Here is a 144,179-nt window from a genome sequence, read left to right as displayed (position 1 = left end):
ATTATCTAGAAACCCACTCCTAAAAAGCAAATTGTATTATATGAATTAAAAGAAGCCAATAAAGAAAGTGAATTAAAATTCCCCTGTGTGTTATTTTCCAATCCTAGCTAGACCTTAATCCATGCTACTACACTATCCTTAAAGCGACTCTGTACCTACAATCTGACCCCCCCAAACCACTTGTACCTTCAGATAGCTGCTTTTAATTCAAGATGTGTCCTGGGGTCCGTTTGGCAGGTGAGGCAGTTATTGTGCTAAAAATTTACTTTTAGGCTGGGTTCACACTACGTATATTTTAGTCAGTATTGTGGTCCTCATATTGCAACCAAAACCAGGAGTGGATTAAAAACACAGAAAGGATCTGTTCACACAATGTTGAAATTGAGTGGATGGCCACCATTTAATGGCAAATATTTGCTGTTATTTTAAAACAACGGCTGTTATATTGAAATAATGGCAGTTATTTACTGTTATGTGGCGGCATCCACTCAATTTCAACATTGTGTGAACAGATCCTTTCTGTGTTTTTAATCCACTCCTGGTTTTGGTTGCAATATGAGGACCACAATTCTGACTGAAATATACGTAGTGTGAACCCAGCCTAAACTGGCAGCCCCGTGCCCTACGGGAGTGGCCTGGATTGTGTATGCATTAGGCTGCCACACCCTCTCTGTCCCTCCTTCCCGCCCTCTTCATCATTAGGAATGCTCCAGGCAGATTGCCTCCTATTCCCCACCTGTGTCAGCACGGCACATGGGCTGGATCGTTAAGGACCTGTGCAATGTTCAGCATGGAGAAAATGTTTGGGGAGGAGGAGAGACAGATGTTTGGGGAGGGTGGGGAGGAGGGACGGAGTGGTGGTGCAAAGTTAGGGCACAGATACTCCCGTAGGGCACAGGGCTGTAAGTTTAAAAGTTGTTTTTTGGACAATAACTGCATCACCTGCTGAACGGGCCCCAGGACAGATCTTGGATTAAAAGCAGCTATCCAAAGGTACAAGTGGTTTGGGGGGATCAGATTGTGGGTGCAGAGTCACTTTAAGTCTGCAGCACCCAGGGATGTATTTTAATATACTCTGTGTTATTATATGATGATGATGATGATGATGATGATGATGTTGATGATGATAATAATAATAATATATTTAATTATTTAAAGCAACACTGTCACCCCCTTTTTGCGTTATGACTTCTCTACACAGGTGTAAAGGGTAAATTTTGCAGTTTTCATACCTTATTTTATATTATACATCATGGTGCTTGTTCCAGTTAAAAGAAGTGATCTTTTGTTATCAGCGGATTGTGCCACCTGGGCGGAAATCTTGACCAAAACGCCACTTAGCCACGCCCACAATGGCACTGTAAACCCTGCCCCCTCTGTGATGGCATAGTCGTCTAGGCCCCACCCCCTCGATGGCCATTGGAACAGGCTGGCCTAAAGGTCTAGGCCCCACTCCTCTCGGTTGGCCCATACCAATGGCCGCCGAGGAGGCGGGGCCAATACGCTGATGATGCCACAGGGGGGGCGGGCTTACTGTGGCAATGTGGGCGGGACTAAGTGGTGCTCTGCCGTGAATCCGCAGATGATAAAAAATCACTGTTTACTAGAACAAGCACCATGATGTATGATATTAAATAAGGTATCAAAACTGTTAAATTTACCCTTTACAACTATGTGCAGAAGTCAAAATGCAAAAAGGGTGTCATTTTATGCACTGTGCCCCCTTAATGAGATATTATGCTCTGTACTCCCTTAACGAGATATAACACACTGTGCTCCCACTAAAGCGGAAATCTGGCATCGGACATGTTTTTCAAAATAGCTAGGGAGGAGGTGGCTAGCCCCGACTTGCCGAACAGGGCTGACACGCCACGAGTGGGAAACGGCTGGAGGACCAGGAACCAGAGCAGAGGACAGCCGACCCCTGCACTGGAGCCAGCGATATAGGTGCATGTTCAGCCACCTACCACCAACTCTTTAACCCCTTCAAGACAGAGCCCTTTGATGCACAAAAGTCCGGGTCAAATTAATGCAATGTTCCTCCAAACTAATGCAATGTTTTAAGAGCCATAGCGCTTTTATTTTTCCACCTACAGGGCTGGTTCGGGTGTCATATTTTGCGCCATTATCTCTAGTTTTTATTAATATCATATTGGTGTAACAGAAAAATTTAGATTGCTTTTTATTAATTTTTTTGTGATATATAATTTAACAAAATCAGCAATCCTGATGCAGTTTTTTTTTTCCGTTTACGCTTTTCGTGCGGGAACAATAATGTTATATTTTAATAGATTGGACAATTCCGCATGGTACAATATGTATTATGTTTATTTATTTATATTTTTATAATGGGTAAGGGGGTCTTTTAAACTTTTATTGGGAGGGGGGGTTTATAAGGGTTTTTTTAATACTTGTATAAAACTTTTTTTAGTACACTTTTTTTTTTTTTACACTTTTATCACTGTAAAAGATGCAATTATTAGATTGCATAAACTGATCTATGCTATGCCATAGCATAGCATAGCATAGATCAGTGTTATCGGCGATCTATGTAAAGAGCCTGCCTGAGAGCAGACTCTATACATGTAACGACGAACCAACAGGACTGAGGTAAGGAGCCTACCCCCACCTGTCACCACATGCGATCGGGACCCCCATAGCACGGTTGCGGGTCCCGATCACTCAGTGACAGATACTTAATCTGTCACTGAGCACTTTAAACGCTGTGATCACTGTAGATCACGGCGTTTAAGGGGTTAATGAGAGTCAGCTGCAGGATCGTACCTATCATGCCGCCTCCATCCCTCACTGGAAGTGCCGAGTGGTGGTACAGGGGAGCCGGAGGAAGGGGATCATGCTGGAGGAGCTGGAGGCTCCTCACACCACCATCTTCTAGCACATAGATGTCACAGCTTCTCCATACACACAGCACCCCTGTGAGAATAAAGCTGCTGAAAGAGGTGCTGTGTATTGGGGGAGTCTGCTGCCCCCCCCCCCCCCCCCCCTTCAGCCTGCCCCTGGAGCAGATTATTGCCCTGGCTGTCCCCCTCCCTATGCCACACCACAGACTGCACATGCACATGTTTGGGATTTCAAAAAATCTAACCATACTTCCCACACCAGAACAACATACTAAGGCTATGTTCACACAACGTGAGAGACTGGTCATTCCGTGACATCAGCCAGTGAGTAGCTAGCTCTTGGAGGTCTACTGGGGTTGAGGGAAAAAAGTCAGCTCAATATAGGTAACCTTGAATCAATATGAATTGAATCAGAATAGCATGAAATGTGTTTTGTTTTAAGGGCTCTATGTAAATGGTCACATTTAGGAGCATATATAATATGTAATGTACTTTAATGAGTACTCCACGATACAGATAAAGGTCAGCAAAGCACATGAATAATTTATACAACAAAGAGCCCATGCTATGTATCTATTCACATCTATACATCTATATAATGCTGTAACCTGTCTTTCTGAGTTCTCTCCATTTTCTGTAAATATATTTCCATGTCATGGTTTTATATTGTACACAGTAAAACAAATAAAAGGTCTACTTTCAGAATTTTTTAGAATTTTGTATATTGGCAAAGCTTTTCTACCCCATTACTCTGGTATCTTTTTTCTGTACCCTACTTCCTTCTAATTTACCAAAGTAAGTGAGACGTTTTTGACAGATAAAAGGGAGTGAGATTGCAGAGTTTAAAGGGAACCTGACAGGCTCCCGACCCCCCGCTACAGCCCCCTATACTCACCTGATCCCGCCGGGTCCCGCTTCTGGATCCGGTCGGGTCACGGAGATCTCAGCTGCTGCAGCCCGGCGCGCGCGCTGAGAGATGAGTCCAACGCTCATAGAGAATGACGGAGAGTCCAGCGCTCCGTCATTCTCTATGAGCGTTGGACTCATCTCTTAGCGCGCGCGCCGGGCTGCAGCGGCTAAGATCTCTGTGACCGGACCGGATCCAGAAGCGGGACCCGGCGGGATCAGGTGAGTATAGGGGGCTGTAGCGGGGGGTCGGGAGCCTGTCACCCCGGCACGGGGGGTGACAGGTTCCCTTTAACTATGGGGAACCCGTCCCCCATACTATGTTGCCCCCGCTGAGGGAATCATAATATAGTGACAGATATGCTGTTTCCAGCAGTCTGTTGCTTATCCCTGTGTGCAAAACAGTAAAGCTGCCCTTACTTTGTATAACTGAGAGATGAGTCCCCTGTATGCAATAGAATAATTGACAGGCTTCTAACAGTCACTGTACTTATTATTTACTTGTACTAATTTTTCATTAGTATTTATTTTAGTATCCATGTTTGTTTCTTCTTTCAGAATTTAGATGATCGCTGATGGAAACAAACCATAGTTTAGGTACACACTGTTGTTAGAAATGTAACCTTACAGGCACTGGTCACACTGCTGTAATGGTTTCCATTACAACAGAATTCATGACAGCAGTGCTGGACCCATCAAATGACAGACACCAACTGTGCCTGACAGACCCCACTGAATTATAATGGGGTCCGTTGGGTACTAGAATGGTGTCCTACATATTTTGTAACTGTGATTTGATCTCCCATAATGCACTGTTCTCTAGAGGCAAGAACCCTGAATTATAAAGTTGATCAACTTAGTGAAGTGGTTATTATATAAATAGTCTGTGTTATCTCACAGCTTAAAGGGCTATTCCCTGATCGCAATTACAGCTGTCTGTCCTCCTTTGGCCTCTTTGTGGTGCCAATTTGTACATTTCTCCTTGGTGTAATTCCAGGAGTTACACTAACAGCATAGTGCACTGGGTTAGGTCTATTCAGGGGACAGGGAGCTCTATGTCAGAAAACAAAGTGTCAGGACAGGGAGGTACAGACACGACAAGACAGTGAGTCCTAGGTCTGAACCCACCCACTGTCCCTGCCTACTTGCCTTAGTCGACCCTAGGCGGCCGTGGACAACCACGTTGACGTTCCCTGCGCTAAATCATTGCACACGGAACAAGACGGACAAACAACACAAAAGAGTAGTCAAACAGGCCGGGTCAAAATCCAAACAGGCAGCGCAGTACAAAATCAGCAAGCATACGGATATTCAGATTGTCAGGCAGGAGGTCAGGTAACAAGTAGAGCAAAACAGAGGAATTAGGAGCGGGGATCGCAGGAGTAGACAGGGGAAGCTGGGACCAGGAAGTTAACCTAATAGCCAGCGCTGGAACTCTGCCTCAGCTTAGTTTTATGCAGACCAAGAGCCCGGTCCGGATCCCCATTGGACCAGCGCTCTGATCTTCCAGGTAGCAGACAGGCAGAGGAACCCATCAACCACACAGACAACACAGGTGCATTATCAAGTTCAGCAGCTTCTCAGCTTAACTCCTGCATTGCCGGTAGCTGAGAAGCAGTCGGGTGTGGCACACAAAAACAAACACCAGGCCCAGTTCACACCAGGTACTACACATTCTTGACACAAAGACTACAAAAAAGTTTATTAAAAAGGAACCCATTAAGAGCTGTGAATCTAAAAATGACATGATAATAAAAGGCTGAGTTTTTAAAGGTTTCCTCAAAGCTACAGCTTTAAGATTTTAAGAAGGTGAAGATGTATCAATACAATGTTGCACTATATTCTACATTTATTCATGTTGTTCACTCATATAATTCACCATAAATATTGTGAGGCTGCATTTTGTTTTCCCAGTGCTGATATTATTGTAAATCTTTAAATAAAGATATCTCTCTATTTACATTCTATAAAGTCCCAAGAGAGTACTGCAGTCATCTGAATTGTGTGTTTGTCACAGTAACATCTGGAGCTGGAGATAAAATACTTAGGAGCATTATCAGGGAGAGCTGAGTTTGTGACTTAAAACACCCATGGGATACATTTTTTGGTACTTTAAGACTGACAGTTTAAAAACAAAAACAAATTGTACTGTAACAACCAAAGCATGACATTAACCACTAGAGTGTGACCTAAGTAGCTCTTATCTATTTTCCATGACATTTCCAAGTACTATTGTTATATTGTCCAAAGGCCAAAATATGCATCTGCTTAGAGCAAACTATCTGATTATTTAAAGTGACTCAGTACCCACAATCTGCCCCCCCCCCCCTAAACTGCTTGTACTTTCGGATAGCTGTTTTTAATCCGTTCGGCAGGTTATGCAGTGATTGTCCTAAAAGACTTTTAAACTTGCAGCCCTGTGTCAAATTGGTGTGGCCTAGAGTGTCCCTTCTCCATGCCCTCTCCATCATTAGGAATACCCCAGGCAGGATTTCCCCTATTCATCTGAAAACTTCACATGTGCTGGATCGTTAAAGGGGTTATCCAGCGCTACAAAACATGGCCACTTTTCCTCTACTGTTGTCTCCAGTTTGGGTGGGGTTTTGAAACTCAGTTCCATTGAGGTAAATGGAGCTTAATTGCAAACTGCACCTGAACTGGAGACAACAGTAGGGGGAAAATTGACCATGTTTTTGTAGCGCTGGATAACCCTTTTAAGGCTCATGCTTATGGCATGGGTACTCTATGAAGTTGCCCGAGACTTACCTGCTATGATGTTGCCCGAGACTTAACTGAATAAAGCTTGAAGTTATGTTGAGTGCCGTTTTCTGTCTATTTCTAAAAATGTACTATGCTCACAGTCTGCAGCATATCTGACCTATCTGAAAATACTCCAAGTGGGGGACCATATCAGTTGTGTGCTGTGTGTAGAGAATAAAGTGAAAAGCCAGCTCACTGCTTGCTCCAAGTTACGTTTGGATGAACACTCAAACTGAGTGTAAGCCATAATGGAAAAAATGACCAAATCCAGAGTTTCAGTGAAGATAATGATTCTGTTTATGTCGTACAATATACTGCCCTGTGCACGGATACAGCAAAAAGTCACAAAATATTGCACAAGCAAAGCATTTATTCAATATTTAATGGGCTTTTTGCCAGGGATGTGCAGCATGTCATAAAGAGGAGCAGAATTTTAAACAATTGAGCTTATGTGGATTTCAGTGAGAGTGCATGGGCAGCTCAGATGTGCCAGGATGGAGAAGGATAATGCAGAACAGGTCCTCCAGAGATACCATTTGTAGCCGGTCTTAACTATGACGATATTGAACTACAATAACATTGTCTAGTCACTAACAAATGTATCGAGGCACAAATGTAATCTTTTTAGTATTAATCTGGGTTTGTAAATGGCACATGTACAGCCAGCGTGTTTATAAAGCCACTGAAGATGGCTACTAAAAAATGGGACTGTGTTGCTGTTTTCTATGTATAATAATGTACTGTTACAAGATAATACTTACTGTATGTATACTGCTGCATATCCCCCTGTAGTTAGTCCTCATATAATGTATATTTCCTTTCCCTTTCTGTAGTTAGACCCCCACACTGTATACCTTCATGTAGTTAGTCTGCCATAATTCATATTTCCTCTACCCTTTGTAGTTAGACCCCCATACTGTATACCTTCATGTAGTTAGTCTGCCATAATTCATATTTCCTCTACCCTTTGTAATTAGACCCCCATACTGTATACCTTCATGTAGTTAGTCTGCCATAATTCATATTTCCTCTACCCTTTGTAGTTAGACCCCCATACTGTATACCTCCATGGATATGAGCTGTGCCTGTCACACTCCAGATAACATGGACTTGGACTGTGACACAGCAGAGAATGGCACAGATCCTTGAGGTCCTCCGAGGGGCCAGTCTGATGGTGGACATTGCAACTTTAGCAATGCTCTAACAATATTATCAATTAATGTAATTGTTACTGACATATGATTAACTTCCTAGCATTTATCCCGCTTTGAGGACACTTTTGTGGGTATCTACACGTAATAATTCATTTAACCTCTCTATGGAATTGTTTTAGGAACTTTTGCATCTAAGATTGATACAAATAAAATGGCTTATCTGCTTATACATAATAAAACAGCATGCCTTTACATAGTGTAAACCATTCTAATAGTACTAATACATCTTATTAATGTACATAATAGCTTCCTGCCAAAAGTATGCCAACACATAGGTGTCAACCATTCTGAAAGTGCTAATACGTATATCACTTAGTTCTTTACATTAGATCCATCTTATTAATGTACATAATAGCTTCCTGCCAAAAGTCCGTTCTTCAGTGTAAATACTAGCCACATAATTGATCCAAATATCCGAAACCTCTGATAAATACATATTTCACACTTGCCGCAATCCTGATGACTTTGCACTTTTGTTTGTAGAAGACAAAATATTAGATTAAGTCTTCAGGGCAGAAAAGTAATCATGCTTCCTATGGTTTAGAGCCTTGGGACCTGTGGTTTAGGATCCATTATTATTCTATTGTATTGCATTTAATTCAGAGGCTTTAGCTTGTAGTAATGTAATAGTGATCTTCACTATGGCTACAGATACATATAGTAAATGGTATATAGAGCCAGAAGCTATTTATATTTCAATAATTCAGTTTTAGGGCACAAACCCACTTGACGTATTTGCTGCGTGAATCAGTCTTAAAAATAAGCAGGCAAAATGCAGGTTTATACAATTGTTCTGTGTTAAAATACGCAATTGCGTATTTTTGAAGCATGAAGCTACATGCGTTTTTCACACAGCTTGTTAACAACTGATGCTTTGCTAACAACAAGCTTCATGCTTCAAAAATACGCAATTGCGTATTTTAACGCAGAACAATCGTATAAAGCCAACCTGCGTTTTCCCTGCTTATTTTTAAGACTGATTCACGCAGCAAACACGTCAAGTGGGTTTGTACCCTTATAGTCTAAGGGGAAGATTTATCAAGCAGTCCTGGGGCCGTATTAGGTCGGCGGTCGCTTGCTCCTCATTCTTCTCTCCCTGTCGGTGCTATTACAAACACCAACATCGAGCACGGAGGAGTGGGTGGGGGGGGGGAGCAGTGGGAGGGGCTGCCCGGAAGATCTTTAGATCATATGAGTGGCCCATAGGAGACAGCAGCAATCTGCTACTGGCCCTCCTATTACACATAGTGAGGGCCCGAAAACCGTTGCTATCTTTATCAGGCTTTTAGGTAATGCTTTGACGATTAACGATTAGCTGATATCGTGCATGTCGGCTGATCGCTGATTTAAAACACGACCTATTACACAAAACAATTATCGGCCGGCAATTGGCCAGGCACAGCCAATAATTGCTTTGTGTAATAGTATTCTTATAGTAACATTCTCTTTGTTCCCCACAGCTCAGCTTAAAGGGGTTCTCTATTTTGGAAAATCCCTACTTCTTATAACAGTCTTTTGACAGTAAGCCGAAACGATTCCCTGCTGAGACCTCCAGTAATCGGCTGTATTAAGTAGGAAAATCAGACAGTAAACGGAGCTGAAAAAAACGTGTGAACATATCAGACATTTTAAACGGAGCTGAAAAAAACGTGCGAACATATCACACGTTTTTTTCAGCTCCGTTTAAAATGACGTCCGTTATTTTGAGTCTAAAATAACGGACGTTTTTCAAAGCCTGGCATCCCCATTATCTTAGTTTGGGGTTACTAATTGGCCTTTGGTTTTGGCTTAATTGAAAAATCCATTGAATTTAATAGTAAAAACGGAGAAAGAACGGTGACAAAAGAAGAACTGTGTGTGAACAACTAATAAAAAACATCCGCTATTTGCAAAAAAAAGTCCGAAAATAATGTTCATGTTCATTATTTTGACGTCAGGTGATGGTGAGCTCTGCACTCCACACAGATGCTTGAAGCAGGCCACCTTCTCTGGGTCCTGCAGGGAGTCCATGGGGTGTGGCAGCCGGGTGTAAGCCAATGCCTTGGCACCCCACATCCCAGTCACAGATTCCCTTTAAAAAGTTTTCAACCATTTACAAAAATGTCTTGCACACAGGGATTTGCATAAATAAATAAAAAAATCTTTACTCACCCTGCATCTTTCCACCATTACAGTGCTACCACCATCGCTCCAGTGTCCCCCCAAAACAAGTGGCTTCATAATGCCCCATAAGTTAAGCATGTGAGACTGCAGCCAATCACTGGCCTCAGCGGTTACTTCCAGTACTAAAGAAGGAGACCTACTGGTACCAGGGACTGGCTGCATGTGATTCCTCTATTAAATATTAGTATATAAATAGATAGCACATATGGATAATAGAATGGTTGTAATGTAAAATAATTTTGAGACTGTTTCCAGCCAGGGAGTAAGAAAATGAGGTAAAAATGTAAAAAATTACGAATTAAATAATTACGACCCCCTCAGCTTGCCTTCCCTTTAGTGCTACCACTGTCCTGTGCCCCTCCACCAGAATTGTTGAATTGATGACCATATATTTAGCATATCATGCTGCCGCCAATCACTGGCCTCATTTATCATGTAGAAATTTGGCTTAGGGCCCATAAAGCTCTTGTTAGGCCCTTGTGAAGATGATGAAGACACACGAATAGGTCAGCCTAGGGCTACACACAAATTCCTGTTAGCTACAAGAATAACTATACATATATATATATGTATATATATGTATTTTAAGAACAAGTATTTTTTTAACCCATGCATGTTTATTTTATCGTAATTTTTTCGCATGACTTTACATGTCTGTAAGACTCGTTGCCCTTTGAGAAACAATTCGGCATACAAAAGATGAGTAGATAGATATACTGTATGTTGTATTGATAAATCAGATAAGCCACTGATAGCTGTTCCATATTAGTTCTTAGAATCGTACCTTCTTCATTGTTATATTTATTTCCCAGTTGCCTGCACTTGTGCAGCTGTTCAGGCTGGGGGAGGAGAACATCATTATGAGCAGAGCTGTTTTATTGTCAGTAGGTCTCTGATATTGTAGTGCAGACCCTTCTCACACACGATCTACCAGTGTCTGACACCAGAAAAAAAACTCCTATATAACCAAAATCATGAAATGGTTGTGCACCTACATTACCCTCTTGGCTTTAAGTAACGGTGAGTAAACACTATAATATTTTCTTATATTTTTGCATTTCTGTATATTGACACATTATCAGCTTATGGAGAAAAGGGGTAATTGTACATTGAATATTGAGTAGATTGTGATATCACTTGCTGCTTGTAATATTTCTGTATTATTATGTGCATGATGAAAAGTTTCAGTACAGTGTGTTCTTGGGTGTGTCTGCTAGATTACTGTAAACCTATGTCTGCTCATGTTCATGTCCTGGAAAGCAGAGCCCAAGTTTTCTATACCATGTGTGTCATATGTATGTAAAATAAATCCTGCAGCTGTTAACATAGCATATTTATGGAACGAGTTGATATATAGATGTTTGCCTGCCTTTAGAGTGCCAATGTTTTGGATCTGTATATAGATTATTTCATATTTTATATGGACAAAACCACCTGTAACTGATGCTGTGTTATCAATGATTGAATAACTAGCTGTCCTCTGTATGATACAATACCATTTTATATGGAAATACTTGAACCTTTCAAAATAACATTTTTTTAAAAGAAAAAAAGTTTGTAAATGAATAAAAAAATGAAAGCTGTTCCTAGATACTAACCTTTTAACAGGATCTGCTGAAGGGTCTGGGGGTTTTCTTATAGCACCTCTGCCTCTATGATTGGCCAATACAAACCTGCATATTAAAAAGGACAGCTGATGTCTATATCATATATATGTGTGGATTAAACACTTCCATTTTTTTTTTTTTAGAAACAAGTTAGCTACAAAGGTCAATCGTTTTGAAATTGTGCTCAATTTTGCACCATAAATAATTGTGAAAATTCTCAAATTATAAACTTGTACATAATGATTATGTTCACAGAATGGTCAATATTGTGGATGAAACTGCTTGAACCAATCACACAATGTGACAGCTGTTCTTTACACCACTCTCCTTTCATCTAATGTGCGTAAGAACTATGTAGAAGAATAATGTTGAACACTTAGGGGAACATTTAGAAAAAAACATAAAACTTTACAACTGGAATAAAAATCACACACACACACTTGTGCACTTTATATATATATATATATATATATATATATATATATATATATATATATATATATAGCATTTCATACCCACCAGTGGTATGTTGGCCAACAGTTCTCTGTTTGGGGTGTGGTATAGTTGGTCAGAAGTGTGTGCCATCCTTATAAAGAATGTGATACTGTTATAAAATTCTCAATGCCTAATGAATATCCAAGGAGGATCAGCACAGCAGAAGCCCCTTTCAATACCAATAATAAACCTAGAAAGCACGTTCTTTGGACAACAATAGCTTTTCAGTATTAATTCTAGCTCTAATTCCTTAAAATTATAAAATAAAAATATTTCCTTGTATTATTAAAAGAATATAAATGTATTTAAATTCTTTATAGTCTACGATTATAAATATGTGAATGAAACTTTGTTTCATGCAAGTTTTTGTGGTGGAAAAGGTCAATTAGATAATGCCCTCAGGTAAAAAACCTTCTGATGCATTGTACAATTATTCTGTACCCTTGCCAAACTCTTCTTGGCAAAGTAACAGCATTGCCTTCCTACTAATGCAAAAATGTAAATTGTAAACTGCACAACCATATTGATGTAAATATTTGACCAAGGTGCCAGGCAAATGAATAAAGTTCAAAAACTGAAAAAGAAACATTCCCAGAGATTTTCACTGGCTTCTGTGGGTGTTATTGTGTTCTCAGGCTTAGTCACATGATCCCTCTGCCTGTGTTTTCTTTACTGTCTGTGATGTCACGTTCCCTTTCTGTTTCCTGATCCTGCCAGTGAGGAAACAGTAAGTCATCAGGTGGGTGGGGTTATGCATCCACATACATTTAGCCCCACCCCTGTAGGAGGAGCTAACTACTGAGCCCAGCAGAAACTGCAGCAGTAAGGGCAGCATGGCAATGAGAAGACCAGGGGCTGATAATTATGTTGTGAGCGGCATAGAGGTTAGCCATGTTGTGGGGGGCACAGAGGTTAGCCATGTTGTGGGTGGACAGAGTTTAGCCATGTTGGGGGTGGACAGAGGTTAGCCATGTTGTGGGTGGACAGAGGTTAGCCATGTTGTGGGTGGACAGAGGTTAGCCATGTTGTGGGTGGACAGAGGTTAGCCATGTTGTGGGTGGACAGAGGTTAGCCATGTTGTGGGTGGACAGAGGTTAGCCATGTTGTGGGGGGCACAGAAGTTAGCCATTTTGTGGGGGGCACAGAGGTTAGCCTTGTTGCTTTGTAGTGTTGTAGTCCTGTGGTCAAATGCCACCAAGGTTAACAGCAGCATGTATGTCCCCCAATGTTTGCATGGATTTTATCTCACACTCCAAAGCATTGTGAGCCCCAATAGGGACAGGGACCAATATGTGCGACTACAATCTGTAAACAGCGCTGGGAACAATGTGTAAAGATGTGTTAAGGCAGTGTTTCTGTTGTGGTGTAATATAGAGAGGAGAGGGGCAACTTCACCTCATGTCAGTCACCATTCTATCTATTTATTGCTGAAGGAAACCACACCTTTACAGCCTGGAAGGAAGCACTATCATTGAGTGGTCTAAGCACAAACAAGTCTGCTTCTGCAATTACATTTTCTATTACTGCAGACTATACCAATGCATTCAGGTATTAATGATCTTTTGGTACATTTTTACAATAATTCTGAAACAAATGCCTAGTGACCCAAAGTTATCTTTATGGTTGAGTCTTTAATTTTGTATTGTAATCTATTTTACAGAAATGATCTATATAAAATACATCAAATATAATGTTTTCCTAATAATTATTTCCAATGTCTCACTTCTAGAGTGCATCTGCTTCAACGCAGAACACAAACTGTATAAAACATTATTTGACAACTATAATCCTTATATAAGGCCAGTGAAAAATGTGTCTGATCCTGTAACTGTACAATTCGAGGTATCAATGTCACAGCTTGTTAAAGTGGTAAGTCCTCTGAGGTTACTGACTGTTATCTATGCACATAGTTGTTGAATTATTATTTCAACCATTCTCTTTTTTTTTATATATCTTGCATGCATATTACTAATATTATGAAGCAATCACATGGTTAATATATGAGAACGTGTTGCTAAATTAAGTGCCCAATTTGTATAAATTTATTAAAGGGCGAGCAAAAGACGGCTAAAGCCTTCTGCTCGCCGACACCAAATTTTTTTTATCCCACTCTTGGAGATGGAGGGAGGGGGCAGGACCAAGATACAATGTCTAATAGCTCCACAGGACCTCCGCAATATCAGAGATACTGTGCAGCTATTTGATGATTTGATGATCACCACTTACTTACTTGAGACTTGGGATCAAAGAAAGTGAGCACTGGCGAGCAGAAGGCTTCAGAGATTCCTAATAAATTCCATAATAAGGGGTTAGTACAACATTAGAAAAACGTCAGATTTTTAGCAAAAACTAGTGTGTGTGGTACTGCAGCCTAACCACATTCATTTTAATGGAGCTGAGCTGCAATAACATATACAGCACAGAACATTTGCAGCTAGGTTTTCCTAATCCTTAAAGGGGTTGGCCACTTTATACTAAAATTGCTCAGTGTACAGTATTAGTAAGTGTACTCACTGCACGTACTGACAATAGGTCCCTGTGTACCTCATAGAGCTAATATCAGACTCCCCTCCTCCAGGCTGAGCTGCCCTGCTCTGTGGTGAGGCTGTCCATAAGATGGCCAATATGGAGGAGCATGTGACCATGCCCCGCCCCCCAGTGTCCACCACTGAGCCTGTATATGTCTATGGAGGACACTGGGGGGCGGGGCATGGTCACATGGACAGTCTTACCACAGAACAGGGCAGCGCAGCCTGGATGAGGGGAGTGTGATTTTAGCTCTATGAGGTTTACAGGGAGCTGCTGTCAGTAAGTAATGTGAATACACTAACTTATACTACAGAGAAAACAGTTTTACTATACAGTTGCCAACCTCTTTAACATCCCCTTTAAAAGGAATGTATTGCCTAGATCTTTGGGCTTTCTGGGCTGTTTTTAACAGCCTTTATAGCAAGCCGCATGAACAGTAGACAGAAGTTGTCCCATTGACATGAATGGAAAATATTACTGGGCATACTTTGTGACCTTTGGAAAGGTTATTTCACTGGCAGTGGAAGGCTAAGGGTATTATTACACGGAACGATAATCGGCCGAATCGGCCCGATTCGGCCGATTATCGTTCCGTGTACTAAAGACAACGATCAGCCGATGATCGTTGTCATCGGCTAATTGTTGATATAGGTTCAGACCTATAATCGTCGGGCGCCGACCGTGCACCGCTACGTGTAATAGCGGTGCGCGGCCGATGCTGACGATTAGCAAAGAAGAATACATACACTACCTAATCCATGGTCCAGGGTTCCTCTTCCTCAGAGCTTCTTACTGAGTCCCGTGCGCTCCGGCTTCTCAGCGGCCTGTGTCAGCTGACAGGCCCCTCGGCCAATCACAGGCCGGAACCGCCGCAGCCAGTGATTGGCCGAGCGGCCTGTCACCAGAGACAAGCCACTGTGAAGCTGAAGTGCACGGAACGGGGAGAAGTTAAGAAGAAGAGGAACCCTGGACCATGGATTAGGTATGTATACAGTTTAAACAAAGGCTGCAAGGACATCGGTAACGATGTCCCTGCAGCCCTTGTTTAACGATTATCGGCCCGTCTAATAGGCCAAGTAAACGAGCAACGATCTAGCAGATCGTTGCTCGTTTACAGGTATTATCGGGCCGTCATGACCATCATCTTTTGTTCTTTCCATTTACTGGTGTCACCTTTTGCTGTATTGCTGTACAGATCACTTGACAGCCTCCTATTTATCCTCACAGACAGAACAAGAAGTCTCAGGGCCCTATTACACCAACAGATTATCTGTCAGATTTTTTTTAAGCCAAAGCCAGGAGTGGATTTGAAAAGAAGAGAAATCTCAGTCTTTCCTTTATTACCTGTTATCTGTTTATAATTCCTTCCTGGCTTTGGCTTCAATAATCTTTCAGCTAATCTGCTGGTGTAATAGGGCTTAGTTTTAGGCTTGGTGAGGAGAATGAAAACTGCAAGATTCTTTTTAAAATATAGATAGTAAAATGGGAAAAAAAAACCTTGCTTTAAACAATAGGTCATTATTCTGATGATATACAAAAAGAAGAAGACAGATTCCTCTCCAGCTCAGATAATATTGAATGCTTTATTGGACATACATATAACACTGATGCGTTTCAGACCCCACTGGGTCCTTAAGGACCCAGTGGGGTCTGAAACACGTTGGTGTTATATGTATGTCCAATAAAGCATTCAATATTATCTGAGCTGGAGAGGAATCTGTCTTCTTCTTTTTGTATATGATACCCCGGAGTCCAGGGGAAGTCTCTCTGTGCTCAAAAGTTACTGGCAATCAAGCCAGGAGACATTATTACATATTCGTCTGAGTGCTGACCTCAAAACATATGTTGTCTTTTCATTATTCTGATGACCCCATTATTTTTTTTAACCCCAAAAACAAATCATAGGAACAACTTTATACAACAGACATGTTCTAAGGGAATGCTAAGTAACCAGTTAAAGTGTACTGTCACAAAGTCTGCTTACCCGAAGTCTTCTCTGCAGCCGGAAGTTTGGGTATCTAATAGAGATGAGCTAACCGGGTTCGGGTTCGAGTCGATCCGAACCCGAACGTTCGGCATTTGATTAGCTGGGGCTGCTGAACTTGGATAAAGCTGTAAGGTTGTCTGGAATACATGGATACAGCCAGTGACTATATCCATGATTTCCACATAGCCTTAGGGCTTTATCCAACTTCAGCAGCCACCGCTAATCAAATGCCGAGTGTTCGGGTTCGGATCGACTCGAGCATGCTCCAGGTTCACTGAACTTTAGTATCTAACTATCTATGGATACAAACGCACTGAGATTGTATTGAGCACAAACCTCATTTTGTATTTCTTTTACCATGGTAGAAATTTGTAATTTTGATTTTCTTTCTTTCTTTAGACAGGGAAACATGACTTGTTTTCCCTACACATAACCTATTTTTTTTGGGGGGAGAAGAAAACGTCTGATAACCCCAGGCTTAATAGTCTGGTCAAGAAAGAGTCATATCAGCAATGGACTATGGCTTCTATTTGTCACCCTTATTCAATGTCTTATAGATAAACCAAGATGTGTGCAAAATCATGTGTTGTTAAAAAATCAGACAACCACCTTACAAACAGCAGTCTTGCCATTGCCTTCTTTCTCATACCACATATATTAGTGGTGAGACTGAGGTTACTTAGAAATGTATTACAATTGTGCTATAATAGCATAGAGACCAGAGCATGGCTGTAGGGATTATTGCATTAACCCAACCAATAACATTTTATACATTGACATTTATAGAGGTTATATTTAGTTGTAAAGTGGGATTTCTAGCCAAATCAAATAGCTCTCTGTATATTCCACATGACTGTTTTATTTCTTCCTAATAGTAGCCTAATATTCTTGGCAGTTTTTTTTTATACTTTATAGGGACAAGTAACTATTTTTTAATATTAATTTTAAATATTCTAATACAATACTGCTTTCTGGTAAATATGTTAAAATTATACATTTTAAAGGGAAACCTATGATCAAATCCCTGCTCTGTTTTTAATTATGTTTATTCTAGTTTTCCATTTTTCTCTTTATATTTTAACCCTTAGTAATAGCTTATTTTAGGCCTTAACGACCAAATTACAAATTACCAAAATTTTTATTATTATGTTTTGTTTCACGTTTACACTAGTGTACATTTGCGCACACTAGAGTATATTATCTAGTGATCTTCTGATGACTGATACAATACACTTCTGATTGGTAAGTTAAACATAAGAAACAACAGGTGGCTCAACCAAATACTGTGTGAAATAACGGGGGTGCCACTCAATGTCTAGATAGCAATAATGTTAACCCACAAAGAGACAAAGAGCTAGACAAATATTAAGTGCACTCCACCATATAATAAGTACATAAAGATATATGTCCAGAAAAATATATATATAATTTTTATTAGTTGAAAGTACTCATATAAAACACTCACAAAAAACACCACTACACAATACACTTAAAAACATTTAAAAATTCCAATAAGGAACATGCAAGTCTACGGTCTACCCAAACAATCAATAAAGGGTATCAGACCTACGGGGGGTAGCAAACAAATAATATTGTCAACATGACCCAAAAATAAATCAAAAATATCGGCAAAGCAACAAACCAAAATGCCAAACCATAAAAGATATATAGATGTATGAGGCTAAGAAATTTTGTAAAATATATGTCACCCAGCGCTACACAGGCAGAAAATGTATATATTTCGGTGCCTGGATGGATACAGGGTCATGGAGCTGCTACCCCCGGCAAAGAACCCCACGCGTATCGTCACCCTCCGGTGACTTCGTCAGGAGTAAATACTGTGTGTCACAGTGTCCTTAAATACTTTAGTAAAGCTGAGTGTATATGCAATACAGCTGCTAAATTAAATAATCACGGCTACCTGGTGGTGTTGTGCTGTGTCGATGACCCGTCAGACATGGCCGCTCTTGGCGTCCTCAGGCGGCTAATGCGCATGTCCATGCGCTCAATGTCATGTGTTCATGACGTCACCCGAGTCCGTCATGTGTTCATGACATGACCCGAGTCTGTAGGATCAGGGCATCACGTGACCTCCCATGTGACAAGTCACGTGTCTCCCATGTGATACAATGTTTACAGAAATACAATGAATTAACTATCGTCATGATATGACGTGACTCAAAACGTCAAATGACCCCCATAATAGAGACAATACGGCCAATATGTAACGTAGAGTTCACGCTTACAAAAAGACTTTATGCCAGAAAGAAATAATAAAATAAAATAAAATAAAAGAAACAGCTAACTTATTTAAAATCACCAATATTAGCACCTTGGTGACCAGGTTCAAAGCACGGGTAAACATAAAAAATATATAAATGAATATATAAATCACCCAATGTGAAGTGCTATTACATGACCTAACTAGTTATTAGTATTATAGAATGTGAACACCCAACCTACCCATAATTGTACTTGTATTGATATTGTTTTCAATAATCTGTTATTATTTTATTCTATTTTATATTTATTGTTATTTAATTATTTATTTTATTTTTTATTTTTTGTATATATTATATTATTTTTTAATTTTTATTCTTAATTTTTTATTTTATATTTTTATATATATTTTTATTTATATTAAATATTGTTTATTCATTTATTTTTTATTTTTTATTTTTTGTTTTTTATTTTTTATTTTTTATTATTATTTTATGTTATTTATTATTTATCATTTATTCCCTTATTATTGATTTATTTAGTGATTTATACCTATTTGCTATCCCCATATAGTTTATTTATGATAGCAAGTAGTATCCTGTATATGAAATGTAGTAAATTATTGATTATTACTTATTTATTTATATCACTATTCACAGACATTGATTTATTATTTAGCATTTATTTATATAAATATAAAAGTGTAAACATAATTAAATAAACACATAAAGACACAGTAGGATGAAATGACACAACACATATATAAATAACCCACCAAGTTGAAAATTCACCCGTTTAGTTAGAACCTGGCCACCGGTGAAAACAAAAGTGATTAACTAAACCAGAATGGGTAGAGCATAACCAACCACAGAGAAAGAGGAAGGAAATACACATAGAGCCAAACTGGCCACAATATGTCTAGATTACGGAAACATCAGATGGAGGATCATGCCAAAATACACATCATACGGCCAACAAAGGACCATACGGTCCTACAGAGTTGGAAGTCCCATTATCTTAGACATCAAAAAGGTCCATGTCTGCATGATCAGGTAGATAAATCCAGTTCAATTGACTCAGTCCCTTCAAGAACCATTAAGGAGAAATCACAACTCAATAGGTAAGTAATTTCCTTGATTTTCGGGAATAGCGGAACAAACGATCTTAACGGGCCAGCGATGATTGGTGGATCCACGGGCAATCATTGTACAAGAATCAGGCATCCAAAGTTAGAATTCACAAGCACCTCCAAGCATCCCGGAACAATCCCCACACTAGATATAAAACAGAAGGTAAGTGCCATTTGTAAAAGGCAAGAACGAGTTTCACACCGGTGGGGGAAGGGAAAAAAGAGAAGGGAGGGGGAAAAAAAAAAAAAAAAAAAAAAAAAAAAGGGGGGGGGGGGGGGAAAAACCGTGTAATACACTCCCACACAAAACCAATCTGAACATAAAAACGAGTGAAAAAATATCTATCATGAATTAAGTAAAAATTCTAAATGCAAATTATGTGAAATAAACGTATTCCTTTCTAAAGTGAAATACTTAAACATTAATTATATAAGAAGCTGGCTGGCAAAGTGATGCCACCAGGTTAAATGTGAAACAAACTAATACGAAAATTAGATGGTATGAAAATTAGAAAATAAATAAGTGTAAACATTAAGTGTACAAACAACGTGTGTGTCGTGAAATAAGGCCAGTCAAAATGCATTGTGTTACCACATAAAATAAAAAGCCACATCACCAATCCCTACTCCTCCCCTGAATCCCATCCCCTCAAATTTACTCACCGAGGAATCCCGTAAACTGAAGTTCTTCATTTAGTCCATTTGGAGCAACAGATCTCAGATTAAATATCCACTTTGATTCCAACCTTAGTAGGGAGTCCTTGATTTCTCCGCCTCTGATATTTGTTTGTAGCTTCTCCAAGCCAAAGACTCAAAGACTCAATTTTTGATTTATTTTTGGGTCATGTTGACAATATTATTTGTTTGCTACCCCCCGTAGGTCTGATACCCTTTATTGATTGTTTGGGTAGACCGTAGACTTGCATGTTCCTTATTGGAATTTTTAAATGTTTTTAAGTGTATTGTGTAGTGGTGTTTTTTGTGAGTGTTTTATATGAGTACTTTCAACTAATAAAAATTATATATATATTTTTCTGGACATATATCTTTATGTACTTATTATATGGTGGAGTGCACTTAATATTTGTCTAGCTCTTTGTCTCTTTGTGGGTTAATCTGATTGGTAAGTGACTCCACTGGAACCCATTACATTATATGACTGGCATTTAATCGGTTAAACTACTCAGAGCAGATGATTCTTCACTCTGGGTAGTTACAGCCATGCAGTATGACAGCTGATCCCCTGTGATGACGGTGCAGGAGAGGCAGATCCTTATTCTGAACCTCTAGTAAAAGGGTGTAGGGATTGGAACAAGGCCCATTAGTGGCCATCCTGAAAAGGGTTATTGGTGGTCATTAATGGGTTTGAATCCTGACATTTTACAGTATAAGTCTACATAAGGCAACACAATTCAACTGCTGTTCTTTTCATAGTGAAATGTGGTGCACTGAAGTCCATGCAAACAATGGCTGTTGTCCACACAATGTATTGAACAACTGCCATTGTTTGCTATGGCCGTTGAAATAATTCACATGTCAATTATTTCCGGCCATTGTGCATTGATCTCAATAGAATGTAGTCAGCTCACAGGTGGTAGACAATCCTCGGTGCGAAAGGCAATATCCAGCACGTATGAAAAAGTGGTCTTTTTTATTCCATATATGACATGCTTACAGGTAAATGCCACAGTGCAGGGACCCCACAAGAAATCAGACATGTTTCAAGCAAATGCACGCTCTTGTTCACTGTTTGATCTCAATTCAGTTTCTAATACAACAAAGACAATTGTTTTTGAGTGCCAAACAACGGCCATTGTCCATACATTGTGGGAACATAGCCTAACAGTGAAAGTGACACCAGAAGATAGAGAAGACAATAGATGAGGCTCACAGCCCAGCTCCCTCCTCCCACTGGAATGTCCTCTGCAAAGGTTGCAGAGGTCACAAAGCATGCTTACAAAGATGCTTACTGGAGGAGATTGACTATCCCTGTGCCAGACATACATCGGCAAATGATTTGTGCCTTTTTCTAGTGCGCACTCTGCTTGCCTGATGGGCAGGCAGAGATATGTAGAGAGTTGCAGCGAGGGCATGTCCTCCTCCTGCGTCCCCTTAATGTAAGCATGGCTGGTGCAAAGTAGATTTTGAGATTACTGCATAGCAGCCTCAGCTTTGATGGATTTATTGAGAGGTGTGCACCTGGTGTGGGGGATGGATTTAGTTAAAGGGGTTATCCAGTGCTACAAAAACATGGCCACTTTCTTTCAGAGACAACACGACTCTTGTCTCCAGTTCAGGTGTGATTTGCAATTAAGCTCCATTGACTTTAATGGAACTGAGCAGCAAAACCCCGCCCAAGCTGGAGACAAGATTGGTGCTGTCGCTGGAAGAAAGTGGCCATGTTTTTGTAGCGCTGGATAACCCCTTTAAGACCAGTGTACAGATAGACTTGATACCCCCCCCCCCCCCCCTTGTTGTAATGCACATCTCTAAATGCTGTTAAGAGTAGCTCAGGTAAGATGGCTGGCCCCATAAAAATGAACTAAAACCTAAATTACAATCGGAGAATAAAAACAGATTAGTAAAAACATGTTTTAATATCTGCTCTTAATCAGTGAAAAATAAGCAACACATTATTTTTAAAAAGCAGATAGGCAGAAAAGTGCATTGCTTGCTGAGGACGTTGATACTGTAGGTGCTGACATATGGTAGATGTGCCACTTTCTACTTTATATACTATGCATGCCATAATGCATTTTTTACAATGCAGATAAAACAGTAGGGACTGAAAAGCCAACGTAAACACTAGTGATGAGGAAACATGTTTGTGAATGTTTGTATGTTCGTATGAACATGACGCTAATTGTTCGTGTTCGCCGTTCACAAACAATTTGTTTGATGACCGGAATGGTAATAAGGATAATTTTCAAACATATTTGAACTTACAAACGTACGTAACTGTGTAATTTACGTTTTGCACCTGATAATCTGTACACATGTTCGTAGATCAAAACGTACGCTTCTACTGTATGTTTGCTCATCACTAGTAAACATAATTTCTGAATTGTATTGATACAAATTTTGTTATTATGGTATAATATATAAATATATTGGTATATAATATCTTTTTGTGTGCATTTTCATAGGATGAAGTTAATCAGATTATGGAAACCAACCTTTGGCTGAAACATGCAAGTATATATATCTACATTCTCTCATCAGCAATAACATTAAAACCACCTGCCTGATATTGCATAGATACCCATCATGCCACCAAAAAGTGAAGTCCTGAAAAAAAAAGTCCTTGTACAACTCTGTTGGCCAAATAAAAAAGTTATGGCTGTCAGAATAAAGCCACTGAGTGAGTGATTATATTATAGAAAAGAAGAAAAACATAGAAAAGGAAGAACATAAAAAACCTATATTGACTAGATTTCATCATAATAGTGACCCACAAAATTAAATAAACATGTCAATTATACTGCATGAGAACACCACAAAAATGTATTTTTCCTCCTGCCTCCCCAAAAAATGAAATAAAAAAATTATCAAAGTCAAGCCCTCACACAATCAACTGGAAATTAAAAAAAAATCGTAGCTGTCAGAATATTGCGATACAAAAACTATTTTTTTTTTACAGGGTTTTCCCAAGACTACAATTTATGACATTTATACTGCATAGATGACATATGATTGGTAGGGGACATAACTGATCATGAAAATAGGGTTCCTAAGTGCCCTTTTGTTAATGAAGCAGCAGTATACACCCTGGACTCCTGCGTTATTCACGCACTATGGAACTGCTCAAAATGGCTTGGTGCTGTATTCCGTTTTCTTATCCACTATTCTATTCAGACCCCTAGAGCTTGAAGGGAATGGCAATGCACATACATGGCTGACACTTTACACTTATTGGTGGGGTTCCAGCAGTCAGACCCTCATTGGCACATATCACCTATCCTGTGGATGAGTAATAATGTCTAGTGAAACTAGAGTTTCACCAATTATTGAGAATACTGAGGATACACACTACTCAGACTTTGATAATATTTTTACAACAACACCTTGGGAAAGCATATTATAATGTAATAATGTCCAGTAGTAGGAAAAATGCTTCTATAAATGCAGGGATCAGGTGTATTTTCATTCTTGGATAATGCAAACTGAAGTACTGAAAATGATCTTTTAACATCTTTCATTTATGAAATGTCAAATCGATTTCTGATTAAGGCAGAAAGGCAATGAGACCAGTGATTCTCTGCAGTGCTAGGTCTCCCTCTACTGGAGAAAGTAGGGATCAGGAAAACCCTTTCCACATATTGCATACAACAAAGCTCGATTTGCACAGCAATATTCCCCAGTGATCCAATTGGTAATTATTATGATGATTCAAGAATGTGAACAATCCCATCACGGGTTGATATTGGGAGGCCTTACATCATTATGTTAATCTCTGTGTGTGTGTGTATATCTATCTATCTATCTATATATATATATATATATATATATATATATATATATATATATATATTCAGTATAGACTATGAGTTCCATGCAGAGAAAATTACACACTTATGGTACTTTTACACGGTGCGATAATTCGCCCGATCGCACGATTAACGATTTTGAATGTACGATGGTTTTTTTTTATAACGATCAGCGTTTAGACGGAACGATACATCGTACGGAAAATTCGCTATGCGATCGTTTTGAGATCGTTTAAGCCTATCTCACACATAGGTGAAATCGCTGAAAGAATGTTTACACGGAACGATCTGCGAATTTTTTGCGAACGATCAACAATGATTTGAGAACATGTTAAAAGATCAAAATGAAGATTTTTTGCTCGTCGTTTGATCGTTCGCTGCATTTACACGTACGATTATCGTTCGAATTTGACCGTTATCGTGCAAAAACGAACGATCAATCATCCCGTGTAAAAGGACTATTAGGGCCCTATTCCACCGGATGATTATCGTTTGCATAATCGTTAACGATTAACGATCTCAAACGACCGCTATTGCGAAAAACCTGAAAACGTTCACTCATTTCCATGGAACGATAATCGTTACTTATGATCGTAATTGCGTTAGTTTTTTCTTCGCTGTTTATTCGCTATTGTGTTAGTATCTATTGCGAACGACCAAACAATGTCTTATTCAATGCGAACGATTTGCGAATGTTTTGCAAACGAGCAACGATAAAAATAGGTCCAGGTCTTATAAAGCGATCAACGATTTCTCGTTCGGTCGTTAATTGTTAACTGCATTTCAACCGAACGATTATCGGTTAAATTCGAACGATTTAACGATAATCTGAACGATAATCATCTGGTGGAATAGGGCCCTTACACACCTTGGCATGTTATCAGTACAGTTAATAACCTGTTAACTCTGCAGCAATTTGTGCTGTTAAAGAGGTACTCCATCAAAAATCTTTTTCTTTCAAATCAACTGGCTTCAGAAAGTTATATAGATTGGTAATTTACTTCTATTTAAAAATCTCAAGTCTTCCAGTACTTATCAGCTGCTGTATGTCCTACAGGAAGTGGTGTTTACTTTTCAGTTTGACACAGTGCTCTCTGCTGCCACCTCTTTTCGAGTTAGGAACTGTTCAGAGCGGTAGCAAATCCCTATAGAAAACCTTTCCTGCTCTGGACAGTTCCTATCTCGGACACAGGTGGCAGTGTGTCAGACCGAAAAGAATACAGCATTATGTGTAGGGCATACAGTAGCTGATAATTATGGGAAGACTTGAGATTTTTAAATAGAAGTAAATTACAAATCTATATAACTCTCTGAAACCAGTTCATTTGAAAGAAAAGATTTTCAACGGAGAACCCCTTTAAAGGCAAAGTCCTGCAAAAATAAAAAATCACCGGCAGATGGGGGAAGGGGGTAACATAATAAAGAATGTATACTTACCTGTCCCCGTGCCCCCATAGCTCCGCTCTCACAGCTTTGAAATTCTCTGCGTGTAAGAAAGGTAGTCATGCAATACAACTTAGATTATAATTCACATTTACAGTATGTCAGCATTATCCTGTAAAGGTCCTTCTAATCTTTAGGACACACTGGAAAACATAATAAGTCATAAAACTGTATATTTACTGATATAAAAACACTAAGAGCATTTACTGCTACTGAATAATATTGCAAGCCACAGTACCCTAACACTAACAATATGTGTAGCTATGCCATAACAGTGTCTCCAGTGCTACTATAACATTAATAACGACAGTGTCCCCATAGAAGTGGCAGCCACAGCTGTAGTACTGTGTAAGTGCTAGGTTGCTGCCCTTGAGGTAACAGAACTGAGAAATAAGTACATTCTGACTGTTTATAGAAAGTGGCTTCACACATTTTCATATTTCTACAGATATGGAACGATTACAAGCTGAAATGGAATCCAAGAGAGTATGGAGGAATTGAATTTATTCGAGTTCCTTCTTCACAGATCTGGAAACCAGACATAGTTCTCTACAACAAGTAATCACTCTCTGTCATCATACATTACACTTGAGTGTTTTTTCGTTTGGTAACACACAAAAACTCTATGCGTATAAGGGAAAAGTGATTGGGAAATGTACTTTTTATATATAAAAACACAATATAATATTTATGTAATTGTATACTTCTATAAATACAATTGGAGGAGTTGATTAACCCATTAAGGACCAGGCCAATTTTCATTTTTGCATTTTTGTTTTTCCTTTTTGTCTTCTAAGAGCTATAACTCTTTTATTTCTCCATCTACAGGGCCATGTAAGGGCTTGTTTTTTTAGGAACAGGTATACTTGGTAATGATGGCCTTTAATCTACCATAAAATGTATGATGGAACCCAAAAAAATATTATCTATGGGGTGAAACTAGAAAAAATGCAATTCTGTACCTTTTGGGGGTTTCATTGTCTACATAATGCACTTTACTGTAAAATGGACATGATATCTTTATTGTATACCTCAGTCTGAACACAACAATATGCATGTTTACATAGCTTTTCTAATATTTACAATTTTTTAAACTTTCTTTTTGCAAATAATTATGTTTTAAATTGCTCTGTTGTGACAGTTTTATAAATTTTTTTAACTATGGGGCTGTACAGGGATGTATTTTTTTGCGCCATGAGCTCTAGTTCTTATTAGTATGACACTTTTGGAGGTCGGACATTTGATCGCTCTTTATAATTTTTTTCTGCTATATAATGTAACAAAAAATCAGCAATCCTGTCTCTTTTTCACTTTTTTCATTCTGCAGGAACAAAATTGTTATATTTTAATAGATCAATTTAAGTCCCCCTGGGGGTCTATTACCAGCTGGTAAAAATGATTAGGACCAGTGGCATAGCTACAATGTAGTTTTTAGCATAGATACTACGTTTTTGTGTATGTTAAAAAAGACGGATCCATTTTGATCCTTTTTTTATAATGCAATTCAATGGAAAAACGGATCAAAATGGATGCACATGTAGATCATTTGTTGCGAACCCCGTTTGCTGACCTCTATTGTGTTTTGTCTGTCCTGTCCTTGTTTTGTGTTTGTGCACCTAGCCCGTGTAGCTGCAGTCTTCAGGTTGGGGCCTGTTAAGCAGTCAGTTTTCCCAAAAGGAGCGAACAGTTGGTGGGTGCAGCATCAGGGTCTCACGCGGTCCTTGTGTCTGTGTGTTACTGACCAGTCATCACAGCAGCTATTTTAAATGGTCACATTGACTGTGTGTTGCAAGAACTTGTGATACATCCAGATTGACTTCATGATTCATAGTTGTATTTTGGCACACTGGCTTTAAATCACTGAAACACCATAATAACAGTGCTAACAGATGGGAATACATATTATTCATTCTTACCAACATTTTTTAAAACTGATATACACTATACTTAAACGTGAATAACAACATGTAACTATTTTTTTTTTTTTTTACCTTACAGTATCATGTATATGTGGTAAGACCATATGATCATAGGGGCATACCTAGAATATTTTTTGTGGGAAAATCTACTGATGCAAATCTGTACACATCTGCTAACAGGTCTGCAATGTGAGTGCGGTGAGCTTTATAGTCCATCTTCACCAGCAGATTGGATCTCTAAAGTTGTAGTTTATACAGTACACTAACCTACTGAGATAAAACACAAAGGTGGGAACCAAAGTGGTACCTTGGTTTAAGAGCGTTTTGCAAGGAGAGCTCACAGTTTTTCAAAATTGTATATGGTTTAAGAGCATTGTTTTAGTTTAAGAGCTCCCTGTACTGGGTGGGAGAGGGAGGGGAAGGGGCATGACCTGCATAGTGGGGTCTACAGCTCTGTACCCTGACCCAGGAAGTCTCCCTCACCTTCTATATACAGATACACATTCCTACTTTATGCTTCCTGCAGTCTTTGTCAGTCCGTGTGTTTCCCATCCTCTCCTTTCCTGCTATAATGTGCCTGCACTTACACTGCCATGCACACTGCTATATAGAAAAGTTTCTGTCACTGTCCTCCTGCACAGCTCTGTGATTCTCACTTCCTGATTGGTCCATGCTGAGACCCTGTCATGCTGTCCACACAGACCTCTGACAGCAGCCCTGCTTCTCAATTCTAGCCTATTGTACTATGCTACTGCATTAGGGGGATCTGTACTATATGTCCAGCAGGAAAGAACATTTCCTGCAGGACATATAGCAGCTAATAAGTATGGGAAGACTTGAGATTTTTTAATAGAAGTAAATTACAAATCTATATAACTTTCTGACTTCAGTTGATTTGAAAGAAAAAGATTTTTGCTGGACAACCCCTTTAAGGAGACTTTATGGCAGCTTAGGGCACATGATAGGGGTAACCTTACCATAATTGTATATGTATTACATATGATATCCCACAGTAGACATGTACAAATATTGTTAACTTATTTCCAATGACTGAAATATTTTATGGTTTCAGCGCAGTTGGGGTCTTTCAGGTGGATGACAAAGCAAAGGCAATATTAAAACATACAGGAGAAATAACATGGATACCACCAGCTATATTCAAGAGCTCCTGCTGGATTGATGTAACATACTTTCCCTTTGACTATCAGAACTGTACCATGAAGTTTGGCTCTTGGACATATGATAAAGCACATATTGACCTGGTTATGATTGGCACAGAGATGAACCTGAAAGAATTCTGGGAGAGCGGTGAGTGGGTCATTATCAGTGCCCCGGGCTACAAGCATGAAATTAAATACAACTGCTGTACAGAAATCTACCAGGATATTACATATTATTTATACATCAAGCGTTTGCCCTTGTTCTACACCATTTATATCATCATCCCCTGCCTTCTCATTTCCTGCCTAACAATCTTGGTTTTCTACTTGCCATCAGATTGTGGGGAAAAGGTTACATTGTGTATGTCTGTCCTTTTATCACTAACTGTATTTCTCTTGGTTATTACTGAAATTATTCCTTCAACCTCCTTGGTGATTCCTCTGATTGGTGAATATTTACTTTTTACTATGATATTCGTAACACTTTCTATTGTTATCACTGTATTTGTACTGAATGTGCACTACAGAACTCCCAAAACGCACACAATGCCTCAATGGGTCAAGAAAATATTCTTAGAGCAGCTTCCTAAAGTAATGTTAATGACCAGACCATCGAAAGAAGACCTAAATGCATCCAAATCTCATTTCATCGGAGATAGCTTTAACATAAGTAGCATCAGCAGTTCTGAGATTAGAAGCTGTAATGACCAGTTCTTCTGCCAGGACAACTCTTGTCCATGTGGACATATGAAAAGATTATATACATCTGACATTGCATGCAACCTTACTCGTGGCTCCAGCTTGGAATCATTGGACAATGTTCTCTCAAATTCAGTATTATCTGCAGAGATAAAAGAAGCCATTGAAAATGTGCATTTTATCGCAGAGAACATGAGGATACAAAATGAAGCCAAAGAGGTAAGAGTGAATTTGTACGTGTACTTGTGCATGCCTACGTTACAAATGTACATACAACTAGAGAGCAATTGGATTCATTTCGGCAAACATAGCATGGAGTATGAATGGGTTTTGTTATGTCTGTGGTAGGTGAGATTTGAGTTTTTATTGTTTATACTATAAATACAAATCTGCTTAGATAACAGACTGCACTTTGACACATATGTAGGATTGTCATGTTATCTACTTTTACAAGGACAGACCTATAGACCTTGCTACTAGACAGCAGCGTAAACAAACTGTTATACTGCAACCAGGTATATAATGGGCTTTAGATTATATAAGTGGTACAAATGATTAGCTTATATGTGAGCCATATATCTTTCAACCCCACTTGTTGTTAATGCCAAAATCCAGCAACCTTATTAGTGGAAATGTCCTGATCTATTTCAGTGTGTTATGGACTGAAATGTGTCTGAAAGGAAATTAAAATGAGTCAGTGTTTAACTTCAACCTAATATTCTGGAACATTGGTCCAGAAGAAGGCAAAACAAGCCCCATGAGCTAGTAGTCTATAATAGATCCCTTCTTGTAGGACGGTAAAAGATTTCTTAGATGCACTGAATGCTTTATTTACATTGATACAAGACTCTGTGTCCATTCATATCTTTGTTTATAATGATTAGGTTGCCAGGTTTCTTGTCAACCTCAACTTCTTATGGACCAAGACAATTTTAACTTTTGCACTTTTGTTTAAAAGGCTATAGTGCTTGCATTATTTTTTCTACAGAACCATATACATTTTATCTTTTGAGACACCAATTGTACTTTGCAATGACACACCTTTTTTTTTTTTTTTTTTACACTAACTTATAGACCCCTAGGGGGACTCTTATGAGCAATACCATGATTGCTTATAGGCATCTATGCAGTACATATGATCTATGTTATTGTAGCTCAATTGCCTCAGGCTGCTGCAGATAGCCTGAAGCAATAGTCTAGCTGGGACATCGCAGGAAACCAGAAGAGGACCTGGGCAGTAAGTACGATGGATCGGCTTGCCATGATCACATCATATGCTGCTATTAGTTTTGACAGTGGTATTTAAGTGGTTAAATAGCTGTCAATGATTGGTTCATGCCAACTATGAGCCACAGTCAGCGGCTACAGATAGCAGCCAGGAGCGTTGCGGTGCAGGATTGTGAGTGTGGCGAGAGTGGTGGAGATTGGAAAATTCCAGGGGATTTAATCATCTTTTGGCTGATCTGCACCAGGCACAGAACATAATAAATCCCCCCAATAACTTTATGTGACATTTCAGAAACAGAACTAAGATTGTTTGGAGTGAATTCCACATTATAGTCCACATTATAAAACCTTTAGGAAAGTTACAGACACAAAGTGTACATTGTATAAGATAGTACTGATTCAGATGTTCTTCTTCATCTTTAGATCCAAAATGACTGGAAATATGTTGCCATGGTAATTGACCGCATCTTCCTCTGGGTGTTTGTACTGGTCTGCGTCCTGGGCACAGGTGGACTGTTTTTGCAACCATTGATGTTTGGTGACTGAAGAAGTATTAAAAATATAGAAAATGTTCCTTGTGCTTTACACCTTTAACTGCACATACAGCAAATATGTATAAATACAAAGTTGCTAAAAAGGTATTACAAAATAAACTATTCTAGATTCCACCAATTGTAATAGGATGATACTAAGCCTTTTCAAAGAGAGATGACACATGCTACATTGCATCTGCAATAAAATGTCGTTGTGGATTGTGTTGAAGATTTAGCTACAAATTTTAAAATTAATTCAAATCACTTTCACAACAACTAGGGCATGCTGGAGATTTGCAGAACTCCTTGAATCTGCTTTGAATTTTGGTTGAAAATAATGATTACAAAAAAATCAGTTTATGGGACGTAGTAATTACGGACTATGCATGAAACGTGTGTTTTCCTAAGGGAAAACAGATTAATGTCAGAAATACAACGCTAACCTTATGTCCTACCAGCAGCACAATAGTGGGCTTCTAGCAAAAATTAACTAATTTTAAAGGAATGTGTAAAAAAGGTGTACACTTGTGAATCACAATCTTTAATTGTGAAAAACAAAAACAAAGAACAAAAATGTCAGTCCATAATATACACCTCACCATAATTAACAGCTCAGTTACCAATGTTCAGGATCATAAGTGAAAAAATAAAGTCTATGCTTTTATTAGCAGCTTATGTTGCATGCAATTCTGAATAGTGCAACAAACAATACAGTATGTTACCGTGTGGGTTATTAAAAAAAAATCTATGTAAATAATAAAGATATGAATGTAGTACAAAGTGCCCCCATATCAGTTCAACTGAAAACAATAAAAGGACTGGATGGAAATACAATGTGGCAACCTCATTTCTGATACTTCTGCTTGATATTGACATACTGTACATTTTATGTATATCTAGAGCAGATTCAATGGCGCAGATTGGATGCTGCAGATATCAATGTAACTAAATGACTGAATACAGCTGATCCTGTATGTGTAAACACACCTTAAGAATCCAGAAACCATTAGGAAGGGACCTCCTACAAAGTGGTCAATACTGAGCATCAAGGTAGTTGCCTCTGTAGAACTTTCATGTAACCTTAAAGGGGTTGTCCAGCGAAAATCTTTTTCTTTCAAATCAACTGATATCAGAAAGTTAAATAGATTTGTAATTTACTTCTATTAAAAAATCTCAAGTCCTCCCATACTTATCAGCTGCTGTATGTCCTGCAGGAAATGTTGTTTTATTTTCAGTCTGACACAGTGCTCTCTGCTGACATCTCTGGCCGAGACAGGAACTTTGTCTTGGTTTTCTATGAATCCCCATAGAAAACCTCTCCTGCTCTGGGCAGTTCCTGTCTCAGCCAGAGATGTCAGCAGAGAGCACTGTGTCAGGCTGAAAATAAAACATTTTCTGCATGACATAAAGCAGCTGATAAGTATGGGAAGACTGGAAATTTTTAATAGTGGTAATTTTTAAATCTATCTAACTTTCTGATATCAGTTGATTTGAAAGAAAAAGATTTTCGCTGGACAACCCCTTTAAGCAGTGAAAGCCAGGAATGGTAAAAAATAACCAGGAGGAGAAGACAAGAGGAGAAACCAGCAGATAGACTGTACAAGGCAGCTGGGGGTAAGTGGTAGTGCTGTAAAAGCAGGGTCACCCTTAAAGGGAAACAGTCACCATGAAAATGCTACTTTAGCTATCAGCATTATGTAATAGATCAGAAGGAGCTGAGCAGATTGATATATAACTGTATGGGGAAAAGATTCAGTATAACTTATAATTTATTGATTGATATATCTGATGTTTCCATGCTAAAGAGTCCAGTCCATTGAAGAACACCGCTCACTGGACTCCTAATCACAGAATGATCGGGGATTTCAATCACCATGTTACAATTTATACTTGTTTTTCTAAGCCTTGATAACCCCTTTAGTGATGACTAGCTATTAGAGGCTGAAGAAGGCTGGATTTAAAGTGAGTCTGTCAGCTTCAATTCAATTTTCAAACTGCTGACCCTGTAAGATTCTTACAGGACAAGGAGACATGTGATACCTTATATATAACTATCTGTGCTTTCTAAACAGGGGAAATGCTTTTATGTTCTTGTTCAAAGTGTCAAAGCGGGCAGCAGATCATGCTGTCAGACACTCGGATGTATTTATGACATGTCAAATGTTTGTTTTTTTTGGTAACAGGTACACTTTAAGTTGACCTAATGGCCCTATTCCACGGGTTGTCATAGAGGAGCAAACGAGCGTTGTCAGCGCTTGTTTGCTCCTCGTTCCCCAATCGCTGCCGCCGCTATTCATCGCAGCAGCGAGCGGGTGAGTGCGGGAGGGGTGGCGGGGAGCTACGGGGGGGCTGCCTGGGTGATCGCTGATCATCCGGGCAGCCCATAGGATATAGCAGCGTCTGCTGCCTATGCTCCTATTCAACGGAGCGACGGCAGCAGATCGCTGCTATATCAGTCGCTTGTTTTTCAACATGTTGAAAAACAAGCGACTGCAACGATCAGCCAACATGAACGATGTCGGCTGATCGTTGCACTCTATTCCACGGGACGATTATCGTCCGTAGCGGCCGAATATGGCCGATAATCATTCCGTGGAATAGGGCCTTAGGCTTTATAAGGAAGCACAGATTAATTGTATCATCCTAGTAATGGTAATTTTCTTGGTCAAGTAGAATTTTTAGCACAACATGATTCTATAAGGAATAAGCATAAGAAAATAAAAAAAAAAAAAAAAAAAATCATAGATCCTTACTTCAGTAAATTCATTCAAAATGTGCTTAATAAACAGAAGGGCAAAACCATACTTCAAGTTGGCTGTACAAAATACTTGCAGTGCAAAATGCTACAGTTATCATGGATTGCGCACCAGACACATATCATGTTGTTAGTCATTTGTCCATGTATGCATAAGTATCTCAATACTTTGCAGGTTGTCTTGCTGTTAAAGAAACTATCAGAGAGTCATTGTGCAATGTATTCTTGTAGCAGATCAGCATAGATCAGTGCTTCTGATCTATACCTATAAGGCGAGATGCCCCCTAGTCAATGGTAAGGCACAACCCGGGGAGCCAGTGAATATCCCTTTCCCTAGATGCAACAATCTCTGGTTTAGCAACAATATGACTCTGAAGCCAGAGTTATAATAATTGGGATATGCCAGTAACACAAAAGAACATTGTATATGCCCTGCAGTAACTGGATCTAGTTATTGTCGATGCTGCCAAATCTTCTACTCTCTCTGTCACGTTCTTTGGAATATTTCTTTATGGGGCTCTTCAGTTCATCAACACTGCTTGGCATTTAGAAAACAAAAAGTTACCAACTTGACCCTAAAAACACTACCTGATACTTGCTGAGAATGTTGGACTGATCGTGTAAAGGCTCTTGACACCAACCTAAGTGATGTTTATTCTGTTCTTGAAGATCTTGTCACCTATGCCACTTAAAGGGGTTGGCCACTTTGTAGTAAAATAGGTTAGTGTACAGTATTAGTAACTGTACTCACTGCACTTACTGACAGCAGCTCCTTGTGTACCTCATAGAGCTAATATCAGACTCCCGTCCTCCAGGCTGTGCTGCCCTGCTCTGTGGTGTTTTGGTCCATAAGATGGCCGACATGGAGGAGCAAGTGACCAGCCCCCGCCCCCCAGTGTCCACCACTGAGCCTGTATATATCTATGGAGGACACTGGGGGGCGGGGCATTGTCACATGCTCCTCCATGTCAGCCATTTTATGGACAGAAACAAAACAGAGCAGGGCAGCACAGCCTGGAGGAGGGGAGTCTGATTTTAGCTCTATGAGGTATACACAGAGCTGCTGTTCACTTACTAATACTTTGTACTGACCTATTTTACGATAAAGTGGCCAACCCCTTTAAAATAAGATGATGTGAGCTGCAGAGGCCAAATGCCTTTCCAGGGAAATCTATTCTAGACAAAATGTAAAAGTTAGCATGGACTAAAGTAAATTGAATCATTGATCCATTTTCTATAAGACTACTAGGAAGATGGATTTGAATCAGCCTATTCCACCACAAAGGTCATAGCTGAAGAAGCAGTCTTTTCCCATTAGAAGAATAAAAAAAGAAAGATCAATTATGAACATGTACATGCACAGCGCTCCAGAGGAACCAATGAAAAATGTTTTTTTTAACCACTTGACGCTGCGGTTCTAAGCACAAGTGAGAGGTTCTCAGATAAATGTTTTTACAGTGTTTTTAGTTTACTTTTTAACAAAAAGGAAATGTAAGCTGCTAAAAATGATCACAGACTAAACACTCCTGCAGACTGTGCCTGATGATGTGTCGTATTCACCAATGAATATGCTTGATTATATGTAATTGACAAACCTAATGGTGTGTTTACAAAGAGAGATTTATCTGACAGATTTTTAAAGCCAAAGCCAGGAATGGACTATAAACAGGGAACAGGTCATGAAGGAAAGATTGAGATATCTCCTCTTTCTGAATCCATTCCTGGCTTTGGCTTCCGAAATCTGTCAGATAAATCTCTCTTTGTAAACGCACCATAAGGCTATGTTCACACTGCGTATGATTTCGTCCGTAGTGCGAACCGCGAATATACGCACGTAGTTTTGAGGTTGATGCGTTCGCTTGAAAGTATACGATATACGTCCGCACAGTGCACACTACGTATGAGCTTATGGCCGGATCGTATACGGTGCCCTGAAAAATGAACAAGACCATTGTTTGAGGACGGAAATGTTGAAACTCACGGCCGTGGATTTCCATGCGGTCCCGTACAAAGTACTTATTTCAGCCAAATTGAACTTGATTTTTAGATCCAAAAGGTTCTGTGAGTTTTATTGGGCTGGGCGAAGATTTCCAAGTAAATGACCTGTTTCAGATCGCTTCGAATCAAGCTAGGGAAGCATAACTCTACTACGGGCGTATGTTCGCGGTTCGTACGCATCCGGCCGCATGTCGATTTTTCCTGCGCCCGTAGTTTCAGCCGCACATGTACGGCGGCGTACGATCTACAGACAGAATCATACGCAGTGTGAACATAGCCTAAGTGTGTACCCAAATCTGTGTGGCTTTGCAAATCCACTTGAGTGTTCCTGTGACAGTGGCTTTAAGGGAAAGAAGTTTGTCATGTCGCCTAAATGGTCTTGTAGACATTGCACTTGAATTTGGCATTTGCAGATCTCTTAAAAGTGATTGAAGACATTGACTCATTAAAAGTCAGGGAGCGGTAGGTGGTAAATTATTATTAACTGCATAAGTACAGCCAGGGGCGTAACTAGAAATGGCTGGGCCCCATAGCAAACTTTTGATTGGGCCCTCCCCCCGACTGACCACTAAACGGTCAAGTGGAGTCATAACTACATAACTGCTAGCTCTGGTCAGGAGTGCTTGCAGTTAAAGGGACATTTGCAAAACCCAGGAGACCAGCAGGGCCACCCGGTGCTGCAAATGATGACGGCTCAGGGGGCCCAGTGTATTGCAGGAGCAGGCCATGGGGCCCCCTGATGTGGCGGGCCCCATAGCAGCTGCTATGGCTGCTATAGTGGTAGTTACGCCCCTGAGTACAGCCCTCCCTCACCCCCCTGTTATGCTCAGCCAATTGCGGCTGAGCAGCTGATGACGCACCGGGGGGTGGGGGGGTGGTGGTGGTGGCATGAGGGAGGGCTGGAGCGGTCCGGCCTCCTGAAGGTGACGTGTTCGACCCAAGATGGCGGCTGGTGTCGACAGTGATTATGTGAGTATAATGCACCACACTTTCAGGGGGTGGGGGGAACACAGGGAAGGGGGCCATTCACTTAAATAACACACATTACAAAGTTGTATAATTTTGCAATGTGTGTTATATAGTGATTAAATGTGTAGCACCGCACTACACCTTTAAGATTCAACAGACCACCTTTACAAGACTCTGGTTTGAGGCCCAATAGAAACAAGAAGTTGAGAGAATTCCTTGTTGTGAATTGTCTACAACAAACTATGTTCTATAGATTTCCAAAGGACAAAAACATTAAAACAATTGACTGGATCTGTTATACCAGAGAAATACCTAATAGAGAATTAGCAGAAAGGCAATGGCTAATATACTTAGAAACCAACAACTCTGTATATCGCTGCAAGCTGTTTACATCTAGATATGAAGTATTTGTGCACAGCTAGGTTCATAGACCATCATTTTTTGGCCGTTCGACGACAGTCTTTTCGGATGTCTGTCATTTTGAGGCAAAATGACAGATGACCAAAAAGATGGCCATCGAATGGCCAACAAATGACAGTGTGTGAACCCAGCAGTTTGCTTTAATGGGACAAACGACTAAAGAAGTCTGTCTAGACATTTGGCTAGTCATGAAAGGACAAAATACCACAAAAGAGCTTTCCTCAAATGGAAGGACCTTGAAACTAGACTACAATTGCAGCTAACAATTAAGGATATAAATAAAGAACGTATTACATCTGAATTCCAACATAGGCAAAATGACTTAAAAAGATTAATTATTGTGATTAGAACAATGGTAGTCCAAAACATTGCATTGCGTGGGAGGTCTTAAAAACTCTACAAAATGCATAATGGCAACTTCTCAAATTAGTATATTTTTTATAGTATTAATAAAAAAAATATACTTATAATGAGCCCTTGACCAGACCTTCACATATACAGATCCCCCATGGATCAGATGTCTACAACCTTTCACTCTCTAGCAGTTGCAAAACTACATTTCTCAGCATGCCTTGAAGGGCCACTAAATATCATGAACTCTATTGATTGCATTGGATAATTAATAAAAATTAATTTGTGAAGCTGTATGGGAAATGAGAAGTTACCCAGAAGCCCCCAGGGCAGTTTCTAGGTCTTTTTGCCAACAGGGCGACTCGTGATAAAAGCCCTGGGGAAGGTAGGGGGGCTATTATAAACATTTAGGTTATTAGAAAGAAGCAGTGTGTGTATTACGGAATAGAGCGACACAGCACCCCTACCACATAATGTTCTACTGAATACAAAAACGGCCCTGGAGGCCCCATTGGTTAAAGAAACCTGTAATTTACTTCTATTCAAAAATCTCAAGTCTTCCCATACTTATCAGCTGCTGTATGTCCTGCAGGAAATGTTTTCTTTTCAGTCTCCTTTCAGTGCTTTCTGCTGGCATCTCTGTCTGAGACAGAAACTGTCCAGAGCAGGAGAGGGTTTCTCTGGGGATTTGCTCCTGCTCTGGACAGTTCTGTCTCGGACAGAGGTGGCAGCAGAGAGCACTGTGTCTGACTGAAGAGAAAACAACATTTCCTGCAGGACATACAGGAGCTGACCCCCCCAAACCACTTGTACCTTCGGACAGCTGCTTTTAATCCAAGATCTGTCCTGAGGTCCGTTCGGCAGGTGATGCAGTTATTGTCCTAAAAAATACTTTTAAACTTGAAGCCCGTGCCAAATGGGAGTATCTGTGCCCTAACTTTGCACCACCCCTCCGTCCCTCCTCATCTTTAGAAATGCTCCAGGCAGATTGCCTCCTATGGCAGCCTGGCACATGGGCTGGATCGTTAAGGACCTGTGCAATGTTCAGCATGGAGAAAATGTTTCAGTGGCATTCCTAATGCTGAAGAGGGTGGGGAGGAGGGACGGAGGGGTGGTGCAAAGTTAGGGCACAGATACTCCCGTTTGGCACAGGCTTTAAATTTAAAAGTATTTTTTTAGGACAATAACTGCATCACCTGCTGAACGGACCCCAGGACAGATCTTGGATTAAAAGCAGCTATCCGAAGGTACAAGTGGTTGGGGGGGGGGGGCAGATTGTGGGTACAGAGTTGCTTTAAGTATGAACCAAGAATATAAAATGAAATATTAAGTAGGCCAGATCTGTCTTCTACAGCTTGAACGTTTTAAGTATTTCCTGTTACTGCTCCCTTTTCTTTTTGCAAGTGTCTTTCTTGCATTTTGTCACTGTATTCTCTCTCTTTTTTAACAGAAAAATCATAAAACTTTCATGTTTGGTGCTTATATGTATTCAAAAAAACATAGCCTTTGATAGTGTTTAACCTTTTAACTGCTGTAGATTTATGAACTTGTGTTGGGGACTTAAAACCTATGTTTGATAAGTTATGGCAGTTAGTTGTGTTTTAAGGTAGTGGAATTTGAACCCAAGTGAAAGGTAAGTGCAAGATCACCCTGTGTAATGGAGCTAGTCATTGGCCGATGAACAAGCATTGGGCTGTTCTTTCCTGCTAAAAAATCATCAACTTGTCAACCCCACATTTAACGGTGCAATAGGGAAAGTGTGGTCAATGGCCGTTTACAAGAAAAGGTTGTATTGACGATCCAGTTATTGGTGATCATTTACAGACAGTCTAATGCTGGGTTTACACAGAACGATTATCGGGCGAATTTTCGCGATAACGATCGAATTCAAAAAAATTCGCTGATCGTTCCATGTAAACAGTCGTTCACTGATTTTACCTATGTGTGAGATAGGCTTAAGCGATCGCAAAACGAATATTCTGTACGTACCGTCTAAACGCTGATCGTTATAAAAAAAAATAAATCGTTACTTCGAAATCGTTAATCGTACGATCGGGCGAATTATCGCTCCGTGTAAACCCAGCATTAGGGTGGGTTTACACAGAAAGATTTATCTGACAGATTTTGGAAGCCAAAGCCAGGAATGGATTTGAAAACAGGATAGATCCCAGTCTTTCCTTTATAACCTGATCCCTGTTTATAATCTTTTCCTGGTTTTGGCTTCAAAGATCTGTCAGATAAATCTGTCTGTGTAAACGCACCATTATGCTGGGTTTACACGGAGCGATAATTCGCCCGATCGTACGATTAACGATTTTGAAGTAACGATTTTTTTTTTATAACGATTAGCGTTTAGACTGTACGATACATCGTACAGAAAATTAGTTTTGCGATCGTTTTGCGATCGCTTAAGCCTATCTCACACATAGGGAAAATCAGTGAACGACTGTTTACACGGAACGATCGGCAAATTTATGGCGAACAGCGATTTAAGAACCTGTTAAAAGAACAAAATGAATGATTTTTCGATCGCTCGCCGCGTTTACACGTACGATTATCGTTCGAATTCGATCGTTATCGCGAAAATTCCGTGTAAACGTAGCATTAGGCCATCTAATAAGAACCTAACCACTTGCAGCCTTACCCCATCACATGCTTGGGGACTGTGTATGTGACACCACAGGGAGCTCCTTGGTTTCTTTCCCTCTAATCCAGACCTGGGTATTACATTTGTGCACTGATATCAACTAACAAGACCTATAAATATAGTGCTTGAAAAAGCACTATATTGCAATCCGTATTCTTCTTCCAGCGATTCTTCTGCAATTAATACAGCCCGAACCGCTTTGTACAGAGACTCTGCTCAAACTGCGTTACGAAGCTCTCGGCGGTGACAGGTGTGCTATCTATTTTTGGTTCCAGTCGGATTTGTCGTTTTTAGGAAATTTAATCCCTAATTTCCCATACAAAATAATGGCCCATTGGAAATAATGGCCACACTCTAAACGCTAACAGCCAATCACAGCACATACGCAAATAGCTAAAATATAGCAGCCAATAGAAATTCTAAGGTCTTGTCAGTCAATGCCTCACAACATCCACATTGTCACATGTCCACTATTGACCAATAGAAGATGTAGAAGATGGAAGGTCCTTAACGATTTTGTCTCACTGACATGAGTAAAATTGTCATGGCAACTGAGCAATGATCTTTACCATTATAAGTAGCAGAGTTCAGTCAGTAAAGTAGCAGAGCTGAGGCAGCCGTGTAGCAAGTCACTCTTAAAGGGATGGTACCCAAGTTGCTCTTAAAGGGACAGTACCCAAGTCGCTCTTAAAGGGACGGTACCTAAGTCCCTCTTAAAGGGACAGTACCCAAGTCACTCTTGAAGGGGCATTACCCAAGCCGCTCTTAAAGGGGTGTTACCCAAGTTGCTCTTAAAGGGGGCGGTACCCAAGTCGCTCTTAAAGGGAATAGAGCTGATGCAGCCATGTAGCAGAGCCAACACCCACACTACGTAGCAGAGCTGAGGCAGCCATGTAGCAAGTCACTCTTAAAGGGACGGTACCCAAGTCGCTCTTAAAGGGACAGTACTCAAGTTGCTCTTAAAGGGGCAGTACCCAAGTCACTCTTAAAGGGGCGTTACCCAAGTCGCTCTTAAAGGGGCGGTACCCAAGTCGCTCTTAAAGGGAGGGTATCAAGGGTTAAAGTTTCTCTTAAAGGGAGGTCACTTTTAAAGGGGCGCTCTTTTCAAGTACTATGTATTTACCTGGAAATGCAAATCTAGTTTAGAAGATGGTATGCAAAGGATTTAGAAAATCTGGTAAAAATACTGGTAACCAATAAAGCTCTCTTGACATATTTGTATCAACATTCACTAAACAATAGCTTCCATTTTGTAAAAAACAATTCTCTTTATTACACATGTAAAATATTAGAAAGTGATGAATATGTGCAAGGCATAATGCGTAGGAGTGAGATATTCTGAAATGTAGACATATTTCGTCCCGTCTGGTTCCTGTTATTATGTAACTTTTTCATTAGACTATACATATCAATCTTTTTTAGTATACCCTGTACTTCTAACCACAATATTTACCTAGAACATAGAAATGTCTGTGTGACATATGTCTATACTGTCCATGTGTGTGCTGGTGAGATTGTAGAATGCGGACCCAGATAACAGAGCACTGTGTAATGTAATGTTTAGTACAGAGGGAGGAGGTCCTTGCCAAGCACTTCCTATCTTCTCTCTTCTGTACTCAGAGGCAGCATGGCAGACAAGGAGTCCTGTCTGTGCACACAGGGTTTCACCCTGTTTGGGATACTAGCAGCAGCTTACATAGCATTAACACTGGCATGGAAGGCAATATGTGGGCTGAGGAACCATGTTATATCTCGGTGCTGGAAGACGGATCTCACAAAGTATGGTCGGTGGGCAGGTAATGAAGAAGTTCTTGTATACAGGTTGCTATATATTGTTACATAGTCCAGCTATATTGTGGTGACAGGTGCATGCACTGGGGATTGAATTGTGAAGTTTGTATCTCTTTTTCCTGGGCTGAATTCTTCAAGTAAATCATGTACTGCATCTACAAATGTATTATGTGGCTTTTTATCTGCAGTATTATAAAAATCGTGACACAACCAGCTGTAGACTTATTCATTTAACTCTTTGAACCTTTGCATCTGTCTGGTACATTTATATACTTACTTACTTAAAGGGTTTTTCCATGTAGTTTTACAGATGTACTAGAGGCTGGAAATAGGTTAAAAAGAAAAATGTCTCACCTATGAAGTGCAGCGATGACATTGTGTGCATTGTTCACATTACACTGCAGCCAATCACTAGCCTCAGAGGTCACGTGCCCTATTGTATGGTGACCAGTGTTCTGAATGTGAGCATTATCACATACTTATCAGAGCCATACATGAAGGCAGATCTCCAAGCTTTCTTACTGATAGCGGTATGAAGCCAGGAGGCTCATCTGATTTGTGCCAAATCCATAGAAATCAGTCTCTGCCTCTGCATAAGTGTCTGTCTCCATGCCCCAGTCACAAGATGGAATAAGGAAAGACAAAGTCAAACTGGTTTCATTGTGTGATTATGTTTAATACCTTTTGTCATTTGACAAAAATAAAACTTTGAACTGGAAGTTTTCACGAAGCGGCGATCATGGTGAAGCTATGTTTCATGTCTATCATACTGTATAAGGTTTTGTTCAATGTCTCGTTTTTACTTTTTGCTTTGCAGTGGTGACTGGAGCTACTGATGGGATTGGGAAAGCCTATGCTCTGGAGGTAACTGCTCACCTGATCTCCTCTATTTTATTGTATTTAATAACAGTAACAATAGTAGCAAACTAAGCTACTTGATGGGACAAGGAGGGGTGGTAGTTTAGCAAGTAACTTCAAAAAATAACAGTTGGAACAATGGGAAATCTACAGAAAGGGATCCAGAGGTATTATACCTGTCAGGGAGGAAATGGAAAAAATGGAAAAAACAAAAAAAAAAAAATGAAAAATAAATAAATAAATAAATTAAATTAAATAAAAAATAATAATAAATAAAAATAAAATTAAAGGGGTATTACTATCTCAATTAACATAGTTAAGCTTCTTAGGGTTCTTAAGTTACATATTTTTGCAACATTCATAGCAAACTTCCCTCCCATTGTTGATAGCTTGTTGTCTAGGTTACTGACCTAGCTCTAATCAGTCTGACCTAGCTCTAATCAGTCTGACCACTGCTTTTACAGAAGAGTGGTAGAGAACTATGGGAGGGAAAGAACAGCATATTTGGAGGAGACAAGTTCACTAAATGAATGTATTTGCAAACTTGATGAGCCTTAAAAGTATAACTATATTGGTTGAAATGGGAATATCCCTTTAAGAAAAAACTGAGTATGTACAGTGTGTGTCACCAAAGGTCCAATATAAAAGTGGACTATCATTGCAGGAAATATAAATATACTAGTAATATAAGACTAGCATAGGACAGAACATACAGTATGCCCTTTATCAGCATAGGAATAATATCAACAAAAAAGACAACATCAAACAACAGCCATTCGACATATGCTGCCTAAGGCTATGTTCACACTACGTATATTTGAGGCTGTATAGCAACCAAAACCAGGAGTGGATTGAAAACACAGAAAGGCTCTGTTCACATAATGTTGTAATTGAGTGGATGGCCGCCATTTAATGGCAAATATTTGCTGTCACCTTAAAACAACGGCTGTTGTATTGAAATAATGGCAGTTATTTACTGTTATATGGCGGCCATCCACTCAATTTCAACATTGTGTGAACAGAGCCTTTCTGTGTTTTCAATCCACTCCTGGTTTTGGTTGCTATGAGGACCTGACATGAGGACCAAATACAGCCTCAAATATACATAGTGTGAACCCAGCCTAACCATGAGCTAGTCTGGACGTAAAATGTGGTTCTTCTATAATCGGTAACTGCAGCTGAAGTAGAAGGAAAGTTTAGAGCATGCAGGTGTAGCAGCTCCACTGTGCACCATCTGGAAGAATACATGGGATTTATAGGACAGAAATAGAAACCCAAAAGGGAATCTATGTGCCGAATGCTTGTTCTTGAAGGTTGCTAGGAGGGCAGAATGGCGCTAATAGGAGATCTCCTTCACTCCTTCTGAACATAGTCATAAAGAGTGAGACACTCTGTACAGTTTTAGGATACATCAGGCAGCAGCTCAGAGGGAATTCTATTCATTGATTCATGGTAGTGTTAGTACATCCGTCCATAACATAAAATAAACTGCATATATAGAGTGTTTTTACAAACATAATTTTTCATTTTAATAACAATATCTAACTTCATTCTTAGCTTGCAAAGCGTGGCCTGGATGTTGTCCTGATAAGTAGAACCCTGGAGAAACTGAAAAGAGTGGCTGCTGAGATAGGTATAAATGGGCCAGAACTCAACTTCTGAAACAGCAATAAAATGTAAATACACATATACACACACACACACATATATATAATGTTTTTGTACACATATTTATTTACAGAGAAGGAGTCTGGACGCAATATCAAATATATACAGGCAGACTTTACAAGTGGATCAAATATCTATCAGAAGATTCAACAGGAATTGAAAGGCTTGGAAATTGGAGTGCTGGGTAGCCGACATTCTTTACTTTATAATGTGATTTTGGCTAGGTTCACAGAATTTATTTAATAAATATTAATTTATGAAATGTTAAAGGTTCACCTATCACTAAACGCTGCTATGTAATTCCCACAGTTTGGTATGAGAGATTCCGCTTATTCCGGGGGACCATCTGCACCACTCAAGTTCTGTGCATGAGGACTTTTAGTTAGAATAAGGTTTGTGCACTGAACTCGGCTGGTGCGGGATGGGACATGTCACTTTTTTATGTATGCAGGTCACATCTTCAATTAAAATCAGTTGGAATAGGGTTTTTGTATAGAAAAAACATGTTAAAGGGATCCTTACAGCAGGTTAGATGACTCTAAGGGCCTTATTACATGGCCCAATCACAGCTGTAAATGAGTGATGATCTCCTAGATCGGCACTCATCTACTGAGCCTATTAGACTCAGTAGACCATTGTGCAGCAAGGGCTGCATGGACATCGTTAGCGATGTCCTTGCAGCCTGTGCTTTAAAAGTGTTATAATAAATGTTACCTGTCTATGCTCCCCAGTGTCTTCCTTGCTTCTCCCTGCAATGCACCGGCACTTCGCCAGTCACTGGCTGCAGCGGTCTTATCCCAGCCAGTGATTGGTTGAGCAGCCTGTCACTTCAGAGACCAGCTCTAAAGTTGCACTGGTGGCTTCGAGGAGCAGCAAAGAAGACACTGGGAAGCATGGAGAGGTAATGTATGAACTTTATTTTATTTATACTTTCATCAACCATAACAGCACATTGCTATTACATGTAGCGATGTGCGCCTGGCAGCCAAAGATTTTAGGTCAGGACCAAAGGACATGATTAGCTCATGATCATTGTCATCAGGTGATCATTGCCTGTTACACAGAGTGATAATCTGACAAAGCAGTCTGATGGGATTAGGATAATGGCTCTGTGTAATAGGGCCCTAACCTGTTGTTTTGTTTCCATAGCACACAGAACACTTAGAATTCTCTGCACCATTTTTGCTAAATTAATATGTAAATTTGGCGGTTCGGTGCATTAGAGGTCTAGCTAGTCTATAAGAAGGAAGAGTGGAATGGTGCACGGAGGTCTGTATTCCTGCCACCAGTGCACAATACTGCCTAATTTACATGTTAATAACCTGAAGATTTAACAAAACAGCTCTAAGGATGACGGTAGGAAAATTACTTTTATTGTCAGTGCCCTGTGCAATACAGAAATATAACGGCCGACTGATCTTTTAACCTCCTCCTAGTTTTCCTTTAACCCCTAGGTGACCTAGGACGTACCGGTACGTCCTGGAAGTCTGTCCCCAGACGACCCTGGACGTACTGGTACGTCCTGAGTTATGAAGCGCGCTTCAGAGCGGAACGCGCTTCATAGCAGGTGGAGGCCGGCTGCAATCAGCAGCCGGCACCTCACCGTTAATGACACGCTGCAGCGATCGCGCTGCAGCGATCACGCTGCAGCATGACATTAACTCCTTAAAGTGTAAGTCCCCTGTCACTTACCGATCGGGACCCCCACAGTGTGACTCTCTCACCTGCCTCCGTGCGGTCCGATCGGCGCTCTGGTCACTGAGCCTGCACAGGCAGGCTCAATGAGCAGAGCGCCGATAACACTGATCAATACTATGCCTATGGCCAGGGCCGATTCTAGCTTTTTTGCTGCCTGAGGCGAAAATTAAAATGGCGCCCCCCCCTCCCCCGATACTAGTATAATTTGTGTAGGAACTTTTCTCACGTATTCTCACGTCGATACCTCAGCTATTCGTAATTTTATTATTTTCTCATTATGTATTATGATGTTCTGCAGAATCTCATCATACACCTCAGCTGCTGCAGAACCTCATAATACACCTTAGCTGCTGCAGAACCTCATCATACACCTCAGCTGCTGCAGAACCTCATCATACACCTCAGCTGCTGCAGAACCTCATCATACACCTCAGCTGCTGCAGAACCTCATCATACATCTCAGCTGCTGCAGAGCCTCATCATACACCTCAGCTGCTGCAGAACCTCATCATACACCTCAGCTGCTGCAGAACCTCATCCTACTACACCTCAGCTGCTGCAGAACCTCATCATACACCTCAGCTGCTGCAGAACCTCATAATACACCTCAGCTGCTGCAGAACCTCATAATACACCTTAGCTGCTGCAGAACCTCATCATACACCTCAGCTGCTGAAGAACCTCATCATACACCTCAGCTGCTGCAGAACCTCACACTACACCTCAGCTGCTGCAGAACCTCTTCACACACCTCAGCTGCTGCAGAACCTCATCCTACTACACCTCAGCTGCTGCAGAACCTCACACTACACCTCAGCTGCTGCAGAACCTCTTCATACACCTCAGCTGCTGCAGAACCTCTTCATACACCTCAGCTGCTGCAGAACATCACACTACACCTCAGCTGCTGCAGAACATCACCCTACACCTCATATCAGTGATAGTGTGCTGTATACTTACAGAGGTGGTGCAGTCACAGAGATCCCGGCAGGAGAGGGAGGTCAGAGGTCATCTTCAGCGCGGCGTCCAGATAAGGGAGCAGCTTCTCCTCACAGTGACAGGAGAGGGGGAGGGGGGAGAGAGAGGGAGCGCAGGGGCTTTCTCTCTCTCCCTCTCTCTACATACTCTACAGATCACTCCCCCCCCCCCCCCCCCCCCCCCCCCCCCCCTCTGAATAGACTGGAGGGAGCTGAGCACTAAGCACAGGACCCGGTGGCACCAAGCCACGGAGTGCAGAGTGCAGTACAGTGATTCCCTAGGCAAAAGATTCGGGGCAGTGAACTTCCTGTTTGGGGCCCTGGATCTTAATGCCTGGGGACACCACTGCACTCAGCACTGTTAGAAGATCGGGACTGCTGTCATTTTAGCTTTCACTAAAATGACAGCAGAGAAGATTCTGCCGCCCCCTGCAGGACCCCAAGAGCTGCCGCCTGAGGCAGAAGCCTCAGTCTGCCTCATGGCAGAAGCGGGGCTGCCTATGGCATAGCAATGATCAGTGTCTGCAATCAAAGTTATGTATGTACAAGTCCCCCAAAGGGACTTAAAATGTGTAAAAAAAAAGTTAAAAATCACTAACACACTGCGCCAAAACCCCTCCACCAATAAAAGTCTAAATCACCCCCCTTATATAAATAAAACATATAAAAATAAATAAACATATAATATACCGTAGCATGCGTAATTGTCCCATCTATTAAAATATTACAAGCGTCATTGCAAACGGCGTACACGAAAAGAGGGAAAAAAGTGCACGGATTACCTATTTTATGTTACATTATATATAAAAAAAATTAATAAAAAGTGATCAAAACATCCGATCTTCACAAATATATTATAAATATAGTATTAATAAAAACTAGAGATCATGGCGGAAAAAATTACACCATATACAGCCCCGTAGGTGAAAAAATAAAACCATTATAAGCGTCACAATAGGCTCATTTTATTAATATTTAATTGCCAAAAAAAAAGGATTTCATTAAAAAAAAATATATAACATTAGAGAATCTGTGTAAATCTGCATATGGTTGTGTTCGGACTTACCTATAGAATAATGGTATCATGTCGCTTTTACCATATAGTGTATTACGTAGACACAGGAATCCCCCAAACGTTACCATATTGCATTCTTTTTTACGATTTCACCTATTTATATCTTCATAAATAATATATTTGGAATTCCATCATACATGCTATGGTAGAATGAAAGACGCCATTACAAAGCACAACTATTCCTGTAACAAACAAGCCATTACATGGCCTTGTAGATAGAAAACTGAAAGTGCTAGAGCTCTTAGAAGGGAGGGAGGGAAAAACGAAAGCGCAAAGATCAAAATTTGCACGGTCCACTGGGTCATTTTGGGCCTGGTCCTCAAAGGGTTAAGGTGCCCACGTACAGATTCCACAGCAGATTTGAAGTTGGAGATTCAAAGCAAATCAAATCTGGGCCATCAAATCTGCTGCAGATTTAACTCTTCACCATCAAATCTGCTGCGGATCCTATACGTGTGGACACACCCTTAATGTCAGTGTAGTGTTCTGTGTCAGTGTATAACACATTTTTGACATAATATTGTTAATTTTGTATTTTTCTCCTAGTAAACAATGTGGGTATAAAAATATCTGAAGCGACCACTAAATTTCTGGATGCACCTAACCTTGAAAAGGTATCAACTATTTTTTTGCTCATTCTTTTTTTTTTTAAATTTAAATAAAGTGTTTTTATTAACAAATTTTTCCCTTTTAACTCTCTCCTCCCATGCTAGGAGGTGCAGAGGGAACCAGTCTTAAATAAATGAATGGCAAATGGAAGAAACAACTAAATGTGAAGTAGAGCTTTACAGGGATTAATCCGGCATCTCTGTAATGTTCCCATCAGATCCAGTTGGAAATGAAGGGGTATAGCAGGAGGGAGAGGAGGACGTGCAGATTACACACCATCCACTTATGCTGAAAAAAACATAGCCATGTAAAATGGTTGATTAGGAGACTGGGGAATTTAGATTAAACATGTTGGGGTAGTTGCTCGATTATAGGGGACCAGTCCTTAAAGAATTGTGCGGTACGCCATTCTTTTTGCAGCTACGCCTCTACCCAATCCATTTATAAGAGACCTTTGCTAATTATTAAAGTAATTGGGAATTTATTCTTACATGCCCGTCATAATTAATCCCCCTGCCAGCACATGGGCACGCTGGATTTATGTAGAGGTTAACATCTCTATATAAACCCGGGGTGGATCTGAGCTACCTGTGCTAATCTATTCAATACTCACCAACATGTGACCATACAATGTCACTGAGTAATGGTCACATGTCCCTCCATACGAGCCGTGTCATGAATGGGATCGCATCAGGAGGGCATGGACTGGCCATCGGTTAAGGGGGCAGATTGTCAGTAATAAATAATAAGGGCAGACATAATCATAGCAGTATGTAAAGATGTTGCCCTGCTCAATCATTGACATGTTAAAAAGGGCAGACAGAGTGGCCAACCTCTATATATGCATCTTTTAGTATGTAGTTTTTTCTCTGTGAAAGGATCTTCTAATTTTTATTACTTTTAACATTCTATATTTATATCTTTGCCAGATGCTGGACAGTATAATAAACTGCAACATACTGTCAGCTGTACAGGTAAATATCAGTGCTGTATTAACCTATTTCCTCATATGGGTATAACTATATGTCCATGTTTGAATCACTAGGTTAACTTAAAGTATTCCAGAGCTCTAATCCCATAAAATGAGACAGGTCAGATTTAAAAAAATGGGTTCAGGTCCTTAAAGGAGAAGTCCGGTTAAAATTATTTTTTTATATGTTATTACTGATGGAAAGTTATACAATTTTCTAATGTACATTAATTGTGGGAAATGCTCATATACTGCTATTTCCCTTAATTTAGTATATCAGGAAGTGTTAGAATTATCTCAGAATCAGTGTCCTTATTATCGCTCCGTGTAAACTTAGCATTAGCCTGCCGAACTGCTGCAGCTCTGGACTACACTCAACTACTACTCTCATCACCTGCTCATAGCAAGAGCAGGTGATGGGAGAGTAGTAGCTGGGTTATATCTCTGAGATAGCCGCCACCGCTGCTGATGCCGTGCAGGGGAGCCGCTCATCACTGCAGCCATCATCCCCCTCCTGCTTCTTCCTTGCACTATCTGATGGCTGACTCCCCGGCCGCCGGCACGTGTAATCGGAGAGCGGCGGCCGGGCGGGGAGTCAGCCATCAGAAGTTTGCCCGGATCCCGGAAGAAGAAGCAGGAGGGGGGAGCGGAGGGGGATGATGGCTGCAGTGATGAGCGGCTCCCCTGCGCGGCATCAGCGGCAGCGATCTAAACTACTACTCTCATCACATGCTCATAGCATGCGCAGGTGATGGGAGAGTAGTAGCTGGGTTATATCTCTGAGATCGCCGCCGCTGATGCCGCGCAGGGGAGCCGTTCATCACTGCAGCCATCATCCCCCTCCGCTCCCCCCTCCTGCTGCTTCTTTCGGTATCCGGGCAAACTTTACACTTTCTGATGGCTGACTCCCCGCCCGGCCACCACTCTTCGATTACACGTGCCGGCGGCCGGGCGGGGAGTCAGCTATCAGATAGTGTAAGGAAGAAGCAGGAGGGGGGAGCGGAGGGGGATGATGGCTGCAGTGATGAGCGGCTCCCCTGCGCAGCATCAGCGATCTCAGAGATATAACCCAGCTACTACTCTCCCATCACCTGCTCATGCTATGAGCAGGTGGGAAGAGTAGTAGTTGAGTGTAGTCCAGAGCGGTGGGCATCTGTAGCGGCGGCAGCGGCGGGCTTACTGTGATGTACTGATTGATTACATTTATAGAATACCTTGGGGAGCAAGTATTCCATAAATGTATTCAATCTAAAACACTGTATATTACATTTACATACACATCCATTGTAATTCCAATGGAGTGTCCAGCAGGGGCGCACTATATATAGAAGTCAATGAGTACCATTGACTTCTATATATAGTGCGCCCCCTGCTGGACACTCCATAGGAATTACACCATTCGTCGTGACGTCACTGATTCTGAGATAATTCTAACACTTCCTGATACACTAAATTAAGGGAAATAGCAGTATATGAGCATGTCTCATAATTAATTTACATTAGAAAATTGTATAACTTTCCATCAGTAATAACATATAAAAAAATAATTTTGGCCGGACTTCTCCTTTAAGGGCATTTTTGGCCCGATTCTGAAAGGGTTAATAGTGACATGAGATTATAAGTTAACATTTTATATATATACAGGCTTTTTTTTAACCCTTTTTTTAGGTGAAGACAGCTCAATTTGTGTCATAAGTTAGATGACTGTGTTACAAATAATGGCATACACTAGCAAATAAAAAAATTACTATAAGATACAGCAATCCTGCTTCCAAAAATGAAATCTGACATCTGGGCTGACTCAGAACATGATTCCATGCCCAATGTTGGCTTTAAAATACTACATGTCTCCATGATAACAATACAGCTTATAAAGGAAGTACTCTTGCTTCTTTCAGATGACACGAATCGTTCTTCCTCAAATGGTGCAAAGGTAAGTATATTGTTGTTCAGGTGGATAAAATGTAGATACTGAGAATAAGAAAGAAATGCGAGCAACCTGTGCTTTCTTTTTCAAATTTTCACTGTTATTCCTTAGGAAGAAAGGACTGATTATTAACATGTCCTCAGAAGTTGGAAATCGCCCTTATCCAATGGCACTCATCTATAGTGCCTCAAAGGTATGGATGAAATCTGCTGGAATACATCCCCTACTGCCGAAACAACAGAGCAGTTTTACTTAGGACAGTGAAATTCCAACACTGACATTTACATTACATAGTGAAGTGGGATGAAATACCAAGCAACAAGAATCCAGGCCTCTGTAGTCTGTGTATATATATATATGTATTGGGGGAGGTTTATCAAACATGGTGTAAAGTGAAACTGGCTCAGTTGCCCCTAGCAACCAATCAGATTCCACCTCAAAGAGTCTGTGAGGAATGGAAAGTGGAATCTGGTTGGTCTAATCCCAGACCTGGACAACATCATCCGCCAACTCCTGGACAGTCTGTGGTGACATGTGACGTTGGTGGATGGAGTGAGACATGATGTCCCAGATGTGCTCCATCGGATTTAGGCCTGTGGAACTGGTTGACAAGTTTCAATGCCTTTATCTTGCAGGGACTGCTGACACACATTAGCCACATGAGGTCTAGCATTGCCCTGCATTAGGAGAAACCCAGGGCCAACTGCACCAGCATATGGGCTCACAAGGGGTCTGAGGATCTCATCTCGGTACCCAATGGCAGTCACATGGAGGGCTGTGCGACCCCTCAAAGAAATGCCACCCCACACCATTACTGACCCATGGCCGAACCGGTCATGCTGAAGGATGTTGCAGGCAACAGATCGCTCTCCACGTCATCTCCAGACTGTCACATGTGCTCAGTGCTAACCTGCATTCATCTGTGAAGAGCACAGGGCACCAGTGGCGAACTTGCCAATCCTGTTGTTCTCTGACAACTGCCAAACATTCTGCACGGTGTTGGGCTGTGAGCACAACCCCCATCTGTGGATGTCGGGCCCTCATACCATCCTCATGGAGTCGGTTTCTAACAGTTTGTGCAGACATATGTGTCCTGCTGGAGGTCATTTTGCAGCGCCCCTCCATGTATTGTACAAAGGTGGAGGTAGCGGTCCTGCTGCTGGATTGTTGCCCTCCTGTGACCTCCTCCACGTCTCCTGGTAGCGCCTCCAGCCTCTACACTGGCAGACACAGCAAACCACCTTGCCACAGCTCACATTGATGTGCCATGCTGGATGAGCTGCACTACCTGAGCCACTTGTGTGGGTTGTAGAGTCTGTCTCATGCTACCACGAGTGTGAAAGCACTAGAGATGAGCGAACCTCAAGCATGCTAGAGTCAATTCGAACCCGAACCTTCGGCATTTGATTAGCGATGACTGCTGAAGTTGGATAAAGCCCTAAGGCTATGTGGAAATCATGGATATAGTCATTGGCTGTATCCATGTTTTCCAGACAACCTTAGAACTTTATCCAAGTTCAGCAGCCCCAGCTAATCAAATACCGAACGTTCGGGTTCGGATCGACTCAAACCCGGTTCGCTCATCTCTAGAAAGCACCAACATTTAAAAGTGATCAAAACATCAGCCAGAAAGCATAGGTACTGTGAAGTGGTCTGTGCAGAAGCCAGATGATTCCACTGAGACTGCACGAAATTTGGTAACTTCTTCCTGTCACCCTATGTAAGCTAACAGAATAATGACACTTTTTTTTTGCGCAGCCTGTTACTATTAGATCACTTATTTATATTTGGAGACAGCAAGGAACACATAAAAAAATATGTTGCTTGCTAACTGGTGCCCCCAAAGTAGGAAAATAATAACTAAATTATGGTATGAAGTAAATGAGAAAAAAAAATAAAAACACTCCCTTTAAAAAAAAAAAAAAGTGCACATATCGCTGAGCCTAAATGCCCAATTTTAGCAATTTAGCATGGGTGTCAGATATGTTCCTGTCATAAAGAATCTACATTACATAAAACATTAACTAACTAAACTAAATTAGCATCCCACCGCACAGTATACAGCAGGAACTACAATTATTGTTATAACTTTTTTTTAGTTTTTCACTTGTCACCTTATCCCTCACTACACAGAAACAATGATGTGTTTCGAGGGGCAGAGAATGAAATAATCCTAGGATTTTTATCTACCAGGTCTTCGTGGATTTCTTTTCTCGTGGTCTTCATATAGAATACAAGTCTCGAGGAATAACAGTGCAGGTCTGAATTCTAAATATATTATATTATACAGTACAATGTTTCTTTTCACATTTTACAGTGACTATAATAGACTTTTGTTTTTCATGCGTCAGCTCATGTGAAAAACTGCTTTATCTCTGTATCTTACCCAACAAGATTCTATATATAGTTTATACTAATTTTAGTAACTTACTTGAATTTTGACAGAAAGTTATATACTCTTATTCTGTAATGCGGATATATTTTGTGCATGGGCTGAGCTGATCTCCACCCTGAGGGCACCAACCAAGCCTGTATATACTATATATCAAATTAGCAGGACCCTATAAATACATTACACGGTTTGGCCACAGCTGACCAAGCATCTCCACTAAAGCAGAAATTATTACGTGTACATTCAGATGAATAGCTGTCTATGTAATACAAGAATATCTGAACAGGGCCTGCTCATACAAAGTCGTTGCCTTACAAATATGGTTATTCCTATCTCATAAAGAGATGGTAAATCACTAGGATAAACCATCAATGTATGATCATGGGGCCTGACCTCTGAAACTCAGATAGATCAAGGAAATTTAGCTTATTTGGCACCCAGTTGCTCCCGGTCACCAGGCTCCCGGGGAGTAGATGGCCAGGGCACTGCAGTGTAGGAGAAATCAGAAAAGAAAATGCATTCACTGATTATAAACTCATGGCATATCCTAGCAGTGTCTTTATAAAATGGAGATACCAATCTAGGGCAGCCACTGACAAATTTAAAATCTCTATTTAAAAGAAAGGATGAAAGTGCATTGATCTAAAGAAGTGATGCCCAACTGAGTGCTCCTGTACACAGAATGCTCTGCCAAGCTATAAAGTAGAGCTTTTTATCCAGTTGTGGAGTACTATGAAACATTTTTAAAAGTAATAATGTGTTTTAGGAGGTTCATATACAGTACTTGTATCTATGTACTGTTTTTCTTTTAATTTTATTTTAAGAAATGAATAAATTACAAATCAGGAAAAGTTACCACAATTTAAGACAGAAACTTATGCATAAAGTAACAAAAGAACAGCATAATTTAAAAGGGGGAAAAGATGGCTTGGGACAACCTACTTATCCGGATTCTGTTCAGACACAAATCCAGCCCTGTCTGTGGATTAAGTCTTATATTGCTACTAAGCCATTTTATTGGAAATGTGGCTAAGCTTCAGGACAGAGGCTGAACCCATGGATATCATACCCAGGGCCGGCGTCAGCACCCGGCCAACTAGGGCAAGTGCCGGGGCCCACAGCGCCTCTAGGGGCCCAGTCCCATCTGTTGCTTTTTTTTTTTCTCTGTCAGGGAAAAAAAAAAGTGCAGTAACAGAGAGGACTGGGCCCCCAGAGGTCGCATGGGACAGTAAGGGGGGCGTCCGTACATACTGGAGTCCCAGGCACTTGTCTCTTTGCACAAAACTTCAGAGTGCTGCTGCAACTATGGGGGATAAAGGACCTTTCAGCAGCTATGGTGGATAAAGGACCTTTAATGATGTCACTGGTCATGTGATCGGACACGTGATGGAGGGCAGGTAGGCTCTGGAAACTGTTCTGTATGTACTGGGGCTTCTAGTTTTCTGTGTACAGGCCCAGCTGTGATACTGTATATATAACAAGAACATGCTGAGACCTCTAGACCAGAGGGCTCAGCATGTCCATGTGTATATGTATATGTATATATATATATATATATATATATATATATATATATATATATATATATATATATATATCTCTATCTGTAGGGGCTGTATACAAGAGAACTGAAAGCCCCAGCATGTCCATGTTGTGTAAATATACTGTATATCACTGCAGGAGCTGTATACAAGAGAACTAAAAGCCCCAGCATGTCCATGTTGTGTGTGTATGTATATATATATATATATATATATATATATATATATACACACTGTATATCACTCCAGGAGCTGTATACAAGAGAATTAAAAGCCCCAGCATGTCCATGTTGTGTATATATACTATATATCACTGTAGGAGCTGTATACAAGAGAACTAAAAGGCCCAGCATGTCCATGTTAAATACACATAGCAGGAGCTGTATGCAGGAGAACTAGAGACTCTAGTTCTCCTGTATACAGCTCCTGCAGTGATATATATATATACACACACACACAACATGGACATGCTGATACCTCTAGTTCTCCTGTATACCGCTCCTGTCTGTGATATATACAACATGGACATGCTGGCGCTTCTAGTTCTCTCCTGTATACAGCTTTTGCAATGTGACAATCACAGAGATCAGGAGAAAGATATGCAGCAGCCGCATGTTTCTTCTGCTGCAAATCTTTCCTCGCCTGTATCTCCATGATTTGCTCCTCAAAGGGGCCCGCTAAGGCTCTGTCGCCCAAGGGCCCACAAAAACCTGGAGCCGGCCCTGATAATACAACTACTTAAGTTGTTCTTTTTATTTGGCAGTCTACATCGGCCTTATAACATATGGATGGAGCAGCATTGAGCATGTTTAACCACAACCATATTCAAATGGGGATCTCAGGGATCTAGCATTTATTACCTATCAGAATATGCCTGTAAAATGTATTCTTCCTTCCATAGTGTGTGATGCCAATGTTTGTCTCAACTGACATGACCTATAAAATGAAACCTAACATTTTTGTGAAAACTGCCGATGCATTTGCTTGTGAAGCTTTGAACACCATTGGATACACAGAGAGAACTAGTGGCTGTCTCTCACATTCTCTTCAGGTACAACATATCATACTTTATGGGCATAAACTTCAAAGATAGAAGCATTTTATTACCTGACTATGTCCTATTTATGCTTTATCCTTTATTATACACAGGACATTTCATTCTTTTTTTTCTTTTACAGAGTTACGCTTTGAACCTTGTGCCGGACAAAGTTTTCTACTTTATACTGGCAGCCGATTCACTGAATAAACATTTTGAAAATCTGAGCAGCAGCAATAAAAATAACTGAATATTATGTCCCATACCATACACATGCAGAACTTATAACTTTTCTAAAAGTTTGTAAAAGTTTAATAAAAACATTGGTGCAATCATTTTTTGTCTTCCAAAATTTTGACATTTTCTATTTTTACATTAAAGGACAAGTGCCATGAAAAACTTTTCCCCAGTAATTGAAGCACATTACAAAGTTATATAACTCTGTAATGTGCTTCAATCACCTATCTGCCTCCCTTCCCTGTCTTTCTCCCCCTCCACCCCCCACCAGGAAGTATCCTAACTCACACAGACCTAATGACTGTCGTCACCGTCACCAAGCTCTTCTCTCAGCTCCTTCTCCTGTTAAAGCAGCCCCCCACCTCCCCTGCCTTGTCAGGTGACTCAGCTTGCTCAGCTCCCATTGGCTGAACAACTGCAAGCCATCACTTGGACTGGGGAGGGGGAGGCTGGTGTAACAGGACCTAGAGCAGCCCTCCTGCTGATGACTCATCCTCACAAGAAGGAGCTGCCTGGTGACGGCAGTCATTAGGTCTGTGTGAGTTAGGACACTTCCTGGTGGGGGATGGAGGGGGGGAAAAGACAGGGAAGGGAGGCAGATAGGTGATTGTAATGTGCTTCAATTACTGGGAAAAAGTTTTTCATGGCACTTGTCCTTTAAATAGCAGACATCTGGTTGGTTGTCAGTGGCTGCAACACTGAAACTGTATTCATGCTACCTATATGCATTGAGCTTATGCTGTAAAGGGAGAACAAAATGAAATCTTATAATGGCATATAATAAGGTCAATAAAGATGCTGCAAAAATACAAATAAATGCAGTATGTATTTTCACAAAATAGTTAGACGTAATCGGGGAGGGTTTATCAAAGGGTGTAAAATATACACTGATGTAAACTTCCTACATTAACCAGATACAGCTTCTCTATCATTTTACCAGAGCTGAAAGCTGAGCTGTGATTGGTTTCTGTAGGCAGTCTCCACCAGTGTATATTTTACACCCTTTGATAAATCTCCCCCATTGTGTACAACATTTTGCAGCAGGCAACTAGGGGGTGCATGTCAATGCTCAGGGAGGATTATATGGCAATAAAAATTGCATTGTCTTTCGTAAATCACTTTCAGTTTGGCATAGTACTTAATGTAGAGTCACAAGCAGAACTTTCTTGGAGATGATTTCTTTAATAAGTAAAACCACTGTCTTTGACACATTATCCCTTGGGGATAATAAAAGTTCTTGGCAAAAAACAGATCTTCATATACTAATAGCCCTATTTCACGGAACGATTATCGTTCATAGACTCGCTCCAACGACCGCTCGTTAACGAGCACTTAACGATTTTTTTTAAGCGAACGATAACACAATACGTGTGGGAACGTGAACGATATCTGTAGTGTAATGATTTTTTTGTGGTCGTTACATCGTTACATGGTCGTTTAAAACTTGGGGAAATGTAGGTAGACATTTCAAGAACGACTGAAAGATTTTTTATTCAACGAAAAGATTAGCGAATTATTGTTGAAAGAACAACGATTTTTTTTCGACATGTTGAAAAAAAATAGTGAACGACTCAACGACGATTTCGCTGTTGTCGTTTGCTGGTTTTCAGCTATTCCACAGAACGAATATCGTTAACGAGCGGTCGTTTGAACGATAATCGTTCAAAAAAGTTCCGTGAAATAGGGCCTTCACTCTTCATTGATAAGCAACTCTAACTCATCCACATGGGCTATGTTAAAGGCACCTCTATAGCTAACCAGCACCCTGCTCTGTACTGTCTACAGATGGTTGTCTCATCCTTAAAAACAAATCAAGAACTGGCCCTGTTATCAGATGTGGTGTTCTTAAAGAAATGTTTTTTTTTTTTTTTGGAAAGCCATCAGCTGAACCACTATAAACAGATCTTGGGAATCCAAAACTGTCCTGATACTTCGAGGGTATGCTGTGCACGATCCATAGGTTTAATCTCACAGTTTGCACATTGCTTGTGCCACTTTCGAACTGCTTTTCCTTCCAAGAGCTTTGCAGATATAGGCTCCAGCTTCTGTAAGCTTCTTTAAATCAATGCCCTAGAAAAGCAAAAATTCATACAATTAAAGTCCATGCCAAAATGACTGCATTAATTTCATGTCAACTGAAGCCTTGGAAACAAGACAATCATACATAGAGGTGTGTACATACTGTGTGAATGCCAAGGCCATGCAGCATATAAACAACATCTTCTGTGGCTACATTCCCAGAAGCTCCTTGTGCGTAAGGACACCCACCTAAACCTGCAATAGAGGAATCCACCACCTGGATTCCCATCTGTCGCAATGGAAAAGACACAATGTTATTGACCAAGAAACAGTACACTTACATAAATAAAAATTCTTAACCTAATGTATTCTAATCATAGTGAAACAAGTTATGACGGATACCATGATTCCACGTTAACATCACACTTAACTAATAAATATTCAAGTAACAATTTCCAGTTCCTTTATAGCAACAGAACATAATAACCCACATGAAGAACAGATGACTCCTTATGAATCAAGACATGCCATATACTTCAGGGGTCCGGGTACTTTATTCTGTGAATATTTGTTTGACTGACTAAGGGCATGGGCGAGCCCCTAATTGACATAAACCCCGATATAAGTGCAATAAGTGGATCGAATTTTATGTATTATTATCATGGCAAAATAGTGATGATTATTATGGTTCCTTCCTGCAACTTTACATGACCTCTAAGCAGATAATTCGAAAGGGGATGTCTATTTTGGGCATCTATTAAGTAGTTAGTAATTTTTCCTACTGAGGAAACTAGATTCCGAAAAATTCTTACAGATGTGCCAGGGGCCCCAGAGTACAGCTTTCTATACTGGTAATTATTTCCTTATGGCCAGAAAGGGCATAGAACCATTCAAACAAAGCAGTTAAGTTGGCACACCCCTTTAAGATGGAAAAAGATAAATTAGGTCAGACCCCCCCCCATGAGATATCACACTTATTCTCCTGTGTGGATAGCTTAAGTTGGAATACTCCTTTAAAAAGTTTTTTTTTCCTAAGGAGAAGGAAATACCAGGGCATACATTAAGTTATTACATATTCATTGACATAGTGAGCATTTTACCTGGAGAGCCACAAGTATGTTTGCTAGAGCCTGTCCATATGTGTCGTGACAGTGAACAGCTAGAGCCTTGGCAGGAATTACTTCCAGAACTGCTGTCAACATCTCTTTGATACTGCCAGGTGTCCCCACTCCAATAGTGTCCCCTAAAGAGATCTCATAGCAACCCATGGAAAACATCTTGTGTGCAACCTGACAATAAACAAGTACAATAGAGATCAAGTTTTTTGTAGAATTCAAATGTGTGCTCATTTTTTTTATGGTAAACCATATTTATAAAATCTGATTAAAGTAAAACCTCTACTATGAATTTAACCTATTCATAATTAATAATCAGTGCTTTCTTTCTGCCTTGCTCCACACACAGGAAATGCCCCCTCAGCCTAATGACTGGCTGAGAGCAGGTTACTGCTGTGGCCAGTGGTTGACCAAAAGGGTATTACTTGTGTGTCAAGATGTGTAGCATGAGGCATTAAGCAGTGGAAAAGAGCAGCAGGCAGGGGATAGGACTGGGGAGAATCACTTACTTTCATTGTTTCTAAGGCAGCCAAAGCCCTTAAAGCTAATATACTATGAGGTACATCTCTTTGGGGTTTTTATGTTAAAGCGAATGTACCACTAGGTACATTGCTTTTTTGTTTTTTTTACATGAACAGACAGTTACCGCAGGGGGTGGCAGTGCCGCGCTCCTTATTTTGAACCGCCGCCCAGTTCCCACGCATGACACCGGTCTATTACCAAGCACCCCCCCCCATACCGCCCACTATGCATATTAATATATATGCATAGTGGCCTCATCACCACGCAAGTGGCGGGAAGATGTCCCTTCAGAGACGGGCATCCTCCCTTGCATGCGCGAATGGGCCGGCCATCTGGGACGCAGGAAGAAGAATCCTCCCCTGTGGCAAAGTTTTTTCATCCCCAAGGTCATTGATATCAGGAGGTATATGTTTATGTTCATCTTGTCATGTGTGTGATTTGTTATTTTGTAAATTGTATTTAGTATGTCCCTGTTGAGAGATGTGCATAAAGTGGACGATGGGAGGAGTGTGCATGCATGGAGTGCATGACACTCCCATCATCCACTCCATGCATCCACACTCCTATCATCCACTCAATGCACAATCGCTCAACAAGGACACAGTAAATACAATTGACAAAATAATACACACACACGACAAGACGAACATAAACATATACTTACTGATGTCAGTGACATTGTCAGTGATATATATATTCATAGGGGGCGGTGAACTGGGCAGGCTGGGCAACACAGGAGGGGGCGGGTTGGGCAGGACACAGTGGTGCTCGAGGCAGGAGGGAGACGCCCCAAATGCTCTAAAGCACATAATTTGCATGGGGCAATTAGGGGATTACTCGGCAATGCGGGGGAGGAAGACAAGTTTCAGAACAGCAATCTGCAGCTAAGGTAATCAGCTTATGAGGTTCTCTGGTCAGAACCTGCTCATAGTGGTGCTTTAATGCAATAACGGCATAAGGTAAGCACTGCCAACATTGATATTTTTTTGATGTAGTAACCAGTGAGCTACTAAGACCCATCCTGGGAAATACAATTGCTTCTACATGATCACATGAGCGCTTACCCACAAAAGTTAAGGGACCAGAGGAAGTTGTCTAAAAAAGGTGACAGTGACACTAGGGAGCTCCTGTATTAGCTGCTGTAGTTACATGGATAGTATTAGAGCAGTGGTGTGTATCATTCCAGACCTTTATTTTTAGTTTTTTTTTTTGCCATTTCATGGGAAAACCCTCTTTAATATTTTACTCCATTTTGTCAAAATGACCTATAACTACACAATAGGAAAATGTAGGACAACTAAGTAATTATAAGTAGTAGAATAGTTTTCTGGGTATGGTACTCAAGTCCAGAGTACAGAAATGTATCTATAAATGGCAGATACTTATCAGTGCAAACTGCACATAAACACTGAAAAACTCATTTCCAAGTATACACCACTAGCACGTAAATGGCTCATGAACTTATTCGGGCTGTAGCACACTGACGGGAATACTCGGGAATGGAATTTTTTATTTTTATTTATAAGGTGTTCCAAAAACAGATCATGGAAGTGTAGACTAGGCAACCCTGCTTTTGGGATTGTTGGGGCCCGAGTTGTTAGAGCCCTAGTAAGTGGACAATGGCATTGATATTACTTTGTTCTGAGAGTAACTGGTTATTACTATTACCCTTGTAAATGGGGCATGTACCTTCTGGCAATATCCAGTCAGTCTTAGTGACACACCACACACAGTGTCAAGAGGAAAAGCACAGGAATGGCACAATGTATATAAGTATTCAGAAAGAGTGCCCCTGGATAGTTTACTCATGGAGAATGCAAGTATTTGCTAAATAGTCATGTCCGGAGAGATGGCAGGCCCTGTTTAAGTCAACATCTCTCACTGTAAGGTCTAAAAAAATTCATGTCATTCTTCTGCTGCATGCCAGCCTTTTGTATTGCAACTTACCTCAGCCACTTTACTAGGAGACACTTTGCCTTCATAAGGGCATCCAACAACACAAGAGACATACCTAAAATATAAACACTGAAGGTTATGGACACCTTATGGGGGGCACTATGACTGGCAATGTTATAGTCTAGCACAGTGTACTTTCCACTCCATATATACATTATTCTTTATATAATAACATTAGTAACAATCTATGCATCCCCAGCCCCTTCACTACAAATCCCAGCATGCCAAGCTATAGGCCCATCTATAATACAAATTCCTCTGTACATAGTTCCCTCCCCTACATATAACATATGCCGTTATAAGATGTGCCGTTTAACCCTTCCTGCACAACTCGTGCTGCAGCCCAGGAAGAATAAAAGAGCAGGAGGAGGCTACACTGATGTCCCCGCGCAGGATTCTGTAGTTTTTTTTTCTTAAAATCAAATAGCCCCCATCTGGGCAAAATAATTGAATTAATTGCCCAGCCCCAATAAATATATAGTTACAGGCAGAAAGACTTTTACATCTACCATGTTCCTCTACAAGCCTGTAGATCAGTGCCCTCATATAAAATGAAGCATTTTGATTCTCACCCTCGTACAGGTATATTTGCTTCTTTAGCTGCCTCTGTAACCACCTGAAATCTCTGTAAACTTTCTTCTATGCTGCAGTTAATATTCTTCTTACTGAAAAGCTCAGAAGCTGCACCAAATATGGCTACTTCTTTGGCACCACATTCAACCTAAAGAAGAAGCACAATGATAAACTAGAAAGCAATCTACAAGCAATGTTACTTTTCAGTCTAATATGAGGCACTTAGTGACCAGGAAAATAAGTGGACGCACATTAGTGGATAAAGCAAATACCAATGTTTTCTGGTATGTTGTTAAAGGTTTATTCCAGGCAACACTGCTAATTTCTATAAGAAGAATATGGAAAGAGTCTGACTGGGGCAGGTGAAATGTTTGGGGCTATCCTAATATACCTAAACAATGTTTACATAGATTTGTCCAGTAAACATTAGAAAAACAAGGAAAAGCTGAGGCTAGTATGGAAGTGACAGAGATTTTCAAAACACATCGATTACCAGGGAAAGAAAACCTGTTGCCAGTGGGGAGATCACCAAACCACCCTGACATGTAGCCCCTAAAGTACCACTCGGTTGTGAGTATTGGAACATAAATAGGGAAATACCAGGGTGGCCCCTTTTGTGTCAAAGTCTAACTCTGTTGCGAGTATTGCAACATGACAAGGGTTTACCAAAGCCAAGCATCCATCCACAGGCAGCTGTTTCGGGGTATTTACCCCTCATCAGTGTGGAGCAGAATTCTGGCTAACGGAGCAATAACTAGTAGACCAACAAAGCACAACAACCACTGAGCTCAGGGAGATCAGTGGAAAATAGTCCAATGAAGTACTCACTCAAGAGTCTCGATTGATACATTGCCTCCTGTAAATTTAAATATGCAAAAAAGGGGCCTCAGTTGCGAATCTTAAAACACAGGAATAGCCAGATGGGGATATTCGTCCATGTCACACACCCAATCCCCATTAGTAAATACTAAATCTAGAATGGTAACTTCACAAGCTAAGGGCCTCTATTAAATTCTTGCTTTTATATGTAAGTGCAAAAAAAATATTCCAATCAACATCTGACATGTTACATCCCCCATAACTACAATATCCCCTTTTACTGACATTTGGTATTTTTTATGACATAACATGTTATCATAATCCTTAGTTTGCCTTGGAGTATTATTTAGTTTAATACAGCAAGTTCAAACTTACTGCCTTCTGGAATCCTGCAAGATTTGGAGTCAACACAGGGTAGCTGACATTGGGGAACCTCTTGATTCCTTGCATTATACTGATATGATCTGCCATCTAAGTGAGAGAAAAAAATTACTGTTAAATACTAGTATTTTCATAAAATAGGAGTATTTACTACTGTGGCCACAGTTACTTAAAATGTACCTTCTTTTACTTACAATTCTTTTACTTACAAAAAAAACAAACATATGTTGCACAACATACTATGGGTATACTATAAACTTTGCAATAAAGTAGAATAACAGTCATCCTACTGGAGTCTCTGTTTTCCTGACTGTAAAGCTTCTGCAGCAGATGGGCCTATGAATGCTGTACAGCTCCTATTGGTTACAATTAGGAATGGTCCGAACCTGCCGAGGTTTGGGTTCGTACGAACCTGAACTCTCGGCAATGATTCCCGCTGTCTGCCCGCTCCGTGGAGAGGGTGGATACAGCGGGAGGACCGTCTGGAAAACTGGGATACAGCCTGTGGCTATGGCTGTATCCCAGTTTTCCAGGCGGTCCTCCCGCTTTATCCACCCTCTCCACGGAGCGGGCAGACAGCGGGAATCATTGCCGAGAGTTCAGGTTCGTACGAACCCGGACCTTGGCAGGTTCGGACCATCCCTAGTTACGATAGAAGCAGAACCGTGAGACTTGTGCTGCATACAATACTGATTTCTCAAAATAAACCTGCTCCAGCTTCTCTATCCAAGCTGTTTGCACCTGGCTACATATAGTATCACATGGTTGGTTGGTCCTGCCCAAACTGGCTTATTCTTTAGACAAATGTCTTATTTATCCAGGGTCCTATAGTCTCCGCTGAATATCTCCTATTGATAACAACAGAAGCAGGCCAGTAAACTTTCCTGCAGGCTACTGATGCCTAAGCTAGAGACAGCTTCCCTGGCAGGGATTGTAAATACTAAACACCCATGTAATTCATGACTTCATTGGGTGCATCAGAAACCATCAGAAAGTGTTCAGATTTCCTGAATTTTGCACAACAAATACCAATATACAGTGGTACCTTGGTTTAAGAGAAACTTTGATTAAGAGCGCTTTGCAAGAAGAGCTCATAGTTTTTCAAAATTGTAACTTAGTTTAAAAGCATTGCTTTGGTTTAGGATCTCCCTGTACTGGGTGGGAGGGCGAGTGGGGAAGAGGCATGGTCTGCACAGGGTGGTATACAGCACTGTACTCTGACCCAGGAAGTCTTCCTCACCTTCCAAATCATAGCAGATCCACTTCAGGCTGGGGCTTGCATCAGGGGACAGGACTGTGGAGGTAATCTCTTCATACCTGTAACCCCTCTCTCCCTTGACAGAGTGCTGAATTTATGTTCCCACATCTGCTTTGCTCATTCCTTCATGCTCCTTGTAGTCTCTTTCAGCCCTTGTGTTTCCCATTCTCTCCAGTCCTGCTATAATGTGCCTGCACTCACACTCAGCTATACACACTGCTGCTATAATGTGCCTGCACTCACACTCAGCTATACACACTGCTGTATAGAAAAGTCACTGTAACTGTCCTCCTGCACAGCTCTGCGGTTCTCACTTCCTGATTGGTCCGTGCTGAACAAACCCCCTTCTCTATTGCTGTCATGTGACCACACAGACCTCTAACAGCAGCCCTGCTTCTCTATTCTAGCCTGTTGTACTACGCTACTGCATTATGGGGATCTGCAGTTCCATCCTGTATCTACAAACTGCTGCTGGTTTTGAGGTTTATGCAGTTACTATACATTATACACCACATGCTGATTGCTATACTGTAGAGTAACGCATTATATGACTTATTCAGCTGTTTCTGAATGTTTGTTTCATTTGTTTTACATGTTATTAAGAATTTAAAAAAAACATTATTTTTGGGGCATGGAACCAATTGTCTGCATTTTAATTATTTCTTATGGGAAATTTGCTTTGGTTTAAGAGTGATTTGGATTACAAGCACAGTCCCGGAACGAATTATGCTCGTAATCCAAGGCACTAATGTATAGGACAATACATGCCGGGCGTCAGACTTCCAAATATTATCCACTTGTGGTGGGAAAAAATCTGCACAAAGAAATTGAGCATGATGTGAAATGGTCAGAGAAAGAGTGTATCTCATCTGTCATCCATCAGCGGCCTCTTAATGCAATTGTGTAATTACTGTATGAGTGTATGCAGTCTTTTCATCCCTGGTGTGAAGGGAAATCAATGCCTAATTGATTTCCAGACACCCCCCGAATGGGCCGTGTGGAAATAAATGTTCCTGCAGCTGTCAGAGCTCTGACGGCCACAGGAACATACAAACGTCGTCCCGTTTTCGGCCAGTATAACAACGGCCATTGCTATACTGTGTGTGAACATAGCCTTAGTAAGACAATACAGGCTTAAAATATGGAAAAGGGGCCTGGTGCTGTGAGCCAAACTCTGTATGTCAATCATACAGGGCAGGGCGAGCCATGAGATGAGTGATGCTGTGGAACGTCAGCAGCTCGGTTCTGCCTCCTAAACACTCCTAAACTCAACAATGAGACCTTACATTTTTAACCTGTCAACCTTTCCCCTGAAGTTCCCAACACAAAATTAAGGGCAGCAGAGTAGCCCATGTTGCCCCTTACTAATGCCACTTAAAGGAGAAGTCCGGCCAAAATGATTTTTTTTATATGTTATTACTTATGGAAAGTTATACAATTTTCTAATGTACATTAATTATGGGAAATGCTCATATACTGCTATTTCCCTTAATTTAGTGTATCAGGAAGTGTTAGAATTATCTCTTAAGCAGTGACGTCACGACGAAAGGTGTAATTCCTATGGAGTGTCCAGCAGGGGGCGCTCTATATATATAGACGTCAATAAGTACCATTGACTTATATATATAGTGCGCCCCTGCTGGACACTCCATAGGAATTACAGTGTATGTAATGTAATGTTATGCACTGTACTTTTGTGACTTCATGAATACATTTATGGAATACTTTGGGGAACAAGTGTCCTTGCTCCCCAAAGTATCCCATAAATGTATTCAATGAATACATTTGCTGGGCACCGAGCAGGGAGGGAGAGAGGTGCCATCTACCTCCCCCCTCCCTGCTCGGTGCTGGGAACATATACAAAAGTACTACTCCCCCATTATCTGCAGATAATGGGGGAGTAGTACCTTTTGCTATCCCTATCACCGCCCACGCCGCCGCCACCGCCGCTCACACAGGGGCTGCTTTTCATGTCCCCGGCCGGGGTGGGGGCGGGCTGACGCTGCCGGCATGCAAGAGCAAAAAGCGGTGGCCAGATAGTGTGAGGAACGGGGCGTGCGGACAGGCGAGCGAGCGGGTAGTGAGGAGCAACGCGGGCGGCGGGAATCAGCGGCGCAATAGTAAGTTTGAAGCCGGGAGGAGGAGGGGGAGCGGCAGAGGGCATAAAAAGCAGCCCCTGTGTGAGCGGCGGTGGCGGCGGCGCGGGCGGTGATAGGGATAGCAAAAGGTACTACTCCCCCATTATCTGCAGATAATGGGGGAGTAGTACTTTTGTATATGTTCCCAGCACCGAGCAGGGAGGGAGGGGGGGAGGTATATGGCACCTCTCTCCCTCCCTGCTCGGTGCCCAGCAAATGTATTCATTGAATACATTTATGGGATACTTTGGGGAGCAAGGACACTTGCTCCCCAAAGTATTCCATAAATGTATTCATGAAGTCACAAAAGTACAGTGCATAACATTACATTACAGACACTGTAATTCCTATAGTGTCCAGCAGGGGCGCACTATATATAGAAGTCAATGGTACTCATTGACTTCTATATATATAGAGCGCCCCCTGCTGGACACTCCATAGGAATTACACCTTTCGTCGTGACGTCACTGATTCTGAGATAATTCTAACACTTCCTGATACACTAAATTAAGGGAAATAGCAGTATATGAGCATTTCCCATAATTAATGTACATTAGAAAATTGTATAACTTTCCATAAGTAATAACATATAAAAAAATAATTTTGGCCGGACTTCTCCTTTAATGGAAGTTGAATGGCAGATATAAAACTATACATTTTCAAATACAAAGTAATATAACTTTATTAAAGCAATTCCAATAAGAGACAGTAGTGGCATTCACCTGCTTCTTATTTCAGATGCTTTATTCAGGCATAAAAAGGGCATATACACTCACCGGCCACTTTATTAGGTACACCTGTCCAACTGCACGTTACCACTTAATTTCTAATCAGCCAATCACATGGTGGCAACTCAGTGCATTTAGGCATGTAGAAATGGTCAAGACAATCTCCTGCAGTTCAAACCGAGCATCAGTATGGGGAAGAAAGGTGATTTGAGTGCCTTTGAACGTGGCATGGTTGTTGGTGCCAGAAGGGCTGGTCTGAGTATTTCAGAAACTGCTGATCTACTGGGATTTTCACGCACAACCATCTCTAGGCTTTACAGAGAATGGTCCGAAAAAGAAAAAACATCCAGTGAGCGGCAGTTCTGTGGGCGGAAATGCCTTGTTGATGCCAGAGGTCAGAGGAGAATGGGCAGACTGGTTCGAGCTGATAGAAAGGCAACAGTGACTCAAATAGCCAACCGTTACAACCAAGGTAGGCAGAAGAGCATCTCTGAACGCACAGTACCTCGAACTTTGAGGCAGATGTGCTACAGCAGCAGAAGACCACACCGGGTGCCGCTCCTTTCAGCTAAGAACAGGAAAACTGAGGCTACAATTTGCACAAGCTCATCGAAATTGGACAGTAGAAGATTGGAAAAACGTTGCCTGGTCTGATGAGTCTCGATTTCTGCTACGACATTCGGATGGTAGGGTCAGAATTTGGCGTCAACAACACGAAAGCATGGATCCATCCTGCCTTGTATCAACGGTTCAGGCTGGTGGTGGTGTCATGGTGTGGGGAATATTTTCTTGGCACTCTTTGGGTCCCTTGGTACCAATTGAGCATCGTTGCAACGCCACAGCCTACCTGAGTATTGTTGCTGACCATGTCCATCCCTTTATGACCACAATGTACCCAACATCTGATGGCTACTTTCAGCAGGATAATGCGCCATGTCATAAAGCTAGAATCATCTCAGACTGGTTTCTTGAACATGACAATGAGTTCACTGTACTCAAATGGCCTCCACAGTCACCAGATCTCAATCCAATAGAGCATCTTTGGGATGTGGTGGAACGGGAGATTCGCATCATGGATGTGCAGCCGACAAATCTGCGGCAACTGTGTGATGCCATCATGTCAATATGGACCAAAATCTCTGAGGAACGCTTCCAGCACCTTGTTGAATCTATGCCACGAAGAATTGAGGCAGTTCTGAAGGCAAAAGGGGGTCCAACCCGTTACTAGCATGGTGTACCTAATAAAGTGGCCGGTGAGTGTATATGCATTCAACAGAAACAGCCGTGTGTGTCACCACACTTCTTCCGGCTATCCAAACGATGAGCCAGATTCAGCGTGATGACGCACAACAGGTGTCGCTGTGTTTCGGTGAAACGCATATTCATGCCTGTTTTTATACCTGAATATAGCATCTGAAATAAAAAGGCTGGTGAGTGCCGCTATTGTCTCTTGTTGGGATTTCTATGTATCGTAATTTGGCAGAGCACCCCCAGGCTGGTGGTGAATCCGTGTTGCTTTATTACATGAGGTCCGGAGTTGCATGTGTGTTTGGTGAAGATGTTCCAGCTATCACTTGTGGATACAGTTTATTAAAGCAATGTTATTAGCTAAATATATGACTATATTTTTCTACATACCTGTGGAACCCATTTTGGAGACACAAAGCTTGTAGCTTCTATTGCTTGTAGTCCAGACTCGGATAACATATTAATTAGTTGGATTTTAACATCAGTTGGAACCACAGTCTGCATAACAGAAACAAATAGCCACTAAATCGTAAAGAATACTATCAAATTTTTTTTTTTTTTTTTTTTTTTTTTTTAAATGGCCTACTTAACTAATGCCAGGCTGCATTTCTGGCTAAAGAGCTGTGCAGCTGACTGCAGAACTCTTTATATACAGTATTTCTCATTATCACTGGAATTGGGAATATATGAAGACGACACGTACCTTCTCATTCTGCAATCCATCCCTAGGTCCCACTTCCACAATTTTCACCTCTTTAGGGAAAGAATAGTTTGGTAGAGAGCTGACCTGTTGAATATATGAGCTTCAATAATAAACACATTCTAGCGCTATATTGCTCTATATATTGTTTCTATACATGCATCATCCATACCATGTCTGGTAGCAGAATGCAGTAATGGGCCCTGTCAGCACCTCCTCTACAGAGATATTAGGTCTAGCACTCAGACTGTCTAGAAACTTTTTTTTTATGTTCCCCAAAGAAAAAGCACCATGGGCAAAGAGCTCACTGTCTCAGTGTATTGTATAAGTAATACAAATCACTTCCCACCAATGTCAGAATATATGTGTAACGCATTGCTGCTTTTAAACCAAAAATGTTATTTCTTGCCGTTTTAGGACATTTATTGGCTATGCTTGTATAGCAAAATAAGTATAACAATAATATTATTTATATAGCACCCGCAAGTGCGCACAATCTATAGGGAAAGTTTGAACACAAAAGAAAAGGCAGAGGGGTTATAGTGCTTCATTTCTACAATGGTCCTGCTATCTTTCATAAAAAGGATAGTACAAATGAAGTGCGATCGTGCGGCCGGGGGCTGGGGGATTTCGTGCGGCTGGGGGCTGCGGGGGGGCGATCAGTGCTGCTGAGGGGCTCATCAGGGCAGCAGGGGGGGCGGCCAGGCTATACATTACCAGGTCCCCGCTCCTGCTTGCTTCGGGGCAGGAGCGGCAGCTGGGGGGTTAATGGGGCGGGCTGCAGACAAAATCGCAGCAGGGATGTACATCTCTGCTGCGAGTTTCTCTGCTACTGAAAGTATAGAGCCGGGATCTGCAGCGAGTCTCGCTGCAAAAACGCAGCGAGGAGACTCGCTGCAGATCCGGCAATTGGGTTTGAAGCCTAAAAGAGATTTATTTAACAGTCAGCTGGAATCTGAGGCCTAAGCAGAGATAGGGATGGGACCAGAAGGCTGTCCAGCTTGATGCATTAAAGGAGGATGTAATAGAATAATAAAGTATGAGCATTTTAATTTACTGAATTTAGGTGAAAACAAAGGGTGTCAATTGTTTGAGCGGAGAGTGATGGAAGCAGAGGCACACAAGCCCTCCCATAGACACAATGGGGGTGCGCTACACAAATAAAAGCATTATTATTATATGGTGTAAAGTGAAACTGGCTCAGTTGCCCCTAGCAACCAATCAGATTCCACTTTTCATTCCTCACAGACTCTTTGGAAAATGAAAGGTGGAATCTGATTTGTTGCTAGGGGCAACTGAGCCAGTTTTACTTTACACCATGTTTGATAAATCTCCCCCAATGTGTGAGACTGGGGTAGGCGGGATTCCACTGCAAAGAGTTCCGCCACTTTTTCTTTGTGTGAACTGGCCGTTAGCATGTTCATCGTCTGATCTTAGGTCCTTTCAGGGTCCATTTACACAGAAAGATTATCTGCCAAAGATTTGACGCCAAAGCCAGAAACAGACTATAAACAGAGATCAGGTCATAAAGGAAAGCCTGAGATTTATCCTCTTTTCAAATCCAGTCCTGGCTTTGGCTGCTAATCTGTCAGATAGTTTTTCCTTACAAACACTCATACGCCTGATAATCGACCCATGTAAACAGGCCTAACAGTGTCAGCTGTTTGCAATGTGATTAACCCCTGACAGGCTGACTTTACCATACACAATGCAGGATCTCCAGCATATCTGCAGGTAATCTAGTTCCACTGATATTTGCAGCAGATCCTGTACATGTGCTTCTCCCAACCCATTCTAGCACCTGGCGAGACATCCAACAATAATAACTTTTACCATGTCTCTACAACATTGCAGAAGTTGTTTTTTTTTTTAAAGGGACAGTGCTCATTTAAGTGTAGAAGTTGGGAGACCATGCTCTTAGTATGGGGGCTCCAAAACCTTTGTTTAACATGGGGAAGCAGAGCGCCATGAAGCTGTGTAACATGGGGGAAGCAGCGCGCCATAAAGCCGTGTAACATGGGGGAAGCAGCGCTCCATGAAGCCGTGTAACATGGGGGAAGCAGCGCTCCATGAAGCCGTGTAACATGGGGGAAGCAGCGCTCCATGAAGCCGTGTAACATGGGGGAAGCAGCGCTCCATGAAGCCGTGTAACATGGGGGAAGCAGCGCTCCATGAAGCCGTGTAACATGGGGGAAGCAGCGCTCCATGAAGCCGTGTAACATGGGGGAAGCAGCGCTCCATGAAGCCGTGTAACATGGGGGAAGCAGCGCTCCATGAAGCCGTGTAACATGGGGGAAGCAGCGCTCCATGAAGCCGTGTAACATGGGGGAAGCAGCGCTCCATGAAGCCGTGTAACATGGGGGAAGCAGCGCTCCATGAAGCCGTGTAACATGGGGGAAGCAGCGCTCCATGAAGCCGTGTAACATGGGGGAAGCAGCGCTCCATGAAGCCGTGTAACATGGGGGAAGCAGCGCTCCATGAAGCCGTGTAACATGGGGGAAGCAGCGCTCCATGAAGCCGTGTAACATGGGGGAAGCAGCGCTCCATGAAGCCGTGTAACATGGGGGAAGCAGCGCTCCATGAAGCCGTGTAACATGGGGGAAGCAGCGCTCCATGAAGCCGTGTAACATGGGGGAAGCAGCGCTCCATGAAGCCGTGTAACATGGGGGAAGCAGCGCTCCATGAAGCCGTGTAACATGGGGGAAGCAGCGCTCCATGAAGCCGTGTAACATGGGGGAAGCAGCGCTCTATGAAGCTGTGTAACATGGGGGAAGCAGCGCTCCATGAAGCCGTGTAACATGGGGGAAGCAGCGCTCCATGAAGCCGTGTAACATGGGGGAAGCAGCGCTCCATGAAGCTGTGTAACATGGGGAAGCTGAGTAACATGGGGTTAGCTGAGTACCATGAAGCCGTGTCAGTCTGTGCTGAGCCCTTTATTACAGCTGACCACCACCAGGCCTCTGCTCCCGTCTGTGCCTGCCCCCTCAGGTAAGCCTTGGGGCCCTGGCAGACAGAGGCCACTACCATACAGAGCATGTTGTGTCTGACCTGCCGCAGCACCGCCCCGGAGGCCCAGCCTGCACCGAGACCCCACGGCACCGCTCTCCTGAGTGGCACCGCTAGCATAGCTCGTCACCTTCAGCTGCACAATGGAGTTTTAGCGTCGGCGTCACGTGATATGCAGCAGTCACATGACTATTTTACCCAAATTCTGTCACTAGGAGAAGCCAGGCGGCCTGATGCTGCCTCCGTCACTTACAGTCTAAATGATGATTGGTGGAGGAAATCCGTCCCGGAAGCTTCCCCCTGTGTCTATTCTATGTCCGGTAGCTCCCTTAGTAACATAGTAACTTTACTGCCCTCTATAGGCACTCATTCAGCACTGCTCAGTAATCGTAATCCGGCTGCCTGTCGTCATTCTGTACTCCCTACTACCTGTAGGTCATGTGGTCTGGTCATGCACAGCTAAACTACAACTCCCAGCAGCCCTCACTGTAAAACCCGGAAGGGAAAAGTCCTGCAACTGAGGTCGCGTAGAAAAGCTGCTGCAGTAGAGAGCTCGAGGTGTGTAGTCACTGCGTGTCTGTTGTAAGTGTAACAGCGGCTCAGTGTAGGTATAAGATAGCGCTTATCATCTATATAGACAGCACAGGATTGTTTTACTGCTGACATTGTATGATAGAACATACAGGAGTGCAGTGTATAGGGGAGAAGCTGCAGCAAGTACATAGGTATCCTGGAGACAATGCCTATTTAAAGGGATATTCCAGAGTTAGGTAGAAAACTTAAAGGAAGACTACAGGAGCACTATGCAGGCAGTTACATGTGTACAATTACAGGGGGTACGAAAAGTATTCAGACCCCTTTAACCCTTAGAGGACCGGGCCAATTTAAATTTTTGCATTTGCCACAGCACTTGCATTTTATCACCTAGAAACCCACATGAGCCCTTATTTTTGCGTTACTAATTGTACTTTGCAATGACAGGCTGATTTTTTACATAAAGTACACTGCGAAACCAGAAAAAAATTCAATGTGTGGTGAAATTGAAAAAAAAAAATGCATTTCTTTTATTTGGAGGGTATTTATTCTACGCCATTCGCCCTGGGGTAAAACTGACTTGTTATATATGGTCCTCAAGTCGTTACGATTACAATGATATGTAACATGTATAACTTTTATATTATCTGATGGCCTGTAAAAAATTCAAACCATTGTTAACAAATATATGTCCCATAAAACCGCTCCATTCCCAGGCTTATAACGCTTTTATCCTTTGGTCTATGGGGCTGTGTGAGGTGTCATTTTTTTGCGTCATGATGTGTTCTTTCTATTGGTACCTTGATTGTGCATATACAACTTTTTGATTGCTTTTTATAAAAATTTTTCTGGATTTGATGTGTCCAAAAATGATCTCCGCCACTAGACACCAGGAAACGGCTGCATCAGGTAGTCGGATGCAGCTGTCATCTTTGACAGCGGCATCCGATTATTTAATTAGCGGGCGCGGCGATCGGACCATGCCTGCTAATAGACGCGGTTTCGGGCTACATGCGGCACCCGGGACCGCGGCACCGCTCTGAACACCTGTGGGCGACCCTGGAGGTAAGGTCCAGGGTCTCCTTAAGGTAAAATGTTTCACTCTTTGTTTCATTGCAGCCATTTTGTAAGTTCAAAAAAAGTTCATTTTGTGCTCATTAATATACGCTCTGTGCCCCATCTTGACAGAAAGAAACTGAAATGTAGATATTTTTGCAAATTTATTAAACAAGAAAAACTGAAATATTACATGGTCATAAGTGTTCCGACCATCTGCTGTGACACTCCTATTTACCTCACATGCTGTCCTTCTGACCCTCCTTGAGATGGTTCTATGCTTTGGAGTCCAACTGTGTTTAAAGTAACTGTACCACCAGGCCCTGGCTAAAGCACTGAAGGCAGGCCGACCCACCCTTAGTGGGAAGAAACCCCAGCCCCTCCATGACGTGACTCCATTAGAAGAAATGGAACCCTATCATAGAGGCAAAATACAAAAGGTGCAACAGCAACCCACAGTTGCAAGGGCCTACCATATATACTCCTCCCAGCGTTTGTTTGATCAAATAGTTTGCTAAGATCCTCACTTTTCTAAAAAAAAAATAATTATATTTTAATTTTTAATATCTACAGAGCAGGTGTTTACCATGTTTACGCTGAGAGGAGTATATATGGTAGGCCCTTGCACCTGTGGGTTGTTGTTGCACCTTTTGTTTTTTGTCTGTACTTAAGCCACAAGCAGCGTGCAACCTGCAGTATGAACAGAGTCATAGATGTGCTGCCAAAATTTCCCTTTTTCACCCTATCATGGAGGGGCTAGGGTTTCCTTCCACTAAGGGTGGGTCGGCCCGCCTCCAGTGCTTCAGCCTGGGCCTGGTGGTACAGTCACTTTAACCTGATTGGACTCACGGTACATGTCAGAGCGTATGAGAATCATGAGGTCTAAGGAAGGGCTCAAGGAGCTTAGAGACAGAATTGTGGCAAGACGCAGATCTGGCCAAGGTTTCCAAGAGCATGGTGGCCTCCATAATCCTTAAATGGAAGAAGTTTGGAACAACCACAACTCTTCCTCAACCTGGCCATCCAGCCAAACTAAGCAATCATCATTGAAAAGCTTTGGTGAGAGAGGTAAAGAAGAACCCCCAAGATCACTGTATCGGAGCTCAAGAGATGCAGTTGGGAGATGGGAGAAATTTCCACAAAGTCAACTACCACTGCAGCCTCCATCAGTCAGGGCCTTATGGCAGATGTGCTGACAGAACCCTCTCCTCAGTGCAAGACATATGAAAGCCTGCATACAGTTTGCCAAAAAACACATGACTTCTAGACTATGAGAAATAAGATTCTCTGGTCTGATGAGACGAAGATTGAACTGTTTGGTGTTGATTCTAAGCGGTATGTGTGGAGAAAACCAGGCACTGTTCACCACCTGCCCAATAGTGACATATTGTGGTAGCAGCATCATGCTATGGGGGTGTTTTTCAACTGAAGGGACAGGACGACTGGTTGCAATTGAAGGAAAGAGGATTTCTGCCAAATACAGAGATATCCCAGATGAAAACCTCTTTTCGAGTGCTCTGGACCTAAGACTGGGCCGAAGGTTCATCTTCCAGCAAGACAATGACGATAAGCACACAGCTAAAATAACAAAGCAGTGTCTTCAGAACATCGCTGTGACCATTCCTGACTGGCCCAGCCAGAGTCCCAACCTAAGCCCAATTGAGCATCTCTGGAGAGAACTGAGAATGGCTGTCCACCAACGTTCACCATCCAGCCTGAGGGAACTGGAGAGGATCTGCAAGGAAGAATGGCAGAGGATCCCCAAGTCCAGGTTTGAAAAACTTGTTACATCGTTCCCAAGAAGACTCATAGCTATACTAGCTCAAAAGGGTGCTTATACTCAATACTGAGTAAAGAGTCTGAATATTTATGACCATGTGATATTTTAGATTTTCTTGCTTAATACATTTGCAAAAATATCCACATTCGTTTTTTTCTGTCAAGATGGGGTGCAGAGGGTACATTAATGAGCAAAAAATTAACTTTTTGGAAATGGCTGCAATGAAACAGAGTAAAAAATGTAAAGGGGTCTGCATACTTTATGTACCCTTTGTATCTTTATTTGTCATACTCTTGTTTCTTCTGAGCACAGGAGTGGGAGGCAGCCCGTTTGGGTAGCAGACCACATTTCCCATCATTCATTACTAACAAGTATAATAGTTTGCCACACCCATATTGAAGAAGTAATAGGTCATTCTCTGCCAAATAAGCAACCACTGCCCTGTGCTATAGGGTCGGTAATTGCCTATTAATCTGCTGATCAGGCAAAGATTATTGCTTGTCGGCCACACATCCTCACCTGTCATCGAGGGTATACAGCTGACAAATGATGGCAGCAAAGAGCCGCTCCAATGATCTAGCAATATATGTCCTTTAATATAAGTAGAGATTGTACTATATCAAAAGTCTCAGGAAACCTTTTTGAACATGTAAAAGTTGAGTCATTTTGTGCAGAGAAAAAAACTCATACAATTGATAATGTCTTATTATTTTTATTATTCTAATATAACAATATGTTATACTCTTTCCACAGAAGAATATTCTACATACCAAGCTAAAAATGAACAACGGAGAGGCAAAGTACTGGCAATGGAAAGTGGTAAGCTTACTACTGTAGGCCAAACCACTGGAGGTATCCGGAAATGGATAGAGATAAGGCAGATACTGTACAAGAAAGGGAAGGGAAATGTGAAAATGTGGCCAACACTAGGAAGCAGAAGACTGGGAATAGTAAGAAACAGTACAGTGGACAGAAACTATGTCAATGTATGGACTGTGGGAAAAGCTTCACCCGGAAGTCGTCCCTTCTTGTGCACCAGAGAATACACACTGGCGAGAAGTCCTTCATGTGTTCGGAGTGTGGTAAAAGGTTTGGCCTGAAGTCTTCTATGGTCCGACACATGAAGACTCACACTCCAAAGACGCTAAAAACCTGCCCTGACTGTGGCAAATCTTTCAGTCATTTTTCTAGTCTTTTCCAGCACCAGAAAGTTCATAGGAAAGAAAGATTTTACAAAGGTCCATACCGTGAGAAAAGCTTTACACAGGCATCACAGTTATCAGTTCATCAAAGACTACACAATCAAAGGATTCTGCCTGAAAGGGTTGATTGGGAGCAAAATGTGTATAACGTGGACAGACTCCACACCCAGAAGAATGTTGTATGCCTGGAGTGTGGAAAAAACTTTAAAGAGCAACGATCTCTTGTGAGACATCAGCGAATTCATGAAGGTAAAGAAGAATAATATATTATGGCTGGTTAGGAATTCAGCAGGTCAAACTGTAGAGGAAAGCAAAAAATTATCAATGCGTTCTGCAGAAATACAAATGTTAGAACCTTGTATACTCTCCCATAAAGCTCACCTTAAAAGAGTTATTAGAAAAACTAGGATTTTACTGTTCAGGGCTTTAGCCGGCAGTGTTATATTTAGCTGGTCTCCCTGAGATCAGTGATCTGTTTCCCGTACGGCTCTACTTGGCATTGCTCCCACCTAGCCAGAATCCTGCTTCACACTGATGAGGGGAAACACCACTAAACAGCTGTATGTGGATGGATACCAGGCCTTGGTTTTTCCCTTTCCATTACATTGACTTATAGGGCCACTTAGTATGATGGTTTTGGTGGCTTCACTACAGGAGCCACCCCATGGCTGGGTCCTTCCCGGAGAGATATCTGCCTAGTCCTATGTTGTGAGACTCTTAAATGAAGCTCCACAGGCTCTTCTTTTGCATATTCATATTCCCAGGGGGCAATGCACCTAGGATTTCACAGTATTGAGTGCTTTAGCCAGCAGCCGACAGTGTTATCTTTGGGTGGTCTCAGCGATCTGTTTCTCGTACGGTTCTTGCAAAAACAGTACCACTCTTAGGGGGGGTCATTTATCATTATTGCTCCCCTTGTGTACGCCAGGGAGAAGACGCAGATGTGCCCTTTCTCCCTGGTGTACGCTCCGCTTGCATAATGGGGGAGCAGGTAGGGGGCACGGCGAGGTGAGGAGTTGTGGCCTCCTCCCGCGCCTCATTTATCTTGATTTACGTCTGTTTGCAGGCACAAATCATGATACAAATCTACATCTGCTGGAAGCAGGTGTAGTTTTGTTGCACAGGGCTGGCCACATTTACTAAGAGTGAATACGGCCGGGAAAAAGGGGGAGGGAAGTAATTTATGACCGACGTACATGTTAGCCAGCCTTAATAAATGCCCCCTAAGTGTGACCTTTTATTTGTTGCTCTTTCCTTTTTTTGCATTAGAATCCACTTCTACTACTACTACTGTCTCCACTGCCAGAAATGATGGATTTGCCTGTGACATATCCTTTCATGTAAATGAAAATTGCAATACATCAAAATCCTCTGTAAACCTTTTAGAACAGTTAAATGCTGGGTCCTTTTGGGCTAAGAAGGAAACTCATGAAGTAGAAAAACGTTTTCTGTGTATTGAATGTGGAAAAAGCTTCACACGGAAATCATCCCTTATTGTACACCAGAGAATACACACAGGGGAGAAACAGTTTATGTGCTCAGAATGTGGCAAGAGGTTTGGCCTGAAGTCTTCTATGGTCAGACACATGAAAACTCACTCTACAGCAATACTTTCCCAGCAGCAGAAGATCCACAATAAGAAGAAACCCTATAAATGTCTGCAGTGTGAGAAAAGCTTCTCCAGAGCTTTACAGTTAGTAGCTCATGAGCGAAACCACCAAGTAGAAGTGTTCTATCCAAAACCAGAACCAGAAGGCCCTGATCTTCGAAGCAGCGAGATTGACCAGGTTAAAGATATAAACACGGAAGTATCCCATATATGCCTTGAATGTGGAAAGTGCTTCAGACAGCAAACTACATTTATAAGACACCAGCGAATACATAAAGGTTAAGTTATTTTTTAAGAATATTCTAGTAAAAGAAATGTTTGATATGTAGGGATTTACAGTAAATAAAAGTGAAAGTTTTGTACAGAGAATATTCTTATCACCCACTGGGACTAGAGATGAGCGAACCCGCCGGATTTCTGGTTCGTATGAACCAGAACTATTGGCTTCTGATTCCCGCTGTCTGCAGGCTCCATGCAGCGGGTGGATACAACCTAAGGACCACCTGGAATACAGCCTGGGATACAGCCTATCCCATAGGCTGTATCCCAGTTTTCCAGGTGGTCCTCCGGCTGTATCCACCCGCTGCATGGAGCCTGCAGACAGCGGGAATCAGACCCCGAGAGTTCTGGTTCATGCGAACCAGAAATCCGGCGGGTTCGCTCATCTCTAACTGGGACCTGGGACTAATTTGAAAGAATCCACCTGTTTATATCAGTTTGTAGCCTTCGGTGGACTGATTACAACAGTGTTATTATTCTGTATCTACGCTCCCCCTATCTACGCGGTAACTTTCCTTCAGAATGGGCTGCGAATCTTGTGAGATTACATCCCCTGCGCCTCCTGAGTTTAAAGGGGTATTCTGCAAAGATGTTTCTAAAACTGTAGCTGTCCTAAAGTTATACAGTTTTAGGCTATGTTTCCAAACAGTATTTTTGCTCAGTATTTTTCAACCAAAACCAGGAGTGGATTGAATACACAGAAAGGCTATGTTCACACACTGTTAAAATGATGGCTGTTTTTAGTGGATGGAAGCCATATAACGGCAAATAATGTCCATTATTTTAAAACAACTGCAGTTATGTGCCGTTCAGTGACGTCCATTCACTAAAAATGTCCGTCATTTCAACAGTGTGTGAACATAGCCTTTCTGTGTTTTCAACCTACTCCTGGTTTTGGTTGAAAAATACTTAACCAAAATACTGTGTGTGAACATAGCCTAGTCATCTACCTTTACTAAAGGGGTCAAGGTTTTCCTAGATTTGTGGCTGTGGGTCCCCAGCCAGAAGCTTTGTAATACAAAGAACTTCGACACATTCTTACTGCATCCCTTTATTGTTTGTGTTAAGAAGTCAAAAAAACAGGAGAATAAAGAGGTTTAGCTTGCTTCGTGCCAGCATGCCAAGAAACATCCCTATGACCTGCCTCCTGACTTCCCTTCACTCCCCTTTACCCTATTACCACTCTCCAGCCATGTCACATAACCATGTAATTGCACCTTGCTGGAGTTGATGATCTGTTGCTAGTTTCTACATCTTGGACATAAGGGCCGTATAACACGTCCCAACATTTGCTTTAAGCCAGCAACAATCTATTAGATCAGCCCTCGCTTACAGAGCCTATTACATGGCTCATGCAGCAAAGGCTGCACGGGCATCATTAATGATATCCGTGTAGCCCTTGCTTTGTATACAAAGATTACCTCTCCACGCTCCTTGGTGTCTTCATGCCTGTTCCCCACTCTCCGCAGCTGCCGCGAAAGCAACTAAACCCGTCTGTGCAGTAAAAAAAGCTGCTCAGCCAATCACTGGCCGAGACAGGACAGCGTTGTGGCTGAGCAGCCTGTCACTTCAGAGACCGCTTCAGCGATAGCTGTGGTGAGTGGAGAATAGGAGGGAGGGCACAGCGGAGCATAAACAGTTACATTTTCTGTATACTTTTCTATATACTTTCATCAGCGATTGCCTGCACACCTCCTATTACACAGAGTGATGCGAGGTCAGCGGATGATAATTTTTAAACCTGCTGAAAGACAATGATCAGCCGATAATCAGCTCCTTGGCTGATTGCTGTCTTTGTTACGCAGGGCAATATCTGCCCGATTCTACCTGATTAGGCAGATAATCGCCCCATGTAATAGGACCCTTAGTGTTCCTGCATTTAGAAGCTCCCAGGTGCATGCGCTGTGGAAACTTCACATAGATTTCATATACAATTTTCTCAACATTATTTTCGCCAAATTGGCAACAAGAAACCTTAGAAGAAAGGGTATTTCTAAATGTTGGCTGATTTTGCTCCTGCCAAGCTTTGATGTCTATTTTTTTTTGCAAAGGTATATTTAGCACATAAACAATAATGGCATGTTAAAATACGTAAAAATGTGTGTGTTGCATACATTGTGTGTACATATGTAAATTTACATTGGCATTCAATACTAAAGGCAATGTTTTTGTTGTGCCATTAGGTAAATGTTATCTATATAAATCCCAGAAAGGAAAAAACTGTAGTAATTCAGTTAATAAAGATGACCTGGAAGCACCCAAGCAAGAATACCCTGGCGTCACAGAGAAATCCAGTCCAGGCCTAGATAACAGTTATATGGTCAGTAAGTTTACAGATAATACAGACTCAAAAACCAGCAAGGAGGCAAAGGGCTTCTTGTGTATGGACTGTGGGAAAAGCTTTACAAGGAAGTCCTCCCTTATTGTACATCAGAGAACACACACAGGAGAGAAGCTTTTCATGTGCACAGATTGTGGTAAAAGATTTAGCCTGAAGTCCTCATTGGTCAGACACATGAGAACGCATTCCCCCAAAATCCTCAATATCTGTTCAGATTGTGGCAAGTGCTTTAGTCGCTACTCCAGCCTTTTCCAGCATCAGAAGGTCCACAGGAGAGAGAAACCCTATAAATGTCCTTACTGTGAAAAAAGCTTCTACCGAGCGTCACAACTTCTGTTTCATCAGCGAACACATAAAGTAGAGAAATCCAATCCCACATCGGAGGCTGCAGAACATATAGATGATCAAGGTAAATTGAACTGTTATGGAAGCTCTTGTTTGCTCCTCGTTCCCCGCTCACTGCCGCTGCTATTCTACGCAGCGGCAGCGAGCGGGTGACTACAGAAGCAGCTGCGGGGAGGGGCGGGGGGCTGCCCGGGTGATCGCTAGATCGTCCGGGCCACCCATAGGATATAGAAGTATATACTGCTATATGTCATTTTTCTTTCAACATGTTAAAAGACAAACGACTTCAATGATCGTTGCCTCCTATTCCACGGGAGGATTATTGGCCGTAAGGGCCGAATACGGCCGATAATCGTCCCGTGGAATAGGGCCTTACTGCGCAGAGGAGCAGCATGTATGCTAGGAATGCCAGAAACACTTCCCAGACAAGCTGATCTATTGATCAGACACTGCACTTCACATATTAGTCATTGCTGTTATAGCATTTTAGATAAAAGAACTATTATTTCTTGTAAAGTTAATATAAGAACACACAGATATCTGACAGACTATAAACAGAGATCAGGTCATAAAGGAAAGCCTGAGATTTCTCTCTTTTCAAATCCATTCCTGGCTTTGGCTTCAAATATCTAAAGATATCTGTGTGTAATAGGGCCCTAATACCTTGTTCTGTCAGACTTGGGATTATCATCATGATCAACCATTCATGGGATTGACCAGGGTGCAACTGGAGGAATATGTGGTCAGCCACAACTATTCCAACTTTATCAGCTGTTCACAGAGTGTTCAAGAAGCAGGTTAGCTTCTGAAACTTCAAGCAAATAAAGCCAACCTGGCAATTGACTGAGCTGTAGGTAAAAGGACCTGTCAGTGTACATAATTGAAGCTGAGAATATTCTTTTTCCTTTTCAGGTAACATTGAATCCTCCAGTTATACAGATGTGGAGCACAATAGAAATTCTAATATTCCACATTTCGGTGCAGAAACCAATTGCTATTCATCAGAAATCAACTTGAAAAAATATAAGTCACAAGACATTATTTGTAATGCATCATCAAAAGTAACTGAGACAGTGGTGAAACATGAAAGTACAATAGATAAGTCTATTTGTAAGACTAGATTGTCTAGCAGAGGAAGAGCTTACCACTGTATCCAGTGCGGGAAAAACTTTACCCGGAAGTCTTCTCTCATTGTCCATCAGAGAATACACACAGGAGAAAAACTTTTTACATGCACAGACTGTGGGAAGAGATTTGGCTTTAAGTCCTCTTTGATCAGGCATCTGAAGACACACACTGGGCAGATGTTCAATGTCTGTTCAGAATGTGGCATATATTTCAGTCGGTACTGCGATCTGTTATTACACTTAGAAAATCATATGGGTAAGTGACCTTATGTGGTAAAATGCTTGTTAGTTGGTTAGTGCTCCCAGGATGCAAGATGCCTGACAATTGCTAAGAGTGGGAAAATCGGTTGAAATGTTAAAGCAGATGGTAGCAGGTAGCAGACAGATGCAAGGAGACACCAAAGACAGAACAGCAAGAAGGGTTCTTAAACTTAAAGTGCACCTCCAAAACTTGGCTCCCTTAGATCCAGCATGGAGAAAATTCAATGCTGGTTGGTAGAATTGCTGAAGTGACCATATGTCACCCAAAGGCTTCAGTGCATTAGACCATTTCTAATAAATAGGACTTGTGCATGGAACTCACAGGGCGATGGACAGTTGTCCATGGCAACCTGATAGCCCAGTGATGACTGGACCCGCCATTATCTGATGTGAAGATCAGGTGGAAGCTGAGCTTTGGAGGTACAGTGTAAGACATATCCAGAATCACAGATTGGACATATTTTATGTGAGCTAAGACTAACCATGGTCACAGAATTGACAAACTTCAAACAGGCCTGGAACTATGATTAGCGATGCAGAGAAGGCCAGTGAGCAGGCCCAGCCAAGATTGGATCAAAGCAAGTGATACTATTGGCCATTACAAGGAATACACAACACTAGTGTATCCAGAATACTTAAATAGTAGGACCATTAGCCAAACCAGAAAGATGAACAGAACTATTAATTCCATGTTCCCATGATGTCATGGACACACATGCCAAGCTACAAAAATGAAAAAAAAAATAATAATTCTGCCAATAGAGCAAAGATCATAGTGAATGGCTTATTGGCAGAGGGCCCTGCTAGTCACAAGAACAGGAGCCCTGTGTCCCACCACCCCTCTGGTCAATTTTAAGGGTCGTACAAACATAGCAAAGTACAATGCTAACTTTATCCATTGGTCAGTCCCTAACCTGTCAGACACCCATCACCTATCGTGTGCACGTGGATAGGTGATTAGCAGATTTTGTGGGAAAACCTATTAAAATAGGTGCACATTTTGATATTAGATAATTAGATAGTACTAGATAATAATTTAATCTAGATGGTCCTGTGTCTTTTTTTTTTTTAAATTTGCGGTGTTAATTTGTAAGCTGTGTTAATTTGTGCATGAGTTACCATGATCTTCATATCATTTAGGTCAGTTGCAGTTTACTGGCAATGCTGTATCAAAACTAGAGACAGGACATGAGCAGAGTCAAGTTACCATGCAGCAGCCTGTGACTGCCCAAAAAGTTGACATGACGGTGCCTTTAATGGAGCAACAAGACTCAGGCCAAGAGCAAAAGGACCAGGGGCCTTATATTACTGGAGAACTACTGCCTATTGCATCACCTCTAAAAGATTTTTTTGATCCACATTGTAAAGAAAAAATACAGGAAGGGTCACTGAATATAAAACAAGAGATGTCTGAAAATCTTTCTGCAGGTGAGTAACCGCTAATATAGTACCATGGAATGGAGACACTGACCACTGATGTACAGGCACCATAGAAACAAGCCACGGCTCAGACTTTATTTCTTAATAGGCCCTGATAAATGAAAGCTCTGATTTGTTTCTATGGACAAATCAGTCAGGTTTTTATTTATTCCCCTATTGTATGTATTTTAACAGTATATGGCTACATAAAAAACAGCTTAAATTTTATGTAGAGAATCGACGCTAATTGCAATGGAATCCGTTCTTTACTGCACTTTACATTGAAGTGAATGGCTAATTGATTTGCGACCACACCCGACGGTGCAAATAAATAGTAAAAAAAAGAACTTTCCTGTAGCCGATACAGAGGTATTGGCTGCAGGAACATCCTAAATGCAGCCCGGGGGCTGGCAGTTTAACAGCGTCCATTGCAAAATGACAGATAAGGGGCTTAAAACTGACCTCTGTGGAATTATACATTAATTGGCATTGATATATAAAGTTAATAATCTCTGAGAAAACCTTTAAACATTATACCCACAATAACAATTTTATACTATTGGCACTACATGTGCCACATATGCCAGTCCTGGGAAATAGATCCTGTCAGGAGAGAGTACTTAAAGGGGTTGCCTGGCAGATTGAAAAAAAATAGAATATTGCTGGGGCAGCGGAAAGCTAGAAAAGAAACTATACTTGCCTAACCTTGATCCCCACCTGGTCTCACTGCAGCTCCCATTGCTTCTGGTCCCCTGCTACTTGTTTCTTTAGCCTGCTTCTGAGACAAGAGATGGGATACTGCTGCAGCGAGTGGTTGGCTGAGTGGGCAGATCCTGCTGCTTCTGCTTATCTTAGAAGTGGAACAAAGACACAAGTGACGGGAGAATGGTAGCAGAAGAACAGGAGAAGCAGTAGAATTTGTGGGGGACCAGGGTTAGGTAAGTATAGATTTTTTTTTTATATTTTTCCCTATATTAATTTTACAATGCCAGACAACCCCTTTATTTTTTTTTTTTAAACAAGGTACAGACCATTATGTCACTTCACTTTGGAACATGTGGGCCATCGGTATTTGTTGATTTGTCATTTTTATTCTTTAATGGTGCGTTCACACCTACAGGATCTGCAGCTGATTTTCTGCAGCAGATTTCAGTTAAATAACTGAACACAGCATCAGATTTGATGCTGTGTTCAGTTATTTAACTGAAATCTGCTGCAGAAAATCAGCTGCAGATCCTGTAGGTGTGAACGCACCCTTAAAGAATTTACTTGTAAATTGCCAGTTAGTTTGGCTTCAGGGTTAATGTGAGTTTATCCTTTTGTAGATGGGGAGCCTGATAAAAGCCAGAAGAATGAAGATGTATGCACACATCCATGTCCTCTATACAGGCAAAATGAACTTAACATTTCAAAATCTTTCATTAAAGGATGTTCAGGGAAAACAGATGAAACTACCAACCATCCAGAGCAACCCATATTAAATGTGCTCAATAATCACAATTTAGAAGGCTCTGATAAACTAACAAGGAGATCACAGTCCACAGAAAAGCGCTTTTTGTGTTCAGAGTGTGGGAAAAACTTCACCAGGAAGTCGTCCCTTATTGTACACCAGAGAACACACACAGGGGAGAAGCTCTTCATGTGCACGGAATGTGGCAAGAGGTTTGGACTGAAGTCGTCTATGGTCAGGCACATGAGGATTCACAACACAGAGTATTTTAAATGCATGGCGTGTGAAAAAAACTTCAGGGACTATTCTAGGTTCTTAGAACATCAGAGAAGTCATTCGGGGGAGTTACCCTATACAGAACCCCAGCTATCTGTGCATTAGATTTCACATATATCAGCCTCTGTTAATGAAATTCACCTTTATTCAGCATATTGTTGAGTTGCGCTGCGGAATCTGTTGGTGCTATACAAATAAATATTATTATTATTGTGAAGACATTACAATGAGTTAATGGTACCAGTGATTTTGATGTGAATTAACAGCAAAAATATTCTGGTTCTTCCTACAGTTGTTCTGGAGTTTCTTCATGCACCACCACACAGCAGAACGCTGGCCTTTACTGCATTGCATTTAGAATAATGACCTGGGTTTCTGTTGGGTTCCACTCACAACTTTTTGTGGCAGTTGTACATTCATTGTTTTGAACTAAACCCAGGTGTAGGTCCAGCAGAATAGAATTCCTATGGGATCCACATCTGGCTTTGGATATAAAAAACTAAATGAAAAACTGCCACAAATAGCTATGTTTGTAACCTCCTCTTACTGTTCTCAGTAATTTTCATATTTCATGTTAGGCTGATTGGAGACTCACAATAACTAGAAGTAATTTCATCCTAATCTAAATACATTGATAGGATGGTAAGCTTTTATGTAAAGTAGCTGTGTCAACTTGTAGGATCTTTTTTACAGTGGTAGTATATGGCAAAATAAGTGGACCTTTTCTTGAGAGTTGTATGTGGAAGTGTCAAGCTTACAGTGGTATTCCCTTCTCAATAACTATATCTAAAACATTAGCTAATTAAATGTTAAGAGAGCTTGCAATTGGTTTTTAATACCTTTTTAGCTCTGGCTCCCTGCTAGGCCTTCTGATGTGTCTGATGTGTATACAGCTGTTGTCCAGGTTCCCGACCACCTCTGTGTTATCAGCAGTGGCCGGGCTGATGACTCTGCTTAGATCTGGGTGCACGCATCAGTGTGCATATAGGCTTCCCTGCTGCGCACCTTCTCTCTGCAGCAATCCATAACACTGACAACTTCCAGGCTGTGAAGCTGTCAGAGTTGGTGCAGCTGAGCTCAGCATAGAACAGCAGAGCACAAGCCAGAAGCGGTAAGCCAGCCCTAATACTGCTGGTGAAGCGGCCAATCACAGTGAAGGAGCCCGCCCATAAAACCTCCACCCTCTTCCCAGCCACTCATGCTTGAGTGCTGGGCTTTTCATTCAATTTCCTCAGGCTGCCAATCAAGCATGAGTGGCTGGGAAGAGGGTGGGGGCAGTGACTACATGCTGCTGTGGCTCCGTCCCCATGTCTTGTTACCAAGTGCTGGGATGGAGAATTACAGATTGATATTTTGAAATGGCCACCCCATCAAAGACTGACAGGCACAGCATTGGAGAGCTGTGCCCAGCAGCTGTAAGTCACACTCCCTCAGGGAGTTGATTGGTTCCCTTTAACTTCACCCCTGATGGTTCTTCAGGATTTCTTTGGATTGTAACTCAATAATAACACATAGATGGTATTGTAACTAAAAACATTTAATTTATTAAAAAGAATAAAATGTATTCTATTGAAGATGCACAATAATAAAATAAAATACAGTAATAGTTATTGGCATCAATATCCTAGAATTGGCAGTGTACATTTTCATTTCAGACCAGATTTCAGAGTTTTCAGGGTTACTTTGAAGCAACATAAGATTTCATCGGATCTTTGTCCCATTCAGGCAATGTGGATAGTTTATTGCTGGTTGCGTCATCAATCGGCCATCCCCAGGCCTTGAAGAATGGAGTCAGGTTTTTATTGACTGCATGAGAAAACTTTTCTGCCCAAAGATTCATCTTAACATTCTTGTTGTTGCTGACATTTGTCATGGTTTGATACTCTGAAAAAACTTTTTTAAATGGGTCCCAACCAAAGCCCTCTTGTAACTGAAAAAAATAGAAACCGCAGAGACTGTTATAAGCACTATTATACAGTATTCATTACTAGACTATATGTAATAGAAAAACCCATACTTACCTAGCCAAGCCCCTGCTGCTCCCCTGCAAATGGCTAGGTAAGTACACCCCACCTTTAACCCACAGCAGCATATTCATTTTTACACTAGGGACAGAATACCCCTTTAACACTATCGTTAGTACTTTAAGTATTTTAATGTAATAATAATAACGTAAAGTACCTGAAGATAAGTTTCAAGTGCAGTCCATACACTCCATTGTGCTAGATTGGCGCCATTCTTCAGATACTGCTTGATTCTGTTATCTCTGTCACCTGGTTTGAGAGCAGGATGGGCTTTATCCCTTGGGATTCCTAGCACTGTTTCATGCACATATACAGACCACAGGTTACAGGTGGCTTCAGTGGTATGAGGAGGGAATTCCCAAACTCCTCTCTGCTGGTTGTGACCAAGTTCATGTATAGGACCCCACAAGCCCTTCTTTATGTCCTCTACACTTACTAATGTACTCGCTGTTGGTAAATGACACATTATTGGGTATCCAGCATGCATCCAACCTGTAGTAATATATAGAAAAACATGTCCAACTCTTCAGTCATTGTAGGTTTTCAGAGTAACAAGTCTATGAAACATATAACTAGATCTAGTAGTTGGGACTATGCCAGTATTGAGAGCAACTTAGTTCTGCTCTTCATTTTTACTGGAGAGATGACTATGCATGAGTGACAATCTTCTGACTAATTGGAGTGACCAAAACCTATACATATCAGCACTCTACATATAAAAATGCATTCCTTTGCTATATTAAAATACAGTGGTGCCTTGGATTACGAGCATAATTCGTTCCGGGGCTGTGCTTGTAATCCAAATCTACTTTTAAACCAAAGCAAATTTTCCCATAAGAAACCACTGATATGCAGACAGTTGGTTCCACACCCCAAAAATAATGATTTATTATTATGAATAACATGTAGAACAGATGAAACAAACAATGAGAAACAGCTGAATATGTGATATTATAAGTTACTGTACAGTAATAGAGAGGATGGGAAACACAAGGACAGATAGAGACTGCAGGGAGCATGAAAGAATGAGCAGGGCAGATGTGGGCACATACATGCAGCACTCTCTGTCTGGGGAGAGAGGGGTTACAGCTATGGAGAAATTACCTCCACAGTCCTGTCCCCTGATGTATGCCCCAGCCTGAAGTGGATCTGCTATGATTTGGAAGGTGAGGGAGACTTCCATGGTCGGTGGACAGTGCTGTATACCTCGCTATGCAGACAATGCCCCTCCCCCACTAGCGCTCCCACCCAGTACAGGGAGCTCTTAAACCAAAGCAATGCTCTTAATCCAAGTCAGAATTTTGAAAAACTGTGAGCTATTAAACCAAAACGCTCTTAAACCAAGTTACTCTTAAACCAAGGTACCACTGTATAAAAGTTCTATCTACATATGTAGCTATCATTAACAGAATTAAAAATGTACTTTTTAAAGGGATACTCCAGTGAAAATAAATTGTTTTCTAATCAACAGGTGTCGGTAAGTTATACAGATTTGTAAGTTACTTTTATTTTAAAAGTTTTCAGTCTTGCAGTACTTTTCAGCAGCTGTATTTCCTACACAAAGTTGCATTTCCTTTCCAGTCTGACACAGTGCTCTTTGCTGCCACCTCTGTCTGTGACAGGAAGAGTTCAAAGCAGGGTTTTCTATGGGGATTTGCTACTGCTCTGCACAGTTCCTGTCATAGACAGAGGTGGCAGTAGAGAGCACTGTGATAGACTGGAAATAATACACCACTTCCTGCAAGACATACAGCAGCTGATAAGTGCTAGAAGACTGGAGATTTTTAAATAGCAGTAATTTACAAATCTACATAACTTTCTGGCATCAGTTAATTGAAAATATTTTCTTTTCACCGGAGCACCCCTTTAAGACTTTTGTTCAAAGCTGTAAACTACTGACAAAATATAAATGCCACTGTCACTTTTGTGTGCAGCCTGCTTACCTGCTGATATTTGCACATCAGTAACAAATCTTTCCGGGCGTGGAAACTTCTTTGGAATAGATGCAAGATCAGCTATTGCTTCCATGATCTTATCCCACTGAGCCATTAAAGCATCTGGATCATCCAGTTGGCGGATCACACCAGAGGGAACAGTAAGGATAATGTTCTCTGTAATCAGTTCAGCCCAAGGAGCTGGATGTTGTCGATTTGTTTGCACCCATGATGAGCGACTTATCTCTCCTAAATAACCAAGAATTTCACATTATGTTGTTTTTTTTTTTGTTTTTTTTTGTAGTTCGGGGGGGGTGTAATTATTTTATGCATAGCACTGTTATCCCCAGCAAACATGGCCTATATTGTCCAGATGTCCCAGCAACACAATGTATTTCTAGATCATTAATGCCAGATATGACAGCACCATACCAGGTGGTCATAGTGTGGCTTTACAGGTGCATCTCAATAAATTAGAATGTCATTGAAAAATTTATTTATTTTAGTAATTGAATTTGAAAAAAATGTAAACTCATATTATATAGATTCATTACACAGAGTGATTTATTTCCAGCATTTATTTCTATGAAAATTGATAATTATGGGTTATAGCTAGTGAAGTCAGTGTATCAGAAAATGAGAATATTGGGGCAGATTTATCAAACATGGTGTAAAGTGAAACTGGCTCAGTTGCCCCTAGCAACCAATCAGATTCCACCTTTCATTCCTCACAGACTCTTCCAGTTTCACTTTACACCATGTTTAATAAATGTCCCCCATTGTTTCTCAATCTGGTTCAGTAAGCCAACATTTATGCATTGTTATTTTAATTAGTCATATAATATTTACATTTTCAGAGATACTAACTTTTGGGTTTTCATCAGCTCTAAGTCATTTATCATCAGCAAGAAGTACATGCCTGAGATGGATCACACTGTATGTAAGGAGTCTATTTAATATAGGAGTTTCACTTTTTAATGAATTACTGAAATAACTTAAAGAGGATGTACCGCCAGGTACATCCTCTTTAAGCTGAACCCACAGATCGAACGGCGCTGTCACGGGGAAGCCGCTGCCGCGGTTCGTTTTTCGGACTGTGGCCTGGTTCCCGTCAGTGGCGGTCTTTGGCACCAAGCACCCTAAGCGATCGATTGGGGCCCCCAACATCCAGGGGGGCCCCCACGCCCCGCTCTTGTGCTCAAGACCGCTGGACAGGGCCGCCCTCGCCCCGCTCGCTGCTACCATCTGAACTGTAACTAGAAGCACTCGTAATGAGTGCTCATAGTTACATGCAACAGCACTGACAGGGCGGGAGACATTGTCCCCCTTCCTGTCAGTCACTCTTGTGGCCGCAGGAAGGGTTTTCCCTGCGGTCAAAAGTGGCAGCTTTGTCCTTGTGGTGCCGGTGCTCTAGTGACATCACTGGAGCATCGGCGCCAGGACAAGGGTAGTGCGGCCTCTTGTGATCGCAGGGAAAACCCTTCCTGCGGCCACAAGAGTGAAGAGAAGAGGAGACGTCCGGACCCAGGTGAGTATAAGTGTTTGTTTTATTGTGTTATATACTATATGGGAGGGGGAGCACACAGGAGTCTGTTTAACAGGGGGAGCGCACGTCGGAGGTCTATATAAATGGGGGGAGCACACGGGGGCTATATAACTGGGGGAGCACACAGGGGGGCTATAGACTACTGGGGCTTCACAGAGGGGTCTATATACTACTGGGGGCAGCACACAGGGGGTCTATATACTACTTGGGGCAGCAGAATGGGGTCTATATACAACTTGGAGAGCACACAGGAGGTCTATATCCAAGTGGGGAAGCACACAGGGGGGCTATATACTACTGGGGGATCACACAGGGGTCTATATTCTACTGGTGGGGCACACCGAGGGTCTATATACTACTGGGGGAACATACAGGGGGTCTATATACTACTTGTGAGGCACACAGGTGGTCTATATATAACTGGGGTAGCACACGGGTCTGTATACTACTGGGGCAGCACACAAGGGGTCTATATAAGACTGGTGGGGCACACAGGGGGTCTATATACTACTGGCGGAACCACACAGGGAGTTTATATACTACTGGAGGAGAACACAGGGGTCAATATCCAAGTGGGGGAGCACACAGGAGGTCTATATCCAAGTGGGGAAGCACACAGAGGGGCTAAATACCCCTGAGGGAGCACAAAGGGGGCCTATATACTAGTGGGGGATCACACAGGGGGTATATACAACTGGGGGCAGCACACAGGGGGTCTATATACAACTGGGGCAGCACACAGGAGGTCTATATACTTCTGGGGGAGCACACGGGGGGGGCTATATATAACTGGGGGAACACACTGGTCTATATACTACTGGGGGAAGGACACAAGGGGTATATACTATTGGGGGCAGCACACAAGGAGTATATATTACTGGCGGTAGCGCACAAGGGGTATATATTACTGGGGGCAACACACAGCGGTCTATTGTTTTGGAACACGTGTCAAGTGGGGGGCCCCAGACATAACTTTGCTTGGGGCCCCAGAAATGCCAAGACTGCCCCTGGTTCCCGTGCACGGCGCCGTTCTATGCACTGGAACCGGCCGGTGCTCAAGCACTGGAGGTAGGCTGGCCCGCCCCCAGTGGGAGGGAATTCCCTCCCCTGTATGACGCAGCTCCATTCATTCTAAACGGATCGCAGCATCGGCTTCCCCGTGACAGCGCAGTTCGATCCGTGGGTTAAGCTTAAAGAGGATGTACCTGGTGGTTCATCCTCTTTAACTTTTTGATGATATTCTAATATATGGAAATGTTCCTGCAGATGTGAAACAATTTCTGGGTTGTGAGACAAAGGAACCTTTTTTCAGTTAGGTACCAGCAGCACCATTCATGACAGATTATTGACATGGTCTTTACCGAAATGGGTATAAAATATGACCATATAGCACTGTTCTGTTAACCATAAGACGCTCCATACTTACCCTTTATAAACATAGGAGCTAGTTCTACCCCTTGTACTGAAATCCGAACAGCACCCAGTTGGCTCTTGGCTTTGACAATCACATATAGAAGTCCACCCCAGACACAGGATATTTCAACCTTTTCAGCAACCACACCCTTCCTGCGCACGACCACTGGTGCACGACAATATTCCTTTGCATTACTCAGATTATCTGAGTGACAGCCGACCTGTACCTGTAATAGATACAAGATATTTATTACAACTGTGGCAACTACCACTGCCCACAACTATGGCAATCTGTCTCAGGTTTTGGGGCACTCTTCAAAAATCTGCCGCAGCTCAGCCCCATGTGGACATAGCCTTAAAACAGGATTAAAGGGGTTTTACAGTGGGAAAGAAATTCAAATAAACTGATTTCAGAAATTAATGTAGATGTGTAAATTACCTCTATTTAAAAATCTCCAATCTTTCAGTACTTTTCAGCTTCTGTATGCCATGCAGGAAGTGGTCTTTTCTTTCTAGTCTGACACAGTGCTCTCTGCTGCCATCTCTGTCCGAGACAGGAACTGTCCAGAGCAGTACCAAATAGAAAACCTTTCCTTCTTTGGACACTTTCTGTCTTGGACAGAGGTGGCAGCAGAGAGCACTGTGTCAGACTAGGAAGAAAACACCACTTCCTGCATGGCATACAGCAGCTGATAAGTATAGGAAGACTTGAGATTTTTAAATACAAGTAAATTACAAATCTATAACTTTCTGAAACCAGTTGATTTGAAAGAAAAAAATTCCTGGAGTACCCCTTTAACTTGTGTTACACTTATCAGTACACTGAGACATTTTTGGAGGTTACCTGGAGACCTTTACCCACAGCTGAGGCTGGAAACACAAGTGTTGCAGTCTTCCGAGGAGGCAAATAGAGTCCAAGACTTCTCCAGGCATCAGGACCTGCAGACAGGATGTCTATGTATCAGTTTTTTAGGACCATAAAGGAATTTTCCCCCAGAGGCACTGCTTACTATGTTGCACACAGGCACCATATGGGAGCATGCATATTTCTGAAGTATGAGCCATAGGGTTCCTGAGGGCTGTTGTACAGGTGCTATATTAAGGGCCCTATGGTGAATTCACATATGTCATATTTGTTATGTGCCTGAGATCTATGCCCCCATCTTAGTGATATTGTATCCAGTAACCCACCCTCCCATACCGCTGGTTCTGTCAGTTTGATTAGAGTAAGTCCTTTGTGGTCCTGTCTTTTAAAATGCTCTCTGTGCCTTGGTTAGGGTAAAAAAATTACTTTTTAATCTGCAGCAGCCGAGTCAATGAGGAGTTGCATGTGCACTGTTAAGACAAGCAATGAATAGGAGTTATGCTGCCAGGGGCATTCCTAATGACAAGGAGGATAGGGAGGGAGAAAGGAGATGAGTGGCAGGCCTAGGGTACAGACGCTTTAGGCCACGCCTCATTGACTCGGCTGCTGCAGATGAAAAGATTAAGACACTGGGAACATTTTGAAAGACACGACCACAGGAAGGATCCTTTTTTTTTTTTTAATACTGCCACTGCAGTTTGTGAGCTACAGCCAGAAGTGGAATTAACAGGAAGTAAAAGTATAAGCCCTTAAAAACAAAAAAATCCAATTCCTTTTGAATCCACTCTTAGTTTTGGCTCAATAACTGCTGTGTGTGATGGCAGCCTAAAAAGCCAATACCAAAATTGCTCAGTTAGATGTTTTGAACCCATATATCTCAAATGTGTACTCTCGAAACTTCATAGTTATAAGGAACCTTCACAACAGTTAATTTAATTATGGATATAATGTCTATATGTTCTTTAGAGTATATTCGCACACGTTGAAGTTTCATTGCAGTAACACAATGAAGGACAGCTGGATGGCAATTAAATGATTAATTACGTCAAATAATGCAGTAACGCAATGAAAATGCATGGTGGCCTCAGCTTAACTGGGTGCTGGACAACCACAGTAATATCCTGATTACTTAAGTAAGTAGTATACCGATGCACTATGCTTGATTGCAGATACAACACTTCATTATTAGTTTGTATAGAAAAGAATGAATTGACTCACGTTTAGTCGTTCGTTTTCTTACTTTATTTGCTGATACTTTCACATACTGATATGCAGTGGTAGCTCAGGGCGCTTTCAGGTGTGCATTGCATGGAGTGGGCGTTCCTTACTGCCGTGACGCGACGTTTCGGGGTCGCCCCCTTACTCATGCGTGAGCAAGGGGGCGACCCCGTAACGTCGCGTCACGGCAGTAAGGAACGCCCACTCCATTCAATGCACACCTGAAAGCGCCCTGAGCTACCACTGCATATCAGTATGCGAAAGTATCAGCAAATAAAGTAAGAAAACAAACGACTAAACGTGAGTCAATTCATTATTTTCTATACAAACTAATAATGAAGCGTTGTATCTGCAATCAAGCATAGTGCATCGGTATACTACTTACTTACATATGCGTGGATATACAGGCTTGTGGCGGCCTGGACAACCGAGAGCACACCGACATAAGAGAGAGACACACTTGGGACTTTGAACGAGGTTCACACAGATACTTGTCTTTTAGTTACGTGAAATGTCCTGATTACACAAGACAGGCTTTTCCACAAGGTAAATACATTTTTGAAGAGAAAAATATACTTAGATATGAGAAAAATACGCTACCAGGGTTTGTGGCATCAATCTGCACTGTGACCGGGGGTTTGCAGGGACCACCATCACATTCTAGTTTATCCAGACAGTTGACCTCTTGCGCCAGACACAACATGAAAGCCTCCTTGGAACAGCTTTTTGCTGGACATTGTTTGCTGACAGTGGGGATATTACAACCACGTACCAGATGTACCAGTTCTTCCTGTAGGGATGAAATAAGAGGGCTTGCCGGCAGCCTCATGAACGTAGAAACATCTTGTCTAAGTTTAGATAACCAGTTGCTTAAAGGTGGTTTCAATTCAACCCCACTGCTTAAATCACATAAGAGTTGAGAGACTGCTCTTGGAAAATGGTATGTAGTAGCCTCTGCTTGAGGATCCAAAACTGGATAAATTCCCTGACCAACTGTTGCCCCCAAAATGCTGATTCCAAGCCTATTGAGGACTTTGTTTCCTGGATATTCGGAAAGCACATTTGGATGAGAGTAAGACCAATACCAGGCATGGCCAACAATGAGCAGGCCACCACCCTCTGCCACAAACTGATGGATCTTGTCTGCCTCACCAGAACTGTATGATGTGCAGCAGTAAACACTCAGACCAGGAACTAAGTTAGTCACCTCACATTCGTAGCCTTCAGTCTGTAGGAGTTTTGCAAAACTGCCCAGGTTATTGACAGCACCAATCTTTCCTTTTCTTCCCGCATCCAGCCAAGAGATAGCATTGAGCCAGAAGGTTTTGAGCTGTGCTTTGCAGGGATAGCCTTCATGTGTCCCCACAACAAGACGCCCTCTGCCATAATATGCTGCACCAAAAAAGCACTGGTTACTGTTGGTTAGGCCAATTGGAAAAGTCAGCGGTCCATGAAGGAGCAGTTCTGAGGGGACACTGCTTCCACTAATATCCACATTGCTAACACCTTGCATCAGATGCCTTATATCTGCTGAAAAGTTCACACTGTAAAAAACATAATGAAATAAAAAATTAGAAAAGTGTGATTAGGCTCTATCTAATAATCTGATTAGGACACATAGAATATTAAATTCCATTATTAATTTCTAAATGATTATATATAATGGAAAACAATTAACAGTACTTACTCTTTAGAGAAGGGGCACCATGGTATCCTTTCACACACATTAAAATTCCCTTTTTCTCCAACCTGACCAGTAAAATATATCCCAGAGACCGATGTTATTTTATTTCCAGGAAAACTGCATAGGACATTGTCTTCTTTGTGGCACTGCGCCCAATGCCAGGCTTGAGCACCAATGAGAAGACCTCCACCTTCTTTTACAAAGGAGACTATTTCTTGTGCCTGGCTATCATTATACCCATTAATACATAGCACCCCTAGCTCTTTCTTAAAACCAGACACCTTCTCAACCTTATGTCCAGTGGCAGTAAGCGTCTGTTCCAATAAACCCAATGGGCTGTCTACGCCAATTACAGCTCCCGATGAAGGTATTAGCCAAGATATGGCATTTTTCAGGAAATCCATAAATTGTGGCATGTTTAAGAATCCCTCATGGCTCATGACCACAACACGACCTTTCCCATACTTGGAAGCAGCAATGAGGACATGTTTTCCAGGACTTGCCACAACTGGAAAGGCACTGTCACCAGTCAGGAGAAGTTTACAAGGTAAACTGTTTCCAGAGAAATTTACACTACTGATGCCTTGGACCAGTGATCGGTAATCTTCATTAACAGCCATTGTCTAAGTTCTGCAAAGAAAAAAAAAATTGTTTTGTTATTCAAAGATGTATAGTGCTATCATTATAATATACCTAACTAACTACAAGACTGCCAAGCAAGGGGCGATAGTTGCCTGGGTAAACCAAACGGATTTGTTATTGCCTCTCAGAGGAAGGCAGCATATTATAAATGATGCCTTTCATCATTTTTTCTTTAGTCTTCTTTTCCTTTGCAACGGACTGTGCCCTATGATATGAAATATGTGTGTGTATTCTATAATGTACCTGTCAATTATTAACTTCTCCTATAGATAATGGCAATGGTTCCCAGAGTTGGAATGGGGTGTTTATTTCTTTCATTTCTTCAGTCTTCCAAGAACTATAAAACCTTATTTTTTCCCCACTGACAAGGCCACATTTAGGGAAGCAGTGTAGGAAATTTATTAACACTACAACTCTAGTCAGCAAGTCACTTCAGTTGTGACTATATGAGTGATTCTCGAGCACAATCTGGTTTGTCCAAACTCAAACGTTCACCGGTAACTGCAGAAGTTTGGATACATGGGTACAGCTATAGCCCTTGTTCACACAACATAAAACACCAGCAATTCTGTGACCCGGCTGGTTCACAGAACGGACGGTATTAGTGAAGATTTGGGACACATCGGTGTGCGCCCCCATCCCAATTCACCATAGCACACAATGGGAACTGTGGCCGGAACCACACACTCCATTGTGTTACCTGTCAGGCTTGTGTGTCCGCTATTCAATGCATAGCGTGACATGTCAGTTTTTTGTATGGCCGTTAGCGATCCCTCTAACTGCAGCACAATGTAAGTTTAGTATTAATTATGGCCATTGTTGCAAATCGGCAACAACGGCCGTGCTTAGTACTAAACTTATGTTGTGTGAACATGGCCATAGGCTGTATTCATGTTTTCCAGAACTCCCTAGGGCTGCATCCAACTACATAGCCACAACCCCTACACAAATTCAAAACCTCAACTTACTCCATGATACTCCAAATCTGTTTCCAAATTTCACACATGCAACATGAAAGTTTTAGTAGCAGAGTTCGGCTTCCAGTTGACTGTCAATCCAGCAGAGCTAGAGATAGAAAAGGAAGCGGAGACACTTGGCACCAGAGAATAAGGGCTTTTTTCTATGTTATGGAATCCAACTCCTGGGACCCCACTGATTTACTGAATGAAGGAAGCAACAGCATGTATGCTCAATTACCTCTCAATTCACTCTCTATGAGAACTCCATTTTTATGATGGGTAGGAACACTTAGCTAGTCATCCTCTGTCCTATATGAGGCACAGCAGAATATCCAGCCATAATATGACTTGTATCTGACATACCTGACTATTCTTTTAACAGTTTTCTCTTCAAAGTGCATCTTGGCCATCCATCAGCCTATAGGGACCATAGGCTTAGTCCCCTTGTAGCTCAGGAGAAGTGGCTAATAACTGGAGAAATGTTTTCTAATATAATTGTCTTTAATGCTTCTCATCTTCACTCGCACTATTGATTCATGCAAAGTCAATAAAATTACCACTGAATCTGTGATTACCCATTTTTTTAGGGGTCTTTTAATAAAATTAAATTGTCCAATGTGTGCAGCTCCTGGGTTGCTGCAGCAATTTCCTTGTGGTCAGCTTACTTTGGGTCAATCTAACAATAAGGGACTGTCCATGAATCGCCTTGTTATCGGTTCATCATTGGAGGGGGGGAGTTCTAACAAATTAACATTGCCAGGAGAAAATATAAAGGTATATCAAGGTATAACAAGCCACACAACATCTAGTTATATCTACGTTTCCATGGACATGTATATCAGTTGATAACAAGTTTAAGAGCTAGAGCAGAAAATAAATCAGAGATAAAATGACTATTAGAAACATTCCTTATAGATGATGTAATTTAGCTGTAGAATTCCATGCTGGATATATATCACTGGATAACTTTATATGCAACTAGGTTTGGGTGTGATCACAAATGTTTATATGATCTCACCACAATCCCCATTATAGCAATGCATGTGTAAGCTCCAAATATAGCACTTGATACTTGATAATTTTAAACTAATAGTGAATCATAATAAGCAATAGAATTCTGTTGCCCTCAATACATGTGGGTTGGGTGTGAACACAAATAATAAGGTATTAATGATAATTGTCTGGGCCCCAATTTCAGACCAACAGAATCCCCTGTTGTTATTACATAAGAACATCTGCATATGCATGTAACTAATAATACGAAGGGAGAAAATCCCTCATTGTAAATTAATTTTAAAGACTACCACTAATTCCGTTAATGTAGCCTGATAGACTTACATTATGAGAATTAGACGTTATGGAGGTATGGCTGGGATGCGGATCGCGCTGCTGCTGCTGCACTCTCTCCCTGGTAAATCATAGCCTGATCTCAGTAGTGAGACCCACTGTGATCAATAACTTTTGACATGCCTAATGACATATTACATTTTTTTTTAAGGACAGGTACTCTTTAGGCTGACCTGTCAACTGGAAAACAGGGGTGTAAATAAGCCCATTGGTAGCTTGGGCTTTTCATCAACATTCTAAGTGTACCTTTTTCATCTTCATAGTCCTTTTCACTGCTAAGATAGAAGACTTTTTGTTGATATGTGCATGAGGCTTAAAAACCCAAGGGTGTTCGCTAACTCAACAAAAGAGCAAGTAAGTCCAGCCTGTGTCCCCGTATTCTCTGCCTTTGTATCCACTCGCATCCACCTAATTGACAGCCACTAAATAAAAGGGAGATAGGCTGGACTGACCTGAACTTTTAGAATTCTGCGGAATGCCTGCCAGGCTTTTGAGCCTCATTTACATATTAGCAAAAAACCTTATACCTCAGGACTGGAAACGACTATGGAGATTTTTAAAAAATTATGCCCGCAATACTAAGGGCCTTTTTGCATGTTTGCAAGGAGGCACCAATCAGCGAAGTCAGCGCTCGTTTGTAGTACCTTTAGAAGGCATGATTAATCGTGTGTCTGGGCCACTGTATCGTTTGTGCGGACATTCAAATGCATTGCTACTGACCACAAATCTTCTTTATACACAGGGTGATGTGCGAAGGAGCGATTTTAGCAACACTCCTTGCCGGTAATTGGCTCCTGTAAGAGCTCCTTAATGGCAAGCTTAATCTCTTATTAACAACCCGGTTTTTCTGCTGACAGGTCCACTTTGAGGCTGGGTTCACACTATATATTTAGGCTGCGTTCACACTACGTATATTTCAGTCAGTATATGTATATTTCAGTCAGTATATTTCAGTCAGTACTGCAACCAAAACCAGGAGTGGATTAAAAACACATAAAGGATCTGTTCACATAATGTTGTAATTGAGTGGATGGCCGCCATTTAATGGCAAATATTTGCTGTTATTTTAGAATGGCTGTTATATTGAAATAATGGCAGTTATTTACTGTTATATGGCGGCCATCCACTCAATTTCAACATTGTGTGAACAGATCCTTTCTGTGTTTTTAATCCACTCCTGGTTTTGGTTGCAATACTGACTGAAATATACTGACTGAAATATACGTAGTGTGAACGCAGCATCACACTGTATATTTCAGTCAGTATTGTGGTCCTCATATTGCAACCAAAACCAGGAGTGAATTGAAAACACAGAAAGGATCTGTTCACACAATGTTGAAATTGAGTGGATGGCCGCCATTTAATGGCAAATATTTGCTGTTATTTTAAAACAACGGCTGTTATATTGAAATAATGGCCGTTATTTACTGTTATATGGCGTCCATCCACTCAATTTCAACATTGTGTGAACAGATCCTTTCTGTGTTTTTAATCCACTCCTGGTTTTGGTTGCAATATGAGGACCACAATACTGACTGAAATATACATAGTGTGAACCCAGCCTAAGTGTGGGTTCACACATAACAGGATCATAACAGTTCACAGCGAAATCCGCTGCGATTCCCGTACTGTCGGTTTGAATAGGTTTACATACTCGCAGCAGATATTTCATCACGCTGTATGTAAATGCAGCCCCCCTTAAGCCGCCTTGGCCCCATAAATACATTACCGGTCTGTGCTGCAGCCAGCTTCTGGGGCTTCCGGCATCCTGACATCCCGCTCAGACAATCAGCAGCTGCGGCAGGATAGCCCACTGATTGGCTGAGTGTGAATTATGTGTAAACCCACCCTAAGGCTAAACACTAGGGATGGTCCGAACTTGCCGAGATTCGGCTTCGTACAAACCTGAACTCTCGGCAATGATTCCCGCTGTCTTCCACCACTGTGGAGAAGGTGGATACAGCCAGAGGACCGCCTGGAAAACTGGGATACAGCCATAGCCATAGCCATAGGCTGTATCCCAGTTTTCCAGGTGGTCCTCCCGCTGTATCCACCTTCTCCACGGTGGTGGAAGACAGCGTGAATCATTGCAGAGAGTTCAGGTTCGTACGAACCCGAACCTCGGCAAGTTCGAACCATCCCTACTAAACACCCATGGGAGATTACTGTCCACCTTAGTCTCTATTCTAGGCCTCCATAGCCTATAGCACAAATTCAGCAAGCAAATACAAATAATTTTTTCTTTGAAAATCTTGGTTTTCCTGGAAAAACACTGCGTCTGTTTGTTAGCTAGGACTCAATATGGCTGTAAAGCTTTTTGTTTCTGATGTTTTCTCTCTTCATTTGAGTTTTCTTTTGTGTCAAGGGCAGTTCTTAACAAAATGTAGCATGCTGTAGCTGTGGGCCTTCCACTTAGTTTGCAGTGTTTTCCCTCCAATAAACTACAGCTACGTGTACTGAGCAAATCGTTAGTGCCATATAAATAATGAGTAATAAAAAAAATATTAAGGTGCCAAAGTATACACTGAACATTTACCTGGCTGTAAATGTGTACATCTATGACTGCAACTACAGTATAAAATATATTCATAGTGAGAAAACCCCTTTAAGTAGCTGTAATGAGCAGCTGTAATGTCACCTTGTTTATACTAGAAACTCTCAGCTTAGTAGGTGACTCTGTCCTATCCAGGATATTAATCAATTACATGGATAAGATAGAAGTTACTTTATACCCAATATAAGTTACACTATAGACTGCTTATTATATATAAAACTCTAGTAATGACATACGTACCTGTGACTGTAGAAGACCAACAAAAAACATGGAGATAAAGTTACACCCATTGTGCCAACATAGTGCCAACACTGCTTTTATACTGAGATGGGTGTGACCTGTCATCTGCACTGTCCAACGAATCATGCACAGTATCTGCACATATCTGGGCTGGTACAGAGAAACACAGACTACAACGTCACTGGAGACAAGGAAGGGGAGGAGGTTTACTCACTGCACAGTAATGTACTGTATATGCTTAATGACATGGCAGCTGTTCTCGGGGGCAGGCGCAGTGACTACCATGTGTAATTCAGCTACACAACCACTAGAGGTCATAGAGTTCCATGTCCTATGGAGAAGGCTTTCTCAGGATGGATACAGAAGTGTGTATACTAACATAACTGCAGAACTTGAATGTTTACTGACATCTTTGTACACTACGTTGTTTACTATGACACCTTTGTAAACTATGGTGTTTACTATGACATCCCATTCACAGAACAGTAGCCATGTCTGTAATGGCAGACCTTTAACCACCGACAGGATTACAAATGTGTGTTCGCATTTGCAGGAACCCACTGTCATATAGGTGACACAGACGCACAATGTCAATGTCAATGAGTCTGCATGTGTGAAAGAGGCCATATTGTCACATGATTCATCTGAATATAAAAATTTTAAGGATCCAACTTGCACCACATGATGGAATAATACGCACATTTGGATCTATTATAAGGTATCAAACCAGATACTTTCTAGAGCAATATAGAAAGTTAATTAATGCCAATCTCATTTCTAGGTCAAAAAGAGGGACATGTAAGGTGCAAAGAGGGACAGATGGACGGGGGTCAAAAGTAGGGACTGTCCCTCGAAAAGAGGGACACTTGGGAGGAATGCAGTGTTTACTATTGTGGTGGACCACCGTGAGGATGTTGTGCTGGTGGTTGTGGTATAGCTTTGCCAGTGATGGTACTGTTGTGACGCCAGTGCTAACTTAGCACACAGGTGTGGTGGTATACAGTACCTGCTTTGTTTAGTGGCTGGCTATACTGTTCCCCTGAAATGGTCGGTGACCTGCCGGGTTGTGATGGGTCCCTTGGGCTCTTGTCACAGTGGCCTGGAGTGGGAAGATGAGCCACCCGGACTGTCGGTACCGCCACCCACAAAAAGTGGAGAAAAGAACAGAAAGGTGCTGGTGCAATGATCACTGAGTCCCAGTAGAATAAATAAAGTGGTTTTACTGAAAGTCTCTGGTAATACAAAGTAACTTGGCAATTGATAACTTCTGTAATACAGACTTGAGCTCACTGAATCTGTGGTGGGAGATACTTTAAGTGTTGAGGTAGAATAGCAGTGCTTGTGGAGTTTAGTGTTAAGAAGAGTAGAGGAGTTTATTGTGAGAGCCCCAACCCAGGGTAGTAGTGTGCTCTGTCGGAACTTGAGAAAAGAGTACTGAAGAGAAGAAGACTTGAGAAGAGATACTTGTGCCCTTGTTTTACTAAACCACCTTTTGCCCTGCAGTGTCGGGGTACCCGTCCTACAAGAGTGACACAAGCCCCAGCCTTTGTTACCTGGGTGAAGCTAAGTGTCCGAAGGTGTCCCGGTTTTACCTGCGCTGCAAGATAGAGTACGTAGACCTTGGTTGCGGTTGCTTTGCTCTATCCGGGTCAGTTTCTCTGTCGGATACTGTCGGATACTGTAGAATACCGCCCTGTACTGTTAAGAGAGGTTCACAGCGTGGGCTGGGGTAATCTCTGACTTGTCCTCCTTTAAGGGCTTAACACTGCATAGTGTCTGTAGTTATAGCTTGGAAGTGAAAAGTCTCTGGGTTCTCTATACATGTGTATCTAACTACTTCACAGCTGGTCTGTCCTGGACAAGGAACCTGGCTAAGTACAGCAGTGATGCCTGGTCTATGTGTGTCCTACTCCTCAGAGAATCAGAGGGAAACTGACACTATACTTCCTCTCCCCCCCCCCCCCAGGGACTTCTTCCTCGAGGGTGGGTATGGGTCCCTGTGAGTGGTGGAGAAGAGAGTGTGCAGAGAGAGGAGAATAGAGATAGGCAGAAAGGAAAGAAGCATCTCCAATGGTCCACAAAATCACATAACAAAAACCAGTAACCCTTTAGTGACTACAGCTGTGCAATATATATACATACAAAGTTATACATAGAATACTGACATCTGGTGGCGAAAATCATACACAACCTCATCACCACCTTACTTTGGAGTATAAAGGTGCATTTACATGTAACAATTGTCGTGCGAATTTGCGCGATAACGATAGAATTCGAACGATAATCGTACGTGTAAACGCAGCGAACGATCAAACGACGAACGAGAAATCGTTCATTTTGATCTTTCAACAAGTTCTCAAATTGTTACTCCGACATCGTTAATCGTACGATCGGGCCAATTATCGTTTCGTGTGAACGCACCTTAAGGCTTTTGCGACAGGTGTCAGACAAGAAACACCTGTGGTGGAACACCACACTATGACTTCTTTGTACACTACATTGTTTAGTATGACATCTTTCTAGACTACATCTTTTCGTATGACATCTTTGTACACTACAGTGTTTACTATGACATCTTTGTACACTACAGTATTTACTATGACATCTCTGTACACTACATTGTTTAGTATGTATGCATGCTACATTGTTTACGATCACATTTATGTATGCCACAATTTTAGTATGACATCTCTGCATGCCCCAAAAGCATTTCTCATGTGCTTAAAACAGGTGTTAAAACAAAACGTTGCATTTGTGAATAAATTTGGATTCGCTGTGGGAGTGCTGCCTTGGATTGCTTTTTTCGTATCTATGTCAAAGGGATCTTAGACTGGATCCTGGAGGGCTTGCACCCTTGAGTAACTATATGGTTTTCTGTGCTGTTTTTGCCTTAAAGCACTAGGAGATGCAATAAAGATTGAAGAATTGTATACACACTCATGGAATTGGAAACTTTCAAACTTTTTCTGTCTTGCCTTCACCAAGAATGGAAGGTAGTGCTTGAAACTGGGTATATTATGCACCTATTGTCATAAGCTGCATATTTTCATATTTTCTGCACACATGCCTTTCTAACTTATGATTTTCAATAGGATTGGCGGGCGGGGGGGGGGGGGGGCGTTGCTAGGAGGGGCAAATATATCCAGTTTCACCTCAGGTAGCAGATTATATTTTCCTCCAAGTAGGCCAAAAAGTGAACTTGAGGTAAAGGCACTAATGGTTGTAGCAGCTTCAGAGAATGTACAGATCATTGTGTATAGGGAGCCTCTCCTGTGTGGGCAGCATGAAACTAGTGAGAGGTTTCCTTTAAGGAAAAAAGGCCCTATTACCCTAAGCGATTATCAGCCTCAATCGTCCGACAGTTCGGAGCATTTTGAAAGTCAATGATCAGCCGACATGCACAATGTCGACTAATCATGGTCACTCAAAATGCTGATAGAACACAATTCATGCAGAAAAGACCATGATCTAAGGATCGTTCAGACGACCCCTCCAGCTGCTTCCCACTCACTGTATGCGTGTTAAAGCGCAGGAAGCGAGCAGGGTACCAGGGGGAAGGGAGCGCTGACCTGACAGGTTGTTCTCTCCCCTGGACTATCATGCCGTAAAAGGACTTTGTAACCTCCAAATAGATTTAACAAAGTTGATTCTGAATCAGCAATTTGTATCTTTCTATGTTCTTGCATTCCTTTGCTATAAGCCCACAAATGAAGGAGTCTAAGTAGTCCTCTCCATTATATTCAGTGGCGGTCTTTGGCACCAAGCACCCCAAGCGATCGCTTAGGGCCCCCAACATCCAGGGGGGCCCCCACGCCCCGCTCTTGTGCTCAAGACCGCTGGACAGGGCCGCGCTCGCCCCGCTCGCTGCTACCATCTGAACTGTAACTATAAGCACTCGTAATGAGTGCTCATAGTTATATGCAACAGCACTGACAGGGCGGGAGACATTGGCCCCCTTCCTGTCAGTCACTCTTGTGGCCGCAGGAAGGGTTTTCCCTGCGGTCACAAGTGGCAGCTTTGTCCTTGTGGTGTCGGTGCTCCAGTGACATCACTGGAGCATAGGTGCCAGGACAAGGGGAGTGCGGCCTCTTGTGATCGCAGGGAAAACCCTTCCTGTGGCCACAAGAGTGAAGAGAAGAGGAGACGTTCGAACCCAGGTGAGCATAAGTGTTTGTTTTATTGTGTTATATACTATATGGGAGGGGGAGCACACAGGAGTCTGTTTAACAGGGGGAGCGCACGTCGGGGGTCTATATAAATGGGGGGAGCACACAGGGGGGCTATATAACAGGGGGAGCACACAGGGGGGCTATAGACTACTGGGGCTTCACAGAGGGGTCTATGTACTACTGGGGGCAGCACACAGGGGGTCTATATACTACTTGGGGCAGCAGAATGGGGTCTATATACAACTTGGAGAGCACACAGGAGGTCTATATCCAAGTGGGGGAGCACACAGGGGGGCTATATACTACTGGGGGAGCACACAGGGGTCTATATTCTACTGGTGGGGCACACCGGGGGTCTATATACTACTGGGGGAACATACAGGGGGTCTATATACTACTTGTGAGGCACACAGGTGGTCTATATATAACTGGGGTAGCACACGGGTCTGTATACTACTGGGGCAGCACACAAGGGGTCTATATAAGACTGGTGGGGCACACAGGGGGTCTATATACTACTGGGGGAACCACACAGGGGGTTTATATACTACTGGAGGAGAACACAGGGGTCAATATCCAAGTGGGGGAGCACACAGGAGGTCTATATCCAAGTGGGGAAGCACACAGAGGGGCTAAATACCCCTGAGGGAGCACAAAGGGGGCTTATATACTAGTGGGGGATCACACAGGGGGTATATACAACTGGGGGCAGCACACAGGGGGTCTATATACAACTGGGGCAGCACACAGGAGGTCTATATACTTCTGAGGGAGCACACGGGGGGGCTATATATAACTGGGGGAACACACAGGAGTCTATATACTACTGGGGGAAGGACACAAGGGGTATATACTATTGGGGGCAGCACACAAGGAGTATATATTACTGGCGGTAGCGCACAAGGGGTATATACTACTGGGGGCAACACACAGCGGTCTATTGTTTTGGAACGCGTGTCGAGTGGGGGGCCCCAGACAACTTTTCTTGGGGCCCCAGAAATGCCAAGACCGCCCCTGATTATATTCTTGAGCTAAGTAGTCCTCTCTATGAATCAACCCTGTTTGCAGGCTTACAGCTTGGAAATGCAAAGAGTATAAATATACAAATTACATATTTGGAATCAGCATTGTGTGTCCGATTTACAGATGACTTTAGTTTAGGGCTAGAGGGAGGTGGGTTGGAGGGGACAGAGTCCCTTTAAAGGTGATTGTTCATCAGATGAGAATGACAATTTGGGCTTGAAAAACTTGCTTTGCAGAGAAGCCATGTGAATAGCAAGATGAAAATATCTAATAAGGTTTCTGGCAGTCCTGTAAATAAAATTATCGCATTGTCACCATGTAAGGCTGTCAAAAAGATAAAAGGGGATTAGTGTTCTAAATTTAATGTTAACCTTTAGGTTTTTAACAAGATAATGTCAGGCAAGTCTAAACTTAGTGTATTCGTGGTTAATATCTCCTTGTTGAGATGAGCAAAGTTTTCAAAAGTTTGATTCAAAAGATAAATTCAAACATCAGTAAAAAGTTGTCTCAAACCCAAACTTCAGCAATACCTGTAAAACTTATGTATAATACTGTCTACGGGTATGTTTACACTGAGTAAATCAGGCGGAATTCCACTGCGGACTCCCACCTGTCTCAGTGTACTATAGCATCTCTATGAGAGAGCGCACGCTCCTCCTCTGCCGCCACTCTCTGCTGTCGCCGCTCTCCGCTGAAAGGAGTGACTCTCTGTACTGTCTGGAAGTCTGTGTTTATTCTGTTTTTTACAACCAGCACAAGTCAGCAAATCTGCCTTCAGGAGGCTGGACCTGGATTTCTGGTAGGTTCAGCTTTGTTTTATAGCATGATAACAAAAAAATATAATTTATGTTGATTGCAAACTTGCTTTATATCACATCTACTGTGGATTTAGACTTTGAAAGTTATAAGGACAGTGACACTTTAAATGGCATGCCAATGTTTCTATTTGTGTCTGGTCTGACTTGACATAAAGTATGGCTGGAAGTTAACATTTGTAAACTTCCAGTGTTTCAGATCTCCATGTGACAATATTTATGACCCATTACTTTCACCACAGATCCTTCTTATTTGCTGGGCATATGGGGCATAATACTGCAGCACCTTATAATATGACCCCTTTAAAAAGTATATCTGATGTTTATTAGGTCACTTCAATGTAGGTGTGGAAGTATAATGTTCCACAAATAGCTGTGCCATAATTTATGTATTCTTATTTTATCTCACAGGCAAATGTGATTCAGGAATGATGAGAACAGTGATAAAGTCTGTAGATTAGGGTGTTGCTGGTATTGAACCTCATTATTCTGTTTTCTAGCTTAATATAACTTTCCTGGTGACACCCATCATTTCTCCTTTATGCTGAGTTGAATAAATAAATAAAGTCAGCAGTTAAAAAAAAAGCTGCATGTACAATGTATATATGGTTAATAAGTCTTCTGGGTTGATATGATTGACACATTAAGAAACCTTAACTCAACACAGTAGGATACATTTAGAATTATTATCAGCCATTTTAATTCTTTAAAAACACAACAATGCGTGCAGATAATACATAGCAGTTCAAAAAGAAATCCTGGTTGTCTGACCACTTACTAGCACAGCTTTCCTAGCTGACATTTCTGAGCCTACTGAGCCTATTTCTAAATCTGTTGCCTAACATGCTTGTCTTAAAGGGAACCAATCAGCACATTTGGTCTGGGACGCTGCACAGACCACGCAGATGGGTCCCATATCATTTTGGCGGTTCTGGTCTCTGCAGCTTTATGTCCTGGTAAAACGCTGCTTAATCCTGCGCGCGAGGCAGTGGGAGAGCCATAAAGTAGTCATCTGGGCGGAGAGCTGTCCGTGACTAGTCTCGGCTCTCTGCCTGTCAGCGTGCTCTGTGGAAGTGATTGACAGGCAAAGTGGCCTTAAATTGGCCCATTTGCCTGTCAAACACCACCGTAAGGTGCGCTGACAGACAGAGAGCCTTTTTAAAAAGGTGAATGCAGCAAAAACCCACTAAAAGGTTACAAATTTTTATACACTGTGCAAACCATGTGAAAATCAATTATACATTCTTCCCCATGTTTGTCATACTACTCTTTGTTCTCTCGTTTGGCTCATTTAGACTTTAGGATACCTGTCACTTTCCCAGACTAGGAGTGTTCCCTTAGAGAGCAATGTCAGGTGGCTCCTAACTAGCTCCACAAAGGAATGGAGTGACAATTGCCCTTCAATCCTCCAGTTCCAACAACCAGGGCCCATTTTGGGTTTACGACCCAACCAGTTGAAAAAGCACCTTTTACTCTATCACACATCAAAGGTTGCTTGATTTGCGTACATACACCAATTCAGAAGCCACACTGCCACAAAATATCTATAGTGAGGGGGATATTTATTAAAGGGTGTAAAATATACATCGGTGTGAACTGCTCACTGCAGCCAATCACAGCTCAGCTTCCAGCTCTAGTAAAATGATAGAAGAGCTGTGATTGGTTGCTGTGGGCAGTTTACACCAGTCTATATTTTACACTCTTTGATAAATTGGCCCCATCATGTATGTACTGCTAAATTTACATGCTCTGTATCTTTCATTCTAAGGGTTCTTATAGGATAATTTAGTGAACACAGTAGAAAACATTTTTCTTGCCTTTCCGTCACTAACCCACTTAGGAACATTACAGTAGGCGTCTCCTTAGCCCATAATAGAAGTTCTTAGGCATCAACGGAAATATCTAACTGAAGCGTTAATATTTACAGACATGCTAGACTGAAGGTTTACTGTTCCTTTGTGGCTCTTTTAACACGGCAGAATTTAAAGGGTGCAAGAAAATAATAAGTAAGTTAACTCACCCATCCTCATGCCTCAGTTGCGGCACTCCCGTCAACAGTCGATCAGTTGATGGCCACAGTCTATCAGTTTCAGCTGGTAACAAGGCTGCAACACCATGGCCCGGCTGAGTGATTGTCCATCCCAGTGACTGATTGGCTGCGTAGGCAATCACTCAGCTGGTTATGTATTCTTGCAGCTAGGAGACCAGCGTCTGTCAACGGGACCCCAGAGCGGCGCTACAGGGCACGAGGATAGGTAAGTTTACATTGTTTAATATTTTCCTGCACCCCCTGCCTGTCTCCTTTTTTTTTTTTTTTTACTTTGGTGGGACTTGACAGTATTTTCAGTATTAAACCAGCAGTGGGTCCAAAAAACAGAATAGGTGCCTCTCTTGGTCATAGGCTGGTTTTACACAGGAGTAATACAGCAGAATATTTGAATCTGTATCGCATCTGTAAGTCCCGGTGTAACAGGTCAGAGTATACCTCCAGTCCAAAATATACCTGGTGTTAAAGTGGCCTAGGCTAGATTATACCCCAGGTATATTTTGGCCTAGGTCAATTCATACCCCCTCAGGCCATTTTATACCCCCATGAAATCAGTAGCAGACACAAGAAGTATTTCATTTTTTAACATTTTATTGGGGATTCAGCTTTGTCTGCTAAGTTAACTGAGAATGTAACTGACGTAAATCTTGAAAATCTAAACACATCAGGGACATTTATCAGTGTAATTTATTTGGCTAATAAGTAATTTTGTGCACTTCATAAAAAAATATTGCGTTTGGCTCCATTTTCCATCAGTTTCCACTGCCTGTGCCTTTTTTCAACTTTTGCACTGGGAGGGGCGTGGTTCTCTATTAGGCTGGGTTCACACTGCGTTTTTGCAATCTGTTTTTTTCATCCGTTTTTTGCAAAAAACAGATGAAAAAAACGGATGCATTTGTGTGTATCCGTTTTGATCCGTTTTTCCATTGACTTCCATTGTAAAAAAAAAGGGATCAAAACGGATCCGTTTTTTGACGGACACAAAAACATAGCTGACACTATTTTTGTGTCCGTTAAAAAAAACAGATCCGTTTTGATCTGTTTTTTTAACAATGTAAGTCAATGGAAAAACTGATCAAAACGGATGCACACAAATGCATCCGTTTTTTTCATCAGTTTTTCATCTGTTTTTTGCAAAAACGGATGAAAAAAACGGATTGCAAAAACGCAGTGTGAACCTAGCCTTAACTACTTTTTAAAATAGATTTATCATGTGCGAATTTTCAGTTTTTGCGCAAAATCCTTCAGCGTAATTTTTAAGCCAAGTTGTTTTAGGCATAAATTGTGCAAGATTTATCAGGGCACTTGTGTCTTATGATTTATGTGCAACAACAGTAAAATTTTGCGCAGCCCATAAAGGGCTCCTCTTGAAACCCCCTGAACAGTCAGGAAAGGCATACATGGATGCGTGTTGGCATACCCCCATATATTTTTCTTAAGGCTGTTTAATTTAGGAATAGATAGTATTAAAGTGTCACTGTCGTTAAATTTTTTTTTTTTTTGGCAGAAATCAATAGTACAGGCGATTTTAAGAAACTTTGTAATTGGGTTTATTAGCCGAAAAATGAATTTTTATCATGAAAAAGCAGTTTGAAGCTCTCCCCCTGTCTTCATGGTTTTTCTATGGAGAGAGGTAAGTGAGGCACCAAAACAGGACAACAAAGAGTTAATCTACAGCAACATCACTGGCTCTCTCCTCTGACAGTCACCACTGACCTCTCTGACCTCTGAATAGCTCCCCGCTGAGTAATCCTTTGTTCTCTGCTCTCTGCTGGCGACTAATCTCGCTCCTCCCCCCTCCCCTCTCCATAGCTCAGACAGGATCCGACTGATAAAGAAAACAGTCGAGATTTTCTGATTCTAAGCAGTGGATGACAGAAAGGAGCGGAGGGTTACCTGGGAAAAGGCTTTTTAAATGCAGATAATGGCATATTTACCTATTAAACCCAAATTTCAAAATTTCAAAATTTAAAACAAAATTTCTTAAAATCGCCTGGACTATTGATTTCTGGAAAAAAATTTTAATGACAGTGTCTCTTTAATGTTGTATCTAACCTTTTTTGATTTGTTTCCTCAGGCCGGTTTCCTGGGCAATTTTCTTTCAGGAGGAGTAGCTGATTGGCGTTGCTGAGCCAGTGACGTCATGAAGATCGCCCTTAGTAACAGTTATATGTTGCTGAAAGTGGGAAGACGTTTCATTCAGCGACGGGAGCAGCAATTTATAAGTCCCGCCCTCCCCTCCTGTTCATGTCATGGTGCTGGAAGTTTTGTAGGGATGTTGCCCAGATTTTGGGCAGACATTGGTTATAAAGATTAATACTAATCTTCTCCGTTTAAAAAAAAGGGTTTTAAGTATTTAATATGTTATTACTTTCTATTAAAGTTAAAATGGTGTCATATTTTTCTGGTGACCTCAAAATAAAAGCACCGTGGCTGTTTAATTCCACAACTAAAGTCTCTTGGTCTCATTTTAGTTACTAAGGGGTTTTCTTTGGGGGGTTAATTTGCCAACTATGCATCCATGCTCAAAACAAATGCACAGATGATAGATTCTCCCCATAGACTTTGTTACTTCAACCAGAAAAACTTGGCTGTTCATAGTATAAGGAAGTCATATTGTCCTGAAACTTTATTGTTAGGAGCTGACTGTGAAGCTCTGCTTCCGGCACTGCCGGAGCGCGTGGTCGGCCTCCTACACCTGAGTCCCTGTTGGCCTCCTCCATGCCTCCTGGTGTACTGGCCTGTCTCCTGATGCGACTCTGGACCCAATGCTTACAGACACAGTAATCCTTCCTGCCACAGCTTGCATTGATGTGCCATCCTGGATGAGCTGCACTACCTGAGCCACTTGTGTGGGTTGTAGAGTCCATCTCATGCTATCACGTGTGTGAAAGCACCACCAACATTCAAAAGTGATCAAAACATCAGCCAGAAAACATAGGCACTAAGAAGTGGTCTGTAGTCCCCACCTGTAGAACCACTCCTTTATTAAGTGTGTCTTGCTAATTGCATGGAAAATTGATTATCAATCAGTGTTGCTTCCTAAGTGGACAGTTTGATTTCAAAGAAGTTTGATTTACTTGGAGTTATATTGTGTTGTTTAAGGGTCCATTTACACAGAAAGATTATCTGACAGATTATCTGCCAAAGATTTGAAGCCAAAGCCAGAAACAGACTATAAACAGAGATCAGGTCATAAAGGAAAACCTGAGATTTATCCTCTTTTCAAATCCATTCCTGGCTTTGGCTTAAAATCTTTGGCAGATAATCTGTCAGATAATCTTTCTGTGTAAATGGACCCTAAGGGGGACATGTATCAAGAAAAAAATGCGTATTTTTTTGCGGAAAGTGGCGATTTGCGAATATTTTATTCGCAAAACGGCCATTTGCGAATAAAATATTCGCAACTCGCCACTTCCCGTCCCCCCAGCGTACCCGGCAGAAAGGGGTGTGGAGGGGGCTGAACGGAGGGCGCGGACTCAGAGTCCGCGCGATTCACCATTCGTTCCGCCAAAAGATACGCTGAAAACCTACTCCAGTCCTCAGCTGGCGTAGGTTTTCGGCCGTGCGCATCGGCTCGCACGGGATTTATGTAGAGGCAGCCCGCCTCTACATAAATCTCCGTAGCGCCGGAGATGCGGGGGCATTTTCAAGTCTGGTGCAGAAAACGCCGGACTTAATAAATGTCCCCCTAAGTATTCCCTTCATTTTTGTTAAGCAGTGTACATTAATGCCCATTCACATAGAATTAGGCAGGGAACTTTCTGGAGAAAAGTAAGGAGCTTATTAATGCCCACCCCTTTATAGCTAAAAATAAAACTGACTGGCAATACCAGCTATCTAGGCATGAGCCAGTTAGAATTTTTTTTTTTAAACGTTGGACAAACCCTTGACAGGGGAAGAAAGTATTCTAGTAGCCACTGCCTTAATCGCTAGGACAATCAGGATGAGGGATAGGGGTTAAGCCAGATGGGGTTTTGTACAGATAAAAACATGACAAAACATTCTTCAGAGACACATTAGGCAACATTATATCATGTAATGTTATACGCTAAATTAGATTTACTGTGTATGTTTACTTTGCCTGAACATAGGTTTTCATGGGATCTTCTTCCCATGAAGGCAATGTAGACAATTTCTGGCTAATTGCTTCATCAATGGGCCAGCCCCAGGCCTGGAAGAATGGAGCCAGGTTTTTATTGACAGCTTGAGAGAACTTCTCTGCCCAGAGATTCATCTTGCCTTTATTTTCAGTGGTAACGTTGGACATGGTTTGGTACTCAGAGAAAAGGCGCTTGAAGGGATCCCAACCAAAGCTCTCTTGTAGCTGAAAAAATATGTAATTTTTCTTTAATCTCAATTAAATTTAGGAAAGAACAAAAACACAAATATTGTGATGGGTTATCCAACATTAGAAAAACATAGCTGCTTTCCAGAAACAACACTACTCTTGCCCTGCACTTAAAGAGAATCTGTCAGCTGTAATTCACATTCCAAATTGCCCATACTGTTAGATAGGTGTTAGGTCAGGGGGACAGATGTTACCTTTTTTATATATCCATCTGTGCATCTAGAATGTATAAAACAAAGAGACTTTCTTGAACTCCTGAACTGCAGCAAGCTGTAACGCCACCTTACTCCCCCTCCCATACCTGACCCTGCCCTGGACTCAGCTCCCAGGTGTCAATCAAGCAGGGAGGAGAAGAGAAGGAGGTATTCAGCTTGCTGCACATCAGGAGCTTAAAAAAGCCTCTTTGACTCTTTGTGCCAGAGGACAAAAAAAAAACATTTACTACATCCCTGAAGAACAGCTTGATATATGAAAGGTACCATGTGTCTTTTTAATCTAAAAGCTATCTACCAGTGTCAGCAGTTTGGAACATGAATTATAACTGAAAAATGCCCTTTAAGCAATGAAGTCAAACACACAAAACCCAAGGAAAGGGGCGATGCTGTTTATGGAAAAAATCATCTATGTTTTTTCTAATGCCGGATAAGCCCTTTAAACATTTCCTATGGTTTTATTTGTTCAGGTCCTATGTGGATCTATACATCTCAACAATGGAAAACAACAAACACTGTAGTCTCAACATGTAGTCATATTCAGCCTACCTCTTACCTCTGCTAACCTCTGGACAGATGAAAGGAAGTATGGATGTACAAAGTTTATTTGTTATCTGTATCAACAAAGGTGCACATACCCTTTAACCCCTTAACAACCGTGGGCATACATTTACGCTCCCACTGCCTGGGCCTTAACGCAGGAGGGCGTAAATGTACACCCTAGCGCGGTCCCAGGCTGAGGACCGGCTGCTATCTACAACCAGTCCCTCACCCTTAATGGCGGGCTGCCCCGATTGCGCGGCCGCCCGCCATTAACCCTTTTAACGCAGCAGCGTATAAGTATACGTGACTGGAGCATCTCTGGTCACTTAGGGATCAGGACCCCCGCAGCATGTCTGTGGGGGTCCTGATTGCATTTCCTGACTGCCGGAGGTCACCTACTTACCTCCGTGAAGTGCGATCTTCTGGTAGAGTCTGCCACAGGCCACAGGCAGGCTCTATCAGAAGATCACAGATAACACTGATCCCTGCTATGCGAAACCTAGTAAAAATGCATATCGCTGTGTTCAGACTGACCTATAGAATAAAGTAAAAATACCAGTTTTACCGTTAGGTGCACTACGTAAACATGGAAACCCCCCAAAATTTGCGAAATTGCATTTTTTGAACCAAATTCACCCCATAAATGATATTTTGGAGGTTCCGTTGTTCATTTTATGGCAGATTGAAAGATGGCATTACAAAGTACACCTGTTTTTGAAAAAAAACATGCCCTCACATGGTCCTGTAGGTAGAAAAATCAAAGAGTTATGGGTCTTAAAAGGCGAGGACGAAAAAACGCAAAAGTGACAATTGGCCCAGTCTTTAAGGCCATTTCAGGCCCGGTCCTTAAGGGGTTAAACATTACTTTGTGCTTTGTGCTTTTTCTCATATCAAATTAATCTTACATGGCTTTTATACAATCCAGCCAACTTTGCCTTTGTTCACATCTACACTAAAATGATGGACACCATGACAGAAACTCAATGGATCCCAATAAGGTCAATAAGGCCCTTCGAGGGCCATTGATGTCCATCGTGTAGCAGGTCTGAAACTGCTTTTTGTTTTAATTTTATTTTCCTATGAAGGAACAGAAAAACAGAAATACAAATGTAGATGTGAACACAGTTTAAAGTTATGCAATTTGGTAGACTTATATCAGTCTATCAGCCTATGCGTCACTGTGTTTAAGGTATGTCAATTAAATGGTCATTTAAGATGTGACCCAGATTGCTTAGCACATGACATAACATGCAATTTCTTCTAGTCAGACCTCTACACAAAGTCTACGGATAAATTAGACCACATTCTAAAATTAGACAGCATGACACAATTTGGAATGTGGTAGGGAGGGATGCACATTCTTGTATAGAGTTAAGCACGCATACGTTCTGTTTCTTACCTGGAGATAAGTCTCCAGTGCTGTCCATACACTCCAGTCTTCCAGCTTTGCTCCATTCTTCAAATACTCTCTGATACAGGCATTTCTTTCTGCTTGTTCCATTGCAGGATGAGCTTTATCCCTTGGGATTGCTAGCACATTTTCATGTACATATATAGACCACAGGTTACAGGTGGCTTCTGTAGTGTTAGGTGGAAATTCCCAAACATGTCGCTGCTGATTGTGCCCAAGCTCATGTATGGGCCCCCATATTCCTTCTGTCTTCATTTTCTGAAGATCTGTCATTGAAATTGCTGATGGTAGATGGCACATAATTGGGTATCCAGCATGCATCCATCCTATAGTTAAAAAAATGTACTTACAAAAATTAAAACAGCAAATTGCCTGTAACTAACACTGACAAAACGGAAAGGAAAGGGGGGCTATAAAGAGGGAGCCATTGATAAGGGGGAGAGAGAGAGCGGGTTATCTATAAGGGACAGGGCCAATTATAGGTTTTCTGCTGCCTGAGGGGGAACCCACCTCCCATCCAATTCCCACCCCGAAGACTACCCCACCCCATAACACCCCCCCCTTCCAGCCTATGAAAAATCATAAGTAAGGTGTGTGTGTAGAAAACCTGAAGCTTATAATAATACGTGCACACACAATCCAGGTCCACCATAAATCACCCTGCATAAGAATTGCATTCCATTCTTGGTGACAAGAAAGAAAGGTTTCCATTTCCACCAGTGTGTAAACAATTCTTTAATCTTTATTGTGTCTCCAAGAATAAAAGCACCAGACATATACAAGAGTCAATGCATTGTGACTACTCCTGGTGTTCTTATTCATGCTCATATCACCATTACACCTTGTGCTCCATATATAGGGGTAGTGATCACTTGTAGGGTAGTGATGTCTGAAGCTTATAACAATACCTGCAGAGTGTTTCCAGTCCTGATTTCCTTGCATTCTACATCTGTGTCCAGCTATCATTTACAGATCATGAGGTTAATGAAGTCAGTGGTGTGTAGCAAACAGTATAATTTATGGCCACTTCATACAATATGCCACCCCTACAAAGCTGCTGCCTTAGCAATAAACTCATTTCGCCTCATGTCAGAAACGGCCCTGATAAGGAAGACTAAACAGAGTGGGCTATCTATAAAGGGGAATACACAGAGGGGGCCATCTATATGGGAGTTACACACAGAGGGGGGCAACTATAAGGAAGCTTAAATAGAGGGGGCATCTATAAGATAGACTAAACAGAGGGGAGATCTATAAGGGGGACTAAAAAGAGGGGAGAGATCTATAAGAGGGACAGCAATCTATAAGGGGGACTACAGAGAGAGGGGGTCATCTTTAAGGGGGCATCTATAAGGGGGACTAAATAGAGGGGGGTCATCTATAAGGGGACTAAATGGGGGGACATCTATAATGGAGTCTAAACAGAGGGCAGAATCTATAAAGGGGCGACACAGAGGGGACCATCAGTAAGATAGACTAAACAGAGGGCGCCATCTAAAAATGGGCTAAACAGAGGGGGGGGGTCTATAAAGAGGGGCTACACAGAGGAGGGGGCATCTATAAGGAGTGCAATGTGGAGGGGGCAATCTATAAGGTGGATTACAGAGAGTGGGCCATCTGTAAGGGGGACTACACAGGGGGAGGGAATTTACTATGGGAGATGCACAGAGAGGTCATTTACTATAGTGAAGTACACAAAGGGGGCCATCTATGGGGACGTGCTGAACAGAGGGGGCATCTATAAGGGTGACTACACAGAGGGTGGGCCATATACTGTAGGGAATGCACAGAGGGCATCATCTACTATAGGGACTACAGGGGGCGCAATACAGATGTGCAGTTTGTAAAACAATAAGGATGGTGCAAGAGCTATAAATATTCGTCTGACAGTCATGGCCAGGAGAAATTCTCATATTGGCCAAGGTCAGATAGAGGAGAAAATTAAAAGGGAACAACTCTGATCTGAGAAGATGTCCCCTTTGAGTCAATTTATGTAACTGCACTGTAATCATTATAATGTGTACAGAACCTGTGTAGAGCTGGTATCTACTTCTATATGATGACTCTATGACGTGATATTGGTCATTGTACAGTGAATTTTATTCAGGAGCAGTGTAATGGCATTAGTATGTCATGGTATTATTTATTACTTCCAGTAATCCAATAATCTGGTACTTTTAGTTTTATTGGCCTTGGTATACTAAATTTGGACAGTAAGATGATGGTATGATGGTGATGGTATTGGTCATGGTGTGGTGGTAATATTTGCCCTTTGTATAATGGTATTATTATTAATATTGGTTTTAGTATACTGGATTTAGTCAGTAAGAGTATGGTGGTAAGATGTATAGTGATAATATTTCCTTTCTAAATACTAGTATTATTGGTAATATTGGTCTAGGTATACAGGATTTGGTCAGTAACGGTATGGCAGTAATATGTATGGGGATATTATTTGCTCTTTATATAAATGTGTTTTTTGGTACTTGTATGACTATTTAATTTAACTACACAGTATTATCATGGAAAGAAAATTGTCTTTTAAGGCTATTTACATGAGTCAGTTATCGCTAACATGTGCTCCTAGGAATGCATATTTAGCTGATAATTGGCCCATGTAAATGTGCCAGAGATCTGCCGACAAGTAAGCAAATACCCCATTGTCAGATGATTTGATCTTTTGTGCAAATGTAAAAATCATTGTTATTGGCTGCATATCTCTCTAGGTAATCTTGCTGATCGGCACTCATTAGCAGCCCTACACCGCCCCATATCATGCTGTCTAAAAGGACCCTTACCATGTTAATATAGATAAGTATGGTGGCTGAAGGGTGGGCCCCAGGAATGATTTATTCTGGTGAGCCCAAGGTACTCTAGTCCAACATTGCTTTTATGTTATTATTCCATGTCAGACATCTACTACAAGTTTCATTAAATGCTGTGTAAACCATCAAATTAGGCCTTAAAGACTACCTATCACTAAAAATGACTTTTGATATGTCATCAGACATGTCAAAATGTATTAATCACACTGGGTCATACTGCTGAGACCCACTGGGAACAAGAGATATAGCCATGGAGAGAGTGTGGCAACTGTGCATTTACTCCCCGGCCGTATCTCTGTAACAATATAAGCCTACATTGTTGGAATTATCAGCCGGCCAGGGAGTGGATTGAGCTGCTGTTGAGTCCTCTCCCTGGCTATAATTTTTGATCAGAGTGGGTCTTAGCAGTAATAATAACTACAGTGCTTTTTAACTTTGGCATGGCACAAGTTGGGTACAACTTATTAGGCACTAAAATGGAATCTGTGGAAAAATTGCAAAGTTCCCTCTACAATATCCACTATGTTCTATTCTGGAAGCCACTTGTGGGAATAAAATGTTCACTACACCCATATACAAATACCTTGATGGTGTTGTTTCAAAAAACCTCTGGAGGGTTTTTACTATAGAGGTTCCAATGGGGTACCATATCCAGTACATGGGGCAACTACCTTCTGAGGTAGGCACCTACCTGCCTACTGGTTGGAAATTGGTTACCTACAGGGGAGAGATACCTAAAAGGCGCATCTACCTACCAAGAGGGGCATTATTACCATGTGGCACACTGATTGGCTGAGCAGGACGTTTAGACGCCGGGAGCCCCTGAAGCAAGCCGGAGCATGGAGCAGGTACAGTATGCTCCGGATGGCGGGGGTTGCCATTTACATACTCGCATTGTGAAATCCGCTGCAGATCCGGTGTTTGTGAATCTAGCCTAAGGGTGCCTTCACACATCTAGGATTTGCTGCAGATTTGAAGTTGCAGATTCAAAACAACTCATCAATTTCAAATCTGCGCCATTAAATCTGCTGCAGATCCTGTACGTGTGAACACACCCTAAGGCTATTTAATACAATGGCGTTGTTTAACAACCACTGTTGTATTTCAGTGCAGGGATCGGCTGGAATGTAGCATGTTCCTACGGCCGATATTGCAGTACTGGCCGTAGAAATATAATGCTTTTACTACTTGGATTGCAGGCCTTCGTTCAGATTACATCTGTTGTTAATGTAATTAATTCATTGTGTGTATCTAGCTAAAAAAAATAGTTTACTTAAACCACACTTCATAAATTATGCATAACATTTCACACTCCCTGCAAAAACACGACAAACCCCAGAATAATGGCGCAAAAAGATTGATAAATTTTCCCCTAAATGTATTGCCCAAATCCAAATGCTAAAAAATGTACAATGACAAACCCCAAAGTTACTACCACATAAAGTGACACATACCAGATTTGTAAAATGGGGCTCTGTCATCTAAGTCCAAGATCAGGGGTAGCTGATGTGTGCATAGAGGATAAATAAATTAAGTTAGAACACCCCATTAAGGAGTTAAAGGCAATTTTTTTTTACCTGCTGAAATTTGCACATCTGCCACAATCCTCTCAGGACGTAGAAATTTTTTCGGAGTCATTGCAAGATCAGCTACTGCATCCATTATATTGTCCCACGCAGACAGCAAAGCTTCTGGATCATCCAGAGAGCGGATTACATCAGAGGGAACAGTGAGAATAATATTCTCTGTTATTAGCTCAGCCCAAGGTGCCGGGTATGTGCGGATTGTATCCAACCAGGATGAAATTTTAGTCTGTCCTGAAGGGAAAAATATAATGTCATATATACATATTTGAAAAAATGAGACGTTGGTCTATTGACAATGACCTTCAGAAATGTTCATGTTAATGTTCATGCTCATTATTTGTGGCCATTGTTATAAAAAGATGGCAACTCTTTGGAGAGAAAATTATGACAGTGGTCATTTTCCCATTGTGGGAACTAAATCTAAAGCTATGTTCTCACTACGGGAACATTCCGCTATTTAGTGGGGAAAGGTGGCTGTCTAGTGATAATGACACCCGCAAATAATGATCTTGATCATTATTTGTGGCTGTCAATATTAAGGGCAGCCACCTTACCCCGATATGATCCCGTAAAATATTATAAATATCCTATTGTTTATGGTGCTAAAAAATGCTGCATTTGTTGAATTGGGTTTATAGATAGATATTACTCCTATTATTTCTTATATCATTTAATTAGATTTCACATGTACTGCAGTATATATATATATATATATATATATATATATATATATATATATATATATAATATTTGGAGAAAATACCAGTAGGATATTACACAGAAAATACCTTGAAAGAGAAATATGTATAAATACTATCTGCGTAACAGAACTCAGGTGCGAAGTAAATACATAACTATATAAAAAAGGCTAAGCTGTATATATTTTACTTACCTTTTATAAATGTTGGAGCCGGTTCTGCTCCATAGACTGTAACAGTAACAGTCCCAAGCTGGCTTTTCCCCTTGACAATAACATATAGAAGTCCTCCCCAGACACTGGATATCACAACCTTCTCACCAACAACATTCTTTCTATGCACAACCACTGGGGCACGACAGAACTCTTCTGCTGAGCTTAGGTCATCAGAGTGGCAGCCAACCTGCACCTGCAATAAACAAGCAAGGGTTAAAGCTACTGCACCAGCATGTGACTTACAGCTAGTCCTCACTTAGAATCAATTTATTTACTTTGAGCACCTGGAGTATTTTTTTTAATACTGATAGTTATTTATCAAAAAGAAGGAGCAGAATTAGGAAACTCTTGCTTTTCAAATACATGCTGCAGGCCCAAATGATGTCCAAACCAGGACAAGCTTTTTATTGTTTCTCCTTAAACATTGGGAGGGGGTCATAAAACCAATGTATGACAGGCAGTCTCTTTAAACCTTTTTTTGATTAAAACTCTTGAAGTGTCTCTTTACCATCAGGATCTAGGCATGGGGTTTTAAGTTCCATCACAGGCTCCTCTTTGGTATAATCCACCTACAGGATTCTGGTAACTTGGTCTTTAAGCCAGGGTTGCACAACCCTTTTTGGTGTGAGAGCCACATTGTCAGTTTGTGCAACTTCAAGGGACCATAGTAAAACACTTGTAGGGTGGTCTTTGCACCAAGTATATTTTTGTGGTTGATTTTCACTGGGGACATATTCCATGACATAGTTTAACATGCTAGAAGACAATTGACTACTATTCTCACTTCTCAAACATACATTAAGAATAAAGTCACATACAGTAACTTTTGTTGAGTTGAACTTGAGAAACAAGAAATAAGGGCATTGTAACAAGGTGCGGCTGTGATGTAGTCACCTTTGTTCTCCCTCACTGAGAGAAACTCAACATCAACTCCCCCCACCCCCTCCAGTGCTATTAGGTAAACAACAGTCCAGGCCACCTAAATGTCAGATAGGAAGCAGAAGACAGCAGCACCATAGTATTCCACAGTCCCTGCAAGGACAAGAAAAAAACCCAGCCTAATAAAAAAAAATTAAGACATAACACAAACATGACAAAATATAAAATAAAACATGGCATAAGAGTTTGGGACTTTGAAGGTTTGTTTATAACCCTTTACAGTTGTTCATTTTAATGTTAACAAGTCTGCCTCAAGCTGGGGCACACACAAAACCATGCTATCATTTACCTGGAGACCTTTCTCCACTGCTGAAGCTGGAAATACAAAAGTTGCTGTTTTGCTGGGAGGCAGATAGAGTCCAGTACTTCTCCAGGCATCATCACCTGGATTGAACATAATATAAGAACAATATAAGAACAAATTATAAGCAACCTATTAAATGTTTAGATAGATAAGTTTTAATCCAAGTGAATTAAAGAAGCACTCTTAGATTTATCTTCTTTGCCCCTATAATGCACACTTGCAGTGTCCCAGAACAGCCCTTCTTATGGTCGCACTTGTATTATAACCAGTTCTGTTCTGGAAAGCTATGGTCCACTGCAAACTGCGTGTATTGTGTCACCCTTGTCAGTATTCAGGTCTGCTATTCCATTCACTTCTTGTATATCTATTCAGGTATCAGTGCCTAATAGTATTATGTCGCCTCCCAGTGTTCAAGTATGGTACTTCTCATGTATATTTCTCTGTATATGCCTAATGGTGTGATGATGCAATGGCTGGATGTCACGTGACTGTGCCCTGCTTCCATGGTAACTCCAATGGTCATCGAGCTTTGGCTGGGGTTACCATGTGACTTCCTGTTCTACCTCAGTCTTGTCTTGTCCTCCACCTTCAGGAGACAAGTGCTGTGTCTATTCCCTACCACATAGGGGATAGGTTGTCTATTTGTCCTCTCTCCCTGCTAAGAGAGAGGCCTGCGTGTGCTCTGCTGCTCCAGTCCACTGGCTGTGTTCCTGTCTCAAGTCTCAAGATTCTCATCTGGGTGTCGATTCTTTAGTCGTTCTCTTCTCTAATCATCAACAGCAAGTATTTCATTGAAGTCTCATTCCGCCCAGCATCTCAACTTCAGTTACACTACTACTCCCATCATTCAGCACGCTACTCTCACAGCCTATTGCAGCATCACCCATTACTCTGCTTTATTCAAGACTGCCTTATTCCCGGTTGCATCCGGAGAGACTGTTGCTACTAGTTACCACCGTTACAATAAATATACAACTACCGTTGTTTCTAAACCTTGGCATTGGTGTGCTAATTGGTGCCCTGACTAAGGACAACTAGGAATTGCATGCCCAGTATTCCCGCATGGTCAGGAGCCCGGTTTCCAGCTGTATCACCCTCGTGCCTACACCGTGACAACCTTATACCCTACAGCTGCCCCGGTTCCTGCCTGTTAGCACCATCTATACTGCGGAGTGGCCCCTGGGGGCCTGGGGCATCGCACACTTACCCGGGGTCACTATATGCCTTGGCACCTAGGTCATGACTAAAAATTGCATATCACTTTGTGTATAAAGGTTTAAATGTCTAGCATTAGCAAATAGTTTTTTTTACGTCAATGGGTTAAAATGTGCATTTAAAAAAATAATGTTGCAGATTCTTCTGCAGAAATGCTAACCTTACACATACGGTAAGTTAGCTGCTCCTTGTTAATTATCAATGACCAATAGCAGACTATGCAAAAAATGTGATTTGGGATGTATGATTTTTTTTTGTCTGTCATCGGCTAAAATTATACATGTCTGGCATGAATGGCCAATTGCAGTAGATCATTTGCTGCTTTGTGCATGCCCATCTTTTCAATGCCCAACTTTGGATTTTAATTGGCTTTTTTAACATCCTTTTAACATCCTTTTTTATATGCATTCTTATTAATCATTATTAATGCTGGGTATAATTTTATAAGATGAATAAAAGTAAAAAAAAAAGTGAAATGAAAAAAAATAAAAAATAAAATGGTACATGTGACTTAGTATGTTAAGCACAATGCAGTAGACCGCACCGAAAACTGACAACAGTGGCCGCAGAAAACTGACAGTGCAGCTCCAGCTGTTCTCTACATTGTCTGCTATGGGTAAGTGGAATGCGGGAACACCTGAATGCGCCCGCATACCAATTAAAAAGATATGAAGTTCATCCTGCTGCAGTACCGACTAGGATGTACTTCACTGACACCAGCCATTCTGTAACACGGCCGTGTCACAGAACGGCCGGTGTCATACTGTGTGTGAACCCGGACTTAAGTCATATTTAGATTACAAAATTGATACATATTTTTACTTTTATAATTTGACTGAAAACGATACATTACCGTGATTTGTGGCATCAATCTCTACTGCTACACAGTCTCCGTCTATGCAGTCAGCGTTGCACAATGTTGGATCCTCTAGACAGCTGATTTCTTGGGCCAAGCACATGATAAAAGCATCTTTGGAGTTGCTTTTCACTGGATTCTCTTTACTAACATTAGGTAAGTTATATTCTTGTACTAGGGATGAAAGCTCTTCGCATACTGATGAAATTAGAGTACTTGTTGGTAACTTCAAAAAACTTGTTACATCTTTTCTGAGCTGTGACAACCGGGAGCTCAGATGAGGTTTTAGCTCAGCCTTGTTGTCAGGATCCTTCAGGAGTTGGCACAATGTTCTGAGGAAATGGTAGTTGTTAGCAGCTGTATGAGGATCTAGTGTGTTATACTTTATATTCAGTTTTCCTGTAACTGTGCTTGGCAAAATGGTGATTCCAAATTTGTTCAGAATTTTATTGCCTGGATATTGGGAAACCGCATCAGGGTTGGAGTAGGACCAGTACCAAGAATGGCCACCGATTAGAAGACTTCCCCCTTCTGCCACAAACTGCTGGATTTTTTCTGCTTCTTTGTCACTATAAGAAGTACAGCAGTAAACGCTAAGCCCTGGAACCAAGTTACAAAATACACAAGGTAAACCTTCATTTCGTAAGATGTGAGCAAGGGCTCCCAATTCTTTATTAACACCAATCGTTCCCTTTCTACCCATGTCTAACCACGAAATTACATTTATAATAAAAGTTTTAAGTTCAGGTTTAGAAAAAAAGGATTCGTGTCCTGCAACAACAACACGACCCCTGCCAAAATGTGCGGCACCAAGAAAACATTGATGGTGATCAGTTATTCCAACTGGAAATGTCAGTGGTCCATGAAGCAGAAGTTCTGAAGAAATAGACTCCCCACTGATGTGCAGACTGGATATGCCTCGCAGAAGAGTCTTAAAGTCGGTTGAAAAATCCACTCTACAAAGAAAGAATAATCACAAATTTCAGCATTCTGTAAGAGATATCTAGTACCTGGGAAATCTTGCCAGAGCAGATATATGCATTTTCTAATAACCTATTTTGGCCTCAAAGGGTTATTCCCATTTTGACATTGTTAACCTCTTTGGGAGTTATGACTTTGGCTTCTAGTAACATAGTTAATAAGGTTGAAAGAAGACAAGAGTCCATCACGTTCAACCTAGGGAAACCCTACTGTGTTAATCCAGGGGAAGGCAAAAACCTCTATGAGGCAGATGACAATTGCCCTATCACAGGGAAAAAATTCCTTCCCACCTCCAATGGCAATCAGAATAATCCCTGTATCAACGTATCACCAGAAATCTAATGCCCATAACTTGTAATATTATATTGTTCAAGAAAAGCATCCAGGCCTCCCTTGAACGTATTTAATGAATTGGCCGTGAAAACATGTGGCAGAGAGTTCCACAGTCTTACCGCTCGTACAGTAAAGAACCCACGTCGATGCTGATGGTGAAATCTTGGTCATGGTTACAGACCTAGGAGTAAGAAGACCACTACAACGACCTCTTTACTGTCCGTTCATACATTTGTACATTGTAACCAGATCGCCCCTAAGATGTCTTTTTTCTAGTGTAAATAACCCCAAGCTTGATAACCTGTCCTGGTACTGTAACCCACCCATTCCATTAATGACCGTTGTTGCCCTCCTTTGCACCCTCTCCAGTTCAGCTGTGTCCTTATATACCGGTGCCCAAAACTATACACAGTAAAGTGACTGGTAAAGTGACTGGTGCAGTTGTAAACAAGAAAGCAAAGTGCATAACATACCCATTAACAGTACACTGCTCTCCCGGGATGCCGCCAAACCCCGACGTACGTTTCGACTCCTTCATCAGGGGGTGACAGATGTTATATAGCGGATCCGGTGGGATGAACCTCGACCGAACGACACATGCTGCCATATAGAGACCACATGTGTGTTTACCATCATATTATTGGTGGGAATCCGCTATATAACATCTGTCCTGCTGGGATGACGTCACCCCCTGATGAAGGAGACGAGATGTACGTTGGGGTTTGGTGGCAACCCGGGAGAGCAGTGTACTGTTAATGGGTATGTTATGCACTTTGCTTTCTTGTTTACAACTGCACCAGTCACTTTACTAATAATGGGCCATTAGGTTATAATTAAGCAGATAGCTATATACCAATTTGCCGAATCCATCCTAGTACTGTCAGACTCATTTACAAGTGGTTTATAGTGTGTGTACATACTTTATCATGAGGTTACCCTAATATGCTATTTCTGGGGTGCTGTCTTCCATGTGTGGATTTCTGAAATTTCTTACTGCTATGTTATACATTTTAATCAATAAAGGTACAATTTATACACAGTTTGTGTTATGATCCTTATATTATTATTTCTACGGCCCAAATGCATAACCTTACATTTATCCACATTAAACTTCATTTGCCATTTCACTGCCCAAGCCTCCAGCTTCTCCAAATCTCTCTGTAATATGACATTATCATCCTCTATGCTGATTACTTTACCCAGTTTAGTGTCATTTGCAAAAATGGAGATTCTACTCTGCAGCCCCTCTACAAGGTCATTAATAAAAATATTAAAAAGAAGTGGACCCAACACTGACCCCTGTGGTACCCCACTAGTAACTAAAACGCAATCTGAATATGTTCTATCAATGACCACCCTCTGTTGTCTATCACTCAACCAGTTACTTACCCATTTGCATATATTTTCTTCTAGTCCCAGCATCCTCATTTTATAGAACAACGTTTCGTGTGGCACAGTATCAAATGCCTTTGAAAAGTCCAGAGACACAACATCCACAGCCTCCTCCAAGTCCAGTCTATAACTGACCTCTTCTCAGATTAGTCTAACAGGACCGATCCCTCATAAATCCATGCTGGTGCTGTGTTATAAGATTATTTTCATAGATACTCCAGATACTCCAGTATAGCATCTTTTATAAATCCTTCAAATACTTTACCCACTATAGCTGTTAGACTTACAGGCCTATAGTTTACAGGATCACTCTTTGAACCCTTCTTGAATATTGGTACCACATTAGCTATGCGCCAGTCCTGTGGAACAATCCCTGACATTATAGAATCTATAAATACTAGGAATAAGGGTCTGTCTAACACAGTACTTAATTCTTGCAAAACTCTAGGATGAATACCTTCTTGGCCCGGTGACTTATGGATTTAGTGTTTTTAAGGCATTGCCCTACTTTTTAGTTGTGTTAGGCAGGTGAAATATATGGGAGGATTTACATTATACCTAGTCATATCTGTTATGGGGTTCTCCTCTGTGAATACAGTAGAGAAGCATGTATTTAGTAGATTGACCTTTTCGTCTCCCCCCTCCACCATTACACCCAGATTATTTTTGAGGGGACCAACATTTTCGGTTTTAAGTCTTTTGTTATTTTTATAGGTGAAGAACATTTTGGGATTCATTTTACTTTCTGTGGCAATCCCTCTGTCTGTTGCAATGTTTGCTTCTTTTATTTGTTTTTTTACACATTCTATTCTTCTGTCTATAGTTGCTCAATGCTTCCCTGCTACCTTCTTGTTTTAGTAGTCTGAATGCTTGTTTCTTATCATTTATTGCACTCTTAACTGCAGTAGTTAACCACATTGGTTTTCTCATATTTCTACTACTTTTATTTCCATATGGTATGTGTGATTCACATGATTTACCCAGGATGCCCTTAAATATGTCCCATTTCTCTTGTGTACTTTTATTTCTGAAGGCATTGTCCCAGTCTATATCCCCAATCACTATTACCTAGGTTACCCCCCCAACTATATTTTTTATATTCTGTCTAGCCTATTGGTTAAAGGAGAATTCCGGGGTCTGTTAAAAAAAAAAACAATCACCAAAAAAACAAGAGATCATGTACACCTTTTGTATAGTAACAGTTTGAGCCCAGAATCGCCACTCTCGGACCCCCACATCGCCCGTTCTGACTATAAGCTGGTGTCTCCTCACTTCCTGTCCAAGCTCTGTTACTCTGCCACGCCCACTGTATATGCCCCTCTCCTCCTTGTCCAGCCCACTCAGTCAAACCTTGCTGTTTGTCCCACCCCCTGAATGTTACCACCCTCCCAGTGCTTAGCCTGTATTCCTGCCACCTGCATTCTCTGTGGCATCACTGCTAGTGTCTGCACACCTAATGTGCAGCTTTGCAAAATGGTAAATTACACTGACAAATCACCACATAGTATACACAGCCCCCCTCTCCTCCCCTTCTGGTCACTACTCACACTGTCTTCTCAGTGAACCTGCACAGCCTGTCATGCTTTGTCCCCCCTGCAGCCCCCACCTCATCCCTTCTGATCACAGCACACATGGAGCTCTCAGTGAGCCTGCACTGCCTGTCATGTTCTTTCCCTCCTGCAGCCTCCTTATCAGCGTTCTGGTAAGAGCAGACACACTGAGCTCCCAGCCTGCCTGCTCCAGCATCTCATGCCCTCTCCTCCCCACCTTCTCTGTCCGTATCACAGCTCATACGGAGCTCCCAGCCTGCCTGCTCCAGCATCTCATGCTCTCTCCCACAGCCCCCACCTCCTCCCGTCCTGATCACAGCTCATACAGAGCTCCCAGCCTGCCTGCTCCAGTCTCATGCTCTCTCCCACAGCCCCCACCTCCTCCCGATCTGATTACAGCACACACTGAGGTGTTCTCAGTGTGGCTGCTCTAGTCTGCCGTACTTTCTCCCCCTCAGCAGCCCCCACCTCATCCCGTTCTGATTGCTGTACAGAACGGGTTGTAGTCAGTGTCTCTGTACAGGAAGGAGGCATCTCTATGAATATGCATGAGGCAGGGAGGCGTGCCAGGAGCTCAGAGGACGCCTGTACAGTGACGTAGCAAGCCCTACATCACGACCCAAGGTGCAGCAGGGACCCTGCACTCGTCGTGACGTCAGCACAGAATGAGGAAGTAAGCCACTTCCTGCAGCTGGAGACCCAGGGGAAAGTCTGGTAAGGGACCATAATCTGACATGAGTGTACATTAGGAACTTATATAACTTTTTATGTAGGGAAGAAGTGGGGGAAAAAAAATTTCGCCGGACTTCTCCTTTAAGATCAGGTCTTGTTTTTTCTTGCACTAGTTGGGAAAGGTAATTACCTTTTACTATTTCCAAAAACCTGCTTCCTTTGCTGGAGCTAGAATAGACTATAACCCTGGAAATTAACCGTCCACTCATAGCTATCATCCAGTCATGTCTCACTTATCCCCACTAAATGATATTTTTCTTCCACCATTATGAGTTCTAATTCCTCAGCTTTATTAGTGAGGGTTCAAGCATTAGTATACATACATTTAATACGAATGTCCATATTTCCTTTCCTCTTATCACTAGTGACTGTTCTATCTCCTCCCGCCGCTCCACCCCCAGTTCCATAATCTAGGCCCAGCTCTCCATCTACTCTGTCTTCACTTACTATATTGTAGTTGCCCTCTCCCCCGATCCCTAGTTTAAACACTCCTCCAACCTCTCCATCTTCTCCCCCAACCAACTCAAGCTGCTGGGGCACCTTTGTTCCCACAATGGATGTGTGTCCTACAGACATCTATGGATATGCCAAAATGTCAAGTACCCTTTAAAGGAACAAACTTTATATGCTACTAAGAGTTAAAAATAAAATATAAATCTTTTTATACCAAGTAATTTAAATAATAAACTTTTTTTTAAGGCCCTTATAATTGTGGTAGTACCAAGTACTGTATGTACTTTTTATGGTTAACAAAAAGGGTTTGGGGGTTGTGAGAACTTAGATCACAGGATTCTCTTATCCCAGCCATTACAGCAGGACCTCAGCCTCTCTGCTGATTCATTTTGCATAAATACAGATTCTCTAGCGGACATTATTCTTACAGCAAGATATAGAACTGAGAGGATGAAGGGGAGGCATGAAATAATTTTTCAAAAACTTTTTTTTTGTTCTTTCAAAAGGACAGTCCAACTTTTTATGAAACTTTACAAAATAAGGTGTACCCTTGCAATCTTCCAAGTGTCATTCCCTTTGGTCTTCTGACTTGATTCACCAAGTCCCGCATTCAAGGTGTCCCATTTGTTGCCATAGAACTGTAATGTGTATGCTTGTTTATCAATTAATAAAAAAAAAACTAAGTTTTCTTGACATAGTCCTATTGGTGCAAGTTTCATAATATAAGAACTATACCCTAAAATAATGTTTTAATAATTGTTGAAGTGACACTGTCACCTCCTTTTTTACAGGTGTAAAGGGATAAATTTAGCTGTTTTCATATCTTATTTTATATCATACGCTATGGTGCTTGTTCCAGTTAAAAGTGATCTTTTATCATCTGCGGATTGTGACACCTGGGTAGGGTTTCTCGACCAAAGTGCCAATTAGCCCTGCACACAGCAGCGTCGTAGGCTGCGGCCCTCTGTGCCATCATCGGCGCCCCCTCGACCGCTATTGGAACAGGTTGGCCTAAAGGTCTAGGCTCCACCTCCTCTAGGTTGGCTCATACCAATGGCCGCCGAGAGGTGGGGCCTATGCTGCGATTATGTCACAGAGGGGTGTGTCTATGGTGTAGGTGGGGCTAAGTGACGCCGCAGCCATAAGGCCCCGCCCAGGTATCACAATGATAAAAGATCACTTTTTGGTGATCTTTAAAACAAGCACCATGACATATGGTATAAAATAAAGCATGTCTGAACAATTGGGTCTCTGCCAATGTTGCATCACAAAACAAATAAATAAATGCAACAACTAGGGGTTTTCCACTTAAAGCTAACTTGTCCCCTATCCATAGGGGATTTCCAGATCAGCCCCTGATTCCTGTGTTTTAAATACAGCTGTGAGTCACTCTAACCTGCAGCTTATAATAATATGTGCACACACATGTAGTGTGGGAAGCTTATAACAATACCTGCAGAGTGTTTCCAGTCCTGACTTTCCTGAATTCTACGTCTGATGTCATGATGTCAATGAAGTCAGTGGTGTGTAGCAGACAGTATAATTTATGGCCACTCCATAAAATCTGCCGCCTGAGCAATAAACTCACTTTACAGCACTCGGCCCTTTCTTGTGGCTCCATAGATAATGAAAAGATTCAAAACAAAGGAGCCAGGGCAGATATGGGGGGGAAGGAATGGGAAGGAGGTTGGATCCTCCACGATCTTTTACTTGTCAGCTATCCTGTGGACAAGTTAGTTTTAGGCTCCGTTCACACTACGAAATCGGTGCTGAGATTCCGGGCAGAACTCCTCTGCGCGGACTCAGCGCTGAATCCTGCCTTCTATCAGTTACAATGGGAGGGTGCATGCCCTTCTGCTCTCCGCGCTTCTTCCGTCAAAGAATTGACATGCCAATTCTTTGAGCAAAGAGGCATGGAGAGCGGAGGCGCATGCACCCTACCATTGTAACTAATAGAAGGCAGGATTCGGCACCGATTCTGTAGTGTGAACAGGGCCTTAGGTGGAAAACCTCTTTAGTCCATCATTGAGAAAAATATATAAATTTTCTTTAGGATTTCCTTTAGTTAAAGAGGTATAAAAAAAATGAATCGATGGCAGTGATTGGATATAATCTTTGGTGGTAAGAGAGCATATATGAAAATTAAAGAGTGTATGAGAATACATGTACATTAATAAGTACTTTAAGAACTGCATGTACTTACTCACTGCGCCATGGCATCACTGGCATTTGATCACTGAGATCAAAATTCCCTTTTTCTCCATACTTGTCTGTAAAATACACTCCAGCAACAGAAGTTATTTTATTTCCAGGAAAATGAAACAGAACATTATCTGCTTGATGTTGAGAAGCCCAGTACCAGGCCTGAGCGCCGATAAGAAGACCTCCTCCTTCTTTCAAAAATGAGATAGTCTCTTCTACGTGGCTCTCATGATAACCAGTTGTACAAAGGACTCCCAAGTCTTTCTTCAGAGCAGAAATCTTTTCAACCTTGTGACCCGAGGCAGAGAGTGTCTGTTCCAAATTGCTTAAGCTCCTATCAACGCCAATTACTGCTTCTGAGGAAGGTTTCAGCCAGGATATTGCATTCTTGAGGAAATCCATGAATTGAGGATGATCTAAATATGTTTCATGGGCCATGACCACAATTCGGCCTTTTCCATACTTGGAGGCAGCAATAAGAACATGTTTTTCAGGGGTCACTACCACTGGGAATGCAGTGTCACCAGTCAGAAGAAGCTTGCATGGCACACAGCTCTCAGAGAAATCTAGGCTGCTGATGCCCTTCACAAGGGAGTAATAGTCTTCACAAGAAGTCATATTTGTTATAAACTGGAAAAAAAAAAAAAACTAAATGTGTGAATACATGAGAAAACATTTGTTCTAATAGTAAAGGGGACCTGTGCTCAACCCAAAGATGTTTAGAACCATTAAGAGGGTTATCCAACAAGTGAAAAGATTTAATATACTGTTGCAATTATATTAAAAACAATAAAGAAGTTATGCTTACCTTTCTGTGCTCCCCTGGTTTCCTCCTATAGGTCTCCAGGTCCCCTACTGAATGATCCCACCTCCACTTTCGAGACAGGAATGGCAATGACAGCCTGCTTAGCCAATCACTTGCAGCAACTCTCCTGTCTCAGTCAGTGATTGGCTAAGTCAGCTGTCACTGCTGAGACAAGTCTGTCTCAGAAGTGGAGGCGGGATTATCCACCCTGACTGTATAACCATGCCATTTACTTCAGATGTATCCCTTCAAGGGGACATTACCGTTAAATAAAAAATATATATATATAAATATATGTATAAACTGTATTTAGCAATATAATTTTTTTAATACATTTTTTCACACAGTTTTTTTAATATAATTTTTAAAGTTCATACATGCGGACACATCTTGGTCTGTCGCTCCCAGGTGGAAGAGAGGGCCGATCTGGGAAACTGTGTCCCTGAAGATCCTTTGATCATCCAGGCTGCCCAGAGAGAGAAAAGGGGGAGGTAATGGCTCTGACAGAGCACCGCTCATTCACCATTAAAGGGAATGCATAATCAGAAAATAATCTACTGTTTAAATAATTTTTTATGTTAAACATGTTTTTAATTTTCCATTTTTCTATCTGTGTTATAAAATGATCCTGATCCTGCAGTTTTAATTCTCACCACTGGGAATAAAACTAAGCTGAGACTTCCTGTTCTGTCTGTGGTGACTAGGAGGCTGCTGTAAAGTGCTCTTTACAGGATTACTGTGACATGTGACAACAGCAGATAGAGGAGACAATAACAGCAACCTGTAAAATGACCTTTTCAAAGGTCACAGAGCATACTCAATAATGTTTCGCATTCGTCTCAAGGGGACAGAGTTTGTCTATTGTTGTCTATGTCTTGCTGTAAAGCATGTCAATAAATGCTGTTAAGAACAGCCCAAGCAATATGGCAGCCCCCATAACAATGCATTAAAAGTGAAATAAAAAAAAAAAGTCAGAAAATAGAATCAGATTAGAACAGGAGTACAAGTTTTAGTATCTGAATCTAATCACTAAAAGAAAATGTAGGTGACATATGATCTTTAACATTAAGAATTATGCCCTCCCAAGAATGTGGCTGCCCTTCTTTATTTTTACAGTCCCCCGGCCGGGTCACGGAACTGCCGGTCTCTGCAAAGATCATCCCGGCCGGTACTGCATCCAGCTGGATGATCTTTATAGCCATAGTGTTCTAATGCGGGTGCATCAGCGCGCACCCGCATCAGAACTCCCCATAGGACACAATAAAGCAAGCGGCCGGAGCCGCTCGCTTCATTGTGTTAACCGACAGGGTTTCCTACGACCGCTATTCACTGAATTGTGGCCACAGAAAACTGACATGTCAGTTCTTTGCGGAGCAGCACAGGATCCTGGCCGGAGCGTATACGATGTGTTTAGAGGAATAGGCAGTGTTCCACGCTACATACAGTATGGCCATTGTTGCCGATGGCAACAACGGCCGTACTTTTATATAGTGTAAACATAGTCTTAGGGTGAACAATAAAACCTGAATTATTTTCATGGGGAAATCACCCAACTTTCTTAAGCTCTTGATTTACATGCAAAAAATATAAAATGTATTTAAAGTTTAAGAATAAAAACATTTGTTAAAAATCCCCATTAAAAGTTACCCTCATTTTTCAAAAGATCTTAAGTACAAAATACTTGACTGTAATAGTATGGTTCAAAGGGTTACTAAAGTTTGTCATCAAGAAGTGTGGAGACTTACAGAACTTTGCTGCTCCACTGGGAATTCTGGGAAGAAAGGATATGAAAAATAGCTCTCACAACTCTTGAGCAAAGAGCTTTCCCTTGAAGTCAAGTCTCACTCAATTTACAAATCTTACAACATTTATTGGGGATTTTATGCCCTGCCAAGCAATCTCTGCAAAAGGAAAGGTTTCCGATCTGCAGACCGCTGTTTCAGGCTGGTTGCCCCTCATCAGTGTAGAGCAGGGAGTTGGCTGGCAAGTGAGAGTTCTATCGACGTGGGTCAAAGGGGTACTAATTCTGGAGACTAAGTACCCCTTTGACCCGCATAGATAGACCTCTCACTAGCCAGCCAATACCCTACTCTGCACTTAAGAGGGTCAACAACCCTGAATGCTTGTTTCTAAAGTAGTCTGCTTTCCATGAAAGGTAGTGCTATAGTTGCTGCAAGTTCCTATGTAAAATAAAATAAAAATCTGTTAACGTTACATAGAGATGCTGGTTTAAAAGTTGTACATATGTTCCATTACTAGAGCAGCTAAATGTTTTCTTGGAGAATTCATACAAGTAATAATTTCCAGAAAAACAGGTTAGATTTGTGTCAGTAGCTCACTTAACCATCTACAATAAACAAAAGAATTCTCACAAGCCTTTTTTTTAAATGTGTACAATGTAGGTATCTAATAATAGTAATATTGTGCTGTATTGATTGCGCAAAAAATAATTACTTTTTTAACAGATTAAGATATTGATATTAGTTTTACTGATATAACTGATATTGATTTAGGCAATTCTGAAAGTATACTTTTTAAGCACTTTACATGGTTCACAAATGCAGAAAAGAAAAAAAAAATGGTTCTGTGTCATTTAATTCAAATGTAATAAAATGTGACATCAGAGAAATAAATCAGCCCAGTGTATAAAAAGAAAAACTAACAACCAAACAGCATTATATGCTACCTATCCTGTAAGACAGATCTTAATGATAAAAAAGAAAGTATGTTGTGCTTATGACTGTGATTTAAAACTAAGCCTTTTGTTATCCTTTATCCTTGTAAGTGACTTAGGAGAAGGTGTGGTAGACAAGGATTGTCTGTTTGCTGATGACACAAAAGTGTGCAATAGGGTTGATGTTCCTGGTGGTGTCAGTAATATGGAAAATGATGAGAAAGAGAGAAGGAATCCCCTATCGCTGTATCATATTGGCAGTTCTACATTAACGAAAACTTCTGATGAGAAGGAGTAGGTAGGGGTAGGTTTGCAATAACAGCTGTTGTTTAATGACAGCAGCTGATGACTTTAAAGTCTGTGGAACCATGGCCATATTGTATACAGACTGTATACAATATGGCCAGGATTCCAGAAAACTGACCTATCTATTTTGTGTGGCCGCTATTCAGTGAACAGCGGCTGCACAAGATAGACTGTGCCCACAATGTAAAGTAAAGCTCCCGGCCGTACTTTACATTGTGTGCTATGGCTGCTTGGAGTGCGGGCACACCCTTATGTGCCCACAGTCCAATTCAAATAAAGTAATGTTTACCGGGTGCTTTTTTGCCATGTGTGAACACTGCTATGCTCACACACTCTTGAAATTGAGTGGATGGCCGTCATTTAATGACAAATAGTTGCCGTTATTTCAAAACGACCAGTGTTTTAAAATAATTAGAGATGAGCGAATCTTTCGAACTTTTGGTCCGAAAGCAGTTCACTCTATCGGCATGCCTGTGATCCCGGCCGCATAGTTGCGCTCCCGGGAATATGCAGCCAGGATATTCTACGGAATCGATCTGGAATTCCCTGGAATATCCTGGCCGCATATTCGCGGGATCGCAACTATGCGGCCGGGATCACAGGCATGATAATAGAGCGCAGATGCTGTTGGACCAAAAGTCCGACGGTCCGCTCATCACTAGAAATAATGGCTGTCATTTGCCATTAAATTGCAGCCATCCACTCCATTTCAGCAGTTTGTGAACATAGCCTTTCTGTGTTTTTAATCCACTCCTGGTTTTGGTTGTAAAATACTGACCAAAATACTGAGCAAGAATACTGTGTGGGAACATAGCCTTAACATGGTCATCAAAAATCCAATATGAGGCTACACTTTTTAGCTGTTTTTTGATTATAAAAAAATGTACTGGCATTTTTTTTTTTTTAAGTAACGCAGTTCTTACACAGTTCTGTAAAGAAAGAATATGCAAAGTAGCTCTCACACCTCTTAAGCAAAGAGATATCCCTTCAAGTCAAGTCTCGCTCAGTCAAGGAGCCTTAGAACATTGACTGGAGATTTTATGCCAAGCCAAACTATCTCTCCAAAAGGAAAGATTTCCCATCTGCAGATAGCTATTTCGGGTTTTTGAAATAGCTATCTGCAGATGGGAAATCTTTCCTTTTGGAGAGATAGTTTGGCTTGGCATAAAATCTCCAGTCAATGTTCTAAGGCTCCTTGACTGAGCGAGACTTGACTTGAAGGGATATCTCTTTGCTTAAGAGGTGTGAGAGCTACTTTGCATATTCTTTCTTCCCAGAATTCCTAGTGGAGCAGCAATGGTCTGTAAGTCTCCACACGTCCTTGAGACGGGCTCTCCTTAAGGAGAGTCATTACCCCTTTGACACAGTTCTGTAAAACTACAGACCCTTACCATAGGTTTTCTAAGCCTAGATTTTCTATGTTTTATGTGCTGCTTTGGTTGGTGTTTTTAACAGCATTGTTAAAAAATTGCAGCTAGATTATCATAGAATTTTTTCTATTTTTCGGGGGCATCCTAAGCAATTATAAAAAGTAGCATGCTCTAGGTACAGTATAGAAATTTTATATATCTTACAAATATAATGAAAACTCTTGTTAAAAAGGCAGTGAAAAACACTTGAAATGTGTGGGTGTTCTTTAACATAGGAAAACATGACAAAAGTGGTATTAGGTTACTAGGCATTTTAAAATTTAGAATTAATTAGTTTTGTCAAAACTGCAGCAAATAATGACCATGCAACAAGCTTTATAGAAAATGAGGAAAAAAAAGAAAAAAGAAATGTCTAAAGAAGAGATATGTCATGTGATTAATCATATGTACATTACCTGTTTTAGAAGAGACAAGTGAGAGAATCGATGACTTGTCACACAATGTTCACAATAGGCGCGGCTCACAGTATACAGACTGCAAGAGTGCAAAGGGTGGGGCCAGGATAATGATGGGGGAGTAGTTGTCATGAGTAAGGGAAAAACATGAGTTTGAGAGGTTTCAGCATTTTGTGTTGTACACATGATCCATCTGTGTGTCCACAGCATCTGTTTATCATCAGTCAACAGATAAATAGTACCACATCTGCTGCTGTGTCCTAAACTTTAAGCAGATGAAGATTTTGCTGCTTTGTAAGGCTTTAGAGGCTCGGCTGGACAGGCAATAGGAAATATTGAAGAGTTGCTTTGCAATGTCCGTTATTTGCCCTTTTTGGGACCTAAATGAGGGCAACAAAGATTTGGCTTTGGTCTAAATTTCAGATCACAGTTACACATGCATTTGTCATCTATTTGTCTGACATTTCTTGTTAAGATACACATAAAGAATGCAATAATTCATTTTTTATACATAAAGAATGTATTATGAATAAATAAATATTTATTGTAATGCTTGTTGCATTTTACTAATTGCAGAAGGAGTGTACTTTAATTTGTGATTTGCTAACGATTGTAGAATTGTTTCCTAAACATTGAGTGATTTTACATTTTTTCTTCTACATGGTCTGGAAAACATATGCCATTGTGGTGTATCACCACAGGTGTTACTAGTCTGTACACGCCTCGCAAAGGCCTGTAATCAAAGTCAAGTGCTAATGAAGTTATGCCTAAGTTTTGCCACTAGATGTCGCTAGTATGTATCTTTGTATTTGAATATTGCACTGCTGTCGTAAGCAAGTGGTTATTGTTTGTTTGTGATATGTGCACCAATGAGGGCTATTCTTCTTCTTCACCTATCTCTATTCTCCTTTTTCTTTGCACTCTCTTCACCACTCACAGGAGTTGTTGCACACCCTGTAGGAAGTTGTCACATGGGGAGAGGAAGTGTACACCCACTTAGGGAGTTCTTCTCTGGTTCTCGTATAGGCAGGACACACAGACCAGAGTCTCCTGCAGAGTTTAGCCAGGAGCCTGACTCTGCCAGGTTTCCCCTTCGGGACAGACCAGCTGTAGTATACCTACACGAGAACCACAGAGACTCTTTTCTTTAAAGCTACACTTATTCCAACTATGCAGTGCTAAATGACAACAGAGAGGACAAGTCAGGGATCACCCCAACCCACACCGTTGAACGTCTCTAAAGCTGCAGGACAGTATCCTAAAGCTAGAGGAACTGATCTGGATAGAGCAAAGTTGCTACAAGCCTACGTACTCTATCTCGCAGCGCAGGTGTAAGCAGATAATTCTTGGCCACCTTGCTCAACTCAGGTACCCAGGACTGGAGCTTGTGTCACCTTTGTTAGGACGGGTCACCCCTCACTGCAGGGCAATAGGTGGTATCACGACAGAGGTCAAAACACGGGCACAAGTATTCTTCTACTCTCAAGTAATTTCAAGTATTCTTCTTCTTCTAAAGTTCCGGCAGAGCACAGTACTAAATTGGGTTGGGACTTCTCTCCTCTGAAATCACTCTACTTCTCAGCACGCAACCAAGTCAGCACTGTTATTCTACCTCTAAAGCTCTCAGCACAGATTTTGTCCAGTCAAGTCAAAAGTCTATTGTCAGCAGGGCCGTATTAACAGCTGCTGCTGCCCTAGGCACTAAACCTGCAGACGCCCCATCTTCACTCACCAATTAGCATCATGATTTTCTAGTTTCTACTGGTAAATACGGCCCTGATTGTCAGCTGGTGTACTAAATAGTGATCAGCGAGTACTAAAATGCTCGGGTGCTCGTTACTCGAGCCGAGTATTTCCCGATACTCAAGTGTTCGTTTTGAGTAGCGAACCCCATTGAAGTCAATGGGAGACTCAAGCATTTTTTGAGGGGACCCAAGTTCGGTAGAGGGAAGGTCGTGTGAAAACCTGTCAACCTCAGAAATTGATGGAAACACAACAGAAACAGCAGGGGCAGCATGTATGCATGCCTCTGAGGCTGCCTGAGAGCCCTCACCAGGGTAGCAAACATAGGTTCTTCAAACTTAATTCCCATTGGCTTCAATTGCTGGAGAACCAGGATAAAGTGTCAGCAGACATTACTCAGTTTTTAGAACCACCGCAAGTTGACATCCACAGATTATATGGTTTGAAATGGATAACACAAGGATGCTAAATTAGGATCCACCATTATCACTGTCTGTTCCTTTGAACAGTGGCGTGTATCTTGGAGATACAATAGATGACCAGACAGCCCTGCAAAATTGCACTTGAATTGAAGTCGATTTGATTTTAAAATTTAAATTGAAGGTTAGAAAATAAAAAACCATAAAGTGGCCATTACCGGCCTTTAGATGAGGCATGTGTGGAAACTCACAAAAATTAGGTCTGACACAGTAGAGTAACAGTAAAAAAATAAAATAAAATAGCTGGCTGGTTGGCGGGGGCGCGATCGGCAGGCCCCGGCAACCAGTGCCGCACCTCCGCAGACGTAGTGTGACGTCAGAGCATGGCAGTAAGGACACAGAGAACAACGAGGCAAGGGCAGGCACACGGGTAGTCTACATGGATGCCAGTTAAGGCCCAGCAACAACGAGGCAAGGGCAGGCACACCAGTAGTCTACATGGATGCCAGTTAAGGCCCAGCAACAACGAGGCAAGAGCAGGCACACCAGTAGTCTACATGGATGGCAGAGGTAGGCATATGGACCACAAATCATTTGGTTTGAAATGAACAAAATCGAGGTTGACATCTGGCATTCCACAATGGCTCTGCGTTGCTGGTAAACCCTGGCTACCATCTGGAAGGTGGAATTCCACCTCGTGTGCACATCGCACAGCAGTCTGTGAGCCGGCAGTTGCAAGTGCCTTTGCACTACCCTAAGGGTGGCAGCATCAGTGGTTGACTTGTGGAAATGCGCACAGATGCGCAGCACCTTGGTGAGCAAGTCAGCCAAATTGGGTCTTAAGAAACAGCTGCAACACTAGGTTGAACACGTGGGCCAGCAGTAAAGTTCTATGCAGGATGTACTACAAATCCCAGCAATACAGTGTAGTACCCACTAGTTTTAGGGGGGCTGTACGGTACTAGGCCAGCTGTCAGTCACCATCAAGGGTACACTTGATGCCTCTCGACCGGGGGTGGTGAGGCCCCGGCCACGGCTAGACAAGAAAAATTAAAATAAAATAGCTGGCTGGTTGGCGGGGGCGCGATCGGCGGGCCCCCGGCAACCAGTCCAGCTCCTGTAGCAGTTGGGGTAACATTCCCTGCATCACGTGACTCCCCACTCCTACCCCCATCACCCTTTCGATTTTCAATTTGAATGTAGCAGTTGGGGTAACATTCCCTGTAGGGATGGTCCGAACCCTCGGTAATGGTTCCCGCTGTCTGCCCGCTCCGTGCAGCGGGCGGATCCAGCTGGAGGACTGCATGGAAAACTGGGATACAGCCATAGCCATAGGCTGTATGCCAGTTTTCCAGGCATTTCTCCCGCTGTATCCGCCCGCTCCACGGAGCGGGCAGACAGCGGGAATCTGATGCTGAGCGTTCGTGTTCATACGAACCCGAACCTCGGCGGGTTCGGACCATCCCTAATTCCCTGCATAATGTGACTCACCACCTCCCCCACCCCCCACCGCTTTTTTTATTTTGAAATTGACTTTGATCCTTGAGGATCTGGCAATTGTCTCACCATTACAAGTGAGTGAGGAAGCAAGTGAGGCTCCCAAAACTAGGCCAGACACTGCATAACATTCAGCTCACAGAGAGCCATTACAAGTGAGTGAGGAAGCAAGTGAGCCCACCCAAAAATTGGAGCGAGTCCAGGGGCTGGGATATGTAGTGGACATGAAACG

General features: G+C 41.7%; 6 protein-coding genes across 16 annotated transcripts; 3 read left to right on the top strand and 3 right to left on the bottom strand.

Moving 5' to 3' along the window:
• Nucleotides 1-10,407: 10,407 nt before the first annotated feature.
• LOC138777596 (neuronal acetylcholine receptor subunit alpha-3-like) lies at nt 10,408-31,474 on the top strand. 6 transcript variants are annotated; one of them, XM_069956308.1, is made up of 6 exons: nt 10,408-10,924; nt 13,736-13,875; nt 23,018-23,062; nt 26,250-26,359; nt 28,793-29,798; nt 31,230-31,474. In XM_069956308.1, the coding sequence occupies exons 1-6, from the start codon at nt 10,879-10,881 to the stop codon at nt 31,350-31,352; spliced, it is 1,470 nt and encodes a 489-aa protein (XP_069812409.1). In that variant the 5' UTR covers nt 10,408-10,878; the 3' UTR covers nt 31,353-31,474. The 6 variants fall into 6 exon arrangements, with proteins under 6 accessions (XP_069812409.1, XP_069812411.1, XP_069812410.1 ...); XM_069956310.1 differs by lacking the exon at nt 13,736-13,875; XM_069956309.1 differs by lacking the exon at nt 26,250-26,359 and having other exon boundaries at nt 23,018-23,066; nt 28,798-29,798.
• Nucleotides 31,475-42,063: 10,589 nt separating this feature from the next.
• LOC138799206 (very-long-chain 3-oxoacyl-CoA reductase-like) lies at nt 42,064-57,357 on the top strand. The gene is made up of 11 exons (XM_069980094.1): nt 42,064-42,275; nt 43,088-43,134; nt 44,686-44,761; nt 44,870-44,980; nt 49,093-49,160; nt 50,085-50,129; nt 52,024-52,058; nt 52,164-52,245; nt 54,246-54,311; nt 56,887-57,036; nt 57,164-57,357. Exons 1-11 carry the CDS (start codon nt 42,107-42,109, stop codon nt 57,269-57,271), a joined length of 957 nt encoding a protein of 318 aa, XP_069836195.1. The 5' UTR covers nt 42,064-42,106; the 3' UTR covers nt 57,272-57,357.
• A 1,063-nt stretch (nt 57,358-58,420) lies between these two features.
• LOC138799195 (hydroxymethylglutaryl-CoA lyase, mitochondrial-like) lies at nt 58,421-74,138 on the bottom strand. Of its 2 annotated transcripts, none has more exons than XM_069980081.1 (9): nt 73,975-74,138; nt 70,719-70,802; nt 70,406-70,513; nt 64,638-64,733; nt 63,443-63,591; nt 62,862-62,925; nt 60,378-60,566; nt 59,441-59,566; nt 58,421-59,328 (listed from the first exon to the last, which is right to left on the bottom strand). In XM_069980081.1, exons 3-9 carry the CDS (start codon nt 70,472-70,474, stop codon nt 59,227-59,229), a joined length of 795 nt encoding a protein of 264 aa, XP_069836182.1. In that variant the 5' UTR covers nt 70,475-70,513; nt 70,719-70,802; nt 73,975-74,138; the 3' UTR covers nt 58,421-59,226. The 2 variants fall into 2 exon arrangements, with proteins under 2 accessions (XP_069836182.1, XP_069836173.1); XM_069980072.1 differs by lacking the exon at nt 73,975-74,138 and adding an exon at nt 73,764-73,948.
• Nucleotides 74,139-74,183: 45 nt separating this feature from the next.
• Nucleotides 74,184-87,847, top strand: LOC138799175 (zinc finger protein 271-like). 5 transcript variants are annotated; one of them, XM_069980022.1, is made up of 7 exons: nt 74,184-74,279; nt 77,845-78,542; nt 79,563-80,180; nt 82,365-82,931; nt 83,780-84,250; nt 85,396-85,683; nt 87,000-87,846. In XM_069980022.1, exons 2-7 carry the CDS (start codon nt 77,954-77,956, stop codon nt 87,503-87,505), a joined length of 3,039 nt encoding a protein of 1,012 aa, XP_069836123.1. In that variant the 5' UTR covers nt 74,184-74,279; nt 77,845-77,953; the 3' UTR covers nt 87,506-87,846. The 5 variants fall into 5 exon arrangements, with proteins under 5 accessions (XP_069836123.1, XP_069836162.1, XP_069836151.1 ...); XM_069980050.1 differs by lacking the exon at nt 74,184-74,279 and adding an exon at nt 74,283-74,303; XM_069980031.1 differs by lacking the exon at nt 74,184-74,279 and adding an exon at nt 74,286-74,325.
• A 1,072-nt stretch (nt 87,848-88,919) lies between these two features.
• On the bottom strand, nt 88,920-103,926 carry LOC138799159 (TRPM8 channel-associated factor homolog). Its single transcript, XM_069979997.1, has 8 exons — nt 103,827-103,926; nt 98,088-98,714; nt 97,001-97,944; nt 95,162-95,256; nt 94,331-94,544; nt 91,368-91,607; nt 89,582-89,916; nt 88,920-89,330 (listed from the first exon to the last, which is right to left on the bottom strand). Exons 2-8 carry the CDS (start codon nt 98,702-98,704, stop codon nt 89,079-89,081), a joined length of 2,697 nt encoding a protein of 898 aa, XP_069836098.1. The 5' UTR covers nt 98,705-98,714; nt 103,827-103,926; the 3' UTR covers nt 88,920-89,078.
• Nucleotides 103,927-115,866: 11,940 nt separating this feature from the next.
• LOC138777580 (TRPM8 channel-associated factor homolog) lies at nt 115,867-135,296 on the bottom strand. Its single transcript, XM_069956307.1, has 7 exons — nt 134,680-135,296; nt 127,033-127,991; nt 124,950-125,044; nt 123,701-123,914; nt 122,800-123,039; nt 118,386-118,723; nt 115,867-116,207 (listed from the first exon to the last, which is right to left on the bottom strand). The coding sequence occupies exons 1-7, from the start codon at nt 135,294-135,296 to the stop codon at nt 115,956-115,958; spliced, it is 2,715 nt and encodes a 904-aa protein (XP_069812408.1). The 3' UTR covers nt 115,867-115,955.
• Nucleotides 135,297-144,179: the final 8,883 nt, after the last annotated feature.

The sequence above is a fragment of the Dendropsophus ebraccatus genome, chromosome 1 (assembly GCF_027789765.1).
Source record: "Dendropsophus ebraccatus isolate aDenEbr1 chromosome 1, aDenEbr1.pat, whole genome shotgun sequence".
In the NCBI taxonomy this organism is placed as follows: Eukaryota; Metazoa; Chordata; class Amphibia; order Anura; family Hylidae; genus Dendropsophus; species Dendropsophus ebraccatus.
This window is presented reverse-complemented; position numbering and strand designations above follow the sequence as displayed.

Excerpts from the sequence above, each read along its gene's own strand:
- LOC138799175 (XM_069980022.1), top strand. The coding sequence starts at position 77,954 with ATGGATAGAGATAAGGCAGATACTGTACAAGAAAGGGAAGGGAAATGT. Across the intron at positions 82,932-83,779 it reads AGAACATATAGATGATCAAG|GTAACATTGAATCCTCCAGT; the intron begins GTAAATTGAACT and ends TTTCCTTTTCAG. Across the intron at positions 84,251-85,395 it reads ACACTTAGAAAATCATATGG|GTCAGTTGCAGTTTACTGGC; the intron begins GTAAGTGACCTT and ends CATATCATTTAG.
- LOC138777580 (XM_069956307.1), bottom strand. The coding sequence starts at position 135,296 with ATGACTTCTTGTGAAGACTATTACTCCCTTGTGAAGGGCATCAGCAGC. Across the intron at positions 123,040-123,700 it reads GGCTCCAACATTTATAAAAG|GACAGACTAAAATTTCATCC; the intron begins GTAAGTAAAATA and ends TTTTCCCTTCAG. Across the intron at positions 116,208-118,385 it reads CACTGGAGACTTATCTCCAG|CTACAAGAGAGCTTTGGTTG; the intron begins GTAAGAAACAGA and ends ATATTTTTTCAG.
- LOC138777596 (XM_069956308.1), top strand. The coding sequence starts at position 10,879 with ATGAAATGGTTGTGCACCTACATTACCCTCTTGGCTTTAAGTAACG. Across the intron at positions 23,063-26,249 it reads CCAACCTTTGGCTGAAACAT|ATATGGAACGATTACAAGCT; the intron begins GCAAGTATATAT and ends ATATTTCTACAG. Across the intron at positions 29,799-31,229 it reads TACAAAATGAAGCCAAAGAG|ATCCAAAATGACTGGAAATA; the intron begins GTAAGAGTGAAT and ends CTTCATCTTTAG.
- LOC138799195 (XM_069980072.1), bottom strand. The coding sequence starts at position 73,841 with ATGCTAGCGGTGCCACTCAGGAGAGCGGTGCCGTGGGGTCTCGGTGCA. Across the intron at positions 70,803-73,763 it reads CCGGGGCGGTGCTGCGGCAG|GTCAGCTCTCTACCAAACTA; the intron begins GTCAGACACAAC and ends TATATTCAACAG. Across the intron at positions 60,567-62,861 it reads CTCCTAGTAAAGTGGCTGAG|GTTGCACACAAGATGTTTTC; the intron begins GTAAGTTGCAAT and ends GTTTATTGTCAG.
- LOC138799206 (XM_069980094.1), top strand. The coding sequence starts at position 42,107 with ATGGCAGACAAGGAGTCCTGTCTGTGCACACAGGGTTTCACCCTGTTT. Across the intron at positions 42,276-43,087 it reads AAAGTATGGTCGGTGGGCAG|TGGTGACTGGAGCTACTGAT; the intron begins GTAATGAAGAAG and ends TTTGCTTTGCAG. Across the intron at positions 52,246-54,245 it reads TCATCTATAGTGCCTCAAAG|GTCTTCGTGGATTTCTTTTC; the intron begins GTATGGATGAAA and ends TTTATCTACCAG.
- LOC138799159 (XM_069979997.1), bottom strand. The coding sequence starts at position 98,704 with ATGGCTGTTAATGAAGATTACCGATCACTGGTCCAAGGCATCAGTAGT. Across the intron at positions 91,608-94,330 it reads AGCTCCTATGTTTATAAAGG|GAGAGATAAGTCGCTCATCA; the intron begins GTAAGTATGGAG and ends TTGGTTATTTAG. Across the intron at positions 89,331-89,581 it reads CACTTGAAACTTATCTTCAG|TTACAAGAGGGCTTTGGTTG; the intron begins GTACTTTACGTT and ends TATTTTTTTCAG.